Below are 144,179 nucleotides of genomic sequence, written 5' to 3' on the forward strand. Positions count from 1 at the left end.
ACTGCAGGCAGATCCTGCTGCGCTGCCCTGCCTGGGGCTGGTGGCAGCGTGATCCCCAGCCGCTGGCCACCCCAGCATGGGATCCGGGCTGGCTGTGTGCGGGGCAGGGTGGGCAGGGCGGGCGGCAGTGTGATACCAAGCCACTGCCCGCCCCAGTGAGGGATCTGGGCCTGCCGTGTGTGTGGGGTGGGGTGGGCGGGGCAGGTGGCAGCAGGATCTGAGTGGCCGCCCGACCCAGTGTGTGATCTGGGCCTGCCATCTGTGACTGGGGGAGACAGGGCAGACAATGCGGGATTGGGTGTGCCATCTGCCACCAGGGGAGCGGGCCTAAGCCAGCAGGTGGTTATCTCCCGAGGGGTCCCAGACTGTGAGAGGGCACAGGTTGGGCTGAGGGATCCCCCCCCCGCGCCCCCCCCCCCCCCCCCCCCGCCAATGCACAAATTTTTGTGGACGGGGCTTCTAGTATTATTATATTTGTTTCTAGTTATTTTAACAATTTAAATGGTAGAATAATATTTCAAACTTACAAACTGTGGTGTTTAAGGTTCTAAAAAATAATTATGTAAACTGCCTTTTTAAATAGAAACGTATAAATAAACGTAGAAAATAAATAACCAGGAAAATGAGTGCCACTTTTATATTCTACTCTAATTTTCGTTCTTTGATTCCAGGATTTTATAATTTTGGATTCAAAATTATTGTTCATATATGTACATACCCAATCAGGGAGCACCAAATTATATAAAAAAAAACTACTAGCAAAACTAAAGGGAGAAACTGACAAAAATACACTTGTAGTAAACAACCTAAATACAGCATTGACAGCTATTGATAGATCATCCAAACAGAAAATCAATAAAGAAATATCAGCCTCAATTGACACATTAGACCAAATGGACATAATAGACACTTACAGAGCCTCTCATTCCAGAACATCTTCCCCAGTGCACCTGGAACATTCACAAGGATAAAATATATGTTGGGACACAAAAGTAGCCTCAATTTCTTTCTTCAGTGTTTTATAATTTTCAGAATACAGGTCTTTTACCTCCTTGATTACATTTATTCTTAGGTACTTTTTTTATTGTTGTAATAGTAAATGGCCACCAATTTCTGAATATCAATTTTGTATCCTGCTACTTTGCTGAATTTATTTATTAGGTCTAGTAGTTTTTATATAGAATCTTTAGGGTTTTCTATGTAGAATATTATGTCATCTGCAAATAATGACAATTTTACTTCCTCCTTTCCAATTTGGATGCCTTTTATTTCCTCTTTTTGTCTGATTGCTGTGGCTAGGACTTCCAGTACTATGTTGAATAAGCATGGTGAAAGCAGACATCCCTGTCTTATTCCTGATCTTAAGGGAAACACTTTTAGTTTTTGCCCAATGAGTATGAAGTTGGCTGTAGGTTTGTCATATCTGGCCTTTATTATGTTGAAGTATGATCCCTCTGTTCCTATTTTGCTAAGAGTTTTTATAATCAATGCAATGCTGGGTTTTATTAAATGCTTTTTTTTTGCATCTATTGATAGGATCATGTGATTTTTCTTTTTCATTTTGTTTATGTGATGTATCATGTTTATTGATCTGTAAATAATGTACCAACCTTGCATGCCTGGAATAAATCCCACTTGATCATGATATATTATCTTTATAATGTATTGCTGGATCCAGTTTGCTAATAATTTTTTGAGGATTTCAGTATCTATGTTCAACAGGGATATTGGGCTATAATTTTCTTTCTTTGTAGTGTTTTTATCTGGTTTTGGAATTAAGATAATGCTGGCCTTGTAAAAAGATCACACTTATATGTGGAATCTAATGAACAGAATAAACTGATGAACAAAAGAGAAATAGAGACATGGATACATGGAAGAGCCTGACAGCTGTTGGGGGAGGGGAGAGGGAGACTGGATGAAAGTTGATGAAGAGATTAGCTAAAAACTTATCTATACATAACACATAGATATAGACAACAGTGTGGTGACGGTCAAAGGGAAAAGGGGATGGAGGCCAGGTGGACGTGGGCAAAGGTGGGGAAATGAAGATGGAAAAAGACTTTGCTTGGGTGATGGGCACATGATGCAGTGTACAGATGATGTTTTACTGAGTTGTACACACCTGAAACCTGTATGGTTTTGTGAACCAATACCACCCCAATAAATTCAATTAAACAAACAGCCTGTAGAATCTGAACTATTTATGTACCATAAAGTGAGGACACAAGTCACCTTCTCAGGGGTACAGTTAACATTGTGTGAATTTGTGGGAACTAGGAGGTGACTTGAGTTTGTAGTGAAGTGTGTCTTATTACTATGACTGGCAGGATCATTGCTATTGGTTTAGCTTTCTTCAAGAAGCTGGTACCTGGCCTAACCTGTTTGGCTCAGTGGATAGAGCATCGGCCTGCGGACTGAAGGGTCCCAGGTTCAATTCCAGTCAAGGGCATGTACCTTGGTTGCAGGCACCTCCCCAGTGGGAGTGTGCAGGAGGCAGCTGATCGATGTTTCTCTCTCATCGATGTTTCTAACTCTCTCTCCCTCTCCCTTCCTCTCTGTAAAAAATCAATAAAATATATTAAAAAGAAAAAAAAGAAGCTGGTACCAAAGCAGAAAGTACATGCCCTTCTGTGAGTGAAGTTTGTTCTGGGCTCCAAGTACCCTGGCTCGCAAAGAAGAGCTTATCTACACTAATAAAAGAGAAACATGCAAACTGGTGTCACTCCGCTACACCCACCAGCCAATTGGATGCGTATGCAAATTAACCCAACAAAGATGGCAGTTAATTTGCATACATAGGCACGGAGCAAAGACTGAAGGCTCTGGCCAGACTGAAGACTGAAGACTGAAGACTGAAGAGGCTTGGCTTCTCCACGGCGGCCACAGCGGAGAAGCCAAGCCTCGCTGTGGCCGGAGGGGAGAAGCCTAGCCTCGAGGCTTCGCTTCTCTGCTGCAGCCGGACCAAAGGCCTGGGTCCCAGGTGCCAGAGGAAAACCGGTGCCGGAAGCCAGGGGAAGGAAGGCCTATTGCTCGAACCTTCGTGCAACTGGCTCTAGTCCTATATAATAAAACCCTAAAATGCAAATTGACCAAATGGCAGAATGACCAGTTGCTATGATGCACACTGACCACCAGGGGGGCACACGCTTAATGCAGGAGCTGCTCCCTGGTGGTCAGTGCACTCCCACAGGGGGAGCGCCGTTCAGCCAGAAGCCGGACTCATGGCTGGCGAGCGCAGTGGTTGTGGCGGTGGCGGGAGCCTCTCTCGCCTCTGCTGCAGGTGGGCGGTAAAGAGTGAGGGGTCCCGGACTGTGAGAACCCTGGACTGCTAGAGGGATGTCTGACTTCTGGCTTAGGTCTGATCCCCAGAGGGATTGGGCCTAAGCTGGCAGGTGGACATCCCCCAAGGAGTCCCGGACTGCGAGAGGGCACAGGCCAGGCTGAAGGACCTCCCCCCCACGCCTCCAAGTGTACGAATGTCAGGCACCGGGCCTCTAGTTATATATATAAAACTAGAGATGCCTCGTCCATCTCCTACCTCAGGGTTTCCAAGCATAAAAGCAATTCAGAAATGTCAGTGAGAGCATGGATTCTAAAGACTGTGACTGACTTCCCAGATGGATTTCTCAGGATGGATGTGCTGAATTTTCATATTGTCTTTGGAGACCAATTCAAATAAATCACTTTTCTAATAAAGTTTCCCTTCCCATGCTGTGGAACAAAATGTAATCCAAAGTGGAATGAAACAGCAGAAATATTACCTGTGAGTTCTGTTGCAAGTTGTTGGTGATTTGGATGAATCACGAAATGACCTAAATTTGGTAGACTGAGTATGCTTTTCTTGATTATTTATTTTTATTTTTTATTGATTTCAGAGAGGAAGGGAGAGAGAAACATCAATTATGAAAGAGAATCATTGATTGGCTGCTTCCTGCATGCCCCCTACTGGGGATCGAGCCCGCAACCCAGGCATGTGCACTTGACCAGAATCAAACCCAGGACCCTTCAGTCCGCAGGCTGGCACTCTATTCACTGAGCCAAACCAGCTAGAGCATTTGTTTGATTATTGAGTCACTGATTTGTTTTGTGGTGTCCTTCACTCTATGTTAAGATGAAGCAATAAAACTGCCCGCCTCACCCTCCTCCCAGTTTGGTCTTCCAAAAAAGGATACATCATAGTTCAGATTACAGTTGGACTAAGGAGGTTAAATGTTTCCTCAGTATATTATCCTGTTGTTATTGTAATAACATGCACATGGCAAAGCTTTCTCCTCGGCCCAGTAGTGGAAATTAGAATTCTGAGGATTGAGGAAGGAATAGGGAGAAGGCTCACATACATAGAGATATGAGGTGGGGTGGGAGAAATGGGTAAATGTGGTCAAAAGGTACAAACTTCCGATTATAAGATAAATAAATCCTGGGTATATATTGTATGACATGGTGACTATAGCTAACACTGTAGTGTATATTTGGGAGTTGCTAAGAGAGTAGATGTTAAAATTTCTCATGACAAGAATTGAAAAATTATAGCTGCTCAGTGATGGATATATGTATATGTATGACAAAAGTGACGAGAGCACTTTTTCTTCTTCTACCCACATTCTCTTCTGATGTCCTGGGCTTTGGGTCTTAATTCTGGGTCAAAGATCTTAATTATCCCACCTCAACAAGACCCTGAGGAGACTTCATTGTTGCTGGGATTGTTGCACTTCTCATGTTGCAATTTAAACTGTGACTCTCTGACTTCCCAGATGGATTCTCCAACAGCTCATATTTCATCAAAGCTCCAACATGTGTTACACTGAAAAGCTAAGAGGATTGTGAGGTCACTCAGCCAGCTGATAGTGGAGGTGCAACCAGAATCACCTCCTGCTCACTCTGAATATCTTCCTTCTATCTTAGGACAGACACGATCAAAAATTTCAAGGCCAAATATAGGCTCTGAAAGATGGTATAAGTTAATAGATGACTATTTTTTGCTTTAACCGATTTGGTCAGTGCCACAATAAACATCTCTGATGTCTTTCGGAGAAAGGACAATCCTTGACTTTAGAGAAGCTGAAAAGACACACATTTGTCAACGACCAACGATAAAGCATTCTGACTTGCTGTCATTAACCTTTTGATTTCTTTACTTTTATTGAGGTATAATGGGCATGTTATTACTATTTTTCAATGTTCCATTGCTGAACATGATCTAACTGGCCCAACCCTGGAACGAAAATGTGAAAGCATACTCTTGCTTTTCAATCTGATTTTTAGACACTGATTTTCTCTTTAATTTTCAGAAAACCATAAATGGTCTCATAGAGAGGAGCCCTAACATCTGGGCCTCTATTCCCTAATGTGGAAACAAGGGAACAGTACATGATTTTTTTATATTTTAATCCTGTTGCATCAACTCATTATAGATGAAGAAAACCACCTTTTCTCTTGTCAAACAATACAAACTTCTAGAAATACACCTGCCCTGACGCACTGAGTGGCTGGAGCCCTCCTTTAGGGGAACGTCTGGGCCTCTATTCCTGGGCAGTTTCTCAGCTCACTGCCAAACGAACCATCTAGAAACCAGACATTGCATATTTCAACCTGCCTCACTGTTATGAGATTATTTTTTTTGGCTCTGGGGATCTTTGGTTAAAAGTTATCTATTTTTGTTTTGCATTTCTTGTAAAACTAGAAATGCTTTGAAAGGCATTTTCTCCCAATGTATCAAAAGTCACTTCCATCTGTTGATTTTCCAGAATGCCTTACTGTTATTTCTTCATGGTCCAGAAGAGCAAGTGGTTTACACAGTGTTTCTAAAATATGTAGATTTATGTCTTTCTCCAAATTTGGGGAATTTTCAGCCATTATTTCTTCAAATATGGGGCTCTGGTGGTATGAAATTGGATTTTTTGTCATTGAATGGATTAGACATATCTGGGTTTAAATTCTGTTTAGGCCTCTTCATAGCTATATTATATAGATAAAGTTAATCTGTGTCTGGTTTTTCAATTAATATAAAATGAGATATGATGCCAGCCTATATTGGGCCTCTATTGTTTTGATCAGCATCCCCCATTCCTCTGACCTTATATACATAGGCACATATTTTCTTTGGGGAACTGCTCTTTCTTCACTTGGTGGGGTTGCCATCCATTATACCATTGCTACCCTTTCCATACTCCACAAGGATTGCATTTTGCTCACCCTGGGACATAAACTGCACGAGGCAGCAGCAGTATCTTGTTCACCTCAGGGCCTGGAACAATGCCTCCTCCATGAGACTTTAATTATTATTTGTTGCATGCATAAATAAATAATAAATCAAGTCCCAAGTTCTTTCCCCGTGTAGTGAAGGTGTCCAAATATTTAAAGATTTGTAGTGCAAGTGAGCAACTGGCTCTGTGATGAAAAGCAGGAATTTGTCGCATTAGCAATCTGATTTTTCTGCCTCTCTACTGCTTCCTCTATATTTCTCTCTCTTCCTCTGGCTGCATCTGTTTTACTCTGCATGTTATCTTCTAAACTGTCTTGGTGTTTTTCTCCCTAAGCCCCTGAGCTTCCTTATTTCTCTTCTTTCTCTCCTGTAGTCTCTTTTGCTTGTATCTGTTTTGATTTCTAATTCTGTTCTTTATCCCTACTTACCCTCTCATTTTAATCACACATTTGCTTTGTATCTGTCTTTCCGGTGCATCATACCTATTCTGTATCAAATCACAATGAATGAGACTCTAACTTATTTGTATTTATTTAGTGTTTACTATTTATTACTACTTATTTTCATATCTCTTGGAATAAAGATTTATCTGTCTTTTTCTAACTGGAAGAAGAATCATTTAACATGTTAAATTTAATATATGTATTTTAAAATATACTATATAGTCTATTTAAATATTAAGTCTATTTAAGTTAAATACTAAAATCTAATATCTATATCCTATATAATAAAAGGGTAATATGCAAATTGACTCAATGGCAGAATGACCGGTTGCTATGACACACATTGACCACCAGGGGGCAGTCGCTCAATGCAGGAGCTGCCCCCTGGTGGTCAGTGCGCTCCCACAGGGGGAGTGCCACTCAGCCAGAAGCCTCTCCCACCTCTGCAGCAGCACTAAGGATGTCCGACTGAGACTGACAGTTTAGGCCTTTTCCCCGGGGAGCGGGCCTAAGCCATCAGTTGGACATCCCCCAAGGGCTCCCAGACTGCGAGAGGGTGCGGGACGGTCCCCTCCCCCCAAAACACGAATCTTGTGCACCAGGCCTCTAGTCCTATCTAATAATAGAGAAACATGGTAATTAACCATAACTTCACTACCCTTCCCATTGACTAATCAGTGAGATATGCAAATTAACTGCCAACCAAGATGGCGACTGGCAGCCATGCAGCTGAAGCGGACATGAGGCTTGCTTGCTCCAGTGATGGAGGAAGCCAAGGTTCTCCACCTGCCGCAGCCCAGCTTTGAGCTCCAGATGCAACGATGTTGCAATTATAGAAGCTAAACAAACCCAGAAACCTGCTTTCAGCCACCAGCGGGCTCAGAGCTTAGAGCACCAGTGATGGCAACAGAGTTTCAATTATAGAAGCTAAACAAACCCAGAAAACTGCTTTCAGCCAGCCACGCCTCAGAGCTGGAGCCGGCTCTCAGCTCCAGTGACAGCTATAGAAGGTAAATAAATCCCAGAATTAAAAAAAAAAGAAAAAAAAAAGGCTGGGAGCTTCAGTCGCCCACCAGCCTGAAAACGGCCCTCAGCCCCTCACCCAGACTGGTCAGGCACCCCAGTGGAGACCCCCACCCTAAAGGGGGTGTGGCCAGCCTGAAAACAGCCATTAGCCTCTCATCCAGGCTGGCCAGGCACCCAAGTGGGGCCCCCACCCTGATCCGGATCAACCTTCAGGGCAAACCAACCAACTCCCACCCGTGCACCAGGCCTCTATCCTATATAGTAAAAGGGTAATAAGCAAACTGACTCTAACAGCAGAAAGACTGGGAATGACTGGTCACTATGACACACACTGACCACCAGGGGGCAGACGCTCAATGTAGGAGCTACCCTCTGGTGGTCAGTCGCTCTCACAGCGGGGAGCTCTGCTCAGCCACAAGCCAGGCTGATCTCTGCCAGTACAACGGTGGTGGTGGGATCCTCTCCTGCCTCCTCAGCAGCGCTAAGGATGTCCGACTGCAGTTTAGGCCTGCTCCCCGCTGGCAAGTGGACATCCCCTGAGGGCTGCCGGGCTGCCAGAGGGATGTCTGATTGCCATCTTAGGCCCAATCCCCCGGGGAGTGGGCCTAAGCCAGCAGGTGGTCACCCCCGAGGGGTCCCAGACTGCAAGAGGGCACAGGCCAGGCTGAGGGACCCCCCCCCCCCCCTCCCGAGTGCACAAATTCTTGTGCACCGGGCCTCTAGTATATATAAAAGGCTAATATGCTAAGTGTTCCTCCAACTGTCCGACCGTTTGCTATGATGCGCACTGACCACTAGGGGGCAGATGCTCAATGCAGGAGCTGCTATGCTGTACACTGGCCATTTACAAAGAAACAGCACCGTGGGCCTGGCGCTGACAAAGCAACACTTGGCTTCCCCCAAGTGGGACACAGGCCCCACCAGCACCCTGGAGCGACACCCCACCAAATCACAGCCAACGCTGCTAAGACCCCATGGTGCAAAATGTGGCCCACAGCTCAGCCCAGCCCGGAAATGGTCTGTGTGGGTGCCAGGTAATGATGTCACGTAGCAACGCCTGGCTTCCTCTCCCTAGTGACTAGTCGGCTTGGAGTTACTTCAGTCCAGGAACACAACTTGCTTTATAGCCAGGTGCAAACATTTTACACTTTAACCAAATGTCTGTGAAGCGTTTTCCCATGCCTCACCTCATTTGATCCTCAAGGAAGTCCTGGAGTAGGTAGATAGGAGACTCAGTAGAATCCTATTTTCTTTTCATTATTGGAAAACAGAGATTTAGAAAGTTTAGAAAATTGATCAGACTGAAAAGAAGTAAGAAATGATGGACCTTGAAAATGACTTCAGGTTTTCTCACTGCACAGAATATAGTCAAACACTACTGCAGTTAAATATTTTACCCTTGGTATTCCCTGTGTGATCGACAATAATAATCTGTTTCATGTTGATATTTACTGCTATGTTGCTGACAATTACCTGAAAGAGAAGTTGGGGTGCTTCACTGGGCTGGAAAAAGTTTAGCTAAATCAGAAAGCAGGTCTAATTAAGCAAATTTATCCTATATCTATAAAAGGCTAAGTTGACTCACGTATGCACGACATATATAAAGCTCTCACTGGCTCCAATCACACATATGTATTTCGATCTGTCATTGTTGATCATGAATTTGGTTGACACTTCTATTATAGAGAAAGGGTGAATAGTGATATTAAGATATTTCTTCTAATTAATTTCCTTTCAATGTGCATGAATCCGTGCACCAGGGCCACTAGTATTTATATAAGGAAGGTATAACTTTTTACTCACCTCTAACTCTTGATGAACTTTGCTTTTCTTGTGGATTAAAGGCTGTAAACAGAAAAGAGAAGTTCCTGATCCATCTTGTAAAATGGGTCTATGTCTTTTATTAAGCTAAAGCCACAAACAGTGACTGTGACAAATAGATCTGATGACAGTAATGTTGATTGATCTCCATTTGCCTGAGCCTGAGCATCTGGATTGAGGAAACTGATCAGGAAACACTCAGTTCTAGCTCAGCATCTAGGGTGTTTATTGACTGGTGAATACTGACTATGCATGGTAGTCAGTCAGAATTGTCCATCAGAAGAGCTCATCATGAACTAGTCATCTTGCTGTATTGACCGATCTATTCTCTGGGTACAGAATGACCCTTCCTTCAGCCCACTCTCCAGACCTCAATTCTGCCCCTGCTGATGGACTGCTACAGAGCATGGCCCCAGGTGGAGTATAAAGAGAAAGATAGCAGTCCCTCTGTCTGCTTAACAGATGGCAGGTAACATGGCTGTGCTCATACCTCCCAGGCACTGCAGCCCTAGTTGGCCCCTTTTCCCTCTCTTTGCCTTTCTTCCCCTCTGCTAACTTAGCCTCTGTGCTCAGTGTTCCTTTTCTCTACATCACAGCCCCAGGGGAAGATTTTTTTCTTCTTATTTGAATCAATACAATAATCTCTCCTAGGAAGATTTTCAGCCTTGGATCTTGGCTTATATTGGAATGAACAGTCCTGTTCCCTGGGGCCCTGCAATACTAGATGTTCTCAATTTCTGCTCCTACCTACCCCATGTCTTTGATTATATGTACCCAGGGCTCACAAACATTTAATTGAACAGCTTAGTTGAGTGTTTTTCTCATCCTTAGATTGCCCTGGAAATATTGACATTGGACAAGATCTTTCTAACGACTTAAGTGACATTTTGTTGGTGTACACATAGGGTGAATAAATTTACATTCATTAGATAATTATCTTTCAGCCTAATTGGCCCCAAACCCATCATCTTTTGTTGGTGATGAAGCCTAATACTTTCAGGGGGAAGGTAGTTTTTTTCCAACCTGGGTTCTCCTGGGACAGTTTGCAAAATGATTCACAGACTGCAAATGTGCTTTCTATCCTTCTGCAACGAGAAGGAAAAACAGATCTCCAGCATTGAATAATAATTCTCTGCCACAAATCCTGCATGTGAGTTATTGACATTCCATCCCCTTGATTGCTCAATTAATGAAGCCAATTAAAGTGCAATGTGCATTGTCGTAGCATCAGCAGGAAATAAATGAGCCTTTTGTGGGATGTTGATGAGTTTTTTTGATTTTAAGAAGAATAGTTGACTGATAAGGGTAGCTGTTTGTAGGAAACAGTTTGCATCTAAATAAGACTGAACCATAAGAATGAACAGATGTTCTTCCATCTTCTTAGTGCCTGGAATGTGGTGCAATGATATCCCTTAATTCCCTACCAAGAAAGTCTCAACTGTAGCCAAAGGAAACTGTCAGAGGCTGGCCACTGCAGCAGGCCAGTGTTAATTCTCCAGAATATTTGCAGTCATTGGCCTCTCAGACGTCTCACTAATCAGTGTGGACATCTGGTGTGGACATCTCATGTGGCCTTTATTTCTGCTGTTAGGCTTGCAAATACAGTGAGATGGCTCACAGGGTCTGTTGTGCTATCCAGACTTAATCAGTCTTGTATTTTGGTGGTATTAAAAATTGTATTTCTTTGACTATTAGAAGAACATTCTGAGCACAATAAATAAATCACAAACGCAAGAAAATGTACTATGTATAATTATCGAGAAGCCTATTTCTATTTTTACCGAAGTGAGGCATGAGGTTTTGTATGTTCTCAAGCTGTTTTTGGTTTGGCAGGAGATAGAGTTGTAGAGATAGCTTTGAGGGAAAAGTGTTGCTCAATAGTTGTAAAATTATTTTCTTCCTAACAGCTGTGCTAATTTATTTCACTCATACCCATGCATTGGGGCTAAAGAAATTAGTCATATCAGAGCTGGATGAATCTGGTCTTAGAAATATTGAAATTTTGAAGACAGAGAAAGGGGACATTATATATATTTCTATTAATAAATATTTTATATATACTATATATAATAAACTTTTACATATAAACATCCTATATAATAAAGAGGTAATATGCAATTGACCCTCACACCGTAATGCCATCACATGACGGTGGTTCGCACAGCGGGGGCGGAGCATGGGGAGTGGGGCCTATGGCTGCTCCATGCAACTTCCTCCAGGGTTCCTGTGGCCCCGTGGGAGCACGGGGGTCCCGGCATCCATTTCAGGCGACTTCTGCCAGGGTTTTGCACGTGCCCCGGGGATCTCAGTGGCCGCTGTGTGCGGCACAGAGACGGGGCATTCAGGCGGCACTTCAGGACTCAGGGCCATCCCACAGCACACCAGCCACGTGGGGCGGGGGGGGGGGGGGGGGGGCGCTCCAGGACTCAGGGCGGTCCCATGGCGCGGGGTGGTGGGTGAGGGGTCCCCAGTTTTATGCGATTTCATGTGGCATGTCACTAGTATCTATATAAATATGTGTGTGCATATATATTGAGTGAAATAAAAGTATGATGGCTAGACAGACAATACAAAAACATTATCTCTATGAAGCCTTGACCCTGTAGGGGCCTATTCTTATCCTCTCCCTTTATAGTGTATCTAAAGTTCTTAGTTCAGGGGTCCTTGCCCTATGCATGCCCACCACTTCACAGGGCTGACATGACTCTGGTGTCCCTCTTTTGTAACTGTGATCTTTTGTGTTCAATTTCAGAGTTCCTGGGCAATCTAAAATCTTCTTTCAAAATGGTTGGAAAGACCTCTACCACAACCTTTTTGAAAATAAATTTTAATTTTCTTTATCATTAACAAAAAAGTTTAATAGTAAAACCCCCACTTTATGAGAAAGATATTATTACCACCATTTTATTTGAGCACAAGGAGATTACTTGAATAATGTAACAGCAAAGATGTTTGGTCAATGAACACTATTTTTTAATTGGTGAAGCCGGAGGGAGCAGGTAGAGAGACAGAGAGATCATTGGGGATGGCTTAATCCATTGTTCATTTTACAGAGCAGGAAAATGAGTCTCAGAGGCAGAAGTGATACCAGCAAGGTCTTAGTGGGGTGTGCATTGGAGCTGGGAACAGAACTCAGGACTTGTGACTGTCAGTACCCGGTCTTTGCTATGAAACCTGGCTGCCTCCCAGAATAGAATTATAACAGGCTTATTGAAGTGTGGCCAGTTGTAAATCCCCAAACTGCTGATGTTCTGACAATGTTACTGAGGCTCCCTGGACCAAAAGGGGAAGAAGGATTTGGAGAGTTGCTTATATCCTATCTGGATTCGAGCTCCTTGTCACTCAGCCCCTCCACTCCCTTTGGGTCCCTTTGTCAGACAGATGCCTGCAGATGCCAGAGTGAGATGTGATCAGATTAACTCCAGAATAAGAAATAGGGTATTTGTAAAAGCAAATTAAAGGAAGGACATAGAAAGTGGAAACATTTTAGGAATACTGTGAACCCCTTTCCTCCTCAGCTGTAGTCTCATCTCTTACTTCCCATGATCTTATCTTGATTCTTTTTGGATCTAGAAGAGGAAAATATGTAATTTATGCATCTTTATTATTATTTTATATATATCTCAGAGAGGAAGAGAGAGATAGAAACATCAATAATAAGAGAGAATCATAGATTGGCTGCCTCCTGCATACCTCACACTGGGGATCAACACCAAAACCGGGGCATGTGCCCTGACTGGGAATTGAACCAGGACCTCCTGGTTCATAGGTTGACACCCAACCACTGAGCCAGGCCAGCCGGGCATATGCATCTTTATTATTCAGAGATGGAGGAGAAGGGGCTCCACCTACTGTGTAAATTGAACCTTTCCATTTTGATCCTCACCTTGTTAAGATGGTGGTCCTGGTCACTGTGGACGCTCCACACTTGGCCCATTTCTGCTCAGTACACAGCTCTTGCTCAACCTGCTTTCCTTTCCACCAACTGACCTTCTTGTTGTATTTGATTTTGCAGATAGGCACATACTGAATAACTCTTGTCAATAGTTACTGAATGTATATCCAACATTATCTCCTCTTATAGATTATATTATTTGGGTTTTCAGATCATTTGTATAAGAAATCACAAACATCATTGGAGAGAAGAAATAGTTAAAATTTCCTATCTTTTTGGACTTGTTTTACTTGAAACCAATCTCTCTATATAAAAGCCTAAGTGACCGTCTGACCAGTTGACCACCTGACCAGTAGCTATGACACACAATGACCACTAGGGGCCAGATGCTCAACGCAGGAGCTGCCAAGTGACAGTAACTTTGCAGAGTGCCCTCTCGCACTCCGGGACCCCTCAGGGGATGTCAGACTGCCAGTTTCAGCCTGATCCCTGCAGGCCAGGTTGAGAGAACCTACCTGCCGGTGGGAACCTGTTCACTCTGCAAACGCCCTTCAAGCTCCGGTGCCACCCCAGGTGCTGCTGGCTGGGAAGGGACTGCGAGAGGTTGGCTCCAAGGCGTTCGGCCCATCTTGCCCAGTCCCACCCCTCCAGCTGCCTTCCAATTAATTTACTTTCAATGTGCATGAATCCGTGCACTGGGCCTCTAATATATTTATAAAACAAATATTAGTTTATTAGCAGATAAATAAAACTATGCAATTAATATCTAGTAAAACAGAGACAGCAGATGGGCTTTGTAACAGATGGTGAGAGGAAGTAGAAAATTAATGTGTGTATTCCTTTTTTTAAAGGAGAAATGACATGAAATCAAGAAAGTCAGAATGAGTGACCCATTTTAACTGTACATACTAGGTTTCTATGGGGTATGTTAGTTAAACTAATATATCTTTTCTAAGAGAAAAAATGGCATGACATTAATGAGCTCCTCAGTGGTGAGATTATTTATATTTAACTAGAAGAAATATGAACTGAACAATCTTTAATTATCACCAATCATTTCAAGTAGCTTCTCTGTGGGTTGGGTGGAAACATTCACTTATATGACTTTCTTTCCCTCTTATTGGTATCAGAATAGCTCTTATAGAAGAACATATGAGTAGAATCCACGTCTGTACATCTAGGTCTGCTTAGTGGCTATGGAGGAGCTCATGCACCTGCTGATGTGCCTGTTGGCAAGGAAGCACGTTTGCTGTCAATCTCTGCATACTGCTTCCGGCCATGAGTTTGTAATACCAAAACCAATGGCCAACAACTAAAAACATGTTTCTAGACCCATTCTCTCAAGGAGAATAACTTTTAATCTCTGACTAGAATATTATGTAGAAGGAACCTCAAAGAAATAAACTCTGTAAACTTATTGTAATGCCTTGAGTCCTAACTGATTAATTAAAAAATGCAAAACAGGATAGACAACTCATCTGTGTTCCAAAATGATTTATAACGTAGTAACTAATTATCTTTAGTCTTGCTCTCTCGTTCGGCTATCGGCGATAGTGTGCTAGATTTTGAGACTAGAAAATTCAGCATGAACTATAAGCTTATTGTACTTGGCAAGAAGGAGTGAAAAGCCCCTCTCAATTTGCTCATTTGCTTTCTGAATTCTGCATGGCAAAATGAGTTCTTTTTTCTCACATCTGTAACATTCCACTATCACCTTGGTTGTGCTGTGATATTAAAAATTTAAATCCCTCAGGTGAATAGTCAATTTTGACCTTTCTTTTAATGGAAGATGTATTCTATTTCCAATTTGCTTGGGCTGCAGCAGCTTCTAATGCAAATGAGTGCATGTCTTATAAAAAAATCACTAATAAACTCCCTGCCTTTTGGCAGTGGAACAAGATAACGCAAGAAATCAATTTTATGTTTCAACAAAAGTCATCAGATGAAAACCTAGATTAAAATACCTAAGTTCTGCCCTAGCCGGTTTGGCTCAGTGGATTGCGTGTTGGCCTGTGGACTTAAGGGTCCCGAATTCGATTCCAGTCAAGGGCATGTATCTCAGTTGCAGCCTCAATTCCCTGTCCTGGTCGAGGTGCGTGCGGGAGGCAACCAATCGATGTGGCTTCTTGTGCTCATAATGAAGATTTTATTAACTACTTTGGAGCTGATGTTGCCCCTTCAACCCATCCATGGTGTGTAAGGCTAATTGGTTCTGTGTTTGAAAAGTGTGAGGCTCATGAAGCTTTGAGATGACAATGTAAGTCAATAGAAAACAGAATTTTATTTCCATAAAACATTTTAGGACCCTCATGTTTTTACACACTATATTTGCTCCAAAATTGTGTGTTTTCCATATCAATCTTAAGTTTAGTATTTCTTCAGTATTCTGCTTGGCAAATCATTGTGTGTAGAATAAGAATAACATATAGGGGAAGAGTTTCTGAGTGTAATTTAAGAAATTAATCATCCATATGTGAAATAAAAAATTAATAATGCATGTAATTTTGATTTGACTTCTTATCTGCCTTATCAGTCAGAATCACTATCCCCTGATGTACACGCAGTCTTTATGCTATTGGAAATAAGGGTAGGTGTCTATGTGACACACAGCATAGGAATTTTGCAATTAGAAGTAATCAACTCATAAATGTAAGCAGAGTATCATGCTGGGAAGAGAAAGAAGAAAACAGTTTTAATATGAACATCCTGGACTTTCTAAAATTTAATTTATTGCTCAAATGTATCCTTTTCAATTTAAAAAATGGAGTTATTATAATTCATCCTTTGTTTCTATTATTGCTTCTCTTTCCTTGAGTGACTCATTATAATTCTTTGTCAGTTCTATTTACTTTTTAATGAATAAAATAGTAATATATTTAAAATATATTAATATATGGAGATATGTTCCTTTTGGTAGAGATTATCTATCTATCTGTCTGCCTATCTATCTATCTATCTATCTATCTATCTATCTATCTATCATCTATCGCTTCTTCAGTGTGTTAAAAATAAAAAGTAAACAGACTTTTGGCAAACCCAGAGACTTTGTCACAAATATCCAAAGAAGAAAAAAAAATATTTAACTAAGATATCAGTTAACAACTAGAAACCCATTCAATGCTGATGCTGCAAATCTCAAAAGACACAGGAGCGGCTCATGGGAAAACTTAAGAATGCTTTGAACTACCTTTAAGAAAGAGAACCAGATTGGATGGGCAAATGTAGTCAAATCTAAGGCAGAGAAAAAAATACATAGTTTCTGGTCTTTCTATAATAGAATTTGTTGCTTAAGTATACATTTTTCCATTTCATAGAGCGAAATTGTTATAATATTTTTTATTGTGGCAGTTTCTACTCATGGCATGGCTTAGACTCAATAAACTTACTGAGGAATTGGATAGAAATGTATGACATTTATATTAGTGCCTTGGTCCTGAGCATATCAAAATCAAAAGGGCTGAAAAAGGTGTGTATGGACCCTCCTCCTTTAGATGTGCATCCTTCTCTGGCATTTCCAGGATGTGCACTTGATATGCTAGTGAATAGGCATCTCCCTGTCTACACTGACAGTCCATTAACTGAAAATCTAATTCATTTATTCAACCAACACTAAATGCCTACTATGTGCCAGGCATATTTTTGTATTGGAGCACATACAAAGGAAAAAATAAGACACTGCCTCTGGCCTGGAGACAATCACAGTCTAGTGAGAGAAATAGAAATAGCTTATAAGAATACAGGTAATAAGCGTATGGTAGAAAAGTGTTAAAAATTCTGGAGGAAATCAGCGGAGAGAGTGATGGACACTGGAGTTAACCTGTGAAAATGGTTTTGATTCATTATAAGTTTCCATTAAATTTCTCTTCCTCTGTCTCTATTTTTGTTTCTCTTGCTCACACATGATAAATTATATAACCTTTAAATTTTTTTTCATAGCCACAATCTTATGTCCCCATCTTCTGCATCTCCCTTGCTTATGTTCTTATCAAGAACCCAGTAATGAGTTTTACCAATGATATCATATTCATATGACCCAATGAAGCATGAATTGAGCTAATGTGCCTCCAAAGGACTTCTGAGTAAAATTATAGGGCTCAGTGAAAAGTATTTCCGATAATCAGAGATAGTCAACAATGTAATGGGCTGCTGTCATGAGTAGTAAGATTTCTATTCTTAGAACTAAGTAATGGTATACTTCTATTGATGTGAAATCTTATTATATTGACCTTCATATTGACAAGGTTATAGAATTGTGGATTGGGTCTATAAAAAAAACCCTTTATAAACATACATTTAGTCATATATATCTAATAAAATTTATTGAAGTAACATTATTTAATAAGATTATATTTAATCATCTTAACCTTTGTCCTCTCTTTGGATAAAATTCTACAATTCATGTTATTGATGATAATGTTGAATATTCAGGATTATGGATAGCGATTATCATTCAAAATAACTTGGGTGTTGATTTGATATTAAATAGCAACAACAACAACAAAAATCTTTTTTTTTGGAAATGATTTTTTTTATTGTCTAAAGTTTTACGTATGTCTCATTTTTCCCCAATTAACAACAAAAATCTTACTAGTAAGGATATTATATAAAGCTCAAAGATATTACATATTTTGTCTAATTGATCAATTGTATGTATCAATCAGTATATTTCATAGTTGAGAAGGGAGCCTAAGAGTTATTGAGCAATCCACTATACTGTATTTAACTCCCCCAACAAATACGTGTTCAGTATTGTTATTTATAGATATTTATGATGTATGTGTGCATATCTATGCACACACACACCTGTATAAATATAAATTATTTTAACAAGCTGTCAATGTGTTTATAAATGAGAAAGTGAAGGCTTAAAGTAACTTTCTCAAGGTCACATTACCAATAAGAGATTCAGTCCCCGTTATAATTTCAAATTTCACTGTCTCGAGAAAATCACACTCATCCTTCAAGTTCTCAGCCATATCCTTATTTGTGGTTGGCCATCAATGATTACTACTGATTTAATTAGAAAAATAAAATTTTCACATGTCTAGTACTATTGATGAAGATTTAGCTTTGGGATTTTCCAATTTTGTGAACTACAACAGATCTCTTCAGTGTAAAACAAATAGCTCTGGAGCCATCTGTTAAAAATACACTGACCGCCAGCTCTGTGTGAAGCAGTGGTGTTTGTCCTGACTCATCACTGACTCTCTGTACAACTTCCAGTTAGGCATGTTACCTTCTGAATCACACAACAGAAACTTAGTGAGTTACTGTGCAGTACACTTAGCTGCTTGTCTTTCTAACTAGAATGTGGTCATAGGCATCATTGTGCTTCTTTTATACCCAACAACATACAGTAGTGTATGCACCTAGAAAGTAATAAAATATTTAATTTTAATAGATCTTAATGAATTGAGTTGAATTTTCCTCGTGTGTGGAATAATATGAACAATAACCCTTGCTCTGCATACTGCACACTTTGTCATGTGGGAAATCATTGTATGTGAAGGTGTTTTAGGGGAAGCATCCCATAAAGCATTATGCAAATAGATTAGACCAGTTTCATCCCAAGAGAAGCATGTCTGACTTACCTAACTGTGACTTGAAGAAACTGAAGGAAAATAAATCTCATAAATTGAAGAACAGCAACCAGACTACCACTTTCAGAGTTTGAATGTTGAAATCTTACATACAGAAACAATTTCCCTGAGGCAATATTGGAGAATGGGCTTCTCATCTATTTCCCTGCCTTCCTCTGTAGTTGACTACAATTGATTCATAAATCTGGAAAATTGATGCTCTTATTTAGAATCAAGACCACGTCATTGTTCTATGTCGTACAATTTTGTATAACAGGCTCAGTACGTTTATCCCTATTGTTGCTTGAGCTTCACAAAAACTTAGCGATTCAAGCAAGAAGACATTCTACTTTTTGGAAAACTGAGACACAGTATAATGAATTGACTTGTCAATATCAAAGCGCTTCTTGGTATCAGCCAAGATAAAAACTTATGTGGCTCAATTTTTAGCCCCATCATGATTTCTTCCTGCCACAGTGCCTTGCACATGACAGGGTACTGGGAGACCTAGCTCATGTCATGTGGACCCTTAAGATCTATCAGAGCCCATTCCTGGTGCCCATGTTTGACCTCACATCATTAACCCGTGTCTAAAGCTGTGAAATCATATTCCCTGTCTTATGAGTTTCTATTTAATGTCTTGGCTTCCAGAAAAGCACACTAGATAAATGATCAACCATTAAGGGAACGTGACCTTCCAACCCCAAGGGCAGCTGTTCAACATGAGGTTAAACCATCTCTCAGCAAGGTCATTGACTATGGTTATCACTCTGAAGACGTCCAAAGATCTTTATTCTCAGGGCCATCCTTAACTGGAGTGTTTGGTGTTTTGGATTTTCAAGAAATCTAGGCTATTTTTTTTTATGGGATGGGTTGGGGTTTTCAAAGAAACTATGTTGAAAATAATCTGTCTTCCTAGGGAAGTCGCCAGCCGTTGTAGTCTCTATTTTGACCATTTATCTTTCTATGAAGTCTTAAAATTATGCTAGTATCAGCAATAAAATTTCTTTCCTGTCCCTCCCCACAAAAATAACAGATGGTGAATAAGTAAATATTTTGGATACTTTTATATTCTGTGACTCATTTTCAGGCTAAGTATAGCTTTGTCCAAATGTTCACAACTCTGATCTAGAATAGATAGCAAGTAGCATTTGTCAAGCCATTCACTGTTTTCTAACCACCAATTCTTGCCTATGACCATGGCATAAATAAAAACAATGGCATAAATAAATTATTGTTCCTTATCTTAAAATATATACAAAATAGTTTATTTGCATAAGTTCATTACAGATATTGGTTGATGTGTGATCTATACAGAGCACATGATAACTTATACATTACTGATATAACAGTATTTTAAGAAATAGGTATTTGTACCCTCATTGGGTAGCTCAGTTGGTTAGGGCATCATCTTGATATGCCAAGGTTGTTGCAGGTTCGAACCCCGGTCAGGGCACATACAAGAACCAACCAATGAATGCATAAATAAGTTCAACCACAAATCAATGTTTCTCCCTCTAGTCCAGTGGTTCTCAACCTTCCTAATGCCGCGACCCTTTAATACAGTTCCTCATGTTGTGGTGACCCCCCAACCATAAACTTATTTTCGTTGCTACTTCATCACTGTAATTTTGCTACTGTTATAAATCGTAATGTAAATATCTGATATGCAGGATGTATTTTCATTGTTACAAATTGAACATAATTAAGGCATAGTGATTAATCACAAAACAATATGTAATTATATATTCAATATGTGTTTTCTGATGGTCTTAGGCAACCCCTGTGAAAGGGTTGTTCGACCCCCAAAGGGGTCTCGACCCACAGGTTGAGAACCACTGCTCTAGTCCTTCCTCTCTCTCTCTAAAGTACATAAGTTAAAAAATTAAAAAATAGACATTTATAATCTATTCAGAAACATACTTATAAAACTAAAGGAATGTATGAAATAAAGCCATCTGCTTTGTAACAGTTCAGATTGCATATTTTTTTAAAAAAATCAACATGATAAATTTATTGAGGCATAACTTATGATTTTTTTTCTCCTTCTCATTTACAAGTAGTGTCATATGCATGACATAGATTCTGATGTTTTATGATTTTTTAAATAAATAAATCTGTAATACCAAATGCATGTAAATCAGTATTCTAGGTTCTTCCTAAGCAGGTATCAAGAGTATAGAATGCATTTAATTTTATAATAATTCAGTGTTCAGATGTAATTATGCCCAATGTTTAAAATGTGTTTTGTGTTTTAGTTATGCCCTCCTACTTTAATTACAGAATCTTAAAGAATTATGTGTTAGAGGCTGAATGCTGATTAGTATTCTATGATTTAGGAATGACACAGAGTAGGATAAGATTCCATGACTACTTTTGAGGTACTTACCATTTATATGGAATGATTCATGCCTTTGGAGTTTCAGGCCTTATACTGTGAGGAGCATTATGCAAGGGAGCATTCATCTTTTAGGCCTCCAATATTTTGCTCCTAGAACAGGGAAGCCTCTTTATCATCAGCTAACATAAAGGGAAGGTTAGGGAGAGAGCAACCTCACTTCTGAGGTGGGTGAGCTAAGAGAAAGGTCAAAAATGTGTCCTGGACTTTTTGGGCACCTGGCTCCATTGATCCTTCTGGAAGACCATGACTATTGACTATTATAAACTAATCTGAAACAAAAACTATGGTTCCAATTACAAGCCCATGAAATATCTGTATATCCCACAGCCAATCTCCCTCGGCCGGCCAACATCCCGAGGTCCCTCCCCACAGCTGGCCGGCCCTGATCAGCCTTGATTGGCCCTGATCACTGGCCAGGGCGAGGGACCCCACAGTGCATGAATTTGTGCACCAGGCCTCTAGTGTAACTAATAATGTGATAAAATACCTTATTACATTCCTTTTTACCATACTAGAGGCCCGATGCATGGAATTCAAGCAAGAGTAGGCCTTTCTTCCCCTAGCTGCTGGCATCGGCTTCCCTCTGGCCATTGGCACCTGGGACTTGGGCTTCCTTCTGGCCACTGGCAGGCACCTGGGACCTGGGCTTCCCTTGCAGCCCCGGCTTCATCTGGAAGGTCATCCACAAGGTTGTCTGGTCTAATTAGCATATTACACATTATTATAGGTGGTTCCTTGTGAGGACTTCTCACATTAGTGTTTCCTTTAAAAATGTTTTAAAATTGATTTGAGAGAGAGAGAGAGAGAGAGAGAGAGAACGAATTATCAATGATGAGAGATGCACACCCTATACTGGGGATTGAGCCTGCAACCTGGGTATGTGCCCTGACTGGGAATCGAACTATGACCACCTGGTTCATAGGTCAATGCTCAACCACTGAGCCACACCAGCCACGTTGGTGTTTCCTTTTTTAAACACCAGAGTGCCTTCCATGTCTGAGTCAGGGTCTCCATGCTTTTCTTCTTTTCCTTCATCTCAAGCCTGGAGGAACCCCTCCCCTTCATTTTCACTGACCCCCACACCTCCTCTCTTCCTGAGGAGAGGGTTTTCTTCTCTCTGAAGCAAGCAAGCAGAATGAGATGCCAGACTGTACCTTGCTTTTTTTTTTTTCTTGCTGCCCAGCTGATAAACCTTTAGGAAGTTTATTCAAAGGTTCATTCTTGTGGGAAAACATATGGTAAATAATTACAAACACAGGATGTGCACTACCAAGTTCTTACCACGGGCTTACCAAGTTCTGTTGATCTTTTTTTTGCACTTGACTCCTTCAGTGCGATCAATGTTTGCTTTGATTCTCTTGGGAGTAAGTTTCTCTCTTCCTGTGCCTCTTATAGCCACCTTTGGGAAGCCAATGTAGACCCTTTATGCCTTAATGACCTTCTATCTAGGCCCAAAGTTGAAGTATAGACAGAACAATGCTAATGAACCTTGTTTTGTGAAGTCCACAATCAGGGGAGAGGAACCTGATACTAAGAGGATATAGCGCTTCATCTGAACTAAAGTTCAATTATATAGAACTTCATCTGAACAACATTTACTGGAAGTCTGCCATATGTCAGAACCTGGTTTGGTGATAGCTGGATGAATAGGGTTTTAGCATTGTGGGGAATATGTGAAAAAAGTGTTGAACAAAGCAGCTGAAGTTATTTAGCTTGGAGAATAAGAATCCGGAAGTTGGGAGGGAAGGAGGGCATGGTGGCTGTCTTCAAGTAATGTCAGAGCAGACAAAACTGTGGACAAAACGGTGTTCTGGTGGCACCAAGGGCTGGAACTAAGAGGGGTGATTAAAGAGAGCAGAGGACCTTTGTTTCTGCGTAATATAATGAAGAACTGTCTGATCATCAGAGCTGCCTGCCTTTGGATTTGGAAGAGAGATGATCATTTATTCACTGGGACAATATAGAGCCATGATCAGGGGAGTCCCGAGATACTTAACCTACTTGGGCTGTGTGGCCTACTACTTTTTGGCTTGGATTTTTAGAACTACGGGGTCTGAGTGGGAAACTCCTGAACCTCAAAGCTAATTTCTCACCTATGATTTCTATCTCTTTATATTCCCATTAATACCTGCCTTTTGAAAGCAGTATTTTCATTCAACAATGTAACATCACTTCCAGAAATGACTTTTCTTCTTAAATGTATTTGTCCAACCTCCCTTTATTGAGCTGCCTTGTTTCTGTTGGCTTTTCAATAGTCAGCCTTTGTTTTGACTCAGTGTATTGTGCAATGTTCTAATCATTTTTTCTTTACCTCTGTTAAATTACCCCCAATCCGAAGACTTTGCTAGATAGAACATTGAAAAATATTGTTATTGAAAAGCTATATTCTCAAAACATCAATGACTTTGTATAGCTAGTTTCATTATAACTCAGGCTTTTAGTAAATCTAAATGCTCATTCTTTCTCACCATGACTTAGAATTTTGCTGATTACACATTGGAACTGTATAATTGTGTAATTAATCTCGAGAATGTCAGAATGCATATTTTTAAAAGCAATTTTCTTAGGGAAATAATACATATCTTATTTTTTTATTGTAATTGGTATTCATGGTCTCTTAGTTTATAGGTATAAGCCCTGCCAGAGATGGCCCATATCAGTGCCATATATTATTAAAAATTGATTAATTTTTCAAACACATCTTCTGTTCAATTTCTCATTAAATGAGGTATTGTAAATTCTTCTGTCAAGGAATACAAATAACATGATTATGCAATAATTGCATTATGCAAAGTCCTCTCAGCTAGGGTGGTTATCCACCATAAACAATGATTCATTCTTTATTGAAAAGACAGTTTTCACAACTAACCAAGATCGAGCTAAGTCCAAACCTTTGTTATTCTCATTGCTTTCACAAGGAAAAAAGCTTGTGATCATTCATCTAGGATTTACATCCATGGAGGGACCTAACAAAAGAGACAGCCCTAGCTGTTTTGGCTCAGTGGATAAAGTGTCGGCCCTCAGGACCGAAGGGTCCCAGGTTCGATTGTGGTCAAGGGCATGTACCTCGGTTGCAGGCTCCTCTCTGGCCCAGGCCCTGGTCAGGGTGCTTGCAGGAGGTAACCAATCAATGTGTTTCTCTCACACTGATATTTATCTCTGTCTTTCCCTCTCTCGTCCACTTTCTCTAAAAATCAATGGGAAAATATCCTTGAGTAAGGATTAAAAAAAAAATTGAGGCAAATTTACCTTACTGATAGCTTTTGAAAAAGTGTACTACTTTTTGTAGGACTGCTATCTTTTGTCTAACACACATATGAACAAATGAATGGATGAATGAGTGAATCAGAATGAGTAAGGGAAGAATGATTATATACTAGGACTGACATGGGTACACTGCAACAAAAAGATGTATGTCGATCTGGGTATCTTATGCTGCCCATGCCCTGCATGGTCTGCTGTCTACACATAGGATGCTGCTCTGTATGAAGGCATTCGGCTTCTCAATGATAAAAAAGTTTAATGGACCTATTTTGATCATCAGTTTATTTTGCTCATTAGATTTCAAATTGACAGATCTCAGAGGGGAGGGGATGGGGGGACTAGAAGAGATTAACCAGAGAACATATATGTGTATATGCAAATCCCATGGATGCAGACAATAGTCTGATGAAGGCCTAGAATGGAGCAAAGGTTGGGTGGAGGGGTACACGAGGGAGGGAATGGGGGGCATCTGTAGTACTGTCAACAATAAAAAAAGTTGAATGGAAATACTCAAACATTAGCACTAAATAAATGACAGCCATTGGGCTATACGAAGTTGAATAACACAGATTCTTTCGGTTAACGAGCTCATGATCTCATGGGATAGGCACATAACTGAGCATAATTAATTTCAACAATGTTCTTGCACGTGCCAGCAAAATGCTTTATGCAGCTAAGAAAGACATCACCACACTTTGTGGGAAACAGGGGCCTGTAGGGAAAGATTCGCAGAGAAAGGGCCATCTGAGCTTGTGCTCGGAGGATAGAGAGGGCTGTGTCTGTGGGAGGAGGTACCAGGCACTCAGTCAGGAATGACATTAGCAGGAACAGAGGCGTGAGGTTGGAATGGGCCTGGCATTTGCAGGAGCCAGTATTAAGATCAATGGAGCTGGAACAAAGCATTGGTAGGAGCCTTAGTCCTACCCTTGGACCTAATCTGTGAAATTTGCCTGGAGGCTATGATGTGGGGAGAGGCATGATGAGATTGCTTTTCAAAAGGCCTCTCTGGGGGCCAGGTAGAGGGAGGATAAAACTGAAGAATCCTTTAAGCACAATGCCAGGAAAATGGAAATAAAGGCGTTGATTTGAAAGTGATACAAAAGATTGAATTTCATAGAATATTGTAACTATTAGATTTGAGGCATAAAGGAGAAGGAATGGAATATTAAGTTTAAAACTTAGGTAAATTACTAGTCCATTCTGAAAACCAGAAATGTACAAGGAGCAAGACTGGTGAGTGGTGGCATTTTAGATGGTACCTTTAGTTTGGGACATGTTGCAATTGAATTGCTTATGGCCTTCAGGCAAAGATATTGAGCTGAAAGTACAGAGAATCCCCATATTGCCCTCACCCCCAGCTGGCCTCCCCATGATCAACCACCAGGATGGTACATTTGTTGCAATCAATAAACCTACACTGACACGTTACTATCACCCAAAGTCTATTGTTTACATTAGAGTTTATATTTGATATTATACATTTTATGGGTTTAGAAAGATGTACAATGACATGCACCACCACTATTCCATCCTACAGAATAGATACACTTCCCTAAAAATCCTCTGTGCTCTGCCTATTCATCCCTCCATTCTCCTTGTCCCCTGGCAGCTGATCATTTTAATGTTTTGCCTTTTCCAGAATGTCCTATAGTTGGTATCATTCAGGATGTAGCCTTTGCAGATTGGTTCCTTTCACTCGGTCATATGCATTTAAGTTTCCTCCATGTCTTTTATTGACTTGATAGCTCCTTTATTGATTTTAGCACTGAGTAATATTCCATTGTCTACATGTCAGGTTTCACAGTAACTACAGTAACTGTAAAATTACTGTTTTTCCCTCTCTGTACTCTATTCCTTAGGCACAAGTTACTAAGCCCTGCCCCATCATGGGAGGAAAATTAATCTCCACTCAGGATGACCTGTTTCAGTTTCTAAATAGCAAAGCTCATTATATTTGTTATTCATAGTAATAATAATAATACATTATTCTATTTATTGGTATCTTTATCATTATTACTGCTTTTTTAATGAAGATCTTACAAAAGTTATTGATTGCTTAGAAGACATCATAAAAAAGAAACATCTTAAAGAATTCTGGAATGCAGACCAAGATATATTTTTCTGCCAGTTGCTTGAAGCTCCTCAGAGCGAACCTTTCCTTGGACAGTTGATGATATGTTTGTGACTATACATCAATGAGCGGACATTCAACAAAAGGATGGTTCTATAGTCAGCTATGCGAGCTCCGTCTAAAGCTAAACATTTTAGCTGTGTCAACTTCTTTTCAAAATCACCAATTAGAGGTCATATTGTCTGGTGAAAGGCTAACCTGATAATACACCTGGAACAGCATCTTAGCTAAAGGTGATGAAACCTACTCATAAATAGATGCAAATAAATAAAGCCAACTCTCTGGTGAAGGTTCCTTAGATTAACTGGATTCTGACCTGAATGTTTATGCACTTTCACAAGAGTACTATATGTTTATAGAATAAATATTTTATGACCCATGGCAAATGTTCAGACCCAAAATTAGAGTAATAAAAATGTGTAATTTCAACCTGGATATAAATTTATGCACAAGTTTCTAAAAAAAATTAAATATCCATATGACCTTCAGGCACCATATATGATTTGTAATGTTTAAATACCTGAAATGTCCTCTCTCTGTAATTGTTGGCTTTTCTCTCCCTAGTCCTTTCTTCCTTTCCTTCCTCAACAATATTTGACATATTGCTATGTGCTGGAATTCTGTGGAAGGAGCAGCCCAACCTTCCATACTCACCTGAATGTTCTGTACTCAGCCGTAAGGGACACATTTCGCCCAGGAGTCCACTGTTTGCAGGGTTCAATGGGAGAAGCAGCAGGAAAAGAACTGGTGGGAACACCTGTGAAGCTAGGACAGCATTTGGCTGCTCTTTGTATGTCTTTCTGGGCTCACAGGGCCACTTCTTTTAGGACCAAGAATAAGAAGTGATCTTTAGGACCAAGAGTAAGAAGCAGTCTTGTCAGAGTCACAGGCCCAGCGAAGAAGCTGGCTGAGCCCTCAGTCCTTTCCTCTCTGAGCATCTGCAGCTGGCAGCTTCTCAGATGGAAGCAGACGATCCAATCTGAGCTGAAAAGCCACAACTTGAAGGCAAGTCCATCTTGCCTTGCATCCTCTGGTTCTTGACCACCTGAAGTAGAGCCGCCAATCCTGTCCCTCTTACCTCATTTTACTAATTACACATTTTAAGCTAAACAGTAATACATGCTTCCCTCCAAACACAATAACTCAATACTAAATATGGTATCCACTGATCTGATCAACACTTTAAAAAATCTTTAGAAAAAAAATGACAATCTTTACTGAGATCCACTTTTTACTATCAAAGCCGCTGCTCAGAAATCACTGTGGAATAGTACAAAGAATATGAGATTTGAAATGAAATAACCTGGTTTGAGTAGTGGCTTCTTAACTAGTCACCTGCATGAAGATTAAAAGTGAAAGAAAACAGGAGATGGTGTTTGTTCTGGACTAGGCAGGCTACGATGTAGTCATCTGGGGAGGGAACGGAATGTGCAAAAGTATGAAGCAGGTAAATGCTGGTAACTGCCTGTAGAGGGAAGTAGGTGGAGGTAAATAAGTGACTGCCAGATTTGAAAGAATGCTAGATGCCATGGTAAAGAGTTTGGGATTTAGCTTTAGGGCATGGAAGGCCCTTAGACGCAGTGGTTCTCAACCTGTGGGTCACGACCCCTTTGGCGGTCGCACGACCCTTTCACAGGGGTCACCTAAGACCATCCTGCATATCAGATATTTACATTATGATTCATAACAGTAGCAACATTACATTTATGAAGTAGCAACGAAAATAATTTTGTGGTTGGGTCACAACATAAGGAACTGTATTTAAAGGGCCAGAAGGTTGAGAGCCACTGCAAGGTTTCTGAGAAAGGTCTGATCACATTGATGTTTTAGGTGAGTGATCTTGGTGAAACGTGAGGCTACATTAGAAGAGGAAGGGAGACCTGTTTGAAGACTATGTCAATGATTCATGTGAGGGCAGATGCCCAGAGGGAATCAAAAGGTAAAATGGATGGGAAATTTGTAAAATTTGTGAAATCAACAGATCTTCCCATTATTCTCTGGATGTAGTAGATGATAGTGGGTTGCAGAGTTTGGGGAGATCCAAGACACACTGAAGGGGAAGGATGATCCAGGCTGATGACGAAGTAGATATGAAGGAAAGGGAAGGCGATTCTAAGATTTTCTGGCCTATGACTGGGGCAGCCAGGGTGCAAGTGTGAGTGGAGTGTGTGTGTGTGTGTGTGTGTGTGTGTGTGTGCGTGTGTGTGTGAAACAGGAAAACTTGCAGGTTTGGAGAGAAAGGTGAAAAGACAAAAATCGGTTGCAAACAAAGTGTTTTGAATTTTGCCATTTGTAAGAGGGTTGGGAAGGGTGCTTGCTCTTTCCTCATTCTCCATCTGTGGGAGAAAGAGGCTGGTCCAGATGATGATCTCTCAGGACCTTTCTGGCCTGAGCAGCCAGATCTCATTTTCCAGAGGGGTCCTATGAGCTCACATTGTTCTCTGAGGCACTTTAAGGGCTATAAGAACTTTCTGATGCTGTTGAATGATTTTAACTCAGTTGTGAGCTCCCACAAGTATTTTTTGAGGCCAAAGATTTTTCACACACTGAGAAAAAAAAATGCTACATGAAGGGAAAGCAACCTCCCACTTTGGGGAATGTAATGAGAAAACTTGAACATTTTCAGCTAACAGCTTTTTATGGGCTATGAATAAGTAAACACAGAGTGAAATAAAAGAGAACAGGCATGAGCTTCGCTGGAGAAAGATTTCTTTCAGTGAGCCAGTCAGAAACAGCCCAGTTTATCCTTCAGAAGGGCAAATATGGGCACGGTCACCTCCGGACTCAAGTCTGACGTAGACCCGCGGTGGTCCAGATCACATCGCTAGGTCTTTGATTCATTTGTGCATTCACATATCAACCATTTACCAAACATCTACATTAGGCTGGCCTCACTGCGAGGTCCTAAAACACAGACATGTAAGGCTTTAGAGAGCATTCCCAATTTAGTAGGTGAGATAGGCTGATATGTAATTAATTATAAATGCTATTTGGTCGGTCTGATATTGGACACCTTGCTGTGTTCTGCATTTCCTCAGCTCTTGTCTTTTAGGTTTTCTCACATAAGAGTGACTGAGCATTTCTGTTCCACCAGGATTTTTCTGGACCAGGAAATAACATATAGCCTCTGAAAATTTTGTGTGTGTCTACAGTGTGTGTGACTATGCTGTAAATAGTCATTTTACAATTGAGTGACTAAGATAGAGAGATTAGGTGTCTTTCTTCAGATAATAAAATGTATAAAAATCTTGATATGACCTTGATGTCCAATTCCAAAGCCCAAGTATTTTTCTCCTTACTGCATGGCTTGGAGATACGGTCTGAGGATTGCTATATGTAACCCATGTAGCAGGTGTGATTTCAGGGTCCTGGTATGGCTAAGGAGCTACTCAGGCATCTCCTATTTACTCCTTGATTTCTCAGAGCCTTTTCATGTCCACACTGGTAGACCAGTCATCCTTAGTCATAGAAGGGCCATTCCATGTAATGTGGCCCTAGCTGGGCAGTGTGCATCTGTCAGGACTGTTTCACTGGGTGACCTGAGCTCCTTAGAGACTTTTCAAGGACCCAAAACCCAAGAAAATTCAACCTGGATGTTGAATTCACAAGACCAAAGAAGAGAGTCAGGAACGACTCTCCTCTATGATCCTTCGTGTCAATCTAGGCACCTGTGATGAAGCCGGACCTCTTTCTCTGTGCCCTGGCTGGAGGTGTTCTATTGGCACAGGCTCATAAAGTAACCACTGGAAACCTGGACAGCCTGGATACAGAGGGATTTTGTAGTAAAACTTGGAACTTAGTATAAGTTTGATTTGAAATCCCAACTCCTGTGTTTGGTCTTCTCCCTTCACTGTTTCTCATGTGTCAGTGGCTTTGTGTTTTCTTCCCTCCCTGTTTCAATACTCCTCATGGAAGCCACTGCAGAACCTCTTGAAGCTGGTTCACTGGGAAGAGAGTGGGCTTTGGAGGTGGGCAGCTGGCTTGCAGTGGAACATAGGCCGGGAGCTGAACTTCCTTGAGTCTCATTTCATCACCTATGAAAGTGGGGTCATGACCCTTATCTTGAGGACTTGGTGTAATTTAATAAGATTATGTTGGTAGACTGCCTGGTACAGTCCCTGTGGTATTATAATTTGGTCTATAGATGACAATTTTTCCAGCAAACGTTGCTATTCACTATGAATTCGTAGGCAATTGAATTGCTTCTCACATGATATATTCAGCTTTACTTGTCATCTTTGTAAGGAACGTTTTGTTCTCAGTTAGAGCTATTATCATCATCATGGAAAGTTCCAGGAACAATTGTTTTGGGCCAGGTGTCTCTTTCTCTTGCTCTTGAAATACACAGATACTCAAGGAAGTGCTTAGTTATTCGCAGACCAAGTATTCCTCCGGTGCAATGCTCAGAGCTCACCTCCTGAGTAGTCTAAGAACAGTGCTGACCTCTAAGCTGCTGCTTCTTCTATTCTTCCCCTCTGCCTCTCCTCAGCAGCAAGGTCGTTGCTGTCTCGTTCTGCTCCTATGGACAGCTCTGTAGTGGGCATAAGATAGAGATTGGGGAGGCCTAGAAAAGGCACCTATAAGAACTTAATCACAACGACATGATGATCAAAGATAGTGTGACCTCTGGAGTATTGAGCTACTTGAAGATAGATATACAAAAAATAAAACACAAAAACCCATTCACTTCATTTATGCAATAAGCATTTCTTGGAAGCTTCTTTTATTTATCTCTATATATAAAAACCTAAGCGACCATTACCATCGGTCGCTATGACGTGCACTGACCACCAGGGGGCAGGTGCTCAATGCAGGAGCTGCCCCCTGGTGGTCAGTATGCTCCCACAGCCAACCTCCTGCAACTGGCCAACCTCCCATGGTCCCTCCCCTACCGGCCCCGGTAGCCAGCCAGGCCGAGGGACCCCACCTGTGCACGAATTCGTGCACCAGGCCTCTAGTCAGTGATAAGAGAGAATCATTGATTGGCTGCCTCCTGCACACCCCACACTGGGGATTGAGCTGGCAATCCTGGTATGTGCCTTTGCCTCTACTGGGAATTGAGCAGAGACTTTTTGTTTCATGGGTTGACGCTCAACCACTGAGCCATGCCTGCCAGGCCCCTTGGAAGCTTCTTAGTGCCAGGCACTATGCTAGGAACTGTGAAAAACAAGTCACATACAGTCCTGCCCCTGAGAAGCTCTTAGTCTTTTGTAGGAGGTAGATAAGTACAAGGACATTTACAATACATTCTAGTAAGTGTTAGGATAGAGTTATGGATGGCATTATCCATGAATGTGCAGGAGATGGCATTCTAATCCAAACTTCCCCCAGAGGTGAGACCTATGCCAAATCAAAAGGGAGTTGGCCAGGTTGTCACAGGACATCAGAGGAAGAGGAATAGCACTGAAAAACTCAGGAAGGCAAAATGTTTGTAGTTGTCTGGGGCTCAGGGTCCCTGTTGGTGAGTGGCAGGTGCTGATGCTGAAGGCAAGCAAGGCTAAATTTCACAGACTCATGTATGCCAGGATGAAGAGCTCGCATTTAATTCTGAATGTGCTAGCATGCTTTAGAAAGATGTTTATTATTTATTTATTTATTCATTCATTTATTTATTTATTTATTTATTTATTTATTTATTCCCACCTTCATTCCTTTAACAATACTTGGTGAACATGTACTATCAGATTGGACATAAAGTAGAAGTTAAAAGCAAGGACTCTGGATTAAAGTTGTTTGGATTCAAATCCTGTTTCTGCTACTTGCATGTGTCCTGGCCTTGGACCAGATTTTTTAAATCCCTCATTGCCCCCGTTGCTTCATTTATAAATTGGGGATAATAATAGCCTCCACTTGACAGGATTATTGTAATGATTAATTTAAGATAATATATAAAACATTTATAGCAGTTCCAGACTCAAGGTAAACATTCACTGACTGTTAGCTATAATCATGTGCGACGGGATCTGATGAAACCCAGAGAAAGGAATGGTCCCTCTTCCCCATGAACCTAGAGTCCGTGGGAAAGGAAAACACTGCTGTGAGAATGAGAATAGACATGACCAGTCCTGTGAGATATGCGCCACAACATGGAAGCAAACAGGAGAGGCTTCTAACTTAGACTTGGGAAACCAGAAGAGACTTTGAAAAAAAGTAATGTTTCAGTCGGACCCAAGAAATGAGTAGAAATAATTAGACAAAAAGAGCCAAAAAAACATCTCCAGCCCTAGCTGGTTTGGCTCAGTGGATAGAGTATCGGCCCGTGGACTGAAGGGTCCCAGGTTTGACTCCTAATCAGGTATCCTTTCCACCATAATATGCTTCTTCCTTAAATTACAAACTGGCACACAAGGCCATGGGCACAGTCAGCCACCTGGAGGGTGGCTGTGACATTTTTATCTATAGTCAAGCACAGTTGATATTCATAACTTTCTTGGTTAATTTGTTTAAAACATGGAAACTGCCTTTTGGCAAAAAAAAAAAAAAGGTGAAGAAAACATATTTGTTTTGACTCATCGGGAAATGTTAATTTTCTCACATTTACATTGTTCTCCTTTAAGGTGTGAGCTACTCAGAAGTAAAGTGATTAAATTTTAATTTGCATTCGGATGTCTTGAAATATTTCACGGTGTGTCCCAGAAGCAGTCAAATAATTAAATTTTCTCAATTCTGGCTAGTTTAGCTGTGCCCCTAAGAAACCAGTAACTTCCCAAAGGAAATAGAAGTTAGACTTTAAAATGACATCATTGAAAAGAATCATTTTCCTATGACATCTGGACGATAGCCTGGTGAAGTAGGTGAGTCTCTTGCCCTGTTAGTTTCCTAGTGTGAATATAAGTTGTGGAAGAAGAAGATGAGTTAAGTCCCCAGGCAGTTGTGTTTGGTATGTCATGGCTCTCACACAGGACAAGTCTATTAGCAAAGTTGCCAATCATAGTTGCCCAAGTGTCCAGCTTGCTCTGGGTTTTAGAGTTATCAGAAAGAAGTGGAGAGGGTGTTGGCTAAGAGCACATGCTTGCCAGTTAAACAGCTGGGATCAAAGCCCAGCCCAGCCACTTACTAGCCAGGGAAACGGAAATGTAATGTATTTTCTTACTGCCTCAGTTTACTCATCTGTGAAATATGGTGATAATGGTGATTATCTAGATTCATTGAGATAATACATTTAAATACTTAGAACAGTTTCTGGAACATAGGATGCACTCAATAAATGTCAGCTATTATTAGTTCACTTTAAATATATGAACAGCCTGGCTGGTGTGGCTCAATGGTTGAACGTCGACCTATGAACCAGGAGGTCAGGGTTCAATTCCTGGTCAGGGCATATGCCCAGGTTGCAACCTTGATCCCCAGGGCATGCAGGAGGCAGCATCATTGATTCTCTCTCATCATTGATGTCTCTATCTCTCTCTTCCTTCCTTTCTGAAATCAATAAAAAATAGTTCTAAAAAATAATAAAAATACTTAAATAAATGAACACAATCTTAAATTGTGTGGCTGTGAGAGTTACTACAGCTCAGGTCTTTCATTTCATAAATGAGGAAATCAAGGCCTAGAAAAGGGAAGCAACTTGTTTAACTTTACATAATAATTAATGCTCAGTGGGCAGTATGCTGACTGACTCCCATTATATAACTATTTTTACTTTGCAAGATTTTTCTTCTACTTATTCCGAATAGGAATACAGAGTACAGAAAAATATTAATACAGTGTGCCTTTGGTTTTTAGATTTCATGAAAGTTTTCAGAATGAATTTAATTGCTTTTTAAAACTACCATCTGTTATTCTATATAGGTGGATTAAAAAATTAAATGGATTGTCCTAAATGTATTGTTTTAGAACTCATTAAAAGTGTAATTTAATTAATTTTGTTATATTTAAGGCCCCGGAGCAAGCTTTTCGTGGTGCTGAACCATCTGCCAACTTGACAAGTGATCCCATTCTGCACAGGGACCTGTGTTCCTGCAGGTAGGGAACCCCTTTGGGGTAAAATCTAACCTGTGGCACATCTGGCGAGTGGGCAATGGCGCTGCCTGGTGATTGACTCCAGGTCACGGGTCCTTTGTCAGCACTTTGTGAACGGTTCCGTTGTCAACACTCTATCAGGGCCAACAGCTTGCATATACTTTTGGGTCTGAACAGCATCTGTGCTGAAGTCTGGCCTCCTCACAGGGCAGACATCAGCATATGGCAGCTCTAGCTTGGGGTAAGGAAATTCATGCTGTTGTACATTTCTCTCTTTATTGCGTATTCCTCTCTACATACAAACCTCCTGGTGTTTACATTGAGCTTTTGGAAATTCATCTAGTTTCTGTCTGGTAACGATTGAGCTGTTAATCTTCCAAGTGGATGTAGTTATTTATCTTAGAGATCTTCTCAACCTCGTGGAAGTAGAAGAGCTAAATAGAAGTAATGGGGGAGGGGGATGTTCTTGTTTAAGAAGAAAAGAATCAGGATGACTATAAAAATATGGTGATGATTACATAATAAACATATAACTGTTTTCACAGGATAAGTGAGAAGCTTTCTTCATGAACTTAAAATTAGGCTGCTGGATAAAAGTTGCAAAATGTGGTCTTATCTATGAAAACTCTTATTAAAAACAGCTTTCTTGAAGTAGAATTGATATTCAAAGAACTACATATATTTAATGTGCACAATTTAGTGAGTTTGAACATGCTAAAGCACTTGTTAATAAATCATCAAGATCACGGTAATAGACATATCCAATATCTCCCAGAGTTTCCTTGTGTCTCTCTGTTTTTGTGGTAATAATTAACCTAAGATTTATCCTCTTAGCATGTTTACAAGTGCACAATATCATGCCATTAACTCTGGGCACTGTGCTGCACAGCACATTTCTAGAACTTACTCACTTAGCACAACTGGAACTTTATAACATTGACCAACAGCACCCTATTTCCTCCACCTCCAAGCCCCTGGCAGCCCCTCTTTTCTTCTCTGCTCCTGTGAGTTTGCTATTACAAATACCTCATATAAGTGGACTGATCCAGTATTTGTACTTCTGGGTGGGCTTATTTCACACTCTGTGATACATTCAGAGTGGTCCAAGCGAACTACCTGTGAGTTCATCAACTCCCCGTTAATAGAATTACTTACACAAAGAGGGATGACTATTTACCAAAGAAGAGGTAGAGCCCTATACTTTGCTGCTTCCAAACCACCTCAGGATCTTCAGTAGAAGTTCAAATTCCACCTGGCCGGTGTGGCTCAGTGGTTGAGCGTTGACCTAGGAACCAGGAGATCATGGATCAATTCCCGATTAGGGCTCATGCCCGGGTTGTGGGTTCCATCGGCAGTGGGGATTGTTCAGGAAGCATCCAATCAATGATTCTCTCCCATCATTAATGTTTCTACCTCTCTCTCCCTCTCCCTTCCTCTCTGAAATCAATAAAAATATATTTTCAAAAGTTCAAATTCCAAAGCACTACTTTATATAGCTACTGAACTAGGAATCTTCGTGTATGTTTTAAAATAATTTCCCCTGGTGTTCTTTATATTGCCAGATTTTCACAAGTTCATAGAATGGTGTCAGAAACCACTAGTTAGGAGGTGTTCTTGTGTTTTGGGTGTGTGCTGGTGAATTTGTATGTGCCTTCACACACACATATATGCATGTGGGAGAGTCATGAAATAATTCCAATTTTTCTCCTAGCCCTTCCACAGAAAAAACACTCTTATGTCCCTGAGATTTAAACCATGCTTCCTTTGTAGGTTCACACAGGCACAATTGTTTTAGGTTGAGCAGTGGCATACCTGACTCCACAAAAGAGGGCACATCATGCTGTTGAGGGTTATTTGGAGCTAAGATGGGCTGTTCTGCACAGCACCTACATATCTCTGGAGACACTGTTGAGCTACCTCCCATGATTTATAGGTAATTAAGCATCTGTTTCCATGTTAACCCAGGGAGACCAGGTGGCTCAAATGTCTCATCTGAGGTCCTCATCTTTCTCCATATGGCTTCTCTAGCCAAGTCCTCTTACATCATAACATCTCCTCTAATAAGATCAGTTCACATTGAAGTTCCTTTTCTGGGCTCCTACAGTCATGTTTATAGCACAGAGCTCAGATCTTGTGTCTTCTCTAGTCATCTAAAGCACAGGCCCCTAAAGGAAACAGAGTACCCCATCCATCTTCTTCTGCAGTATTTTTAACATCTGGCATGGAACACAGTTCAGAGTCACTGCTAAGAATGACTTGTTGGCTGATTTTTAAAACGTATTGTACCAGACGAATAATATATTGAAACAGGTTTCTTTCTCTTCTAAAAATGATAGAACTTACTATTATTACTCACTGATCTTGCAAACATAAGGATATTTGCTTGTATTTCCAATGGGAGGTTGAGTCCAACAAAATAAATTGGAAACCACATATAAAAATGAATCATCTATTTTTTATTGAATACACATTTTCACGTTAAACATCTTTAATACTTAACATGCATTCCTGCTAGCTTTAGAAACCAACATGGTTTATGGATTCAATTAAAAACCTTTCATTGAAAGGAAATCTATTTTTAATTTTCATTTTAATCATTTAAATATTTAAAGATGTTGCCTTTGTTCTCCAAACTTCTTTTAATCATATTGGGTATGCATACATAGGCACTTTTGAGAAAATTGACATTTTTATGATCCGGATGTTCCAAAAGAAAGCATTTCTTCAACCTGGAGAATGCATTGTCTAACCCTTAGTTTTGCTTTTGAATTTCATCAAACGTATAAGTGAGTCCTGTGTTAATAAGCCCATGAGGAATCCCTGTTATTACTGGAATAGATATTTAACATTTTGTGACTTGAGTGGGGCTCCTGCTTCAGCTCTTGCTTCTGCTCAATCCAACTCCATGGTCTGTCATTCACCACTCTCACACCTGCTTCAACTTATCTGCAAGAATTCACTTCGAGTACGTTGGGCTTTGGAGGTCTACCAGTGGAATCCATCAAATATCTAAACTTCTAGCCAGATGAGAAATCTAGGTTGACTCTGCATAGGCCTCATACAGACTTGGGTACCATATCTAGCTCTCCCCTTTATTAGTTTCATGACTTGAACAGTTTACTTAAGTTCCTTGAGATTGTATTTCCTCATCTAAAATAATGTCTTCTCTGCAGAGTTGATGTGTGTTTCAGGTATAATACACATCTGGTTCATAGAAGGCCCTTGGTAAATGGTCACTCTTGAAATTGTTGTCAATTTTCCTTGAGAATGAGAACCTTGAAGTCAGGAGATGCTGTGTAGGCACCTGGAGGAACTTCAATCTATCCTTTATGTACTGTTTTCTTTTCTTTTCTTGGTTTTAAGTCTAAATGCTCATCTTGTACCTAAGGGAACAGCTCTGTAGCCACCCGAGTGGTTGATGCACAGATATATTGGGATTCTGAAAGCCTGTAAACAGTGAGATAACTGCACTGTTCTGCTAATGTGGACTCACCTTAACTTCCAAGAAAGAAAATTCTATGCAAAGAGACCTCCTGGGCCATGGATATTGCTGGGGCCTCTTCCCAGCCCCCTGGCTCTACCAGACTGAGCCTGTGCTGTTTCCACACCCCGATCAGGCCAGCCCTGGGTTTGGGGATGAGGTGGAGATGATTGTGACACATAGGCAGATGGTGATTTCAAGGGAACTGGGAAAGGTCCTCTGTCACATTTAAGACTACCCCATCTCCTCTTCTACTACTTTAAAAAGAGAGAAGAGGGCTTTTCTTTCCTAGGTGGAGGATGCAAATGTTTCCATCCCATAGGGAATTTGCCTTTACCATGCCTTTTTTTTCCTTTTTTTCTGTTAGGCTCACTGTTCTCCTAAAGAGCCAGATTGTTATTCAGGAGACATTTCTTTCTCACACCACCTTTGGCAGCCTCCCTTCTTGAGCAAATCACCTTCAATAGTCCCTTATTTTGTAAATTTACCCCATTCAGGGGATGAACATTTATTAAATGCCCACAAAACCTGCCTTTACATACCTGATTTCATTCAAACCCCACCAAAATTCTCATGGATAAGGGGCATACGCTACATTTTTATACAGGAGAAAACATCCACTAGGAAGTTGTGAGAAACATCACCAAGACTATACAATAAGAGGACAAAATTGATATTTAAAAACAAATTTGTGGTACTTCAAAGTCCATGTTCTTTACACTACATAATGATGCTATTGGCTTTAAGAAAAAAAATTAGATCGTCTGCAATGTTCACTCCTGCAGCTCAACATTATGACTTATTCTTTCAAAAATTGGCTAAGGAGCCAGAACCTCTCAAAACAGAGTATTTATTTATTGTTATGCTTTTTAAGGTGAATTATTGGAGTCATTGATTTTCACCGCATATCTAGTTTGTATATATTTTATTTATCAATATCCATGGAAAGTTTGGATATATAGAATTAAGAAAGATCTCAGAAACATAGTGCAGTAGAGTGAGTTAAGACTTTGGAATTAGATATGTATCCATGCCAATCATTGGCTGTTTCACTATGAGCAGGTTGTTTGATCCTTCTATTTCTCAAGTTCTTTATATGTATAATGGGTACAGTGGTAAATATCTTGCATGATTATTTTAAGAACTAAGCAAGATACAAAACCTAATGTCACAAAATTGGACACATTGAGACATGCATTAAACAATAGACATTATTAGAACTATCATTATCTTATTATAAAAATAATAGCTTAAATATGTATAATGTGTATAGAGAAATCATATTCAAATACTATCCAAAATATTCCTATTTCCTTCTAAACTGTGTCTTGTCTACCACCAAATTTTCAGCCCTTTTCACAGTACCCAGCACCTAAGAGGTACTAAGTAAATATTGGTTGCATTGAATTAAGGATAAAGCAGTCATTTAAGACATCTAGGTTCATGACCTAGGACTTTATTAGACTGTCATCAATTTCAAATGTATAAAGTAAAACATGGGGCTAGAAGTTCTGTAAGGTGCTTCACATTCCAAGATGGTACATTTGGAAGTCCCACAATGAAGTGTATAGGGCATATTTGTTTGAGCATTCATTAAGCAGCATTAAAGCTAGGTAAGAGAATTTAGAACATTCGGTGAAAACAATATTCCTTTATTTGATTAATTATTTAACAGCAAGGGAAAACATGATGACTTTTCAGGAGTGAATCTGAGGTCACCAACTATATAACAAAACCAACCATCTGATAAATGTGTACAAAATGCAGATAGCGCATGCTGCTGGAAGCAACGACCCAAGATGCTGAGGAAAGGTATTTCACTTCATTAGGCATCTCTAATGAGATGTGGGGAGGGTAATTATCTGAGCAGCACTGCTGAACTGTGTGCAGGCTCAGGCTTGCCAGACAGGTCAGAGCTGGGTTGTGGTGACTCAAGAATGAATGAAGATCCATAGTGTCCTCATGTTTATCGTCCTCTAATTGTGTATTCTGCTGCAGAATTTTATTCTGTATGGTATTTTTAACTGTTCTCTATGCATATGTACATATCATCTTTTCCTTATTATATTATGTGTTCTTTGAGATCTGAGACAATGTGATTCATCTTATATATTCTTCACACTTTTAGTGCAGTTGATCAGGAGAATGAAAACTTTAAAATGGGTATAACCTTTCCTTTCTTGTAGAATTTTCCTGTTTGTATAACCTGAAATGTAAAACAGCTCAGTGCCTGACAGTTCAGTGAATAAATTTACTTTTATTGTTATTATTTACAGCAATTATCAAGGGGCTAATTAGATATTGAGAGTTGGCCCCCTTTGCTACATTATCCTTCTTAAAATCTTAATAGACTAGCAGAAATTAGGGAGGCATAAAAAGAGGGTAATCATAAAGGATTATCTCCACTAATGGCATTCTCATATTTTCCCTACTCCCCCTGGTGCTCTCGGCTTTTAAAAAAAAAGGGGGGGGGGATTAAAAGCCCCTGGTTTGCCTTCTCCCAAAGAAAGTGTTTTCTTCCTAATTTTATCGCTGAAATATTTGGGACTTCTTACATGATTTTTTTTTCTTTATTTTTAATGTTCACACTATCACAGATGTCCCCATTCCCAGCCCCTCCTGTGGCCCCTTTCACCCAGTCTCCCCCCTTCCTCTGGCCATCACCACACTGCTATCTGTGTTCCCGGCTTATGTGTATAAGTTCTTTGGCTAACCCCTTCACCTTTCATTCAGTCCCTCCTCCCCCTCCCCCTCCCCCTCTGAGAGCTGTTTCTATTTTGTCCATCAGTTCATTTTGTTCATTAGATTCCACATATAAGTGAGATCATATGGTATTTGTCTTTCCCTGACTGGCTTATTCAACATAGTATAATAAGTTCTGGGTCCATCCATGCTGTTGAAAAGGGTAAGAGGTCCTTCATTTTTCCAGCTGCATAGTATTCCACTGTGTAAATGTACCACAGCTTTTTTAGCCACTCATCTACGGATGGGCACTGGGGCTGTTTCCAAATGAAGACAATGCTTTCTAGTGAATGAAGCTTCCTTTAAAGCAGAACTATAATTGCCTCTCTGCTATCTTACCTGCACCCCTCATGGGGATGAAATGAGACTTTACAGATGGCTCTCTGTCCAGAGATGTTCCCTAGGATCTATGTTTGCTGCATTGTTTTGCCTCTGGGTATTTGAAACTTAACTGCAAGAGAACTTTGCAATGAGAGGCAAAATATTTAGTCCAGGAATGCCCGTTACTCACTTTAGTTACACTTTGACTCAACTCTAACAGAACCTGGTATGCAATTTTGTGAGCCTTGTCCTTTTATTCTAGAATCTACATGTTTGAGCACTTAGCTAGAACTATGTAAAGGAGATGGACATAAAAGAGAAGTATCAAGACAAACCATACAGACTACTTTGTTGAAAAAAGGCCATGGAGAAATAAAGAAAAATTGTGGGAAGAGAATGCTTTTTCTTCCATTACTTTTTTTTTTTTTTTATCATTTTATTGTGACTTTACGCTTAAATTACACAAAGACTTTTCAGAAATGTGTTTGCCATGCAGGTGACATATCCATCACAAAGCATGCATTCCTTTCCCTAGTATTTTTGACACCATGGCAACAGAATGCCACTCTGGTCTAGACGCTCACTGGAGAATACACTGCTCTTTTAATATAGTGAATTTCTGTTTAGGACTGGTCCAGTCTCAAGGAAACCAATCCTTGCTTTGCCCAGGCAATCTCTGTGTTATAGCAGAATGTTCAGCTGTTGAATATTACCCCAATTCTTTTCTTTTGTAGCGTATGCCTGGGGAGTAAGGACATTTTCAACTAACTCTTCCCTAGGGTGGTATCTGTAAATGGAAAGGAGACAGACACATGCTGAGCCTAATGGAAAGGTTTCCCCGTACAAAACTTAGAATAGGGACTGTGGCATCTAAATGATTCAGCCGAGGTTAATAACCTGAGGCACTGATGCCTTTTGGAGCTGGAGTCCCCTTGGAATAAGTCTGCTCCTGCCCTGCCACAGTGTCACCCTCTGAGCAATCTCAGTGTGTTCCTTTGGCACAGCCTCAAGCTTAATGCACATCCAGTAAAACTCCAGGATGTGGGTGGTCTATAGACATCCGGGTGTTTGTTTCTGAGTGACTGGTGGAATAATACTCTCCAAGACTTATTCATTGAAATCTTTTTTAATGTTCATCTTCTGCTTGATCAAGAGTCTGGTATGCATTGTCCAAGTTAAGATCTGGTAGAATCTTGTTATAAACATTACTTCTCATCACAGAGGAGCCCTGGCAGCATTTGGGAGGTTGTTGCAACTCACAAATTACTTGTGTGGTTCTCTTTCCTGGCAGCTTCTAGAACTAGGACCTTCTACTTTGTACCTGTACACTCAGCCCACCGCCGGCTCCACTGTCCATGCTATTCCCTGTGACAGGTAAAGCTTCCTGCCAGCATGAAGGCACAGATCTTTATTAATGTCACTGTGATTTGTTTTTTCCGTGTCCAATGTTCTGTCTGGTAGCCCAGATTTCTAATCAAGTTTGTTTAGTTTTTAGAAATAGTAATCTCCTTAAAACACCCCAAATTGTAAAATTAAGCAAATTATCCCCAAAAGGCAGTCATCAGAAACCACAGCACTTCCGGGGGCCAGCTCACCTCCCTCAGGGGCATGTGCTTTCTGATTCTAAGAGCATCTCTGCTTCTCTCTGTGAACCAATATAGTTCTCTCCTCTCTACTGACTAGTGTCCTCTACTCACTCGGATATTTTGCTTCCTAGAACTTCCTGTAAATGGCTCGTCTTCATCCTAACGTTACTCTGGCATCCGTTTTTGCTTCTGACTCCAACACTAGCTAAAGGCTTTTCAACAATTTCATGGGGTAAATTTCTGACCCACATCTAGTCTTTGTGCCAGGCTCCGTGTTTCTAAGTAGGTGATGAATTTCCATCCTTGAGTTGAGTGTCCATCCTTGATTCAATCAATCATGGTTGGATAGAGGAGCAAAGGCCTGTGGCACTACCCATGTCCATTCAGTCCCTCTCTTTCATTTGGCGGGGATGTGGGTGGCCAGTTCCCTTAGAAGGACCAATGCATAGTCAGCAACGAGAAGCACAGTAAGTCATTCAAGACAGGCTTGAAATACTCATCGTTGTGAATCTGGCCTCTTGAGTGTTAGTTCTTCGTCTATAAGTAAGGTAGTGACAATATGGCAGGATGCCTTTAAGAATTACAGATATAAGTGGGTAACACAATGTTTTCCATTTTTAACCCAGGATACTGTGATTAGTTACAATAGTAGTATAATTAATAATAATAATAATTGTATAATTTAGGAGTAATAGTTGTAGTGATAACTATAGTGTTTTAGTAGTGATAGTTGTCAGTATTAGTAATAGGAATAGGAGAAATAGGTGGTAAGTAGTTAGTGGTAGAGTTCTGGCCAGCAGGAAAAGCTCTGACTTCTTTAGCCTTTGCTGACTCCCTGCCTCAAAGACCTGGTGAGAAGTCCAATTCTTGAGACTAGGTCTGCAGGAAAACAAAAATAAAATTAGCAGAATTCAGAGGGACAGAGAATTGATTTATGAGTCAGGGCATGGTCTGGCTTCAGGCTGGCTGGGTGTTGAAGATGAAACGATGTCATTAGAATTCTGTAGGGACCTTTCATCTCTTGGCTGTACTTCCCCATAAGTTGATTTTATTCTCAAGCAGACCTCCCTGATATAGTGGGACAGATGACTATTGACATAAATCTAGTTTTGTTGTGTCTTTTGAGCTAGCAATCCTAGAGGAACAGGCCATGTCTTTTACATACCAACCCAGCAAAACACTCATGAAAACTTTTGGCTGGATGCTAAAGCCATCTCTATATAAGTTACCTTGGCCAGGTGTAGGGGTGGGGTTGGGTACTCTGACCTGATCTAGGTCCCTCTCCAGGTCTGAAAGGGGGTTGGGGGAGGCTTAGTCTCACCTTAATACAATGTAGTTAAAATGTAAATGAGTTAGAGCTTCAATAACAAGAGACAAATAGGAGCAAAAAAGAAGCGAATATCTACTACACAGTCCTTACAAGTTGATTGTTGGTTGTTGGTTGTAAGGCTAATGAGATGATAAATTCAAATTACTGATTGAAGTGGCTGACTCATAAATAGTATGAAATTAATAGTTATGCCTCCCCTCTTTTTCCTATTGCATCTTCCATTCTTATATGGTATTTGGCCCCAATCCCATTTTTTAAAAAATCTGTTTCCCCTGGTATAAATTAGATGACTATGTGGAATTGATTTCAAGTATCCGATAACCATGAGTTGAATTCTTAAAGGGTTCTTTTTCAACCCTATAACTCTGTGATTTGAGACTTTGTTGTTAATGGCAGACATGTTGATCCATTTTTAGGTATAGATTTCAAAGCCACCTCCAGCTTCCCTTTCTCCCTTGCATCTCCTCCTCTATCAAACAACTTCTTGGATTTTCTTGTTTCTGCCCCTGTCCTATACAATTCACGCATTCCCTCTACTCATTCTTATGATTAACACCTAAGTCCAGGCCCTCGCTTCTTTTCTCTCTTTTTTTTTAAATTAAGGTAAAGTTCACATAACTTAAAATTAATTATTTTCAGGTATACAACTCAGTCAGTATTGTCACAGTGTTGTGCAACTACCACCTCCGTCTACTTTAAACACATTTTCGTCACTCCCAAAATGAGCTCCATGCCCATTAGCAGCTACTTCCCATTTCTTCTCCCCGCTAGCCTCAGGAAACTACTATTCTGCCATCTGTCTCTGTGGGTTTATTTGTTCTGGATATTTCAAATAAATGGAATTATACACTATCTGACCTTTTGTATTGGGCTTCTTTCACGTAGCATGATGTTGTCAAGGCTCACTCATGCTGTAGCATGTGAGTATTTCATTCTTTTTCATGGCTGAATTCTATGGGTGCACCACGCTTTGTTTATCCATTCACCAGTCAATGGGCATTTGGAAGGCTCTCATTTTTTCACCTTAACCTTGACTATAGCTGGAGCTCCTGCTGGGCTGCTGCATTGCTCAACTACAGAAAGCAATGGTCAGTTTGTATTCCGTATGAATTGTCCCTCATAGAGTTGAGCAACACAGCGATTCTGCTCTGAACCAGAAGCTTTCTCAAACCTTATCTCAAATGCATGCTGATAATGTTGGCCATCTATTTTTCTAAAGCCCATCTTTGATCATATTATCCTCTACTCAAAATCCTTTGATGGTCCCCTTTTACTTATAAATTACATAATAATAATAGATACAGTATATTAAATTCTAGGTATGTGCCAAGCATTTTTCCATACCCTGTACATGAGTGATGTCACTTAACTCTCACAACAAATATGTAACTATCCTTCTTCCCTTTCTATAAATGAGGAAAGTGAGTCATAGTGTATCCAAGAACATATCCAAGGTCACACAGTAGGAAAGTGTTGGAACCACAATAATAACCGTGGTAGACAGACGCTAAGGTCGCCCCTAATGATCCCCACATGCCGATGTGCATGCCTTTGCATAAAATTCTCTCTATGTGTGCTGACTAGAACTGTGGCTTCCTTCTAGCCAATAGAATATGGCAAAAGATAATGGGATGTCGCTTCCATGATTACCTTATATAGGGTGTCCCAAAATTCACGCAAGATTTGAATTTTGCGTGAGTATTAACAACAACAACAACAAAAAATAAAAGCCTAATTTTACTTGGTTTAATGAATCAGATTCTAATATCTGTTGCCCTTTGATTTCAATCCCTTCAATTTGATAAGCATTACCAAGTACCAACTATGGCCCAGAAGCAGGGCCAATGAAGACCAATGAAGACCACGGCTTTGCATATGTGCCAGCAAAGTGTGGAGGCCATTTACCCAATGTGCTATTCCATACATAACCCACCCTATACTGTATACTTTATGAATCAATAAAAAATTTACAATGTTTAATTATAAACCTGTGTTTTCTATCAAAATTACTTCTTGCGTGAATTTTGGGACACCCTGTATTGTGTAAGTCTTTGCTTAGAAGACTCCCTTTGCTGGGTATGAAGTACTTGGCCATGTTGGAGGGGCACACATGCCAAAGGTCTTTAGTCAACCTCTATGACTGAAGGGGGGCCTCTTTCCTCAAATCAACAAAAAGCAGGGACCCTCAGACATACAGCCACCCAAACCTGGATGGACTTGGAAGCATTCTTTTTCAGCCTGGCCTTAGGGTGAAAATGCAGCCTGGTGGACACCTTGATGATAGCTCAGTGGGGCTCTGCAGAGGACCCAGCAAAGGCATGTCTAGCCTCCGGATGCATGGAAACTTGAGATAATAAATGTGTGCTGTTTGTTTTTTTTACTTTTATTTTTATATTTTTATTGATTTCAGAGAGGAAGGGAGAGGGAGAGAGAGACAGAAACATCAATGATGAGATAGAATCATTGATTGGCTGACTCCTGCACGCCCCCTACTGGGGATGAAGCCCACAACCCAGGCATGTGCCCTTGATAGAATGGAACCTGGTACCCTTCAGTCTGCAGGCAGATGCTCTATCCACTGAGCCAAACCGGCTAGGGCGTAAATGTGTGCTGTTTTAAGTCCCTGGAATCATGGTAATTTCTTACACAGAAAGAGAAAATGGATGCAGATTTTGGTACCTGGAAGTGGGACACTGCTGTAACAAATACCTAACTGTGGGAGTGGCTTTGGAACTGGGCAGTGGGAGGAGGCTGGAAGAATGTCGAGGCTTATGACAGAAAAGGACAAAGGGGCTCTGAACGGACTGCTAGTAGGGACATGGAGTTGGAGAACGCTGCTGGTGATGATTCAGAAGGGAGCGAGGCATGCTTTTGGAAACTGGAGAAAGAAGCATGCTTGTAACGTCACGGCAGGAAACAGCCACGTTGTCTCCTTCACTTACGGATAAGCAGCATTTGTAAGTGATGAACCTGGATGTACAGTAGGGAGATTCATGACTCTTGCAACTTCATCTTGAACTGTTAAATCAAGTTTTCCATAGTGAGGTTCTGTCTGCCAGCCCAGTGTGTTCTAGACACATGCAAAACTTCTAGTTTCCAAAACTCCATCTGCATATTCCCGTCTCTGCACTTTGGTATAATGGTTTATTAACATGTAATTTTCCACTTACAATGTTCTTCCCTCTCCCCGCACCTCCCATCCCTTAAAGCCCAACTCAAATGTTCCCTTATTGCCCTAACCGGTTTGGCTCAGTGGATAGAGCGTTGGCTTGCAGACTGAAAGGTCCCAGGTTTAATTCCGGTCAAGGGCATGTACCTTAGTTGTAGGCGCATCCCTAGTAGGAGGTGTGCAGGAGGCAGCTGATCGGTGTTTCTCTCTCATCGATATTTCTAACTCTCTATCCCTCTCCCTTCCTCTCTGTAAAAAATCAACAAAATATATTTTTAAAAAATGTTCCCTCATTGCTTGAGTGCTTAGCTACAATTATTCTTTATCTCTTCTGTGTATTTTGTTCCCCAACAACTCTGCTGGGGCGCAGAGTTCCATGCTTACATGTTGACTGTGCCTGCAAAATCATAACCTTCTTTTTTCTGTGTGCCCTTCTTAAAAATGTTTTTAAACTGTTTTATTCAAGTGTAATTGACACATTGGCATTTAAAGTGTACATTTTGACAAATTTTAACATGTTATACATACATGAAATCACAATAATGAAGATAATGAGCATTTCCATTCCCCCCAAACATTCCCTGTGTCCCGTTGTAAAGGGTGCCTCACACCCTTTCTTTCTCAGGCCATCAGTAAGTGGTTATCATAACAGATTAGTTTGAATTTTCCAGAATTTTGTAAAAATGCAATAATACTGAATGCACTCTTTACTCTGGCTTTTTCCCTCAGATTTTTCCCTGATTATTTTGAGATTCATCCATGTTTTTATATGTACCAATAGCTTACTCTTTTTATTTATTGCTGAGTGGTACTGCATTTTCTGGATATGCCACTGTTTGTTTATGTATTCAAGTGTTGAGGGATAAGTGGAATGTTTCTAGTTTAGGCTATTATAAATAAAGCTGCTATGAATTTTTATGTACAAGTCTTTGTATAGATATATGCTTTCCTTTCTTGGGGGTAAATTCCTAGGAATGGAAAGTCTAGACCATATGGTAGTTGTATATTTAATTTTTAAGAAACTGTTATACTGTTTTCCAAGCTGATTTTACTTTTTGTACATTTCTGCCATCCGTGCATGAGAACTGCATTTCCTCACCCAAACTTACTATGGTCAGCCTTTAATCTCAGTCATTCCAGCACATTGTGATAAAATCTCATTGTGGTCTTAATTTGCATATCTCCAAAATGTACGAAGTTGAACATCTTTTACTGTGTTTATTTTTCCATTCATATGTCTTCTTTAGTAAAGTGTCTATTCAAATTTTTCCCACTTCTTAAATTGGGCTGTTTGATTTATTATTACTAAATTTTGAATGTTCTTTATATATTCTGGGTACAAATCATTTATCAAGCACGTGCTTTGCAAATATTTTCTTCCTGCCAGTGGCCTGCCTACTAATCTTCTTAATGATGTCTTTTCAAAAGCAGAATAGTTTGTTCTTTAATTCTAAGCTGTCCTTGATGCCTTATGGCCCCTTTCCAAAACTCCAATGCTTCATATTTATGTTGGTCTAGTGGTGTTTCAGGCAAGAAAGTGAATCCACCCTATGTGAACCCATCTTGGTCAGGCATAGTTCTCAATCATAAGACTGCTGAGGTTAGAGGTCTTTTGTTATCTAGCCCTCTCCCAAATGTAGTAAATCATCTTGTACATGGTAAATGTTCAAAATGAATGTTTGTTGAGTAGTTAGAATTTGCTTAAAAAGTGGACACTAGAATAAATCTCCTCTCTCCATTTGTTTTTACATTGATAGCAGCTCAGGAGAGAGCTGTATGGATAGCAGCTCACTCCTGAAAGGAGAGTGCAGTGAAATGAACATTCAGTTTAGTTCAAAGAAGCATTTTATTTTTTATTTTATAATTAATGGATACATATTATTATTTTACTGCATAAAAATTAGTGACAAACAGCCTTCATAGAAGTTTATGTTGCTGATGATAAAATATGGCTCCCGAATAAGTCTAGGGTGCTTTTAATTTTCTTTTGTCAGTGGATTTCTTTTTCCAATTGATTAATTCTTCAGAATGAGAAATACAAGAAGAGTCTTAAACTTTTAAGTTTTTAAAATGTGTAATTTCAACCGCAGGGACCTATTTCCTAAGTTGAATTAGTTTGTTGTCACATGGCAAATATTTAAGATCTTAAATAAAACCAATCTTTTGTTTTTATGATTGGGATTAAGAATAGAAGCTTTAACTTTGATTTTAAAGTTTTGACTTATGATTTGTCACAATAGCATTTAAAGAGTAAGATTTTTGCTCTTTGAAATTTTCAGAAATTTTAAACACTTTGAAGTATTTACTTAGTTCACTTTTACAGATCTCTACCTTCTATTAGTTTGTTCTGTAATTCTTTTTTTAAAATATATTTTTATTGGTTTCAGAGAGAAAGGGGGGGGGGAGAGAGAGAGAGAATATGAAAGAGAATCACTGATTGTCTGCCTTCTGCACACCCCACACTAGAGGTCCAGCCCACAAACCCACTATGTGCCCTGACTGGGAATTGAACTGTGACCTCCTGATTTATAGGTCAACGCTCAGCCACTGAGCATGCTGGCTGGGCTGTTCTGTGATTCTTATTTAAGATCCTAAAGAGCACATTCTAAATCTGATTATGAGTGTTATTTATTATTGCTATTATTATTAATAATTATTAATGGGATACAGAAGGAAATCTTACCTTTGATTTAATTTTATTTTTTCATAATTTATTTTGGAGGAAATGAAGTGGAGCCTGGGATGGACTTAAACAGCATTGGGAAACTACCAGAAGTTCAAAAGCCATGCATGAAATTAAATTATGTTGGTCAATGGAAACTAGCGAATGACGTGGCATATTCTTTTGCTTGTAAATTAATATTTATTTGATGAATAGTACTTTTACTCTGAGTCAAACATGGTACTAGATGCTTAGAGTTAGCAAAGTGTAAAAAACTTCTACTTTTGCCTTTTGAAGCTTATGGTCTAGTTTAGATGTGGTTAAATTGGGATAAAAAGTGTGTTTCAGCCCCAGCTGATTTGGTTCAATGGATAGAGTGTCAGCCTGTGGATTGAAGGGCCCTGGGTTTGATTCCGGCCAAGGACATGTGCCTCGGTTGCAGACTCCCAGCCCTGGTCCAGGGCCTGCAGGAGGCAACCAATCTATGCGCCTCTCTCACATCGGTGTTTCTTTCTGTCTCTCCCTCTCCTTCCCACTCTTCTAAAAATCAAAGGAAAAAATATCCTCCAATGAGGATTTTTAAAAAATAAGTGTATTTCAGAGTTTTAGGTGAATTTCCTAAAACTTAGGGGATGTATCCTAAGAGGCAGAAAGAATAGAGAGAGTTGACATCTTTTATTGTGTCTAAATCCCTCCACCCCCCAAATTAAGAACTAATGGTTTAGGAGTAAGAGAGACACGAAAATAAATAATAATGACCCTAGGTTATAAGTACTTTGAGGGGGCTATGTACAGAACACATTGAACATCAATCAAAATATAATAATCATAAATATGTATGCATCCAACATTGGAGCACCCAAATATATCAAGCAAACTTTAACAGAACTAAAAAGAAAAATAGACAACATTGTAATAAGAGTGGGAAATATCAACAATGGATAGATCATCTGAACAGAAAATCAGTAAGGAAACAGCAGACTTGAACAACATTATAGACCAAATAGACCTAATAAACAGAGAGTATTCCCTCCAACACAAGCAGAACACACGTTCTTACCCAATATACATGGAACATTCCCCAGGGTAGATCATATGTTAGGTCACAAAAAAAGTCTTAACAAATTTTTAAAAAGATTGAAATAACAGCAACTATTTTTCCCAACCACTATGGTATGCAATTAGAAAACAATAACAAGAGGAAGTTTGGAAAATTCACAAATATACGGATATCAAACATGCTCCTGAACAACCAATGGGTTAAAGAAGAAATCAAAAGGGAAATAAAAACTGTCTTGAGACTGAAATGGAAACGCAACATAGCAAAACGTATGGGAAGCAGCAAAAGCAGTGTTGAAAGAGAAGTTTATAGTGATAAATGCCTACATTAAAAAATAGAAAGATCTCAAGTGAAAAACCCAACTTTATAACTCAATGAAATAGAAAAGAACAACAACATTAAGAAAAGAAAGAAAATAATGAAAAGTAGAGCAGAAATAAATAAAATGGAGACTAGGAAAATATAGAAAAGATTATCAAAATAAGAGTTAGTTATTTGAGAAGATGCAAATTGTAACCACAATGAGATATGACCTCATACCTGTTAGGATGGCTATATGGCTATTATAAAAAAGACAAGAGATATCAAGTGTTGGCAAGGATGTGGATAAAACAGAACCCTGATGTACTGTTGTCGTTTTTTTCATGTAAATTGGTACGGTCATTACAGAAAAAGGTATGGAGATTCCTCAAAAAATTAAAAATAAAACTACCATAGGATCCAGGAGTCCACTTATGAGTAGATATACAAGAAATGAAAACAGGATCGTAAAGAGATAGCTACATTCCCATGTTCATTGCTGCATTATTCAGCCTCAAGAAAGAAACAAATGCTACCATTTGCAAAAACATAGGTGGACCTAGAGGTCAGAAGTCAGACATGGAAAGATCATTTACTGCAAGAACTCCCTTATGTAAATTTCAGCTGCACAACTTTATAATACAGCATCCGTATACTGCATTGCGTGCTCACCACCCGAAGTCTAGTCTCCTTCCATCACCATATGTTTGGCCCGACGATATCTGGTACATAATAGATTCTCAATAAATATTTGACAGTGCCTGCTATGGCAGCACATATACTAAAGGAATGATACAGAGAAGGTTAGCATGGCCCCTGAATAAGGATGACATGCAAATTCGTGAACTGTTCCGTATTTTTAGAGAGTTAAATGTTATGTGATGACGGTATGGACTTTGTGGTAATCATTTCCCAATATACACACGTGTCAAATCATCATTCACCTTAAACTTATGCAATATTGTCAATGATATCTCAATAGAGCTGAGTGGGAGAGGAAAATGAATCCCTCCATAAATAAATAAATATAAAAAATGAAAAAAATAAGTCAGAATTTGCCATAGGTCAAAAAATTATACACATTCAAGTGTTTGTGTTCCCTTGTGTACTTGTTCAGCACAATGAAATATAGTTTGTAAAAATTGAAAGAATAGACCCATCTAACACTCAACTGGAAAACATATAGGTGTTCATTATCAGGACTTGAATAAATAAGTGATAGTACTGCTATTCAACGAAATAATCCACAAGCATTAAAAGACTGTTGTAAACATAAGGTTGACTTTTAAAAAGTTGAAGATGTATAAGATGAAAAATGAAAATCATAAAATTTATGCAAACATGTTTATATTTTGGTATTTTATACAAATGTCTGGACAGTGACTACTTCCAGTGGGATTGAGAGTAGATGCAGGGAGAACGGACTGTGTTTATTTCATACCATTCTCTAATATTTGATTATTTTAATAACAAGCACATATTATTTCTGTAATAACCATTTTAAAACTCGATTTTCCTCTAAGAGAAAAACTTCACAAGTTCCTTTGGCATTTTCTGCATTCTAAGACCAAGTATAGAAAGAAGCTGAGAGATCTCTTTAATACTCTGCCCAAGTGAGTACAGATTTTATTGGCGACAGAAGCAATATAAATATTTATCAGCAAAACTCATAGTCATCTAATGGGGAAAAAAGACTATCTTATATATGACTCATATTGAATTGTCTAAAGCATAAAATAAAAATGCAGACCTCCTATGTAACCCACAAAGAAATGAAAAGCCATGGGAGTGTGTCTTTATTGTGTTTTTGAAAAAGTGATATTATAGTGGGAAATCAGAGACTTTGGTACAGCAGCAGTTTAATTTAGTTCCTTTAAAATAGTAATAAAGTTTGCTGAGAAACTTGGTATATGTTTTCTAAGTATAAATCTCATAGAATTTTACTGACATATTGATGTAGAGATGATTCATTCAAAATGAGAAATAAGCTTTTCCCATTTATATAGTATTTTTTTCTGTTTATAATTATTGAAACAGTTTATGAATATCTGCTTTCTTCAATTAAAAGGAATTGTTTTAGATTTAAGCATAGCTAATTAAAAATTTGGAAGCTGCTTTTTAAATTAAATGTAGTGGGTAACATTGGTTAATAACTTTATATAAATGTCAGGTGTACTTTATTATACATCTGCAAACTGCATTGCAGGTTCACCACCAGAAGTCTCCTATATCACCATATATTTGATCCCCTTTACCCTTTTCATTCTACCCCCACCTCCCTTTCCCTCTGGTTACTATCATTCTTTTTTGTTTGTTGCATTTTGTTTTATATCCTACATATGAGTGAAATAAAATGATTCTTGTCTTTTTTCATCTGACGTATTTCACTTAGCATGATACTCTCAAGAGTCATCCGTGTTGTCACAAATAGCAATATTTCATCTTCTCTTATGGCTGAGTACTATTCCATGGTATACCGTATACATACCACATCTTCTTTATCCAATCATCATTGAAGAACACTTAGGTTGTTTGCATATCTTGGCTGTTGTGAATAATGCTGTAACGAACATAGGGGTGCATATATCTTTATGAATAAGGGTTCTCAAATTTTTGGGAACACAGCTTTTTGAGGAACTTCCATACTGTCTCCACTGGCTGTGCCAATTTACATTCCCACTAACAAGAATGAGAGTTCTTTTTTCTCCACATCCTTGTCACAACTTGTTATTTATTTTCTTACTGATAATATCCTTTTATCAGGTGTGTGTTGGTACGTCAGTGTGGTTTTGAATTGATTTGTATTTCTCTTATAACTATTAATATTGGGCATCTGTAAGCTGTTGTGAAGGAAATTTGTCTTGATGCTCTTAATGCCTACATAGCACCTCTCATGACTCTCAGTTTACCACAATGCTGAAGGGATTTAGTTTTCTCCGATTCATTGGAACATTTGAAGGTTCCTTTTAAGGATCAAATAAAAAGATCATGGTAAGTGATTTTAGAAAATTTTGATTGAGTTTGCTTTTTGATTATTTTAACAATATGAAAAATGAATCACATTGCTTATTGGCTGTATTTATCTACCTTCTTTCTTGAGGTCCATGTAGGTTTGAGATATAAAGAAAGCATAAATTAATTCTGCCATTTGCCCATCATTGCCTACTGCTACCATCAGCATTCCACTTCTCAGGTTCTGGCCACATTGAGTAGTACACAGACTAATAAAAATATAACAACCTGGCTAGTGTGGCTCAGTTAGTTGGAGCGTAGTTCCCTACATCAAACACTTTGATTGTTCTGTCTGAGCTACTCAGCCCTTCATTTCACCTTCCTGCTTTCTCCCACAGCCCTGTTCAATACTCCACTGCTTTAGGCATCCTTTGACCTATTTTGTGGTTATGGCTGTCTCTAGTGGTTCCATTAAAGATGTGGTTTACAGCTTTCTGTTCATTCTTCTTGTTGATTTATGAGAGGTGAGGGAAAAGGCTGATTTCGCACTAATATTTTTCAAACCTACCCTCATTCTCATGTCCTCTGCGCACCCTCTTCTATTGCTGGCTGCTGCTTCTTGGTCTCATTGGTTAGATTTTCTTCTTTTTTTCCAACCTCTCACTATGAAATGGCATATGATTCAGTTCTTAGAATGCCTCTTCTCCATCTGGGTTCACACCCAGTGCCAAGAACTTATATTTGCTGACGACTCTCAAATTTGTATCCGTATTTCTAAAGTCTCTACTGAGCCCCAAATTCATATGCCGTCTGCCTACCAACACTGTCACTTAGGTATCTACTAGGCATCTCTAATTTACCATGTCCAAAGCTATGCTCTTTTTTTAAATTTTTCCCTTAGACTTATAGCATCATCATTTTTACCCAGTTTCTCAGGGCCAACACAGGGAGTATCCTTAATTCTTCTCTCATTTTCTTCCACTCTACAATCCCATCAGTTCTATCTTCAACATACCTCCAGAATCGTACCCCTTCTCACTATTTCTACATGCAACCTTAGTCTACTGGTAATCCACCACGAATTCTCCCTTGCCTAGTACAATAATCTCCAATTGGGTTTCCTCTTTTATTCTGCTTTACTGGTCTGTTTTCCATGTAGCAACCATCATTAACTCTGTCAAATCATATGATTTTTTTTTTTTGGCTTCAATGGCTTCCCATCACACTTAAAAATAAATCCAAGCCACTCATCTACCAGGTCCTGTAGTCATGATGATCTGTCATCTACTCATTGACTCATCTTCTGCTACCTTCTTCCCCACCACTTCTGCTCCAGCCATGCTGTTCTCCTTGCTGATCCTCAAGGAAGCACACATGATCCTGCTTCAGGCCCTTTGCACCTGCCATTCCTTCAGCCTGGAACACTTTTCCCCCAAGATGTACCTGGCTGTCTCTCCCACTTCAGTCAAGGTCAAATTTCTCCTTCTTATAGGGGCTATCCCTGTCCAGCCTACATAAATCTGCCACTCTCAACTTACTTTACTTTTTATAGCATGTGTTTCTTATGTGCCTCACTAATGTGGACTCAAAGAGGGCAGGGACTTGGTCTCTCTTGCTCTTTGACATGCTCCTCTCACCCAGTTCCTGACACAAGCAGGATTTCAGCACAAGTATATATATATATATATATATATATATATATATATATATATATATATATATATATTTTATATATATATATATATTTTATTGATTTTTTTTTTAAATATTTTATTGATTTTTTACAGAGAGGAAGGGAGAGGGATAGAGAGTTAGAAACATCAATGAGAGAGAAACATTGATCAGCTGCCTCCTGCACATTCCCTACTGGGGATGTGCCCGCAACCAAGGTACATGCCCTTGACCGGAATCGAACCTGGGACCCTTGAGTCCACAGGCTGACGCTCTATCCACTGAGCCAAACCGGTTACGGCTATTGATTTTTTTTACAGAGAGGAAGGGAGAGATATAAAGAGTTAGAAACATCGATGAGAGAGAGAAACATCGATCAGCTGCCTCCTGCACACCTCCTACTGGGGATGTGCCCGCAACCCAGGTACATGCCCCCGACCGGAATCGAACCTGGGACCTTTCAGTCCGCAGGCTGACGCTCTATCCACTGAGCCAAACCGGTTTCGGCTCAGCACAAGTATATTGAATCAATCAATCAATCAATCAATCAATAAATAAATATGTAGGCCTCATGTTTATTGTCTATGAAATATGATGGTAAACTAGTGTGCAGGTCTCTGATTCTTTGTTTCATTATGGTAAAAAGTTGACCACCTGGACAAAAAGTCTATTTTTAATGTGCTAAGGCATTTGGCAGGGAGTGTAGGAGATCAGCAGTCACCCTTTTTCTTGTCATTGATTTTCTTAGAAGAGGAAACTTTTCAGCTGAAATTTGAAGGGTTAGTAAGAGTTGCTAAGTGTGCACTGGACACTTTGGAATGGAAATGGGGATGCAGTTATAATAAACACTAACATTTTGGGGCATCACTATGATGCGGGGACTCTTCAAAGAACTATGTATATATTTGCTCATTGAGTCCTTACAACATACCAGGGAGGTATATGTTTCACTTGGTTATCACTTTATAGATTGGGTCCCTAAGTTCCCCAAGATCACACAGCTAGGAAGGGGGCTTCCAATCCTGGCAGTTGCCTCAGAGCCCACACTCTAGTCCATGTCTCTCTTCTGCCCTTTCAGGGAGAAAGACATTCTATGCAGACAAGGACCTGAAGGAAGGGGTGGTAGTTTGGGGTGACAGTGAGTTTATCATGAAATAAATCAGACTGAGAACAAAATGCCTGTGTTTTTTTTTAGATTAGTGTTATTCCTAATACGCTATGCTGCCTTCAGCATAGAAACCAATATTTAAAAATCAATCAAAGAAAAGACCCAGGCCAATAATGATTATATGAGCAATGTGATTGATGTTATTTACTCCAGCTAGATTAAAATTTTCCCTAGGAAAAGAAATCTATAAAGGCAACAGGAGCCATTATATAAAGCTATATATAAAGCCTTCCAGGTAGTAAAATGGATGCCATAAATTATTTCTGCCCCTGTGGGGAGGGGAGGCTCTTTCTTGCCCATTTAGCAAGCTTAGAAAAGAATGGAATTGTGGGAATCATTAAATCAGATTAAATTCATCTGGTTCCAACTTTTAATGCCCCTCCCGATGCCCTTCCAGGGGCCACTAAACCAAGCCTAAATTGAAGATATCTGGGGGAATTATTTAGAGAAGGTGAGCAAAGCTACCTGATGAAAAGAACCATGGAGTCATTGGACATTAATCATCAAGTTTCTTCCTAGGGTCACAATTGTCAAATTGTTGCAACCACTCCACTTGTAACTCCCACCCTAATGGTCCATCCACTTCCATTGTGCTCGCCGACTGCCAAACCATCATTGCCAAGCTCTTCTGTAATTATCACAATAACCCTACAGCATATGGATAATGTGCCCATTTTAAAGAGAGAAAAACTGAGAGACCACTTCCCACTGCCCAATCACTGAGCCATACCTTCCAACCCATCTTGGTTAATAAGTAGTTTAGAAAATGGAGGAACAACTTATCTGCTTTATGTGTTTCTGCACTTTTCCTCCTTTTTACAGAGGACCCCATGAATTCACCCAACTTGATTCATCCCTCTTTCCAAGAGGGCAGAGAGGGTAACTGCAGAATAAATGCTTATAGTGGGATAGCAGGGAAAGGGTGACCCCAGGGTGCAGAGGTTCTCTTTGGCCCCCCATCATTAGCAGTTTCACCAGCACACTCCAGTAGGTCCTCAGCACCTCTCATTCAGCACCTGAGAGTTGATCTGGCTTGAGGAGCCTGACACCCTAATAAAGCTCACAAGAGACTAATATGTAAAACCAAAATGACCATTTAGTAACATCTTAAAAAATGGGGTTCTCAGTTGTACAAGAATTGAAAAACAAATTTTTGGTCCTGGCCAAAGTAAAATTTTCAAGTAATCAAGTGACATAGGAAGTCAAAGAAAAATCAGATGGTTGCTTGGTATGAATGAAACTCATTCTCCCATTCAGCAGATATTTATTGAGAGACTCCTACTTGACATGCACTACCTTCTGTTCTAAAGTAACAGCAGGAAAGTGGTATAATAATAATAGTAACAACAATAATACTAGCAGTCACAATTTAGATTATTCTGCATTTTATAGGTGTGATATATATGATATGTACATAAGTGCTCATATAGTGCTTACTCTGGGTCAGAAACTGTTCTAAGTGCTTTCTATATTGTCTTCTGATTCTCATCATAGTCCTGTGATGTCATTGCTATAATCACCTCTAGTTTTCGGATGAAGAACCTAGAGCACAGGGGTGAGGCCGCATTTCTACATGTAAATGGATTACAGTGTAGTTGATTGCGGTAAATTCAATCTAATGTGAAGACTGCAGAGGTAGGGGCAGTTGCTGGTGCTTTGAGAACCATGAAGGGGCACCCAGCCCAGGGCATAGGGATCCGGGAATGTTATATCCACAGAGAGAACTGAGGAACAGGCGATATATTGCCAGGGAAGAGAGGGAGGGGTGGCACCGTTGGAAAGCAGACATTGGTGCAGAGGGAGAGCGGATCTGAAGTGCCACTGCAGAGCTTGGCAGGAGACAGCTTCAGAGCTGCTTCAGGCCATATCGAGGCATTTGGATTTTATACTAAACATAACAGGAGACTATTGAAGGATTTTAAACATGAAAGTAACATAACATGTATGGTTTATAAAGATCTTCCTGGCTGAGTATTGGAAGGGGGAGGGGGTGGAGGGGCCTGGAGGTGGGGAGGTGTGAGGAAGCCCTCACATGAGGAATGCTGGAGGCCTGCATTATGGTGGTGGCAAAGGAGTGGTGGAGTGGTCACATTTGAGCTATTTAGATGTCAGAGTAGATAGACGATCGGATAAGTGAACTCAAAGCAGGGAAGCTTAAGCAAAGGAGCAGTAAACGCAAGAACATCAAGCTCTCAAGTGTCTACATCCTTTGCCTGGGGTTTGCCTGCCTGTCAGAGACCCTCAGCCATCAGCCACCCAGAGTCCCCTCTCCTATAGGCAGCTCCTGGGTGGCTTCCCTGTGTGGTGTTTCACAGGCTGACCAGGTCCTGCGGATGAAATGTGGGCGCCATTGGTCAGCGAGGGTCTTTACCCGGGAGACCTGCCCTTCCTTCAGGTGGGCCTGCGGGACTCTGCCCGACCCATTGGTATTGGTTTCACAGTGTAAGTTCCTTATTTCCAAGTTACTGGCAGGTGTCTGCCACACATACTCTCTCGTTGCCTTGGTTTCATGAACATGTGGAGGGGCCACAGATTCATCCCTGTTCCATGACTAACACTTGAAATGTCCCTGTGCAAGGGACATCCAGTGCCCTCATGATATGGTCTCTGCAACAAGAGGTAAAGGGGGAGATGATTAGAGCAGGAAGTCTGAGAAGTTAATTTCAGAAGTGATGGAACGGTTAGTGGCAGGGCCAGGGTTCTCATTGTAAAGTTTCTGCTCCTTGAATTATGCTGTAGTGTGTTGCTTGAGTGAAATCTTTAGAATCATTTCCCAGCACGTCAGGGGGATGAAAGCTATGCACTTATTAGGCTCACATTTATATATATACTAAGCACACATTATGTGTGTAAACATATGTGTGTGTACACACAGGCACACACATGCACACACTTACCTAAGAGTAATCTCTATGATGTTAGAGAGCATATTTGCATGTTTGTCTCATTTATTGTTGCTCCCTAACACCTAGCACAAACCCGACACTGATGTGAAATTAATTATAGGATTATGTCATCCACATTCGTTTGAGTTCTAAGTCAGTTTTTATCATGAATGATAGTCCTAATCCTAAAGGAAATTACATGGGCAAGTGCCATGACCAAGGTCTATACCAACTCGAGAATCATTTTGCCTGACATCTCATGTCCCCCGTGGGGAACCTAACACCAGTGCCCCGTAAATCCACCTGACTTGATTCATCTCTCTCTCCAGGTCTATAGACTCCAGGGGCTGACCTCCCTCTTCTGAATCACAGATAATCTGATTGCTCCTGGAAAATCACCCTCCCTCACCACTTCTTTCTATTTTGAAGGGAAAAGGTTACAGTCCTTCAGCTGTCATTCGTCCTATGACAACCCTCTGGCAGCTTCCTGACTGACAGTTACCTCCCATAGTCAGTGACCTTTATCAGTTTAGATTCCTAAAAGGTCACAGAGACCAGTAACAGGAAGTGTCTGTGTGCTTTAACCAGAATGAGAATTGTGTCTGGTGCAGTCACTGTTTGGGGCCCTGCCACACCCAACCACAGAGACCCTCAACAATCTCAAGAGGCACTTTAAGCTAGAAGAACTAAGTGTAAAGGTGTCTGTAAGGGGTAGGGGTCCTCTTAGAAGACTCCTCAGATGAGGTTCATAGTCCTGAGTTCATGATCAACTGTGTGGTTTTCTAAATGCCACGGAGAGTAGACATAGCATTGGCCTAGAGGTCAGGGAGTTTTGGTTCTAGTCTGAGGTTCTCCCTTAGGTGCATTCAGAAAGGCCCTCACTCCTCTGTGGCTCCAATTCCCTTTATAAAATGGGGGAGTTATACTCTAAAATCCCATCTAGTTACGACATCCTTCTTTTGATTCCAAAGGACCGAGAGGCAAAGAGATCAAAGAGAAAGCAGTACCCCTATGCAACAGTAGAATGTGGGAACACAGGTTCAGGATGATATGGGGGCTTGATTTAGCTGCAGGTTTTGAGAGAGCCCACCTCCTCACACACAGGGCTTTGTACTAAAATATCTGGATGAAAGACTGTTTCCCCACAGCCTGAGTCCTGCAGCACAAACATCACATAGACATGTGACATCTGCCTCCCAGAGTGTGGGGGCAGCCACTGCCTTTGGTTCCAGCTGCCAGCACAGACTGGTAGATCACTACTCTCCTGTCCACTGTTTTGGGGAGAGTCCACAGCTCATGCTCCCAACAAGTAACCCTCCTGTGATTGAGAGCAAGGAGGCCAGCACTTGGAACCTATGGACTTGGAGAGAGAGAGATGAGCTGTGGACTCTCCCAGAGTAAAGGCCAGAGCAGGAGAAACATGTGTGAAGCATTCATGAGCAAATTCTTTGGACAGGGAAATCCACCCAGGCTGTCACATGGGGGATCCCACTGGGGTATGAGGCCTTAGTCAGTAATCCCAACGAAGTCCTTCTGATGGCATTATTCTCCCTGGTCCTACCACCATCAGCTCAGAGCCTGATGGCTCCACAATTGGAGAATTGTTTCCTGAAACTTTATTATGCAAAAGCATTATCAAATTTCTTTTTTAATTAAAAAAAATCAGGAGCTTCCTATTCCCAGAATGGAGGTCCAATCCTGTATCCCAACTGAAATCCGTTAGGTCTCCTTATCTCTACCAACTCAACAGCTAGGTCATATTTAGTCCCAGAAATAGGGTTGACATTTTTTAGACTCTTCATTACTACTTCCGAGCTATGACTCTCTACCTTGTCTAACACCTTTGACATTGTTGCCCACCAGCTATATCAACACATTTCCTCAACTATATATATTGACTTCAGAGAGAGAAAGGGAGAGGGAGAACGAGATAGAAACACCAATGATGAGAATCATTGATCAGCTGCCTTCTGCACACCCCCCACTAGGGATTGAGCCCACAACCCAGCAGGTGCCCTGACCGGGAATCGAACTGTGACCTCCTGGTTCATAGGTTGACACTCAACCACTGAGCCATGCCAGCCGGGCCATTTCCTCAACTTTGATATGTTCATAAATAATGGGCACTGTAGTCCTTAGTGGGTAACTTTCTACCTGTACTATGAGATTTCAGAAGGACAGGGTAGCCAGAAATCAACTGATCAATTACATAAGCCAAAAAAGAAGTCTCTTCAATGGCCCCAATCCAGTTCTGGGCACTCAAGGTGCAAAGCCATAGAAGATACATTTCCTGTCCTAAAGGAGTTCGTTCTTAGCTGAGATATCTGAAATGACTCTTACTTACAATATCAAGTCCTAAAAGAGTCAAACTTGAATTTGAACCACAACATTCAGAAGACAGGAACAATAGCAATAAACACTTCTCTCCAATGGCCAGCTCCTCTGGAATCATCAGAGCCAATCAGAGCCTTTGGCACACCTTACACCAGCCTCAGGAAGGAGGAAGGCTCGGCTGGCTTCCTCAGGATGCATTTCCAGAGCCAGGCAGACTGTGGACAGGGAGCTGAGGGGCTCCAGAGCAGCTGCATTTGTATAACTTAATGAAGGTGAAACAACGCCTCTTTTTAAAGTAGCATGTTGTGTATTTGTGTGTTTTTAAAGAATAGATTTAAAATAATTAATGGAAGAACTCAAAGCATGTTCTAGATTTTAGGGGTTAATCCTTAAAACCCATGCGATTATTAACGGCAGGAAGAATATTTTACCATTCGATGCGTGCTGCGTGTGTAACAGGAAGGGAATGGACTTTCAGATCACTCAGAGAGATGCCTCTTATTTGAACTTTGCATAATGAATCAATTATAAGAATGTATGTGTAATTAACCACCCTAGACCAGGGTGTTCTGACTTCATTTTGCCCGCCCTCCCTAATCAGTGATATTTTCTATCCCAGTGACGAGCCCATTCCTAAAGAATGTGCTCTTAATTGCACTGTGTTGAGGACATTGCTGTGGGCGCTGTTACAGGCTGCATTCCATAATCCAGGGCTTTCTTATGAAGCACATCGCAAACATTTGCATTTTAATATGCACAGTGAATCTCAATTAAATGTCTCCAGTCTGTTTAAAGACCATTTCCCCACACTACAGTCTCTTTGGAAAAAACAATGTTATAACAGCGATAACCTTGAAAAGTCTGCTGGAGAATAATCACGTTGACTTAATTACAGAGAAAGACCGGTTACCCCAGAGGAACCCAGAACCAAAGATTTGAGAGGGAAAAGAGGTGGCCTGTGTCTCAACTCGCTGCAGTGATGAGAGGGGGGATAAAGAATTTTTTTTTTAGAATTTTGGAAGGCTCTGCTTTTTGTTCAGCAAATGTGGTGAGGTAACTAACTGTACATTTACAAAAAGGCTCTGCTATTCATGGCATTGAAATGAAACAGAAAATCTCAACTATGCCACCACTAAGAAAGGCCCCTCCCTGATCTCAGGCTGCAGTCTCTGAAAAGTATCCATCAGGTGCAATTTACTAGTAATTTCTATCAAATTTGAGACAGATCTGAAGTTGACAAAGAATAGCCTCTTTAAGATCAAAGGTGAAATTAGTGGGAAAGGAGAAGGATTGGAGATAATAAGATTGGAACATACATAGGCCACATAAAGGTCAGGGAAAAACGTTTTCTAGTTCACTCCCGTTCTGTAGATGACCAGAGATGGTAGGTCAAGAAGAGAAACTATGTCACCATACTTGACCTTTGTCCTCTCTGGTCCAGCTTCCAAACAGGAGAGATGATATATGGACATGGGCCAACTTTTTACCACTAGGCCCAATTCAGGAGAAATTACACATTTACCTACCAAACAGAAGCAGGAGATGGTATGTTGCTTCCCAACTTCTCACCCAAGTGGGCACCTGACCCATGACTATGCGATGAAACTCAAGGTCTAGCCACTCCCCATCCTTGCAAGAATAAAGTATATGCTAAAAAAACAACAAAGGAGTTCCTGCATTTACAGAGAAACTCAGAAACAGAAGTCCATGGTTGAATATTCTCTAAACCCCAATAATCTCCCTCAGATCAAATTTTTCACCTGACAGTCAACTTCACACCTAATATCTGAGGGAGGAGACTCTAGTGACTTTTTTATTAAATCTGGAAGAGAGTGAAGAATTTCATCGTATAGTGTTTAGGGGAAAGTAATTGACACAAAGATAATTAGGCCGAAATGTATCAGCTTGTGGTCAATGCATAATTCTAAAGTAAAATAAAAATATTAAAAGGGACCATACTGCAGTGCAATAATGCCATAAGTGGGAAGGAACTGACTTCCTGCCATAGACAGCAAGACATTTGAAAATACTATTACTTTTAGATATGGAGAAACAGACAGTGTGGGGGTGGCATCCTGAAAATGGTTGCACTTTCTGGATGATAGTGAAGGGACTGGATCATAGGTAGGATGTGTGTTTTCATTGAGTGAATGAGACAAAAGAATGGAGTTTTGGGAAAAGTACAGAAGAGGAAGGTATGTAGGTAAAGAGTCTCAGAAATCTACAAAAGGGTCCTCTGGAGTCTGTAGCTGAATACTAACTAGTGCTCGTGTAAGTTGAAACCCCAAGCGTGACATACAAGGTTGGCTCAAAACAAAAAATCAATTAAAGTGATTTACCATGTGTATTTGTTTTTATTGCTGATGAAATACATTACCATGAATCTAGTGGGTCAAAATAGTACATGTTCACCATTTTATAGTTCTGGAGGTCATAAGTCAGTTGCAGATTTCACTGGGTGAAGTGAAGGTAGCAGCAAGGCTGCGTTCCTTCCCGGGCTCCAGGGGAGAAGGCCTTTCCTTGCTCACTCTAGTTGTTGGCAGATTCCAACACCCTGTTGTAGTCCGGAGGTCTCTGTTTTCTTGCTGTTCCCAGCTTCCTTGCCCTCCTTGGCTATAGGTTTCCTTTCTCCAAACTCAAAATCAGTAGTAGTAGGTCAAGTCTTTTTAACATCACATCTCTGAGCCACACTTTCCCCCCTTCTTTTACATTTTTAAGCATCATGTGATTAGACCGGGCCCACCCATACAATTCTGGACCATCTACCCATCTCAAGACCTTTAGGCTTAATCACTTCTGCAGTGCCTTTTGCTGTGCAGGCCGGCATAGTCACGAGTTTCAGGGATCAGGATGGGGACAGCTCTGTGCTTACCACAACATATTAAGAGACCAAAAAGGAGAAAAATGATGGAATTATTTAAATAAAATGTGAAAGGAATATTTGATGAGTTCAAAAGTTCTATCTCTGGTAGCATCTCTTAACAAACTGGAAATAGAAGAGGTCTTTTTTTTTTTTTTTTTTAACCTGGTCAATGGATAAATATCTTTCCAAGAAAACCTACAGAAATTGTCCTGCTCAGTGGTAAAATGTTAAAAAGCACTCCCCGCCCCTAAGACACAGGGAAAGACGAGGATGCTAACCATCAACTCTTCTATTAACCAGTCATCCTAGCCGACAAACTAATATATATAAAAATAGAAGCAGAGGCATGTGGTTTGAAAAGAAGGAATTAAACTATCATAATTTTTAGGTAATGTAATTGTTTCTATAATAAGCCCAAAAACCACTATAAAAATGATCAGAATTAATCATTGAAATTAGTAATGTTATGTAATACAATATTAATAAACAGATGGCATTTGGATTTTGTATACCAGCCCACAGTCTTAAAAAATTTGATGCATTAAAAGACATCATTTGCAAGAGAAATAGGAAAATATAAGGCACCCATGACTAAACCTAATCAAATTTGTAAAAGGCATGCTTGGAAAAATTACAAAACATTTTTAAAAGACAGATTTAAAAAATCTTAAATAAATTGAGAGACATATCATGTTTATGAATAGGAAGATTCAATATTGTATAAAAATATACTCTCCTCAAACTGACTTGCAGACTCAGTACAATTCTAATCAAAATACTAGCAGGATTTTGACAAGCTAATTCTAAAATTTATATGAAAGAGTAAAGGGCCAAAAATAAGAAAAAGTTCTGAAGATGAATATGGTGGAAGAACTGACCCTATCAGGTATCCATAATTCTTATAAGGCTATAGTGATTATGACTGATTTAGGGATAAATAAATAGATCAATGGAATTGGTTGAAGGGATTGACAATTTGACCAGTGGAACAGGATGAAAACTCAGAAAATGATTTGTGTATAATAGAAACTTTTAGAGGTCACTGGGAGATCACGAGGGAAAGAATGCATCCCAATTATTGGTTTTGAAATCACTGGGTATAAATATGTGAAAAATTAAAATGGATCTCTATCTCACAGTATGCTAAAAAAAAAGTAAATTTTGGGTAGTCAAAGGTCTTAAGTGTAAAAACTAAAAATTAAAAATTTAAAGTCAGTAAAAAGGATATCTTTATGACATCAGGATAGGAAAGAATTTCTGAAATAAGACATTAAATGCCCAAACACTATAGGAAAATATTGATATATTTCAGTACATTAAAATTAAGATTCCCCCAGTTTCCAAAAGGTACCATAATTAAATGAAAAAATATAAGCGAAATTATGGGAGAAAGTATTTGCAATCCTTTCAGAAACAGTCATAGGAGAAATACCCAGAATATATGGTAAACTGTCACAAATTAATTAAACTGAAGAAAAAATCAGAACAATGGGGAAAAGGTCACAATAGGTGTTTTGCAGAGAAAGAAACACCTTTAGTACATAGACTCTATGCTCAGTCTCTTTAATAATCATAGAAATCCATATGGACACCAGGGTGAAACACCACCCAGGCTGATGAATATGAGAAGTTCTATGATTCCCAGTGTTAGGAAGGATGTGGAACCATGAGGATACTGGCCAGATACTGCTACTTGACTATTTTGTTGGAATGCAAATTGCTTCCATTGTATAGCTTATCTAGAAAACTTGCAAATTGGTGTATGCTAAAATCCAGGTCTCCTCTTCTAGGTAACCCTTAGAGAAACTTTTCCATAGGAGTGAGGGGAAAATATGCATAAGGACAAAATGCTTGAAATAATTCAACACTGACAATAAACCAAATGCACCAGTGAATTATGATCTACATCAAGCATGTCAAACTCACGGCCCGCAGGCTACATGACTCGTTTATTTGGCCCGTGTTAGCCTTTGAGTTTGACATGCTTGATCTACATGAACAAGAGAATACACTTTAGCAATGCAAATAAATCCACCATAGTTACAGCCTCTGAATACACCCTGCTTCTGCTCCTTTCTCAGTCTATTTTTGTGAACGATTCACGTGTTGAGCCTTTGGCATTTGTATCCTCATTTGCAAAATTAGAGAATTTGGATGAGATGATCTCAAGGAGCCTTCTAGCTTTGATATTTAGGATTCTCTTTATTTGTTTTTTTCGTGTTTTTTTCTTATAGAACTTGTTATTGCTCCTTAATGGTGTCCACTCTCCTAGCTCATATTCTGAGAACATACTTTTGTTTTATGTGATTAATCTGCTAGGCTCCTTGCAAAATACTAGATCACTGGTGGCCAGTAAGGCAAGATATATGCTTCTAATTTCTCTTCTAAGATTACTACACATTCAAAGGTTCCTAAGTTAGTGAGCCTTCCTTAGACTGTGGGCACCAACTGTAGATGGAGGGAAAAACTGTTATCAGACTAAAGGGGTCCATTGCCTGCGTGCATCAAAGCCCAATGAATAGGATTTTGCAGCAAAGAAAGTAAAGGTTTAGTTTTAGGAAGTGGCCCACATCCAGAGACACTGGTGAGCAAATGCTTAGAGCTATGATTCCTCGATGGCTTCCAGGGCATGGGTTTTATAGGAGAGAGATCAACTACGGGCATTAGTGTCATGGCCAGGGTCATGGTCTCTACTGATTGGTTGGGGCTAGCATTGGGCGAAGTTGATCAGTGCCTCAGGTCCTGAGGTCAGCCATGGCATTGCTTTATCTGGTTTCGCTGATTTTCTGCGCCTGGAGCTGAATTACAACTGAGGCCTAGATGTTCTCTCTGGTTTGACCCAAACTCTGTCTCTGTGGCCAGCAGACCTGAGGCTTTGTTCCTATGATTAGAAGCAATCAGAATCTCGTTGTCCTGGGGGCTTAATGGAGTGGCTGTGCAAGGGAGAAGGAGGCAGGTGAGTCAGGGTGCAGGATAAGGCTACGTAGAATCAAAAGGAAAGAAAGGAGAAAAGGTCAGATTAAAGAAATAAAGTTTCTACGCCATTACGAAACCGACTGTTCTTTCTGTCTTCCTTTTATTTTTTTCTTTTCTATTTATTTAAAATTCTTTATTGTTGAAAGTATTACATATATCCCCTTTACCCCCATTGACCCGGCACAGGCCTTCACCCGCTATTGTCTGTGTGCATTGATTGGTTATGCTTATATGCATGCATACAAGTCCTTTGGTTGGTCTCTTAACCCCCACCCCCACCCCCACCCCCACTTTCCTTCTTTCTCAAGGCCATTTGGAGTCATGATTGTGATCTGTTGAATTTGCTTCCTAGTGACCTTTGCACAATGAATGGAAGTGGAGCAAAGGTGAAGTGCCGGGGAGGGTGACTGCAGACCCCTGGAGGCTGCAGCCTCACCTCCAACGTAAGCATGCAGCTCATTGGCTCAGAGATTTCAGAAACTGAGGCAATGAGGTGGGAGGAGCTAAAGTGCATCTCAGGTTTGCTCCCCTTGGTAATTCCAGGAGTCATTATTTTCCATATTTGTAGATTTTGATTTTGCTAGTTATTTATAATTTTCACTTCAGACTAATAATTTAATTGATTTTAGTCTCCAGCAGGGAACTTCTCTGAAATTAAGTGCCCTGAGACTGGGAAATCCCTGGCATTGTCTCTGGGATCAGACTAGGGGCTCTGCTGCCCCCTGCTGTTGGATGAGGGCAACGCTTTATCTCAGAAGATGGCAGAGAGCCACCAGCCCTTAGCTCCAGGGAAAGCCTGGCAAGGTCAGGAGGAGGAGGAGGGCTCTTGCTCAGGACACTGGCACCAGTGATTGCACACTCTCCCTGTGCATAAGGAGGCATTGCTGAAAAGTCTCAGGGTGTTAGATAAGAAGTTTTACATAACAGGAAAGTGCCACCCAATTTTTAAAATGTCATTCTGATAGGCTCATGAATCGTTTTTTATAGTAAACACACTCACTGCCTCACCCATTTCTCCTTGGCCCACTTCTTAGATCCATTTCTCACACCAACTATCTTGAATGATTCCCCAGAAACCACTCCAAGACAGAAACTTGCATGCAGAAAGGTTTAGTGTTGGTTACTTTCTGGAAATTCTCCTAGAAAGACGTGAGGTGGGCAGAATCAGGCAGAGAGAGACGGTGACCAGGAATGCAGTGACCACTGTGGCCGCAGGCAGTCCTGCTGGGAGCTCTGAGGCTGAGAGGCCCTGTAGAATGATTCAAGTTAGGACAAGGGGGTGAGGCCTGGCCTTCCTCTATTGGCTAATTATTGGCCATGCGCCAGCCTGTGAGGGGCATAACCTTGGACAAGGCAGTTCCCTAAAGCCAGAGGTCATTCTCTGTCTGGGTGACAATTATAAATGATCAGCAGCTCATGTTTCCAGATGCTGAGACCAAGGTTCCTGGGCCTGAAGAAGGGATCTGGGTGGCGTACCCGACATCTGCTCACTGAGGTGGCCTAGTTAGGGGGTTGTAGGATCTTAGCATTAGATTCTAGTTTGATTGTTCTCTGTGTACATTTGGTGTTTTGCTTTTTTTTTTTTTGAAGAAATGGGGGTCTTTGCACAGGGGCCACTATAGAGGAAGAGAGGCAGAGCAGAGGGCCTTCCAGGGGCCTTGGCAGAACACTGCAGAGCAATCCCTGCCACAGGAAGTTTCTGCACAAAGGGGTAGTTATTGCGAAGGGTGACAGCAAGCTGTGAAGCTGGTAAGATTAAGCCAAGTCGAAGAAACATAAAATTAGTCTTGGAGATTGTCCACATGCCTAGTTTTGTGGCTGACTGGCTGTGTGTCATTAGGCGACTTACTTAATCTCTAAGAACTTCATTTTACTCACCTATGTACAAGGGGAAAAATAATAGTACTTTCATCATATCGTGTCAGTGAAAATTAAATGAGACTCACATAAAGCTGGAACCCTGAGAGGTTACAGTCTCAGTGTTAAGGGTGAGGAATAAATAAATCTCACTATGTATACAACGCACATATGTACCTCTTTGGGTGTGTACTTGTATTCGTATGTGCATTTGCTTAAGAATATATACATCTATCTGCGTATGTATTGACATCTGTATGAGTAGCTCTCAAATGAAAGTGATGTACACTCCCTTCCCTACCGCCCGTCCCTACCTCCCTGCCCCAAGAAGGTGTGTGACAATTTTTTGACAATGTCTGGAGACATATTAGATTTTCATAGTCTTGGGAGGAAGAGGCTGCTATTGACATCTAGTGGGTAGAGACCAGAGATGCTAAACATCCTACAACACATAGAATTGTCCTCCAGGAGAAAATTATCTGGCCCCAAATATCAATAGTACTAAGGTTGAAAAGCTGATATATTCACATTTTATAACATATCCAATTTTTCAGTGTATGGCCTCAAGTAGGAAAAAATATGTGTTCATAATTGTCGTTATTCTAATGACTCCAGTGTGTGGAAATACCCCCAGGCTCCTACTGAGCCCCCCTCCTCCCATTCTTCCTTAGTAACGAGCCCATTACTCATAAGGCAGTGTGTCCAGCTCATTTCTCAGTTATCTCACAACAAGGGTGGTCATGTTGCACAATTTCGGCTAACGAGCCGTCAGTAGAAGTGTTCCAATAAAGCTGACGCTTTTCGCGATAAGAAGGAAGAGACGGAAATAATACAAGCTTTTCCTTCCCCTTGTTCTTTTGGTGTCTCTCTTGGTGGAACATGCAAACAGAAAAATCTGTAAGGTTCTAGAAGACCTGAAGAACATTAGCAAAAGTCCTGTCTTTATGACATTCATAGGGCATAGACTAATAGTAGTGAAATACACATTTTTAAGAGTATATGAAACACTCATCTGCTGATGGGCACTTAGGCTGTTTCCACATCTTGGCTATTGTAAATTGTGCTGCTATGAACATAGGGGTGCATATATCCTTTCTGATTGGTGTTTCTGGTCTTTTGGGATATATTCCTAGAAGTGGGATCACAGGGTCAAATGGCAGTTCCATATTTTATTTTTGAGGAAACTCCATACTGTCTTCCATAGTGGCTGCACCAGTCTGCATTCCCACCAGCAGTGCACGAGGGTTCCTTTTTCTCCACATCCTCGCCAGCACTTGTCGTTTGTTGATTTGTTGATGTCAGCCATCTGCCAGTCAGAGAAAGACAAGTATCACAGGACCTCACTCACATGTGGAATCTAAAGAACAAAATAAACTGATGAACAAAATAGATTCAGAGACATAGACACGTGGAACAGAATATGGAATTTCAGAGGGAAGGTGGGTGTGGGTGGGTGGGAAGAGATTAACCAAAGAATTTGTATGCAGACATGCATAATCCATGGACACAGAGAATAGTGTAGGGAAGGCCTGGGGCGGGGCCGGGGGGGGGGGGGCGTTGGATGCAGGCTAGAAGGGATTAATGGGATAAAAGGGGGACATCTGTAATACTTTTAACAATAAAGATAAATTAAAAATAAATAAAGAAAAAAATACATAAAACATTAACCAAGAAAGTCATATGCAAATATAAATCAATGTTAAAGAAGTAAAAACATAGCGAGCATTTACTCTGACTTCAATGGCTAGGTAGGGCAATTACTGGGGGTAGGAGGGTGAGGGAGAATTGTTTGGGTCCCAAACTGCATTCTCCTTAGAGTTTTGCAGTGCTGAGTCCTTTAAGGAGGTGATGCAATGACTACCACCTGCCACAAGGGGGAAGTATTTGCTCATGAAACCAATCACTTAAGAAATCACCAGCAGACTCAGGGATATACCCCTGGATTATCCAAGAAATGGGAATGGAAATATGTTAATGAAATATAATCTGAAAGACACTGTTGCTGAATCTGTCAATGCCAGGGTTCCAGTTCAGCCATAGGATGGCCACGCAATCACCTCTCACCTGCTGCTTGTCATTGAGCTGTGACAGTTCCTGGTGACTTGGTCATGGAAGCCTGGCAGGGGCTCCGACCTCTAGGGCTCTGTGCTGTCTCCTTCACTCACCCGCTCAGGGACTCTCTTCTTCCTTCTCATCTCATGAGGCAAACCATTCAGTTGCTGTTTGAGAAACCTCAAAGGAGACACAATTAGCACAGCTTTTTAATGAATCTCCTGACTTTTGGACAGTTTTTTGTTTGTTTGTTTTTAATGACAAACTTCAGACTCTTTGACTTAGTCCTGTCTCAACTCTAGGAAACAGGGTTGCCTTGTGTTCAAATTTCAGCTCTTCTATTTTCAAGCTACATGAACTTGGGTACTTTTAACTCTGATGTTTGGTTTACTCATTTAAAGCAGAGCTGCTGTGAAGATTAAATCAGAACAGTACAGGCCAGCTACCCAGCACACAGTAGGGGCCCAAGAAGTGAGTTTCCTTCATTCTTTGAGCTATTTTCTAAACGAACCAACCTTCTTTTAATGTGCCCAGCCTAGAGCCCATGCTTCTCAGGACCGGAGGGGTTGCAAGATGTCTGTTTACCCCTCAGCCACCCCCGTGGAGAGGGGCCCTGCCATTGGCATTGGAGCATGGCTTCTCAAACTGCAGACAGCCTGACATCAGCTTCGGAATTTCTGCCGTGTTTGCTCTCCAATGCCACCATTAGTGTGCAGTATTCTAAAACTCAGCTAATTTTTCAAAAAACAAATTTATTTTAAGCAGAAAAGTATTTCTTCTGTAAATGGAAACCTAGCATCACTTGCAATAAATATAAGGGCAGCATAAAAACAAACATTCAAATAAACCAAGTCATTAAATGGTATAATAACAAGCAATTTATGGATCACTATGAAAAAAATAATGCTGAGAGTTTGCAGTAAGCCTTATGAGTCCTACGTAACTTTGGCCAGTCATTTTAATCCATATATATTAGGAGATTAGAGACTTCATTGATTACAACAAGCCACACATACAGGGTGGGGCAAAAGCAGGTTTATAGTTGTTCTTATGGAAAATAATATGATAATTAGTGAATATTAATACAAGAATAAACTCTGCTCCATGTAGTCACAACTGTAAACTGACTTCTGTCCACCCAACTTAGAGTTGTAACTGAATATGCAAAGAAAGTCTATCTTCATTATTTCATTATTCCTTGATAACTAACTTGATCTCTTTTACATGCTCCTACCTGGCAATTCAGTCCATTCCCCTAATGTTACATGTATTTTCAGATAGCTTTGTCTCTACTAAATGATGTAAATAAATTCTCAGTGTTTAGGTATTCTCTGTCTTCCTGTCGTTGCCACTGCTAATTCATTCAGATCTTTACTGTCTCGTAGCTTTTATGAGGATGAGACAAGGCACTCAAAATGCCTTCTGTGTTTTTCCAAACCTAATACTTCCCCAAGTGTACTAATCAACCTGCAGAAATTCAGAAGGATTAATGTCATTCTGAGGTTCGCCCATTGTATGCTTTTAAGGCTGAGGGGATGGAGGCCAAGAATGGTCTCATTTATCCCTTTACTGAAGCCAGTAAGCCGCTGACCTCAGGACACTTATTTGGCTTTATGTTCACTATTCGCAATGGTCTGTTGAGTTGGAGGAAGAACATTTTAAAAATGTAAACTATTTTATTTTGAAATAATTGTGGGTTCACATGCTGCTGCATGAGATAGTTCAGAGAGGCCCTCACTCCGCGGGTGTATTTTTTAAACATTTTGAGAGCCATTCTCTGTTACCCGAGCATGACTGGAGAACAGATGGCTGGATATTGATAGATGTCCTACTCTTAGATCCCAAAGACCTAAACAGAAAAATACACTGAATCATATGTACATTGAGTCTAGTCTATGATGCCTCTCTTGTTTGCTTGTTTGTTTTGGATGATTCAAATATTGGGTATCCATTAAGGCGTTGCAAGACAGAGAAACTTTAGGATAAGCGTAGGCTTATCCTGTAATGGCACACTCTGTGACACATCCTCGGAAGTATTTTTGGAAATGAATGAATGAGGAAGCAAGTCTACGATCATGAGGGAAGGACCGGTGAACTCCAGTGCCCAGCCACCCATCAGCTGACCGGGGGAGAAGCCTGGGTGGAGGGGAAACTTTATTTCATCTAGTTATACGGGAAATATTTGGTTTTCAATCTGTCTTAATTTCGTCAAAAGGGGCCCTTTAGGAAGAGTCATAATTCAATTGTACTAAAACCAACTAATAGTTGACTCTGAGTGGAAAATACAAGCCATAGAGAATATGTTTCCCTGACTCAAAATTTATTTTTCCTCTGAAGCCTACAGATTATAAATCAAGAATTAAACTCGGGTCAGTAAATCCAAGCAAACGCACCCAAACCTGAGCGCTAGCACCACTGAAACAGAAGCCTGAAAGGTAAACCTGTGTAAATCACGTCTCTAAATCAAAGAGGGAAAGAGCGATTTTTCTTGTCCTACACAACAGGGGACTCAAACTCTGCAAAGCCCTCTCTGCGGATAAAAGTTCTGGCTTGGATGGAGCTTGATGTATTTATGTATGGAGGAAGCGCCGCCTGAAATTAAGCAAGAAGAATGAAAGAGTGTAATGGCCATGCCAGAGAAGGCCCAGTGAGCAGGGAGCAGAGGGGTCGTTAACAAGAACGTTTTGACAAAACACTCTGTTAGCTCTCAGCTGCTCTGGGCCAGGGGATGGCAGGGGGTGAGATGCTGCAGGAATCTGTCAGAGGCCTTAGTCCAAGCAGCTGCCCGTGGTTGAGAAGAGAGGGGTCTCCCTCGGCTTGGGAGCGAAGCCGCTCTTCCTGTGGACTTCCCCTCCCACATCACAGGAGGGGGCTGAGTGTGTGCTGTGCCCTGCATAGGTGCCCACGTGGCTCGGGGACTCTGCAGTTCCAAGGTTTTAGTGCTTCGGAATGTTAACGTCACCTTTATAATGTAATTTTCCCTCATTTTAGACAATTTCTTAAATCTAATTTACTGCCCTGCGTTTTCACAATCCCCGATTGAGACAGCCAGGCCCTCAAACCATTCCAGTTTATTGATTAAATGTTAAAAACCACGTACCCAGAGAACTCTATTTTGTTTTGGTAAAAAAGGCGCTGGGCTAGTCAACAATATTGCTTAGCTTATTGGCTTTCATGGGAATGACATTGAAGAAAAGGCTGTGGTATTTTCCTGTAACGCCCAGTAGGGAGCAGGCTCCCTCACTGTGTTTCCCATGGTGCATTTCACTTCTGATTCTGAACGGATCTAGGCACAGAAGTCTTTCCAACTGAAAATAGAACGCCTGTGTGCCAGGTGGACCCAGGCACCACATACAGCATGCCAGGGGTCGCTGGGTTCTTTCTCCAGAGACAGTGGGCTTGTACCTCCTGTGTGTATCAGTGCTGACCCATACAGCTAGAAATAAATCCCTTGCAGGACCTGAAAAACCAACGGCGGCTGGTTCATGATTCTTCTTTGATAAGTGGCTCATTTTGAGGAAAGTGATGAACAAGTGCCACAGGAACTTCCCCAAAGTGCCTGCACTTACACCCATTCTAGAAACATCTAAATTACCAAGCATATGGAGGACATGTTGCTTCTTTGAATTCATTCATTCGTTCCACGGATATTTAATGCATGCTTTCTAGTGCCAACCACGGTTACAGGAGCTGATGATATAGAAAGGAATTAAACCGACAAGAAGTTGAACCCCAGACCCACTTAATTTCCTGGTTGGTTCACTTTGGACTGAAGGTCTCCTTACTAACCCTCCATTCTTGTACAAGACTTAAATAATTCTTACCATGGTTCTTAGGGTGCCTTCTCACCCCAAATTGCAGCAGATGCTTTTATTTGGTGAATTTTTTTACTGAGAGTTAAACTCACATCACAGGCAGGGAACTAGGCACTTTATAATTCAGAAAAAGAGTTAAAATGCACACATTTAATTGACACTACATAAATGCTGACATGTAGACAAAGGCTTAGGGAGCATAAACAACCAGAGGAAGGTGTTAGATGAGGATTGTGGTCTCAATGTGTGCCTAGCAGCACTTGGAGGTTCATTAAATACAGATTCTCAGGCCCCACCTCTAACCTCAGAAACTCTGGTTTGAGAACCACTGGTGTAAGGAGACACTGAAGGTTCTTCTACTTAAAAATCATTAAATGGTGCATTATAAACACAACTAGAGGCCTGGTGCATGAAATACTTCCACTGAAGGGGGCAGGGTGGTCCCTCAGCCCGGCCTATGCCCTCTCGCAGTCCGGGAGCCCTCGGGGGAAGTCTGACTGCTGGCTTAGGCCTGCTCCCTGCCTAAGCGGTCAGTCAGGCATCCTTAGCACTACTGTGGAGGCGGGAGAGGCTCCTGCCACCACCGCTGTGCTCGCCAGCCATGAGCCTGAGCAGTGCTTCCCCTGTGGGAGCACACTGACCACCAAGGGGCAGCTCCTGCATTGAGCCTGCCCCCTAGTGGTCAGTGCACATCACAGAGACCAATCATTCTGCCATTTGGTCAATTTGCAGATTAGCCTTTTACTATATATATTATTTTATAAAGCTTTCAGGGTTCCAGAGATGAGAGAGACCCAACTGTTATTGAGGGCAGATCTATACAGGCAAGACAGATTGGTGACTTGGCCAGTAATTGGAATGTTTTTGGTTTAGAAACTTGCTGTCTCTGAATCAGTAAAGCCTGACTCACAGTCACTGGTCAGGATTGGCTTAGGTGTCCAGGCACCACAGTGCATGTGTCTGTGTTCTTGGGCTGGTGAGGCCGAGCTTCATCTTAGGCTGATCAAGGCATCAGCTCTGAAACCTGGTCCCCTGCCCACTTGCTGACGGAATTAGAGCCCATTAGAGAGGCCACTGAAAGAATCAATCAGCTCGCTCGATTTTGTACAATGACTTCCATGTGCTGGGCACTCGGCCTGGTGCTGGAGGACAGGAGGGGGCGGCCAGGGAAAGGTGCCTGTGACCCAGAAGTCAGAGGGAATTCAGACTTCCATCTGGGAACAAAAGCACTCACCATCCGTCTTTGTGCAGCTGGTGCTGAATGCCCATTGAAGGGACAAGAGACTGCGTGGCCGGAGCAATCAGGGACAGCTCTGCTGCGGAGGCCATGGAGCTGGGCTGGGCGGGAGGACTAATTCATGGAATATGGGTGTGGATATGGCATGTTGCAGCGAGATCTCTGCCTGCATAGTTTAGTAGTGGGAGAGAATGTTTAAATTGTTATCTGAGCCAGATGGAAACGGACCTTGGATAGGATCCCACGGACAAGACAAAACCTTTTTCTAGGTTTTTCAGCAGGAGTGTGCTGAGATGAAGATGGAGGTTTAAGATGTTGAATTAAAAATAATTGTCTTTATTTTCATCCTATTGCCACATGGAGTTAATCTAGACTTCCTAAAGCAGTCAGGAGTCACTCAGGCTGTGAAATGGGTCCATTTGTCAGTAAAAGGGAAAAGGTAACAACAGCTAAGAAAACACAGAACAGCAGACATCCCAGTCAGAGCTGGCCTCGGAGTGAGAATGCACACGTGTGCCACTTGGAGATGAAAAATGCTTTCCCTGGGCCATCCATCATCATCACATCCATGGAGACGGCTCCCCCACCCAGGGCACAGTTCTCCTGGGGATGCGGCGATCACCAGCCCTCTGTGGACAGCCGCTGGTGATGGATGGCCCTGGGCTCGGTGCCTCTCCAGCCTGACTGAGCAGCACGCCTGGGAGGCGTGGAGGGCAGGGAGCCCTGCCTGCCCAGCCAGCAGCAGAGAAGTGTGGGCAGAGCCTCCGAGCCACAGTGAAAGTTCTTGCCTGTCTCTGTTCCACTGGGAGCTCCCTGCAGGTAGAACCAGCTCCCTCACCTCCTTACCTTCAGTGCCAACCTCAAGCCAGGTGTATACTTGGCTCTCAGTTAATGCTTGTTGGACAAATGGATGAATCTAACAGTTGGCACCTATGATTTTTGCCCCCTGTGCACTGGGCTTAAATCAGAACCAAAAGTGTCCTCAGACACTGTCTGGTTCCAACACTTGATGTGAAAATGGGGAAACTGAGGGCCAGAGAGGAATAATGGCCTGCATAAAGCCTCCGATAGATTAGTAGAGATTATAAGTTAGTATTATATGAATGCTACCTTGTCTCCTACAATACATGGACTTCTAAAGGACTTTTACAAAAGGAAGATCCAATCAGAATTGCCTCTTTCATATTTCTGTGTAATTCTCACCTTATCAGTGAGGACTTCTATCGTCCATGCCTCTCCCGCTACACTCCCAACTCACCTAACCACCTGGCATTCCCTCCCTCCCTCCCCCATTTGTTCTCCCACAGTTTTCTCTGTAGCACTTATCACTCTCTGACATTCCAGATACTTGATGTGTTTATATTTCTTTCATATGCCCCAGCTCCCACTAATGTCATCTCCACAAGGGTGGAGGATTTAGCCATTTTTAGCAGTTCTATGTCTTATTTGTAACATGGCTAGGACACATTTGCTGAATGAATAAAGAAATAAAATTAATTTCCTAGGATGCAAATCATTCCCTGAGAATCTTGGTCAATTGTGGTTTATTTTTTACACGATGTAATGATTATTCCATGACATTGGCTCCTAGAGACGCAGGAGGCTCTGACCACGAGCTGTGCAGCCTTAAGTATTCGGGGCGGCATGAGGACCTGGGTCTTCCCAGCCTCTGCACAGTGGCACATCACAAGCCCAAGTAGGACACAGCACTTTACTGTTGCTTGCGTGTCTGTCTCTGCTTCTTGGCTGAGAAAACATTGAAGACAGAACCTGTGCTGTTTTCCTTGCTGAACCCCCAGCACTTTGCCCAGAGCCTGGAGAACTGTAGGCCAGGGAGGCCAATGGGAAGCTCTGCCGGGATGGAAATGCTAATATTGGTGGTGACTGGAATGGTAGCCACTGGACACATGTGCTTAATTAGCACTTGAAATGTGACTAGTGCAACTTGTGGACTGAATTTTTAATTTTATTTATTTTCAATTAGTTTTAAGCATGAATAGCCACCTGGGACCAAAGGCTACTGGACTGAATGGCAAGAGGGAATGTGTGCTAGATGGTCAATATCTTTACTGAATGAATAACCACAACTGATATAATTGAAAAAAGTCCATAGTAAAAACCTCACTAATTTGGAGTAATTGAGTGAAAACTAAGAAATTAGTCTAAAGTGGGAAGTGCTGATTATTTAAAATCATTGCTTTTTGACAATCTAAGCATGTACTTAATGTTTTTCCTTCTGGCATAATCTATACACAGAAATCAAAATGACATCTATATTGTTTAATAGGATACAGTAAGGTATTTCCCATGACCTTATATATTCTTTTGGATTATGATTTTCATGAATACTGAGTATTGCGGTGTTTTTTAAAAATGTACCACCACATATTTAATCACTTAGTTGCCTATCCTCATTAGTCATATATGTTAATTTCCCTTTTTTGCTAATACAAATAAAAGTGTAATGACTACTCTTTTACATAAATCTTTCTGTTTACCTTTGATTCTTTATTTTGGCTAGAATAATACAAGTGAAGCAAAAGATACAAATATTTTTAAGCCTTCAAAAATTCAGAAACGTGGTTTTGATAGCATCAGCTATAAACGCCTTTGATGGAATTATCAAATGGGTTTGTCGTGGAGAGTCCTTAAATGATGGCTTCTGTGTGTATTGGCCCTTTGAAGCTGCTGCATGAACCCTTCTTACCACTGTTTCTTTAGAATTTGTACAGAGGTTCTTTCCTCCATTTCCTGGGGTTAAATTAATGCTACTGTGCTACACGAAATCTAAAATTGCAGGGACTTAAATAAGAGAGAGGAATATTTCCTTCTCATGTAAAAGCCTTAAAATAATAAGGAACCCTACCTTCCTGTAAATGCGGCTTCCAAAATTGCCCTAGTCATTGGCAGATACCAAAATCAGGGTTGCAGAAAGGGGGAGAGAGCTCAGAGTAAGTCCTAGGAGATGACCCGAAAGTTGCACATATCACTTCTTTTGGAAATCAGTCTATGGCCACACCTGACAACAGGAGAAATAGTTACCAAGTCCCATTCACCATATGTCCCTATTATGATTATATCAATGGATGATACCTAAGATCTATTCACTCATCCCCATCCTTACTGCCATTGCCTTCTTTCTCACCCCATCATCTCTTCCTCAGATTAGTGTGACAACCTTCTAATTAGTCCATAGTCTCAATCTTGTCCTCTTCTGATGCAACGTCTGTGTATACAGGATCCTTTTGAAATACAAATCTGGCCACATCATTCTTCTGCTTAAAATTTTTAATGGTGAAATCTTGACATCAGAGAGAAGAAATTTTAAAAGCCTTCTAATGACAGCCAAGGCCTTTCTCTTCGGCCCTACCCAATTCTCTAATGTCTGGGGTGCAGCCATGTTGGCCCATATTTGTTTGTTTTAAGAGTGGAAGAAGTGGGAGCTAACGACTAAGTCTTTGACTGCTAACTTCTCTGGGATATGAAGTGAGAAAACATATGTGTTTTCTATCACTCGAACAAAACTCAGCATCTGTCCTCTCTTCAAACAAATGTGGAAACTACCTATCTTAAGCCCAGGGCTTCCAGAAGCACAGCTTTTTATTCTGTAGGACTTCTTGAGATTTTAAAGACTATCTATTGGGGGACATATGTCCTATCAGAGTTCATTCCTGAGACCATCCTTCAGAGCTGATCTGTCCTGTGATGTGCTCCCACAGAAAATAGAGTAGGGTTGCATCTATATAGATTTTTTTTGCATGCAGGTCTCTGGTGTTATTTCAAACAAAGAGGGCCTAGGGGCCAATGCAGGAGGTATTTCTTACTGCTAACTTAAGTGATTCTGGGTAAATAACTCAGTTCAGGTGTTACATTTTCCTGGGATGTCTTTCCTTGCTGATAGTACCTCCCACTACCTCTTGCCCCCATACACCCTCTCTTCTCCTCTGCACTACTGAACTCCCATAGGACTCAATCTCCACCTAAACCTTAACACACCATACTGAAATTGTTTGCAAGCCCATTTCCCTAACTGTATTGCCAATTGCTTGTTGCCAGAGCTGTGTCTTATAATAGCCAGAATGATACCCAGCCTATAGTAAGAGCTCCATATATGTTTATAAAACAATTTAATGCATATAGTTCTTCCAAACTTGCTTTGTGTTCTCAGCCTCTATTTCTACAATGATTCTATTCCACCCAGTCTTCTTCCTTATCCATCTTTTGCCAAGTCCACTTGGCAAACTCATTCTTCTCAAGACCTGGAGACTTTGTGATGAACTGATACGAAGGCTTTTCAGGAAAGCAGGTCGCTTAAAGCCAACACCACCTTATCATAAACTAATTATCGCTGGCTCATTTGGTTCGGGGTCCTTGGAGAAAGCAGGCTTTATTAAGTAGTTTTTGAACACTGAGTTTCAGGCCTTTGGAGCTACTGTTGCAGAAGTTCAGATGTGCATTCCAGAAGGTCAAGGATCTTTTAAGTGTCAGTACATACTTCCCTTCCCCCACCAATCACTCCCTTGAGAATATTCTATTCTATGAAGCATTTTTTAAAACAAACCTACACTTCTGGACCAATTCATCTGCAATTTGCTATACTTCATAGGGCTCAAAGCCCCCGCGTGCCTAAACTACTAGGAAAGATTTCTGGACACGTCAATAAAAGTACCCTAATGAACAACAGCTGCAAAGAACATGTCTTTAAATAAATTGATTCCAAATTTTTCTGCATGTCTCCGTGATTTTTGCTTTTTAAACAGGCACTGCCGACTTTAAACTTAGCTATCTAAAAAAAAAGAAAGCTGAAAAGGGGAAAAAATCATACAATGCTTCAAAAAAATTTTGTTGTCTTGCTTTTCTTCACCATTCTTTGTTTTAAAAGGTTAATGTGCGTTCACACCGATTACCTCACTTCTGCTTGTAATAGCTCTTTGGAGCAAAAGGAAGCAAGTTGAATATCTTTCCCATTCTGAATTTCATACAGGAAGTTGAAAGACTCATCCAGATTGGGGATCAGGATTAGAACTCAGGTCTCCTGATTTCAGAGACGTGTATTTATAGACCCTGGGCTCCACTGTCTCTTGAAACAAAACCAAAAATATCCTGCTCCCCAGATGATGAGAAAGTCTGTGCCATAACCTGTGTAGGCTCTCTGAACGTCATATCTAACATTTATGCATAATATTGGGTCAAGGAATGTGCTATTATAAAGCGAACTGAGATCGGAATTTTTCCCTCGAAGGCGTAAAACTTACCAATTTATTTGATATGAAAAAAAGTTTACATCAATGACTTCTCGGAAATCACATCTATATGTTCAGTTACAGTTCAACTTTGTAAAGAATGAAGCTGTTTTACTACTCATCAGTAAATAAAGAAGTGTCCGTCGGAAGAGGGTTGTGATAGATGCTTCCATGTTGGGTTTTAATAGCGTAACAGATGGTCATTTTTTCCTTACACAGGAGGCTAGAAATCAAAATCTGGCTCCACCACCACATGATTTCCCCTCTGATCTACTGCTCTGGACATCTGGGTTTCCCGTGGATTGTGTTCAATCAGCAATGTTGAGGTAGTAAATATTTCACCATCCAGGCCCCTCTTTTATTCTTATTGATAGAAGGAGAAAGAGCAGGGTAGATCCCCATCTTGAAAAGCCTCCTCCTCACCTTGCCCACATTGTCCTTGCCATGTGCAAAGGCCGTTGGTGAGATTGTCTTGCTAGAGCAAAGATACATGCATAGTAGTGGGAGGTAGGAGAGAGGGAGGGGAGGGTTGAATTAGGACCCAGAAATGGTTGCATAGAACAAAATGAAAAGCTGTTCCCAATTTGAAAAGTGAGTTGACGTCTGTTACTCTGGTATGCAGTAAAACATGTTTTTCATCTAAGACATAATAAAAGCTACAAGCATTTTACACTGTGCATTAAGAACTGCATCTTTAAGGGAACATCTTTTCATATAGAGCACATACCCAGTTCTCCATGCGATGCTACTTTTGAACATTTTTATTATTACAGTAGATGAAATATCCCCGAGTCATGGCAAATCCTACGTGAAACATTTTTGTAGATAGAAACAACTGTTCCAGGTATATTGGCATTTCATGGTGTGTGTTTTTTAAAACCCTTTTCTATAAATAGAAAATTTCTGTTCAAATTGAGTGTGGAACTGGACTATATCATGGGACCAGCAATAATAGGGGAACTAACTTCCATGATGTGCAAATGACCCAAAGGAACCCTAGGGTTAAGGTGGATGAAGACTTTGAGGTGAATGGAAAGGGAGGTAGAAGCAAGGAGCTTGTTCTGGATATTTTCTGTGGCTTAGAAAACATGTTTATGTGTTGAGCGTGAGGTCCCAGGGGAAGGGGACTTGGGAAGCCATCCCAGAGCTGCATCACTGAAGGGTCCCTTCACAGTGTATGTTACATAAATGGTAGCCCTAACGCTGTACAAATGTAGTGTCCCTGTTGGGAATGACAGAATTATAAACATCTGTCATGTGGAATAAGAAAGATATGTCTAGGAACACTTCCTTCTTTTACCTCTGAGATTATGTCATTTTAAAATTCCTTCTTAGTCTCTTTCTCTGACAGTTCTTTCTTTGACTGTCCCCTTTTACCCTCCAGCTTTATGGAGTTACTAGAGGCCTAGCGCACAAAATTTGGGCATGGGTAGGGTCCCTCATGGCTGCTGTCTGCTGGCCGGAGCCTTCCTTCATTCTGCACCCACTCCCTGGTGGTTAGCGCACGTCATAGTGAGTGATCGAGCTCTTGGTTGGTCGAACTCCCGAGGGAACACTTTGTATATTAGGTTTTTATATATAGATAATTGGTACTTGTTTCTTAAATAATAGTGTTCTCTTGGATCCCTGAGTAGCCTTCTCTCTTGTCCTGCATACTCTTTTTACATAATCTCACCCCCATGCAAAGCTTTAACTGTGACTTCAATGATGATCTCCAGACTGAAAACTCTGTCCTGACCTGCCTTCCGGATATTATGTTCTATCTAGATATTCCCTGGGTCCTATCCTTAACATTTCCTAAACTGAACTAATGGTCAATCCATTAACCCTGTTGTTCACCTAATTCACCAGTAAATGACCCCAGACTAAAGATCCAGACTATACACTGGGGGGGGGGGGGGGGGGGGGGGGGTTATCTTCACTGTTTCCTGCCACGTATTTTTAATATATGTCAGTCATCAAGCCTAGGAAACTCCTCATGCCCATGCCCTCCTTGCCTCACCCCTTGCAGGTGCCTCAGTTCAGGCCTGCACTAGGTCTTGCCTAGTCTGCCTGCCTGAAGTTCCCCAATCTACTTATAATTTACACATTGAAGCACTACACTGGATAGTTGGCACACAATGGCATTCAATCGTTGTTTGAGCCAATGACTAAATTAATGATGCCTGCATTGAGCGAGTGCTTTTGATGATTTCACAACCAAGAATATTTACTGATAATTAGATCATATTCTTTCAACATTGTTCATTGAGCACCTGAGTAAATATATTCCCTCTTGGCCCTCTGTGTGTTATATAGTTCAATGTAGGGGATGCAAAAATATATAAAAATATTTCATGTTAAATATATAATTCATGTTAAGATTTTAAAAGTGAAAATCAAAATAATGACTAATAAGAGCAATCATTTGAATCAAAACCTATATTTTTGGTACTAATAGGACCAAACCAATTCAGAGATGAGAGATTCTTGAGGTTAAAAGTAGCCAAGGCTGTCTCTATGCAGGAGGCAGGACTTAAAGAAATGATGGGATTTTTAGAAGAGTGGTAGCAGGACTGGGATGGGGATTTGTAGGAGCTTAGCTTGCACAGGAGCATGAAGATGAATAGGACTTTTTGCTGGAACCTTTAGAAAAATAGGGCAGTGGCAACATGGGTTGAGATTATGAAACTACTGATGTTTTGGGAGAGGAACTATAGTAAAATAAAAGAGCTGTGATATTGGACAGATTTGGCTTCAAATCCAAGCCCAGTGCTTGTTAACTGGTGACTGAAGACCTCCCTGAACTCTCTGAGCTTTTGTTTTCTTATCTCTAGAAGAGGAGGGAAATAATATCCATGGGGATTAAATGTGAGGATCTACCTGTGTCATGAGATACTTGTCACCTGACAAGTCCTCTGGGCTCCAGCAAAGCCCTGGCCCAATAGGTATATTGTCGCTCCGGGACATGGAAGCTGCAAGACCACCAGGCCTTCGGCAGATGTTATTGGAAGATCAGCTCTTATTGTAATATGGTTCTGACAGCTCTCCCGGTAGATTTTGAGTGGAGGTTACATGCTCAAGCTTGATTTTCCTCAAATCCTAGAATGTCAGAGCTGACCAAGTCCAGCCCTCAGCATCTCCTTCTTTTCCTTTCAGCCAGGGTAGCTTTGCTTATTGTTGCTGCAAACATTGGGCATACATGGGCTTCTGCAGCTCATGAAAGTTTGAAAACCACTGATGTGGCCCAACTCCATCATTGAATCGATAGGTAAATCAAGATCCATGTCAAATCTATTATGTTTTTACAGTGGAGTGTAAAAGGCATTTATAAATTACCTATTAGTCTATATTCTTCGAATAAAAGTGAGTTCATGTGCATGGGTACATATATATAATAGTGTTCTCAACAGTTAAAATTATTCATGGAAAACTGTTCTAATCAACAGTGTGTCAATGATTGTATTTTTAATGTGCTAGAAGATTTGGTTATTTAAAGCAAAACTATGCTGAATATTTTATCAAGTAAAGAATTTTTAAAAATTAAATAGGTTATCTGATCAGAATTTTGAGATTTTTTAGTTTAAAAAAATTAGATGTTTTTCTTTTTCTCTAAATAATCTACTGGGAAAGAACCTTTGCATATTCAAGTATACTTCAATCTACATGACAGTGTATAATTTATTTTTCTCACAATTGTTTGGTCAAAGGGGAATTTTGCAACCCTTTTCCTTGGAATTAGATACAAAGAGAAAATGATATTCTTTAACCTGCCAGGAAGAATGGTATGCTGCAAAGAGAATGAACCTTGAATTCTAACAAAACCACATTGAATCCCTGCTTGGTACTTTCAAGTTTTGTAAACCTGGGTGACACCTTTTTTTTTCCCATCTGTGTCTTCATTTATAAGATTGCAATTCTAATATCATCATCATACCAGTAGCATGAGGAATAAATGAGGCAATGCATGGACAGTGTCCCACCCAATGCCTGGCACTCTACAGGTGCCCGGATGTGGTCATGTCTTCTCTTCTGCACGTGAGAACCCTGCCCAAGCCATTCTCCTGGAAGATCTTCAGTCCAACTCACCCCACAGCAGGCCTGGATGAACACTCAGCATTCACTACCCTTTCTGGGGAACTCACTGACAACCCGCATAACTCATCTGGCTGCTGAAAAAGAGAGGGGAACCCTTTGATATGCTACCTTTGCAAGTGTGACTATTTTTCTTAAATGCAAGGGAGATCACAAACCTGCAGATGCCAAGCAACTTTTATGAACAGTTGTAAAACAAAGATTAAACAGCTTTTTCTCTAGGCTTATCTTTGTCTGACAAAAAAAAGTCTACCAATGAAGATCATTTCCAACATAAGAGTGGAAAATAGATGAGAGTTTTCTATTTAATTTAACAATATCAGCCTTTGAACATTATGAAAACCATATTTTACAAGAGAAATACTAAATTGATTCTAACAGACAATTTCCTATGTTAAACCCATGAAAAGGTAAATTTTGAAGGCGACATGCTGCCTGACCAGGGACTGTAATGTAATGGGCTCATGCATGTGTGTTTATCTTCGACAAAAGTTTAATTCCAGAAAGATGAGCAAACGAAAGAAGAACTCTGAAGGCTATTTCAGAAGGCAGCAAAGCGAAGGCTGACAGGGGGAGATTGTTCCTGTGCTGTCTGAAGACTTCAGGCTCTTTCTCCATTTACTTGCCTTTGTCTGGTAGGTAATTATCAGCATATTTCCAGGAGAAAGGTGTCTGGGAAATCTGCGTGAACAAACTACAGTCCATGTTTTCTGCGGAATCCGAGTATATTAGACAAAGTTTAAATTCTCTATATCACTGTTTTCTTTCATAATATTCGTACTTACATAAAGTCAAACAAACAAATAAACATGAAACAACAGCAGCCAGCCAAAACAGGAACTCAGGTTTATGATAAGACAATGTCTTCTCTTTTTGTCAACAAATACCCAAAACAAACAAACTATATTCCATTGGTTATTACTGATTTCCTTCAATACTTATTCTATTGAATAACTGTAACTTTAATCACTAATATTTAGTTTGTACCGTGTTAGTCAAGGAATGGTTACGCCAGGACTGTGTTCTGGAGTTGACTCTCACCAGCTCACAAGAAGTGATTATCTACATCTTTTCTTAGCTCGCCAATCAATAACGTCACATTGGTAACATGAAATTGACCATGGTGAGAACATTTACACCATGAAAATTGGCAGATACTTCAAATCAAGGCTTGCTTTCCGGAATGCTGGTTGTTAAACATTTACTATCATCAAAAACACAAGAGACAACAAGTGCTACCGCAGAACCCTCTTCTTGGAAAATGGGAAAAGCTTAGCAGTGATGCTTCAGGGGATCACGTGCTCTGCGGATCCAAGTCTGAATGTTACTCATCCTGTACCGCCAACATTAGTACTACTCCTTGCTTATGTTTATTGAGTGCATACAATGGACCAAGCATTATTTAAGCATTTTGTATCATGTATTATATAATGTAATCCTGACAACAATTTTATGAGGTCAATACCACTCTTCTACACTAAAGAGGAAACTGAGGCATCCAAGGATGACGTAACTTTCCCAAAGTTACACAGTTACAAACGAAAAGAAATAATTAATATAAATATTACACATATGGTTAATAGCAGAATAACCTTGACTAGGCTAATGAGCTATTATAAGACGGGGATGAAACACCTACATTCTTCAAGGTTCAAATAAAATGAGACATGAAAAGCACCTGCAACGGTGCCTGACACATGGAGGGATGGTGTGTGCGCATTGCCTGCTCCCTCCTTTTGAAGAAACCCAGGCAGAACGATATTCTGCAGTGGCGGTCATCGAACATGTCATTCCTGGTAGAGGTCCTGGCAGGCCTGTAAAAGGAGCAGAGAAGAAGCCAAAGAAAATCAGAACAGTAGTTTAATGGTGCAGGGAGAGGAAGAGAGTCTCCAAGCATTAGCTCCTGAACATACTGCCTCCTTCACACCAGGGCCTCCCCTCCCCATAGAAAAGGTAACCCAGCTGCCAGCACCACATCTGAAAGGGCTTCCTCTCTGATCCTTGGCCAGTTATCAAATTATTGCCTATCAGCTCCAAATCCATCTTCATTATCTCTCTTGTGAAAATATGGAGAGGTACGTTTTCTTTTGCTAGCTAGCATAATGTTGAGCCTGGTCAGATGCTGCAGAAGAAGGGGTTTTCCGCCCAGCCAGTGTGGTTCAGTGGTTGAGCATCAACCTATGAACCAGAAGGTCTGGGTTTGATTCCCGGTCAGGATACATGTATGGGTTGCAGGCTTGATCCCCTGTAGGGGGCATGCAGGAGGCAGCCAATCAATGATTCTCTCTCATCATTCATGTTTCTATCTCTCTCTGCCTGTCTCTCTCTCTCTGCCTGTCTCTCTCTCTCTCTCTCTCTCATATATATATATATATATATATATATATATATATATATATATATATGGTTTCCCCTCCTGGTTCTAGTGTGCTCTCTCTTCAGACTCCTGCATCATGCCTTGTTCTTGTGCTCCTGCAATACATATATTTTCCCAGTGTCTGGTATTTGCAGAGTATGGATTCTTTTAAAACATGCACAGCTTTTCCAGCACCTGACTCCTCCAGGGCACCAGCAGCCAGCAGTACCCAGCTGACAGCTGCTTTCTGTGGTATGAACCACAGAAACCTCTCTGCCACCCTGTGAGCCATGACCATAACCTCCAACAAGGACTGCATCTCAACTCTGGGGATGTGGGTAAGAGGCTATTCCTTGGGCCCCCTATTTCAGTCCTAAGGCTAGTGGTTGCTGCTTCTATCTGTGATTCCTGTATTCTTTTGAGTTCTCTTTACTTCCTATTAGCTAATTCCTCATTATTTCAATCCCTTTTTAAATATATATATATTTTATTGATTTCTTTACAGAGACGAAGGGAGAGGGATAGAGAGTTAGAAACATCCATGAGAGAGAAACATCGATTAGCTGCCTCCTGCACACCCCCTACTAGGGATGTGCCCGCAACCAAGGTACATGCCCTTGACTGGAATCAAACCTGGGACCCTTGAGTCTGCAGGCCGACGCTCTATCCATTGAGCCAAATCATTTAGGGCTCAATCCCTTTTTATAGCTACTACTTCTTTATATTAAATTTTCCATGTTGAAACTCCTGTAGCTCCTGTCTTGCAATGGGAACCTGACTGATGGAGGGTCTTATTATTGCCACACATAGATAGTGTTGAAAGCGGCTGTGGGACCAAATCCTAGGCCAGTAGCAAAGACTTTAGGCTCAAAGCAAAGACACAAAGCAAGTTAATCCAAGACATTACTAGAAGTTTCTATGACTCCTTTAGTCCACTGACATTCCATCTTCTTGAAGAGAAGGAGTAAATTGAGTTCTGTTCTCAGGATGATTAAAATGTTCTTTGCCCAATTTATATTTCAACACCAACTTAGCTTGATTTGCCTACTTGTTAGAAGGGAGGAGGTTCATCTTACAGACCAGGAAACTTTCTAAACAAAAACTTAGTGGCCTAAGGGTATGAAGGCATCCTCTGTGGGCTGGAGAATTCCAGCTGGCTGCGTCTTTTGGCCATTGAGAAAATCTGGCTTTGCATTTCAGTAAAATGTTGAAATTAAATTACTTTTAGCTAAGCTTGAAGTTGGAAAATTTTATCATACAGAGTGAGTAAATCATTGTAAAATGTTCTAAGTACCTCCTAGTTTTCATTTCTATGGCACTGAAATAATCCATATAGGTTTTCCTGGCTCTTGCAGAAGTGAATATGCCAATGTACTCTGATTAAATCATTGGAAAATGAAAGAAAAATTCCTCCTTTTGGAAATAGTTTCATTGGGTCAGATTCTCATCATAAGAAATCTATAGGGATTTCATACTTAGAAAAGCAAAACAAAAATTGAAAAGTTGCTTTTCTCTCTTTAGGTTTGCAAGTGCACCATCCTATGTGATCTGAAGGAATGATTGATTACATTGAAGATATATATGATTTTTCAGATAAAAACTTAATAGGGTTAGATGGGACAAGGATATAGATTTTTGTTTCTAAATATGCATATCAATGTAAAATATTGAGTCATTGTTGGAGGGATGTGTATGTTGGTAACTCAATTAGGGCAACTAACATTTTTTCTATTTTATTGAATTTATTGGGGTGACATTGGTTCACAAAACCATGCAGGTTTCAAGTGTACAAACTCAACAAACATCATCTGCACACTGCATCGTGCGCCCAAGGCAATTGACATTTGATGATGATCTTTTCTCTTTAAATTGAAAGATTGGAGTATAATTTAAACTTTGGAAAGTTAGAATACCAGCTCTCTTTCATTAAGTGACTCGTTTCTCTCCAAAATACTTTTAATTAGCAATTTTTCAAAGTTTATCATATGACATTGTAGGCATTTCCCTGTGCCTATCATGTTCTCTCAATACAAGATTATCTGCTTTGGAAATTAAAAAAAAGGGACCATTTCAAGCCACATAACCGCTAATAAGAATATTTTTAAACAATATAAAGCAATCACAGCCTAAATTTCAGGGAAAGGGATTTTTAGTGCAGCGACATGGCACTAAAAACCTCATAAAGAACTAGAAAATAGCAGCATCCAACACGTTATTAAGTTATTAAGAAAATGTTAGATTATATTGAGTTTTTTCTGCTTATGAGGGAACAAACATGTGTAAGACATTTTTAAAAATTATCTCTCTCTTTTTTTAATCTTCACCACTAGGACATGCTTAGAGAGAGGAAGGGAGAGAGAGAGAGAGAGAGAGAGAGGAGAAGAGACAAACATTTATTGATTGCCTTCCATACATGCACTGATCGGGGATCAAACCACAAACCAGCAATCTTTTGGTGCACAAGATCATGCTCAACCAACTGAGCCACTCCTACCAGGCTGAAAATATATCTATTTAAAGTTGAGCACTTAAAAAGATAAACCTTCACCTACACAGCCCTTGTTTTTTAGCTTCTTTTACAGTTACCTTGTCCCCTTTGGTTAGCACACAATTGTCTAGTCTATACTAGAAAAAATTAGCAAATTCTCTCTCTCTCTCTCTCTCTCTCTCTCTCTCTCTCTCTTAAAGGAGCCTTCCCAGTTCATCATTTAAGAAAACCTAACACATGTTTTTATTTCCAGTCAAAAAATATTCATATTTCAAGATGTATTGACTTTTCGAATGTAGCTTTGAGCCCTTCTTGAAATAGTCACTGCCTGGAAGCCTGAAGAAATGTTAATGCAACTTCCAAATGGGTCTCACCCGGCTGGGGAGTAGCTTTGGCACCAGGAGAATTTGGCTCAGCCAGTCTCAGCACCGTCCCAGCTCAGGAAGTCGACCAGCGTGGAAAGAAGAAACATCTGACAAAGTAAATTATTAGTTCAGTTGCAACTCGATGTGTTACATGTGTAGAAATGCATAAACACGTTTGTTCAAAGGATTTATCATGAGCTGCCACCTTGGACAGTGTAAAATCTTAGATAACTTTACATAAACACATGAGTCACCTTTTATAAAATACCGTTTTCCATGTAAGCAAGCTATTGATGAATGTGGAGTCTAGGACATTTTCTCCTTGGCTGTTGTAAAGTTTTCTGCAAATGATAAGAAAGAACATCTTTAAGGGAAATAATCTCAAGAGGATAACTTGTCACCAAGGGGGGGGAAGCCAAGGGTCCCAACACCACTCACTCCCATGTCCTAACGCAAATGCATTTGCCAGAAAGCTTTCACTGTCTGAGGTGAGTCATGGGTCTTGAAAGCTGCCTCCAGTTTAGGGGAAGAGAGGCACAGTTTCCTCCTGATGTCTTCTGAGTCGACACTGCAAAGTGGCTGGTGTCTCCAGAATGTCCCTCTGTGGACCTTAATCCAGGTGACTCATGTTTCTGTCTCTGTCAAAACAAGCGATTAGCTACAGGCATTAGTAAAATAAAGAATGATGAGAAAATCCTGTTGTTTTTCAAAATCTTTATAATATGATCTATTCTGGAACTAAAGACCATCCAACAAACACCCCCCCAAGCACTGATATCAAGTGCAGCTTTAACCCAAAGCAGCCCTGCCCCCATCCTAACCTCTGCCCCTTCCACTAAATTGTATACGTAAAATGGTGGGATAGTAAGTTTATGTTACATAAATTTATCACAACAGATAAAATAGAATGAATAAAGAACTCTGCATGTATATGGTACCATTCATATAAAATGCACGTATATGTATAACACTTTAGAAAAAAATAGCAGTTCCATATTACTGACTTGTAGGAAAAGCTATGATATATTGTCAAGTGAAAAAAGTAATTTGCTAACTAATATGTATAGTATAATTATATTTTAATAAAAGGCAACCAAGAATACTTTAATATACCTGTAAACATGAGGGCGGTAGAGAAATGATTTATGTTGCATTTGTATGTAGTGTCACTTGTTTCAACAACCATAAATTACTATCATAATTTAAAAAATTAAATTCCAGAAAATGTGAAAAAAATTTGTTAAGACCACATTATACAGGAAAAGTTATAAAGCACTGTCTTTCATATTCAGTGAATGCATTTTCCTAATTTGAATTATGCCTTTTGCGAGATGGTATTATTATTTTAAATTACTTATATCATGTTACTTACTACATATTATATTACTATATATAATATGTTATATAGATGCATAAACATATATGCATAGTATAAACTATTTCTATATTATTTATGATATCCAGTTTTTTGTTTCTTTAAAATGAAATAAGAAATTGAAGACATTTATACAACAACTTAAGTGAATAACCCTGTGGTTACTCCTCTTATAGTTGGCTTATTGTAATTATAACCCAAATTTGTGCTCATTTTTTTTCAATATTCATGCCTTTTGGTAGTCTATCAAACCGACAACAGGCCTAGGCCATATAATTTGCTTTGGTCTATAAGTAGCAAACAACTCAAGAAATTCAGTTCAAGTCACTTTATTAGGAAGTACCACAAAGCTGCTATAACAAACAATCCCCAAATCTCAGTGGCTTCAAATAATAGAAATATTTTGTTTGCTGATGTATAATAGTCTAATGCTCATGGACTATAGTTTCTGTTTCATGAGATCATTTTGGGACGCAGATATCTTCCATTCTATGTAACTTCCACCATCCACACTTGGCCTCTAAAATCCTCATGGAACAAAGAAGCGAGACAGAAGATTTTAAAAAGCTCTTAAGTGTCTAGAAGTAACACTTCTGTTCACATTCTCTAGTCTAAAACTGGTATTATGGCCTAATCTTGTCTACATTCGAGCCAGGAAATATGATTTGTGTGTGTGCCTAGGAGAAACATGATTGGTGACCATCTACCCAGTATCCATCACAACCTTTAAGTCCACCTTTTCATTCTGAAACCTGAGTATATCAAATGTGTGTTTAGCTATAATGGAGAATTAAAACAAAAGATTGAAGTCAGTAGTGAAGAATTGGTTCTCACAGAAATCAAAGTGGCCTGCAGATATGGATACAGCCAAAAAGTCAGCCTATTTCCCTCTCTTCAATATGGAGCATTAAGAAATTGTGAACATATCGATGGCCTTCTCTGGAGTTCAGATTCCTTTTTTATCCTGGAAATAAGGAATTAATCAATTTCCAATTTTAAAGAGAGATCAGCAAATTGTTCTAGGAATGTTCTGGGATGATGTTGGTGACTGAGAAAGGACCTCAGTTTGGCTCTGTGACCTTCCAGATCACTTTCTCACATATTTACTGACACCCTGGGCAAAAATTCAATATTCTAGTTTATTAAGAACAGATTTTTTCCTTTCTGTACATATTTCTTTCCAACTTCAAAGCCATAAAGAAAGAGACTTGTAAGCGTTATATAGATATAAACATGTTCTTAATTTCATTCATCCAACATTCACACAGTTGTGTGTTTTTTTTTTCAGTGATTCTGTTGAATTTATGGGACTTTTATTGAGAATCTACTTTGTGACAGCTGTATATTCAAAAATGGGAGTACAGATAAATTAGCTGTCAATATGCCTTTGAAGAAATTAGAGTCTAACCCATGTAGTTATTCATTTAACAAAGACTTAATGAGCTTCTACTTATGAATCAGGCATTGCTCTTGTGAAACTGGGCAGAGAAGACAGTTAAGCAAATAGATACATCAATCACATTGGAGAATGAAAAATGCTATAAGGAAAAAAATGCAAAAAGTGATGCAAAACTGATGGGATTAGGGGAAGGATCTCATTGTTACTTGAATTAAAAGAGGAAGAGACCCATGCTATGTTCTATAGCCAGAGGGACCCTTCTATAAAAAGACAATTTCTGAATGGTCTGGGCAAGTTCAAGCATCGAAAGGAGGCTAGGGAGGCTGAACACTTATGGTTGAGTGAAATTGGGGATGATGGATATTTCAGGGGAAGGGATTCTCCCCCTTACCCAATCATTGCTCCCCATCCTCTCAGCCCACTTCCCCATGGGCACCTGAATGCTCATGGCTAAAGCTAGGTAAGCATTTTACAGACAGTATTACGTTGCTAGGTCTGTGTGATGGTGAATGTTATGCATCAACTTGACTGGGCTACATACGGGATGCCCAGGTAGTTGGTCAGACAAATTATTTTTGGATGTCTGTAACATATTTCAGGAAGAGATTAGCATTTGAATCAGTAGAGTGAGTCAAGAAGATAGCTCTCACCAATGCTAGTGGGTATTCAATCTGCTGAAGGCCAGAACACAACTAAAAGTGAAGGAAAAGGTGAGTTACTCCCTTGCTTGAGCTAAGACATCAATCTTCCCCATCCTCAGACATCACTGCTCCTGACTCTCAGGCTTTCAGACTCAGGCCGGGGCTTACACCATTGGCCTTTGCCCCCTATTCCCCCATTCTCAGGCCTTTAGACTTGCACAGAAATACATACACCATTGGCTTTTCTTTTTTTCCAGCTTGCAGACAGCAGATCATGGGACTTAGCCTTCAAAGCCAAATGAGCTAATTCATATAAGAAATATCTTATCTGTCCATCCATCCATCCATCCATCCATCCATCCATCCATCTATATATCTATCCATTCATCTATCTATCTACTACTGGTTCTGTTTCTCTGGAGAACTCTGACTAATATAGGCTTCTATAACAAAGTATCACAGATTGGGTGGCTTAAACAAAAGAAATTTATATTCTCTCAATTCTTCAGGAGGCTAGAAGTCTGAGACCAAGATGTCAGCAAGTTTGATTTTTTTCTGAGGCCTCTCTCCTTGCAGATGGCCACCCTCTTCCAGTGTCCTCACATAGTCATTCCACTGTCTGTGTTCTCTGTGTTCTAATTTCCTCTTCTAAGGACACCAATCATACTGAATTATGGAACACCATTATGGCCTCATTTTACTTTAATTACCTAGTTATAAGCTCTATCTCTAAATATAGTCATATTTTGAGGCACTGGTTGTTAAGACTTCAACATGAGAATTCCTTCACACATCTTAAATAAAATGTGCATATTGAGAGCAGTAGGATCATTTTCTATTATAATGTGTAACATTTAGGCATGGGCTGTGTCATCAGGCATCATAGGCTATAGGACAAGTACAGGTTTTAAAAGAAATGAGAAACCATTGAAGGTTTGTCATAGTATGACTTTTCAAAATGGATCATTCTGGTTGCTGTGTAGCGAACGAATTGTCTGACTACATCAAGAAATGTAGGTGACTTGGATAATAACAGAGGAGATGGCAAGAAATGTTCAGATTCAGGATCTATTTTGAGGGAGAACAAGCAGAATTAGCTGATGGATTAGATGTAGAAATTAGGAAGAAAAAGGACTGAAGAAGGACACAAATGGCCAAGCCACTGTGTGGAGGTGATGGATCCAGCATGGGCTCTTTCTAGCTATATGATCTACAGGAAGTAACTTAATCTCTCTGGGTCTCTATTTTCTCAATTGCAAGAGCTAATATTTTCTTCATAAATTAGTGTAAGGATCAAATTGCATAAGGCCTGCCAAATGCCTTCCAGAGTGCTTGGCACACCGTAAATAGTCACTGGATGTTATTGTCAGATGTTGGGTCTACCAAGATGCTTAGGAAGCAGCTGGGCAGTATCTGATTAAAAGACTAAATGACTTGTCCGGCCAGTGTTGCCCACTGGATTGAGCATCGTCCCATGCATCAGGAGGTTGCCAGTTCTATTCCCCATCAAGGTACATGCCCAGGTTGCAGGTTTGATCTCCAGTTGGGGGTATGCAAGAGGCGGCCTATCAATGTTTCTCACCATTGATGTTTCCCTCTCTTCCTCCCTCTCTCTTCCTCAGTCTGAACTCAATAAAAACATATTTTTAAACATGGCCAAATGACAGAAGTTGGTGAGGGGTGCTCTCCTCATGTTAGAAAACAAAAAAAAAAGAAAATCCATGTAGACCATGATGACTATCATGAGAAGACCTCTCTTGGTAGGGTAAATATTGGGGTGAATGTGGAAAACTTGAGCAAGACCTCAGTTCACTAAAAAATAAGCCTTAACTTTTTAACTGGCTTGCTTGCAGTCAGGAAGAACTAGTTTGCCCTACATTGGATAATCCCAGCTCTGCTATTTCCTTGCAGACCTTGATCTTGGGAAATAAACTCGCTAAATTGCAGTTGGCTTAGGAGTAAAGTAAAGATTATACTAGTTAGTCTGTAACCTGGAGACAGATCGTCAATTAAAAACAATGGCGATCATTAAGTTTGCAAATTTTAAGGTTACTTCAAAAGATTAAAACAGTAATAAATTAGTGTTTATAAAGTAAACCATACTTAAAAAGTTATTCATTTCTTAGAGCATTGCTAATGATTTATTTACATTTTTGAAAGATATTAAAACAGCCCAGAGGAAAGTCACCTATTAATGCCCCCAAAATATCACATCATTATGTCTGACGGAATCTATCTGTAATTTTAACTATTGTATAATTATCTAGTCGCCTGGAAGCCATTACTTAAAATCACACCATATTTGTCACAAATAGCTTAGAAAATATGATAATGAAGTAATCGAATAAGGATCCACAACTCTGAAAGAATGAAACTTTACATTACCACACACATCAACCAGCCAATTACTTTGTTTCTTTGTCCCTTCAACAAATGATTTGATATTCGCTTCTCTCATAACCCTCAAAAGGATCTGTGAGCCTTAGTCTACAGTTACCAAATGCTAACCTGTGCCTGGTCCCCTTTGCCTCACCTGGTGAGAGGATCAGCCTCTGAAGGCAGTGCTGTGGCTTCAAAATACCAAGTCCACAGCGGGGGTCTCCCTCCATTCAATTCCCCTTGGTCCCAGGCCAAGTGTGAGCTGGAGCTTCTGGGCACCAGGGTGAGGCAGAAACATGTAATATGAACCAGACTGGAGGTCAAGTCCTATTTTCCTCTGACTGCATACTTGCTGCTCCCCTGGAAACTGCAGCAGGGAGGGTTCTCTCCCTCACCTAATCATGGCCCCCCACCCCTCTTAGCCCAGGTCCCCATGGAGACCTGAATGCTCCTGGCTGAAGCTGGAAAAACATTTTTCACACCTTAAATAAAATGTGCAGATTGAAGGTGGAAGGATTACTTTCCATTACAATATGAAACATTCTGGCCCTTTTCCCAGGGTTTATAATAGCCTTTGGAAGAGACTTGCCTCCCACCCCACCCCAAGTATAGTCCTAGAAATCATCTAGAAATGAACTAGGAATTCTGAACTACAGACTTGCTGTAGAGGGAGAGCCCACGCTGACAGGAAGGTCCTGTATGGCCTGGGCAAAGATGACAAAGATGACAAAGAGCTGTTCATGTCTACAGGAATTATCCATGCCCTCATCCCCACTCTCAGAGCCTCACAGGGTATATATGTTAACTGCAGTTAAGCTTTAGGATCCTGGCAAAGACAGCTAAATGCAACAATGAAAAAGGTCTTCATCCACTGTTCCTATCCCTTTAATTATCTTTGATCCCAGTTAAATGTAATTCCCCTATAGACTAACTGCTATAATAAACAGCCCAAATCCCTGTGGATTCACACTATAAATGTTTATTTCTTGCTCATACATGGTGAGATGGTTGTGTTATAGGCATCCTTCACAACACGGTTTCGGGACCCAGGATCCTTTCATCTTCCAGGGCCTTGGATTCTTCTATTAGATCCTCTTCATTCTGTCTGGAAACCAACCTGCCTGAGGGACTGTGTAGGGGACTGTAGGAGCCAGGCATGGAAGTGTAGTGTGTACCTTACCACACCAACACACCATTGACCAGAACTCCATCACATGACCCATCAAATTCTGAACAGCCTGCAAAACTTGTTGTACTACTTGCCCAGAAAAGAGAGGGGACTCATGGATATTGGTGAGAATATTCTCTGCTGCATCTCACAAAAAGTAAGTGTTTCTTTGGGTTGTTATCAATGAGCATAAAGAATTTGGAAGGAAGAAGCCTCTGGACCTAGAGAGAGAGAAGGAAATGCTGGTAGAGGACTTCCTCATGTTCCCTTTTCTGTTCACTGTCATATACAGAACATGTTATCCTGCATTGTAACTGTAGGGTAATATATTCTACATATTTACCCATCTACACCGCCTCCAACTTGAGGGTAGAGACTGTCCTACTATATTTTGACTCGTCAGCATCTACCATGGACCATGGGACCTGAGTTATAATAGCTGCTATATTAATGTTCTATGCTGAGTAACAAATGATAACAAACAGTGATTTAGAACAATGCCCATTGTTATTTCTCAATTTCTGTGGGTTAAGTCAAAATATGGCTTAACTGAAATCTCGGTCTGAGGTCTTACCAGGCTGCGTTCTCATCAGACAGATCAATGGGAGAAGAATCTGCTTCCAAACTCACTCATGTTATTGTTGGCTAAATTCATCTCCTATGGTTGGAGGCCTGTGGTGTGAGCCAGGAATCACTCTCAGCTCTGAGAGGCCATGCAGTTCCTTGGCATGTGGCCTCCTCCATAGACCCTCTCAGGATGCTGTGTGCCAGTTTGCTTCTGTAATTGCAGGGAGGGAGAACAGTTCCAGGGGTCAGCCTTTTAACAAGAAGAGATCATTTGACATGATCATGTCATTGGCACCTTTAACATATTCTGCTGCTTAGAAGCAAGGAACAGATCCCACCCAGGCTCAAGAGGAGACCATTACATAAGGCTGTGGATACCAGGAGGCAAGAATCATGGGGGCCTCTGTAACATCTGTTCTCCATAGGAGCTTGTTCCCAATTGGATGAGTAGATGGATAAATAAGGAGGAAAGGGCCACAGAGAAGGAGGTTGGCAGTGAAGCAACATATACTTGCTCAGAATCTTATTCTTATCTCTTATAACATGACAATAATGGTACTCATAGGATTACCAGGCAATCGAACATGGAAAATGTAGATAAAATACTTAATGAAATGCTGGGAGAAGGTGTCCAACAAGCCTTCCTTGTTTCTAATTTGTGATTTTTTTTCACTTGCCCTCATAAATGCTGAGGCTCAGTTGCCTCCTCTTTTAGTGAATAATTGAGCTCCAAAGGATGTTCTGTAGGTCATTGTCAACTAGAAAAACCCGCATGCTGGACAATGATGATGTGACTCGTACATATGCTCTTCATAAAATAAGAACTTGTAAAAATAAACTGAAGGCAAAAGATAAGGACTCCCCTCCTTTTGCTTAATCATGGACTTAAGGGCAAAGAACGCATTTCTTCTTGGTCACCCGGTTGGAGATATTTTGGACGTTCAGTATAAAAGTATTAGCCACTTAAAATGTTGTATGAATTAATCAGAGATTAGATCTTCATGTATTATTTTCTTATTACTGTCTTTGTAGCTGGTTGTATCTTCAGGAAGAAAACATGGGGTTCTTTTTTGAGTCATTGTTAATAAAACACAAATTGGTTTAACAACAACTCTAGCTCCATGAAAATTACCGAGAATTTCTAACTTTTTCTCAAATCAAGAAATACAAGTTTACTTGTCTGATTAATTTGCCTAAATAGGAATAGTTACTATAGTTACTATTGGAGCAGATATGAGAAAAGAAGAAATCAGGATTAAGTCACCACTTGGACTGATAACCAGGCTGGCTGAGGATGCTCTGGGCTCTCATCTATGAATTTCTCCCTATCCAGCTCTTTTCTGGGCTTCTCTTTCTCACACTCAGAAATTCCTGCTTTCCTCAACCCTCTTCCTTGCCGTCTGGCACAGCCAGGGAAATCAAAGGGAATAGTAAAAAAAAAAAAATAACCATTCAGTCTGAGATTCCTCCCTTCTTCTCTCAAAATGAGGTGTCTGAATGTTCAGAAAATATAGCCAACCCTCTGAATGGACTCTCCTGGGGGTTTATTGTCTCTAATGAGGCCACTATGAACATTTCTGGAGGTGTTCTGACTCCAATCAGAATACCTTAACTCTCTTCAGTTAAAATTATACGTGTAGGCATAACCTTGCCTTGAATTCTAAAAGCCTACTCCCTCTGGGAACTAGTGTGGATAATCCTTGGGGCTTCAGGAGTAGAAGACATGCACATGTTTGAGGGAGTGCCCCTTAATTTCATGCCCTATGTTCCTCTCTCACCTCACCCTGGTCCTAGCCTTCCAGAAGGGCAGGAAGCTCCCTACTAGTTCCTTGGGTTGTCATAACAAGTCATCACATTGGTGGCTAAAAACAAAAGAAATGTATTGTCTTCATTCTGGAGGCCCTAAGTTTAAAACCAAGAATCAGCAGCGCCAGGCTTCCTTCAAAGGTTCTCGGAGATAATCCTTTCTGGTTTCTTCTAGCTTCTAGGTGGTTCTGGTGGCCCCAGGTGTTCCTTGGTTTGTGAGAATGTAAGTCCAAACTCTGCTTCTGTCTTCACATGACCTCTGTCTCTGTGTTCTCTTCTTCTTATAAGGACACTTGTTTTTGGATTTAGGGTCCACCCAGAGGACTCAGAACAATATCATCTTGGGGTTCTTAATGTAATTACATCTGTTAGACCCTTTTTACAAATAAGATCATGTTTGTAAGTTAGGGGTGAACATATTTTGTGGGTAGTCATCATTCAACCTACTACAGATTGGAATCAGGAGGTGGAAATCCAGGCCCTAGCCAGGTAGCTCAGTTGCTTAGAGCATCATCCCAATACACAAGGTTGTGAGTTTGATCCCCAGTCAGGGCACCTACAATAATCAACCAACGAATGCATAAATAAATGGAACAATAAATCTCTCTCTCTCAAATCAAAAAATAAAAATTAGAAAAAAAAAAGTTGAAATCCTGAAATCTAAACCATGAGACAATCTCTGTAGAGGTATTGGCTTGGCAAACGTTACACAAGAATGAAGATGGCAGAGATGAAATCTACATGGTCTGTCTCACAACTCCCCCTAAAAAGAGCAAAACTAAAGAGAACACGTCCACCTCTCTCTATCAAGGAACTTCCAATCAATTTGGAAGGACTAAGATGATAAAGCAGAATGTTTGGTTCAGGGCAGTGAGTGCTAATAAAGGCACACAACACCAGTTTTAAGAATAGGGCGGCTGATGGAGTTCAAATAACTCAATCCAGGGTTCAAGGAGCGCCAACCCATCAATCCCTTGGTATGATATTTACTTTTTTAATTTTTAAAAAATGTGTTGTTATTGATTTTAGAGAAAAAGGGAAAGGGATAGAGAGATGGGAACATCACTGAGAGAAAACCATTAATTGGCTGCCTCCTACAAGCTCCCTATTGGATATCAAGCCCACAACCCAGGCATGTGCCCTGAATGGGAATCCAACTGGTAACCTCCTGGTTTATGGGTCGATGCTCAACCACTGAGCCACATTGGCCAGGTATATTTTAAAAAAATACTGTTACTTAAGAAAAAAGAGGAGGATTCAACTGAAGGGAAATTTATTACATAAAAGTACATTTGATATGGCAGAAAATATCCCTAATGGCTGAAGTTGGTGTGATGAAGTAACAAAAAAATGTTTCAAGTCACACTCTAAAATCAATCTCAACTGGCAGTTCCATATTTAATTTTTTGAAGAAATGTCATACTGTTTTCCAAAATGGTTGCACCAGTATGCATTCCCATCAGCAATGTACTAGGATTCCCTTTTCTCTAAATCCTTGCTAGCACATCATTTATTGCTTTGTTAATGGTAGCCATTCTGACAGGTGTGAGGTAATACCTCTCTGATGATCAGTGACTTTGAGCATTTTTCCCTATGTCTCTTGGCCATCTGTATCTCTGCTTTGGAAAAGTGTCTATTTAGGTCCTTCACCCATTTTAAATTGGATTGTTTGTCTTCCTTTTGTTAAGTTGTATAAGCTTCTTATATATTTTGGATATTAAACCTTTATCAGATATATCATTGCCAAATATGTTCTCCCATACAGTGGGTGTCCTTTTCATTTTGTTGATGGTTTCTTTTGCCGTGCAAAATCTTTTTATTTGATGTAGTCCCATTTGTTTATTTTCTCCTTAGTTTCCTTTGCCCTGGGAGATGTATCTGTAAACATATTGCTACCGGAGATGTCTGAGATTTTGCTGCCTATGGTTTCTTCTAAGATTTTTATGGTTTCACAACTTACATTTAAGTCTTTTATACATTTTGAGTTTATTACTGTGTATGGTGGAGGTGGGCTAGAAGAGGTCATGGTGGGAAAGGGGAACATGTAATACTTTCAACAATAAAGATCTTAAAAATAAAATAAATCTCAACAACTCATCATCAGGTACATATTTGAATTCTGCCCATCCTTAGAAGCCCAGCTCAGTTTCCCCTCTTCTATAAAACTCTTCCAAACCACCTGAACCCAGAGGTCACACAATTCTGAGTTCATCTAGCCTCCCAACAATATGTTGGCATTTCTAAACCACTTTCTTCTTGCCTCTCCTGTCTCAGTATGTGGCACCGCTGACCAATTCTACAGCAAGTTCAAGTTCTGCAGGCCTTCTGCCTCAACACATTGTGGACCACTAGTTTTATTGCTAGCTTTACCCAGTGGCCAGATAAATTTCTGTTGAACGAGTACAAAACACGTTTTACATAAATGTTAAAGGCATACTTTAAAATTAAATACCCGTTGCATTTTGAAGTTATTTGTTACATGTTCTTACAAGCTAACATCTTTTTAAAGTATGATACTTTGTAAAACACTGTGTAATATGAAGCGAGAATTCTCATGATCCATCAACATATCCTGAGTCTGTCCACTTCACTCTTAGCATCTAGTCTAGAACAGCATGATTTCTTGCACAAAGCATTGTGATACCCTTGTAATTGGTCTTCTCTCCCCCGCTCCCTCTACCATCACTCTCTGCAGAGAAGTAATCATGATCTCTTGAAACATCAACTTTGTCATTGCCATGTTCAACACCCTCCAATGACTGTCTATTGCACATGACATAAAATGGCAGCTCCCTATCCTGTATTAAATGGCTGTAATATGACTTTGCCCTACATACCTCTCTGAAATAATCATCCATCCCTCTCCACCTTGCAATCTAAGCCCAAGCCAGTGACTTTCTTCCAGTTTCTTGAACAAACAAAGCTGGTCCCTGCTGTTGGACTTTTGCACGTGTTTTTCCTGCCTACAGCACTCTCCCATTTATCTTTGCAGGTCTGCCTGAACAGTCTCAGCTCCAGCATCTTTTCCATAGTGAGACTTCTCCTGACCACTCCATTTAAATTACTTCATCTTCATTCATCCTGTCATTTACCCTCCATGATACCACTCTGCTCTATTTTTCTCATTGTTCTTAACAACTACAATAATTTTCATTTATTGTGATTTCATTTCTTGTTTATAAATTTCATGAGAATTGGGACCTTACCTTTGATTTCACCATTATATCCCGATATATAGATTAGGAGTCCCAAACATATAGTGGATGCTCAACAAATATTTGCTCAATGACGAGAATGAAAGCAATGTCATCTATTATTCTCAATTGCTTAACTACATTGATTGTCTTTTAATAACGTAAACTTGGTGAGAGAAGGCAACATTTTTTTGTTCTCTACACACAACACAAAAAAAATGAATATTTAGCATTTTTGGAAAAGGCAACAAGGAATGGTGTTCTAGGATTTTTGCTGAATGCCCTTTGGGTCTCTCTCAAGTTTTAGAGACTCTATCCCTGGTCTGCTGTTCTCTGCTGTTTACTCAATGAGAGAAGGCAGTTTCTTGTGGATGATTGCTGTTTCTCCTTCAGTGAACTCAGATTGTGTTAACCTCTAAGAAATTAGTGAGAACAGGTCTCCATCTTCCTTCTGTCTCTCTGGTCCCTGGTTCTGCCTCTACTCCTAAGTCTCTTACTCATCGAAGAGAAATCCATCTCACAAGTAGCGTCCAAGCTCTTATCTATAGAAATAAGAAACAAACAAAAAATGTAATAGCGATGACGATGATCTGGAAGAGCATACTGGGCCTTACTGAGAGGCACCAGACCAGAACGCTTCGATCTTGACCTTCCAAAAACATTGCCAAGTTTCTTTAATGGCCATCATCAGTGCATTTTATGGTACTTTGGATTCTGTCTAATGATGGCCAGAAAGAGGTCCTCTCCATATCTCTCTTTTGCTGTCACTGCATCCCCGAAACCACCAAGATTTGTGAGCCATGGACCTCAGGAGACTGTGTTGGGGTAGCCTGGGTCAGGCAAACTCTGCTCTCTGTATGAAGTAATCCTATCTGTTTGTGCTCAGGTTTGAAATTTGATGTTCATTCATCATGGCTCCAGTTCCCTTAGACATTCCAGAGCTGACCTATCCTCCCTTTCCCTTGAGCAACAATCCACATAGACCCCCAAATACGTTATTTATTCCTCAAATGACTTGATCTGGCATCACCCGGCCTCCTATAACCTCCTGTGTAGGAAAGAGAAAAATGAATGACTTGGGCGACATCAAAGTGTTGTTTGACTTTCCATATAGTCATTAACTTTAAATGTTCCCAAACTAATAGTCCAAGACATTGTTAAGGGGTAATAAGTTCAAAGGAACATGAAACATAAAGCAGAACTCCAGAGTCATTTGAAAGTATTTTCTCTAAATGTGTGCAAGCTTTCAAGGCTGCTAGGCGAAAGAACCTGGATCGGCATTTTGGCTGGTGCTGAAAAGAAATTTCCCCAGGTGGAGTGTGTAAGCGAGTCGCCCGGCCAACCTCTTTGAGAGCAGAAGCATGTCTTTAGAGGATCTGCTCTTTCCAGAGAATGCTGCCCTGAGCTGGCTCCCTCCTCCCTCAATTAAAGGCCAATTTGTCTCTTTCTTGAAATCTCTCTTGCCTTGTTTGGATCTGGGTGCTCCAGGCCACTTAGGGAAGGCTGGTCTACTGCTCTACAAAATAGGATGCCTCTATCGCAGAGAAAATTACAAACAGATTACGTTCCATAAACTTAAGATCCAAGTTCCCATGATGAAATCTGGAGCCACTGAGTGAAATAGAGCGAGGGGTAGGAGGTAGGGCTCTATGTGTAGCTCTGAGACATCAGAGCTACCAACAAAAGGCTGCTTTTGTGTGTGTGTGTGTGTGTGTGTGTGTGTGTGTGTAGGGAAGGAGGCGTGGCGTGGACACAGCACATCCTTTCAGAAAGCCACCAGAGGATGGAGTTTTCCATGAGCAAGTTTGCCACGAAGCTGTGCATGGAGATGAAGTGCTTCTGTTATGCTCACACCTTCAGATACAGGACAACTGTGGATTTTGCATTCTAGCCTCAGATCCTGGGTAGAGATTTGCAACCTAAACAGAGCATAGGTTACATGTATTTCAAATAAAATGCAATGAAATTCAAGGCTTCTAAACATTATATATCTTTCTTTACATATTTTCTTCTTCTCTTCCATTGCATACAGACTTTTTATAAGCCCCTAATCCAAGAAACCAACAACATCTTCTTCCAGTTATTTTTCACTTAACATGATGCCACAGGCATTTAAATCCTGCTGTGTAATTTTCATGAGTTATTTTAATGACTAGTTAAGGTTCCATTGAATGTATGTTCTAGAATTATCTTGCTGATCCATTTATAACTGGATATTTACATTGTTTTCAAACTTTTCACTATGAATGATAACTCAGAGATCAACAGTTGTGGCATGAATACTTTTCTTCTTTCAAGGGAAGTATGGCATTAGGATGGAACCATTATAATGGGATTATCAGGTTGGAGCATATAACTCTTGTTATGGCTTTTGATAGTGGTGTGTATGTTGCCTTGCAGAATATTTTGTTCAGTTATAGTATTTACCTGGTGTTGTTTAGGCACCATCACACTGCACCACACCTACATTGGTAGAGAGGAAAATATTAGGCATCCCAGAGACATCAAACTGTAACGGGCACAGACCACAACCCCAAATTATGACACATTAAATTTAGCCAAATTGAAAATTATGTGTAGATACAACCTCATATAGATCTTGCTTTTATTGCTTTTGTTAAATCATCATTTTCTTTTTTAAAAATATCTAATATAATAATAATAGAGGAATATGCAAATTAGCCAGGATGCCATAACATCACGACCAATCTACAAATGGTGGAGAGCTACAGGAGGGCGGGGCAGTGAGCTACCATCTGTGGAGAGCTACCAGCGGTGGTGGGCAGGATGGCCAGCTGAGGCAAGCGGCAGCGAGCTCCTTGTGCACAGATTCGTGGGCAGGGCTACTAGTTATATTACAAAAGGATAAGACAACTAATATTTTGGAGTAGTTCTTTCTGATTACTGTTCTGTGCACATATTTTAGGAACAAAATTAGAATCAAACAAAACATGCTGGGTTTCAGTCTTCTGTTTTTCACTAAATAATATACTAGACACGGCATGCATGTAATAAACATTTTTTCACGATATCAGTGCTAATGACTATTTAAATTTATCATATGACTATACCAAATATTCTATGGTTAGCCATGCAACTCAGCTCTTTATCACAAGTAATGTTGCAGTGGTACTTAACATTCCAGTAGATCTATCTTAGGACAGAATTGATAATATCCTTAAGATAATTTTGAAGATAGGGCTTCTGGATTAAAGTGGAAGCACATTTCTAAGGCTTGTGATGAATATTCACAAACTGCCTTCCAGAAACGCTGCCATGCGAGAGTGAATGAATTATCTTTTTCTAGATGCTTACCAATAAGGCACAGCACCATTTCAAAAACAATCATTTAAATCTTGATGGAAATACACGATATATCTTGATTTTAATTTGCACTTTTGATCATTAATGAATTTCACCATCTGTTTTTTTATATTTATTTTAATACAATATGTATGTTTTATGTGTGTACTCATGTCCTTTGCCAGGCTGCTGTGAGCACTTGGTATCCAAATTACTGTGGGTATCAGGACACCCCAATAACTACAAAAAGGCTCCTCAGATTGTGGCCCTGAACCCCCTCAACTGCTCTGTGATTCTCCTCTTACTTATTTCATTGAGTTACTGCTGGGTTTGAGATAGAGGAGGAAGAAAATTCTGAACTTAAACTGCGGAGTGGCACAAAGTGCCTATGAAGAAAGTGTCAAGAGATGACACCTGAAAATAAATCTGTGTTAGATCACATAAGGCCTTGAATACCACACATTTTAGATGTTTTTCGGTCAGCAACAGGGAGCCATTGAGGAGTCATGAATGGGAAAAAAAATGAGAAAATATGTTCTTCAGAAAGTATCCAGCAGGTGGCGCCAACGTAACACGTCTTCTGCCTGGGAATTTCTCCCGGTAGCTTGAGCTTGAGCTTTGCAGTTGGTCAAGTCCACGTGTGAAAAGGTACCTTTTCTGAAGCATTCAGACTAGAATGGTGTAGATCATTCTAGTGGACCCGAGTGGGATGGATTTTCTTAAAAGCTGAAAGAACTTTCACACAGTAGCTCGGTCCTTCTTCATGGTATTAATTTCCCCCCAGAGCCTTTTTTCGTTCTTCTGTATCTTTTTTCGTTCATGCCTGCCGCCTGGGAGACCTGGCACTTGGAGGCAAAGGCTTTGCTCAGGGTTGGCAGCCAGTGCCGGGGTCTATAGAGCCTGGAATAAGACCCGTGTTTCCTGAGCTCCAGTTCAGGGGCGTCATATACAGGAGGCTATTTCTCCCAATACCCAGTGCTGCTTCTGACGGATGATTATTGGCCTATTTAACGAAGACTGGAGTAGTAACTTGCAAATCTGCAGTTGTGAAAACGCCAGTGCAGGAGGAAAGCGCTACCCTGAGCGATTCACTAAATTATGGCCGATCTCTTCATCATTACCAGTGACAACTGCATATGATTAGATCCTCATTTTCTTCCCTTCAATTCTTTCTGCGGTTAAATGGTAATGATAGAATACCGATGAACGGGCATCTTGAGAGACAGGAGAAAATTCAAAAAAGAAATCCATTATCCTGAGAGGTGTTTAAAAATCGTTTTATTATTTTTTTGTCAATGGGTTCAGTTTCTTGGAAACATCTCCAACTTTATGAAACAAACAAAAAGCTTCAGTGCAAAGTGGGAGAGTCCAAGTGTTTTCCACGGCAGCCTCCCGGGCTCCCTCGGAGAGGCAGCGAGGCACATGTTTGTAGTTGGGGATCTGGCAGCAAGGAGCTGGAGTGCTGATGGTCAAGATGTTCTGGTTCAGGAGTTAGAAAATAAATAATTCCTCTGAGGAAGGATTCTTCAGCTCCGGGCAGCTGATACGGCAATAAAATAAATAGGCAGTAAAACACACTTCCTGTTTTGAGAGTTCACATTTCATATTGGCAAAGCGCATCTCTTAAATTCAATCTCGGGCTTCCATAAATAAACCTGGCACCTTTTTAAACACTTTCCCATCTGCTTCAGAATGAGGAGTGCATTATTGAATGCACCTCGGGGAGTCCCCGGAACGGGAAAAGACTACTTGTGAGGAGCACACCATTGCAGTTGGCCTTGGCCCAGAGAAGCCATCAGGAGGTGGTTGGAGCTCAAACCATTGTAACAAGACTCTGACGGTGTCTCCCCACCCACTCTGCTTCCACTTTGTTATCATGGTCAGAGCTCTGCACCGGGAGGAGCTGGGATGATCTGAATGGTCAGGGGCAGGCATGGCTGCGGGATTCTTTTCTGTGGTTCCTGGGCTAGTCCTCACCCAGCTCCTGATATCTTGTTCCAACACACAAATCCAGTATCTTAGGATGGATGGAGACGTCTATGGTCCACCTTCATGAGAGCCCAGAGGAAGAGGCCTGGAGCGCAGACTACAGGAGAATTCAGGGGCCTCCTCAGCTTCCCAGGGACCAACTCTGAGTTCACCTACTTGGTGGTGAAAATCACTGGGACCATGTCACAGACTGATGATCCCAATCCTAGTTTTGCTATTAACTGTGTCACCTTTAACAGGCAGAGAGCTCGTTGTATCCCCAGAGCATTGTAACTAAAATCATGTTGCACCGTGCTGGCGTCAATGAAACAACCCATAAATATTAGCTATATTTGCTGTTTAATTTTGCCAGATAACCTTTCTTTTTGAGAATCAAGGACTGGTTCGGGTGGCCAGGAGAGGAAGTTATCATTCAACATCTACATCTGCCATTGGAGGCAGTTGTTAAATTTTGCATGCTTCCCTAGATGTTTTCTTGGCATTATCCAATTCGACCCTTTCAGTAAACATCAAAGGGGATTTTCCTATTTCTATCTTACAGATGAACAGAATATTAGAAGTACTACCAACTGTTATCAAACCTGAAATGCCATTGGTGGTAGGGCCTGCTACTATCTCACATACCATCACCAAAGGGTATGAAAATCTCTGATGATTGCAACTGTAAGACTCCACCCATTGCCAGCATTTCAGAGACTTTAAACTACAGGAAAAATGTGCCTTTAAAACCTGTGAAAAATAATAGGGCAATTGCACGGCCTCACACATGGTTAGTGGCAGGGCCAGAATTTTAATGCAGGGACTGCTGATGACTCTCAAGTTTGTCTCTAAGTCAGTGTGGATTTGCTGGTGTCAGCCTCTCTCCAAACCCAGCACCAAGCTCCCTGCAGCTCTGCCCTCCTCTGGCAGCCCTGCTGGCTGCTCTGGGGCGGCCTTGACAGTCTTCCACCTTGCAGTACAGCTCGCCCCATGCCTCTCCGAGCTCCTTGAACCTGGAAAGCCAGACAGCATCATGCCTGGCTCATAAGCGACCCGGGCTGGGCCTTTCTGAGGCAAGGAGAAGGCGGGAAGGAAGCTGCTGAGTGCTTAATTGGTGTTGACTGGCCTCTGTGAAGGATGGTGAGTCTCCAGCAAATGCTTCCATTATCACAACACTGTTATCAGCTTGCGGCCCTCAATTAGATGGGGTTGTGATTGAGCTGGTTTTAGGCTCCATAGGCTCCCTTATCTGCTGGCGGACACAAGCCTGTCTTTCTCCCTGAGCATCTGGAGCTGCGAATGCGCTCAAATTCGACTTGACTCCTAGCAGTCGGCTCAGCTGGAGGTTTTCTTCTTTGACTTTTGTTCTTTTATGAAATCAGTGGCTTCAGCTCCCTCGTGGCTTCTTAAAAATGGCGCCAGAGGAATCAGGACTTCAGCTGCTGGTTCCCAAGTAAGATGTTTCAGGACAAAGACCTGGAAAGCTTTATTACTACCAAGTGCATTCATGACCAAAGCAGAGTAAGTTGTACACATGCATGTTCTCAGTCTTATGCATTTAACCAAAATTGAAAATTTTGAATATGAAATGATACTTCCTCTCAGAGGAAATATGACTAGGTTACATCTAACTTCCTGTGCTGCCCACTGGCCAGCACCATCACCTTGGCAGGTCGGTTCTCCTCGCTGAGCCTCAGTTTCCCCATCTATAACTCAGGGAGTTTAACCAGATACTCTATCTAATCCTTCTCTGCCCTGACATTCTGATTCTCAGACATGGGTCTCTCTCCTTATTAGTTTGGACACCATTATTATTTATTGTATTTTTTCTCTGTCGTCATAAACCAAAATGCCCTGGGAACCACGGTATTCTTACACCTTTCACGGTGTCGCTGGAATTTTGAAACAGCCCGAAGTCCTTTCTCAGGTGATGTGCGCTAGGATTTGCTCCAGAAAACCTGGTCACTGTGCTTTCCCCAGATGACCAAGGAACTGCCTTCCATCCTTACCATTGCCTTGGCCAAGTGTCCCGATCCAGCAGCTTGCGAACGAGACTGCAGGTTGGTTCCCCATCGTAGTTCTGCAGACCCGCTGGACCTCAGGGGCAGTAGGACATCTTTCCAGGTGCTTCATGCAATGAAGACCCTGTGCCAATGCTCATTGTCCCTCCGGGATCCCACCCACCACACCTCGCACACTGCTCTACCCCAGTGTGTGTGGTCCTTCATTTCACACAGTGGTTTCCCCAAATAGGCTGCCGGCTGCTTGCAGGTCTAGAATGTGCCTGACGTATCCATATCCATAGACATTGACACCGTGCCTGGCCCTGTGATGCAGGAATTCAGGGAGGGTGTAAACATGAGATTTTCTTGGTGGGGAAGGGCTTCCTCAGGACAGGTATCATAGGGCCACTGCTGTGGGGAAAAGGAAAGGGACCTCTACCCTATTACTTAACTTTCTCCTGCCTCTCATTAGTTCCTGAGAAAGTGTGTGTGTGTGTGTGTGTGTGTGTGTGTGTGTGTGTGCGCGCGCGCGCGCGTGCATGTGCACATGTGTGTGGTTTACCTGGCAGCCTTGCCTGCAGGGTTCTATGAGTTCATGTGGGTTATTGCTCTAGAATGCATTATCCTACATGGGGTTGATGTTGCAGCTCAATATTTACAAAGTATTGAACTCAACCTGCCCCTGGAAGGAAGTATCACTCACTTCGAGAAGTTGCAGCCAAGGTTCCTTATTTGACAGCCCGTAGATCCTACTCAGCCTCCCTTCCGTTACTTCTGGATCGATGCTCCGATTCTCCCACTGTCTCTCTCTCTGACCTCTGAGCTCGTTCTGTTTTCTCCCTTAGATATTCTCTGAGGATAAGGAACCTCCTCATTTCATTATTCCAGTAGTCCCCCCACATCCATGGTGGATACGTTCCAAGACTTCCGATGGCTGTCTAAAACCTTGGATAGCACTGAACCCTGTATATACTATAATTTTTCCTACATATACATACATAGGATGAAGTTTAATTTATAGACTAGACCCAGTAAGAGATTAAACGCAATAACTAATAATAAAATAGAACCATTTTTAACAATCCTATATAATAAAAGGCTAATATGCAAATTGTCCCCTCGACCGGGAGTTTGACCAGGAGGCAGGGCTGTCCAGCCATCCACCTGTGGCCCCTCCCCCCAGCCGCCCCAATCAGCCCCCCACACTCCGATCAGGGGTGGGGCCGGCTGGCCAACCTCCCACATCCCCTCCCCCCAGCCAGGCCTGGCCCAATTGGCCCCGATTGGGGTGAGCCGGCTGAACCCCACCCATGCACAAATTTGTGCACCGGGCTTCTAGTACACTATAATAAAAATTATTAAAAAGTGGCCTCTCTCGAAATATCCCATTGTACTGTGTTCATTCCTCTTCTTGTGGTAATGTGAGATGATAAAATGCCTACATGATGAGATTGAAGTGAGGGGAATAACATAGGCATGGTGATAGGCTACTACTGTCCTTCTGAAGATAGGTCGAAAGGAGGATCATGTGCTTCAGGTAACCTGGATCATGGAGTCATGACGATGTCAATGGTTGGACATCTGTCAGGAGCAGACACTGTTGATGATTGGGGAAATTTATTCTCAGACGGTGGTTGACCACAGGTAAGGAAACTGTGGAAAGAGAAACACCAGAGAAAGGGATGACCATATCTTCCTTAGAAGATCTTTTTTGATTAATTTGGTTATTTCCATAGTTGAGTCATCTTGGCAATTTCACCATTTATCATGTGGAAAGTTCTTTTGATTTATTACCAGACTTCATCAGGCCCATTTCCCTTGGCCCCACCTCAGTAGAGGGATCCAAACTCATCTGCAGAGCTCGTTCTGAGTGGCCACATCGGAGATAAAGCTCCGGTACCTGTCCGTCACATCCAGTGTGACTGGTCAACCTATGTGAGCCTTCCTCGGACATTTAGTCAGCCCAATGAGAGATATGTGAAAGGCGGGAAGAGCAAGCCTCCTGGAGAATGATCAGGTCCTCCCAGGCCCAGAGTTAGGGCAAGTTTGGGGGCCAGAGGCACATCTCAGGGCACTGGACATAATGCGTGTGTTATGCCAACATCTGTCTCATTCTCTGAGCAGACCCTGTCCACAGCCTGTAACACACAGAGCAACAGCCCTTTTGATCCAAGAACTGCATCAAATCATTGTGACCCTTTGAGAAAGATATGCGACCTGGGCCAAGTGAAGCCAGATGACTTTTTGTATTACCGGAGCATAAAGCAATATTAAATGATTTCATGAGTTGTAGCCAGAACATCTGTTATTCAACATTAGAAATCTGATTTATTCTATTCTAGTAAACTGGCGTTCAGCCCTCTCGCATGTAATGCCTTGCGTTTGAGGCAAGAAGGTGTTACTTGCCAGTTTTCGTTCAGAACACACCATCCTTTCCACATGTCACACGACTGCTCTTCTAATCTCTGAGAGAACGTCCCTATTGGGCACATCTTCCCTGGGCACAGGGGTGGCAGGGATATGCAACATGCTCGCTGTCTCAAGGGGCAGTTCCACAGGCCCAGAGCCACAGCCGGGAAGGCGGCCAGGTTGTCACAGGTGGGCAGGGTGACTTAAAGAAGGAACAGATCGCCGAAACCGGTTTGGCTCAGTGGATAGAGCATCGGCCTGCGGACTGGAAGGTCTCAGGTTCGATTCCGGTCAAGGGCATGTACCTGGGCTGCGGGCACATCCCCAGGGGATGTGCAGGAGGCAGCTGATCGATATTTCTCTCTCATCGATGTTTCTGACTCTCTATCTCTCTCCTTTCCTCTCTGTAAAAAATCAATAAAATATATAAAAAAAAAAAAAAGAAGGAACAGATCTAATGTAGAAGGCTGAGGGCTGTATAAGCAACCCACAGATTAAAAAGCAGGTCTTTCTATCAGTGATCAGCTCCTTCTAACCAGCTACCACTTCTGCAGCCTTATGGATCACTGTTCTATTATTCCACATGCCAGTATCCTCAGGCTCTGGGAGGAGAGTCCTGCTCTCAAATCCTCCCTTCATCAGAGATGGTGGGGCATTTCTGAGAAATGTTCACCTCTGATCCCTAGGACATAAACATTTCACCTAGATCAGTGGTCGGCAAACTGCGGCTCGGCAAACCGCGGCTCGCGAGCCACATGCAGCTCTTTGGCTCCTTGAGGGTGGCTCTTCCACAAAATACCGGCTCTTCCACAAAATACTGACTTCTGCGCATGGGCCACGAAGTTTCAATCGCACTGTACATGCGCGCCCACACGTGGTATTTTGTGGAAGAGCCACACTCAAGGGGCCAGAGCTGCGGTTTGCCGACCACGGACCTAGATCAATGCAATAAGTGGACATCATGACATTCTAATGGTGGGGGTCTCAACTTTAGTCACCTGGTGAGTGTGGGTTGGTGGGCAGTGGGACCAACAAAAGTGATAAACAGGGAAAATCTTCGAGGCCTTCCAGAGTAATCAGAAGTCACCCACTCACTTCAACTCTTCATTCCAAAATTCCTTCACTGACACATTCATCCACTAATCACTTTATTTTCCAAATATTTACCTGTGCTCATCACTGTTCTGAGCACTGGGAGACAGGCGATAAAATTTAAAGAGGAGGTGATCCATTAATTGGGAAAGTCGATAGTCAGATGAGAACATTGACACCCTGGCAGGAACTCTAAGGTAGAAAGTGATGAGTCAGGCGAGAGTCACAGGTAAAGGACTATGGAACGTTAAAGAGGAAAGAAAGAAAATACTCACTGGGAGTTTCCAGAAAAGATTTCATGAAGGATAGATATTCAGGAATTCAGGCTCGACTTTCAAGAAAAATAGGATGTTGACAGCGAGGAGAGGAGTGGATATTGCAGAAGAAAGCAGTGGCCTGAAACAAGGCAAAGATATGGGGCAGCACAAGGTATGGTATCATATTGGCAAACCCCCGGTGTCCCTGAAACATAGTGCATGCAGAGGAACAATGGAGACAAAGGTGGGAGGCAGGCTGTGGCCATACCTTGAAGGTGTTTAATACCTGACAAAGGCATTCTGTTGGCCGAAGGACTGTGAGCGTGTGAACAGAACTGTAATTTGGGAAGATGGATCTAGGACCAGGAGTAAATTGATAGTGGGGACACCTGAAAAAATGCAGGTGGGAGATAATAAAAACCTCAACTAGAGTGGTTGGAATGGAGGAGAGCAGGTAGGCAGAGGTTTAACAACAGGAGTTGATAAGGTTTCAGAAGTTGTGTTGTTATAGGAGGAGGATGGGTGTTGGGATCAGACAGGCTCTGGGACAAACTTCATGCTTTTCACATTTTCCCTCATGTTGAGAACTTCCAGGGGTAGGGCATGACCTCCCCAGCCTGCTTTCCCCCTCAGCAGTGTAGCCATGCGTGTGTTGTGGAAGGCACAATGGGAGGAGAGGCTCACCTAAGCCCTCCCAGGTTGTGGCATGGCTCGGAGGGATAATATGTGTGGGAATACGTCATAGAGTCCGAGGAACCCTCATTGTGGTTATTTCAGTTACTACCTGGATGTGTGGGACCAACAGAAGGGAAGGATCTTAAATGAACCTCAGATTTTTGAACCCAGATGACTCTGAAGGTGGAGAATCACATGCTGGAAAATGAAAGGAGGAGGGAGGGAAAGAAGGTCACCACTCAGCCGGTGCCTCAAAATGAACTCCAGATGGATCAAATATTTAACTGGAAGTTTAAAACCACTGGCGGATTTTATAATGCAGCAGTTGAGAGATTCTGTCTAAGAATTCCAGGGAAGATAGAAACCAAGAGGGAAAATCTTAATAAATTTGGCTGCATTTGAAGTCACAACTTCTGTATAAAACAAAATAATAAATGATATTGGAAGAAAAATAGTCAACAGGGAGAGAGAAACCAGTTGGCCAATCATATGACTGACATGAGTTGATTTCTGGATACATAAGCAGTCTTACAGAACAGTTAAAAATACAAGTGGGCAGCCAAATAGAAAAAAATAGGCAAAGAATGTGAATAAGTAATTTATAAGAGAAAAAATACAAATGACCAATTATAAAAGAAAACCAATTGAATCTTTATAAAATACATTCAAGTAAAATAAGGCATTTTTTTCTTTTTCACCTACTAGATTGGTGATTCAATTAGACTGAAAAAAAAAACCCATTTTAATGAAGAATTAGGAAGTGATTATTCTTATATGCTGTTGGGTGGGGATAAAATATAAAATATGATAGTTGTTCTGGTATTTAATATAGTAATATACACCAGTATATTAAAATGATATATCCTTTGACTTATCAAATTCACTTCTGGAAATTTTCCCTAAGAAGATGTATATGAAAATGTGAAAATATAAATGGATAAGATGTTTATTTAAATTGGGAAGAAATAATAAATTGTGCTACAGTTATAATTTTCTTTAGCTACTAAAATTGATGACATAGACCTTTATTTATTGAGCTGAAAAGCTGTTAAGATTTTTCCCTTATTTTGTATCCATATGAGATGAATGGAATGGATATTAAGGAAACTGATTGTGATCATTTCATAGTATAGTGTTAGTCAAGTCATTATGCCATACACCTTAAACTTATACAGTGTTATATGCCAACCACTTCTCAATACAATGGAAAAAGCTGTTAGCAGCATATTATTGAATGAAGATATCAGGTATTATCATATATATGTACTTCTATACAAGATAGGTCTAGAGAAATGTTCAGCAAAATGTTACCAATGTCTTTCTCTGATAACTAAGATTTCTGATGCCTTTTTCTACATTGTTTTAATTTTTATACTTTTGAAGACATGTTTGGTGGGCCAAAACAATAGCATTATCAAATGATATGTAAAAATAGGTCAACAGAAGGAACCAAAGAGGGAGAAAGGGGAGAGAAGAGGGACTGGGGAAAGGAGGTGTATTAAATTGCACCCGTGGCATTTTAATTAAGGCAGTGACTGAGTGATGACATAGAAGGGTCAATGCCATTGAAAGAAAAGCTTATTGCTTACAATTTTTGAGACAAGGGGGCACGTGAGGAAAGTGCCAGGATTGGTCATTGAGCAGAAGCCACGGTGAGGGAAGAGCATGGCCAAGAGAAGCCAGTCTGGGTTTTCTGTGGGCAGGGCAGGGCAGGGCAGGGGAGCAGTGGGTGACTGGCTAACTGGAATAGTGATGGTGGCCTCTGTGATAAATGAGTGATCTCTGGCTCTTGGTACCTGGCCATAGGTTAATTTAGGGCATGGGAACTATTAATTTGGTGTGTGGGTTAGATAAATGAGATGGGTGGGGTATGGACTCAGGATTGGTTGGTTTGTATGTGAAAATCCTGTTAGGCAAATTGTTTATTATCTCTAAGAATTAGCTAGGCCTGGGAAAAGCAGATTCTCTCAGACCAGCTATGTACCCCAAGATGTCCAAATATCGTAAAATTAAAAACATGATTAATATAGAAGGGAGTGAATAGGAAGGGGGTGGGGAGTTAGTCATGGGGGCAAGGCCCTGGGAGATGGAAGCAATGGATGCTGAGGATAAGTGGAGGGACTTGCTATGGTCTGAAGGTGGGCTGTGCTTCTTCCAAGGATGAAGAGAAGAAGGTGTAAGAAACTACACAAACTTCTGCTCTATAAAGAGAGAGGCAGAAGGAACTCGCACTCAGATGGCCTCAATCTTAGCAAAAGAGGAGTCTAAGTCAGCGGTTCTCAACCTGTGGGTTGCGACCCCTTTGGGGGTCGAATGACCCTTTCACAGGGGTCGCCTAAGACCATCGGAAAACACATATATAATTACATATTGTTTTTGTGATTAATCACTATGCTTTAATTATGTTCAATTTGTAACAATGAAATTGGGGGTAACCACAACATGAGGAACTGTATTAAAGGGTCGCGTCATTAGGAAGGTTGAGAACCACTGGTCTAAGTCTAAGTTATCCTTAGAAAATGACTGGGGTAGAGTTTGGGAAAGAATCAAAAAAGAATTGAGTTTAAACAACTTTTGTAAAAAAAAAAAAATTCAGCATGTGATTTTCTAGGTGTGAGTAAAAGAAGAGCCATTAGGGTCCAGGTAGGGTGATGATCAGACACAGAAAAAAAGGGTAAGTTTGACTTAGGGTTACACTTGGATATTTGCTAAAAGTAGAATAGACTCTCAGACTTTTTCAAATTTATTCTCTCTCTCTCTCTCTCTTTTTTTTTAAACTTTAAATCCTTGAACAACATTTCAGCACCAGGAATGCGCCTCCTTGGATATCCAGCCAAGATGATACAAGAACCTATGGCTGTTATATAAGACCACTGTCCTCCACCGTAGTTGGCTCTTGAATCATGTGAGAGGCATCCGGGGACCTTCCTTCTCTCTTTCATTGTTAGCTGGAAGACCCACACTTCTGTGCACTGACCCCTCCCTACATATTCAGCAGGAAAGGTTAATGACAACCCCCCTCCTAATCCTTGACATGGCATGAGAAAGGGGTTAAAAAACAAACGAACCTCATTGTATTATCAGTTTCCCAAGATTTGGTATCCTGAATATTTTCACAGATCTGTCTGTTTGACTCCTTCTCCCTAGTGAAATTAAGAACAAACTTATGCCCTCGCTAGTTTTGCTGACTGGATAGAGCATCGGCCTGTGGACTGAAGGGTCCCGTGTTTGATTCCAGTCAAGGGCACATGCCCAGGTTTTGGGCTCAATCTCCAGTGGGGGGGTGTGCAGGAGGCAGCTGATCAATGATTCTCTCATCATTGATGTTTCTCTCTCTCTATCCCTCTCCCTTCCTCTTTGAAATCATTAAAAAAATGTTTTTTAAAAAGAACAACCTTATGACCAGCCCTCACATGAGACTCACACAGATAGGAAATACATTTGTGAATGAATGAATGAATGGTTTCATTATTTCCGACAGCTTTGCCATGGGCGATGCAATATAGATGATGGTTGAGTTATCAGTGCTCTCTTGCTTCATGCTTGGGTTAGTAACTGATGTCTCCAAATGCTTGAGTGAGGGCAGATGAAGGGGAGGAACATGGAACAGCCCCCAGATGTCCACCGATTCCACATGACAGAGGCTGGCTGTGGGAGGTGATAAATGTGTTCTGCTGACCTCAGGCTGAGCAGTGCCAGTATGAACACAGTTGGGAAAACAGCAGGCCGGCGTGGTCCTCTCTTTGGGCCTTGTCTTCTTTTCTTCTAACCGAGATGCATTCTTTACTCTTGATTTGGAGGCTATTTGCGGTGTATCCCAGGGAGTGAGCCCATGGCGTTGACTCCACTTTCCTCTGTAAATACTAGAATCTGTCTCCTCAGGGAGTCGGAAAGATTGTTTATTAGTTTAAAAATAAGTCATGATTGCACAATCTCTCCCCTCCTTCACTGCCATCTCACTGGTCATAGGAAGATGTTCACAGAGAGAATGAAGGCAGGGCAGTTGTCTACGGGACACACTGACTCTTATCTGGAGGTGAGACTGCCAAGAAAAGATGCAATAACACTTTAGGGACTGCCTTCAGTGTAACGGATGGTTTTTACTAAGAAATGAAATTAAAAAAGAGAAGAATTGCCCATTAGTAGAAAGGGATTTATACCCAAGCCAACATTCCCCAAAGCATCTCTGGTTGATTCTTTGAAATAAAAAGGGCAGAAAAAGCAAGTAGGTGTTGGACAATATCTTCAGATATCTGAAACAGAGATTTTGACATTTTCCACCCAGTTCATTAATTGTCTTATGTTTCATCTTGTCTAGGTACCAGCTTGATTATATGAAAAACATCTCTTGTTTGAATTACCCAGTTAATTTCCTCTTTTTCCCTCCAACCACACATTCTTTCTGGACAATCTTGTTTATTCTCATAGCCCAACACCACACGTGGGATGATGAAGCCTAACCTGTAACCTGTAGACGGAATTTCCTCTTATAGCTCTAATCGCTTCTGCAGAGCTGGATCTGATGATCTCAGAGATACCTTAAGCACAATGTTTCCAAAACCAAAGCTATCCTGTTGTCCCAAAGCCAGTGTCTGCCTCTTCCTGGTATCCTAGTCAGTGGTCACCATACCCAGTTTTATAAAACTCAAAACATATCTGCGTCACTACCAGAGTTATTGTCCTATTGACTGTATCAGGCTGCTTTGAAAAAAAGAAGAAAAAAAGTACACATCCCAGCTTGGAATGATCAGCTTACAAAAGTCACAGAACTATGTAGATTCTTTATCTTATTTGTATTCTCTGAGGCATTCGAAGCCTTTGGCCATTGCCTCCTTCTTGGAACGCCTTCTTTCATTCCTGTAACCTCCTATTTCTTTATTCATTTTCTTTGTAAGTTTCTTGCTTTGGCTCACTTTCCTTCTTCCCTTTAGTGATGTTTTTCCATAATAAATATATTATCTAATCTCCCTCATCATTTTCTATTAGAGTTCCTAAGAAACATCTGAGAGTTCTTATTCAGTAGATCTGGGATTTATATTTTTTTAATAAATATCTTTTAGCTCTCCATTCGAAGGGTTCTATGTAAAACCATTTCATATATAATTTGTGAGATACACAAATGCAAGGCAGTAATATTGTTACAAATAGTATGTATACTAGAATATGTCTGGAACCTGTATTTCTCCTACTAGGACCAAGGAGCAGACACTAGCTGTTGTTCACCTACTTCCTCTACTTCCAAAACATTCAACTCTCTTGTAGTTTCCTGGGGGCCTGTGTTTGAGTTCTAGCCTGTGAGTGGAAGTAATGTGCCCATGAGAGCCTTCCATTTGTACTTCTTCATGCTCCTTTTCTCCTTCAGTTGGCCAAGTCAACACCCATGGACAACTTGGAAGGCATGTGTTAAAAATGGCAGAGACTCTGTCATCCTGAATCCTTAATAAGCAGCATGGAGGATGGTTTCCCTGCTGACCTGTTCACTCCTTCCACTGCAATTACATAACCAAGAAACAAGCTTCTGTTCCATGTCATTGAAATTTGGGGGCTATTTGTTATAGCAGCTGACATTTTCCTAACTAATACTAGGTCAAAGGTAACAGTGCATCAGCCATTTTCACCATGTATCTCAAGAACATCTGGCTACTCCTTGATCCCCCATGCCTTGTGGCCTACTAGTCACTGTGAAATCTCTTAGCGCAAGGGAGTGTTAAGTTTTCTTGTGCCGTAGATACATTTGGCAGCCTATGGATACCTTTCAGAATAAAATATTTTTAAATGCTTAAAATAAACCATATACAAAAGAAACATATTACAAATTTTATTGAAAGTTACCATAATATTAAAAAATGTAAAATTTATGATAGTTATTAACATGTGAAAGAGCAAAGCAACACATTAAAAATGTAAGTAAGTTTGAAGTCATTTTTACTTTTTATAGACATATCAATATTAAGCCTGGCCAGTGTTGTCTGCCTTGAATAAAAATATTGAACTATGGGGTAGCCTTTGTTAAGACCTCACACATATCATGTTGGAAATTTAGTCAATGTTATTTTTTGTTTTGATGGTTGGAAATGTAGACATCCCAATTCACAAGATATATTGAGGAATTTGGAATGAAAGCTTCCATAGATAGTATTACAAGGGCAGGATAGTCTTCTCTCAAGAAATACCAAAATTCTCCAAGGATTTTTTGAGTAGATACTAATACATTAAAATTTTAGTTCTGTGATCAATGAGCTCATGTTTGGCGAGATCAACATTGTTGATAAAGTTTTTATATCAGAAACTGTTCAGTAACGCATAATGAAAATGACTCATCCCCTTCCACATATTGATCCATAAACAATTGTAGACCGAGAATGTTTTGCAGATGTCGAGGTCACTAGTACTGGGTTTCTGAATGATACCTGGCCTTGAGTTGCCTGAAAGTCATCTGGCAACACTGTACAAAAAGACAGTGATTATGTGTGATCTACTATTAGATCTAATAAGAGCCAGAATTTAAGAGAATTTTGAAATATCTGCAACAACTGTAAGGCAATGGGCAATATCTGATTTCTACTGGTGAAAATTTACAAGTACTGCTCTTATTCCTGTGGCTTACTGCCTATATTTATAGTTAAAATAAGTGCTAACTTCCAGATAAAGTTATTGAAAATAAAGGTTTTTACCCCCTCAACCAAGTTCAAGAACCCACTGAATTTTTCCCATGAATCCCTTGGGAAGAAGTGTAGAGCCCAGGTAGAAACCCTTGTGTCAGCTCTTTAAGATGCAATTGCTCAGGGATAGCAAGCTCCTTCTTGCCAAAGGTGCAGGCTGTGCATGTGGATGTGGCCTTGATGTGGTCAAGCTTATGTTCTGAAGTGAGAAAGTAATTCACTCCTCCCCTTCTTCAAACTCAAATGTCCTCTTTTACTTTTTCTTTCCATGCCCTTTATCCTGTGGCAGGGACCCCCCACTCATGGGATAAGTGGCTGAGACAGAGGTTCTAGATCAGGCCACACACACTCTAGCCTTGTCAGACTTAGAGTTAGCGTGAGCCTTTCCCTTTTCTCATAGTCTGTTCACTGGTGGGGTTGGGGGACCTTCTTCAAGTTTCTTTCTATACCATTTCTTTCCTGAAGGCAGTCTTATTTTCTCATAATTTTATATGAGTATCATAAAAATATAGGGTACTATACAAAAGGGAGATAGAATTAACCTTTATAGACACAAAAGTACAAATAAGCACATGTGCCCATCATGTTTAACCTTCCTTAGTTAGGATATTACACTAAGCATTAGGTTTAGTACACACACACACACACACACACACACACACAGCACTTCAGCATTATCAACAGATCAGATTACTCATGGCAGATATCCATTACAGCAACAATTTTCAATCTTTTTCATCTCATGACACACATAAAATAATTACTAAAATTCTGTGGCACACCAAAAAACATATTTTTTGCCAGTCTGACAAAAATTAGGTATAATTTTAATTCTTTCACACCAGATGGCTATTCTCTGTTGTTATATATTTTGTGACATTCTAAGGAAAAAGAGGTCAGTGCCCCTGACTAAATAGTCAGGTACTGCATGTTTTAAAATTTCTTGTGGCATATAGATTCAAATTATGAGGATTACATGAGTTAGTATGAAAAGTGGGGAATAATGCTTGGCATGTAGTAAGCAGACTACAAATGTCAGCTTTATAACTCTTACTAGAACTAGTAGTATTCTTGGTGGTAATTTCATCACTATAAGAAATGCCAAGGAATACTGAAATGCTCAGAATTTAGTGTTCTGCTATAAATTCTAGATCTCACTGCTTATTAAGCTTCTGTGTCTGTTTTTCACTTTGCGTTGTCCTCTACCTTGATTGCCAGCCAGGCAGCCATCACCCTAAAGGTTACCTCTAGATCCTCTAGATTGCATGTTGTAATTTACTATGAACTTGAAATCAAGATCATACAAGGCTATTTGGATGGTGTAGACCAGGGTTCCTCAAACTACGGCCCGCGGGCCACATGCAAATACAAATACTGTATTTGTTCCCGTTTTGCTTTTTTACTTCAAAATAAGATATGTGCAGTGTGCATAGGAATTTGTTCATAGTTTTTTTTTTAAACTATAGTCCGGCCCTCCAACGGTCTGAGGGACAGTGAACTGGCCCCCTGTTTAAAAAGTGTGAGTACCCCTGGTGTAGACAATGGTATTAAATAGATGGGTCTGTGTAGGTCATAAATGCATCTATTTTCCTGATTGACTTTTATGATAAGTACACCTGGATATCAGGAAAGATTTGTTTCCTGGATAAATGGATGTGCCCACCCAGTAAGTAAGGTGTGGTTGTACATTTGCATCACCTTCCTTTTATTCCCTTTACCATCATGCCCTTTCCCATCCACAACCCATAAGGCAACACATTCTCTCAAAGAACCACAAGATAACGGTCAGAAAACAGTAAACTGGGTGAATTTCAAGGTCAGTGGCCACTTCAATGTTCTGATTTATGTAGGTGACCAGTTCCAGGTCTCAGGTATACTTAGAGATGAGCAGGACTGCCTAGACACCACAAAGGCATTTCCACTCCTGCTTTAGATTCCAGCGAATAAAACAAAGGAGATGTTTCTTCTTGTCGACACATGGGCGTGCCTGGTGGGCTTGCTGGGTCCTGTTGTTGGCAGTGGTGAGCATAAGGCTCCTGTTTCAGAGGAGGAGCAAGCACCAGAATGTTTAGCTCCGCAGGTGGTTGTGTCATTCATGATATATTTCTTGCTGTCTGACCAGTTGGTAATGTCAAGTTTATAAATCTAATCCTAGGGTGGAGATAAGTGAGATGGGAGATTTTGTGCTTAGGAAGAATATACCTATGGGACTTTTAAACAGAACAGTATTGAGTTGTTTGTGTCACAGTTTTATGGTTCTGGATAGTCTGTTCTAGCTGGAAAAATTGTCAAGATTTATGGTAACATCCGGCTAAAGAATGGAGTATTTTTAAGATGCTCGCATGACACCTGTCAGCTGAAGGAGAGTTATCATGGTTCCTACTGCTTTGGCTGGACCCGTTTCCCTTCTGGCTTCTTGAACAGGTCTGTGTCTTAGGAAGGAGAGGTTTCTGAGCCTAAGGCTTGGCCCTATGGCACATCAACACTATGTCCAAACAAGCAGCAGATCGATGGCAACAGAAGCATTTGCTTTGGAGGAGGAGGTGCAAAAGGCAGCTCAAGGGACTAGGAGTGAAAAATACTGATTTCAGGACTCAGCTCCATCACTGAGCTAACCAGGAGATTCACCTTGAGAAAGTGCTGGGACCTCTCTGGGCATCAGTGTGGGCACCACGGGCGTGTGCAACTCAGCTCTCCCTGAAGGAGAAAACTTCCTGCGAGCCTTTGTCAAGTAGCTGACATCTTCAGCTGCAGCACAGGCAGGATCCATCACGGCTTCCTTGCCAAGACCACACTCTTCCTGGGATGTTCAGATAATAACGGAGCACAGCAGGGGTACAGAGCAGAGCCTTGCCTGGCTGGCATGGCTCAGTGATTAAGCGTTGACCTATGAACTAGGAGGTCACAGTTCGATTCCCGGCCAGGGCACATGCCTGGATGTGGGCTTGATCCCCAGTGTGGGGCGTGCAGGAGGCAGCCCATCAATGATTCTCTCTCATCATTGATGTTTCTCTCTCTCTCTCTCTCTCTCTCTCTCTCTCTCTCTCTCTCTCTCTCTCTTCCTCTCTGACATAAATAAAAATATATTACAGCAGAGCCTTCATGCCCAACACAGGGCTCCTCTGTTAGGCAACAGGCACAGTGGGACTCCCTATTGCCTGGCCAGATGCTCAGAGCCACACTGGAGCCTGAATCTTTTCCTACCTCAGCCTCCTCCATCCTCTATCTTTTTGCTCAAATGTCAGACCCACATCCCACCCTGCAAAAACCCTTGCTTCTTCTCCCCTTTTTCTTCACAGAAGGTCCCCCCCATAAATCTTTTGCACATCTATTTCCATTTAGGCACCTGCTTCTCAGAGGTCCTGAACTAACAGAGTCAGTGTGTAGACAAGACAAGTGTTGTAGTTTGCCTACACTGTACATTTCCCCCTTTCTTATAGGAATGCAATCCCCACAAAAAACCAACCCCTTATACAACTCTTCTCCAACTCCAAATGTGGGGCAATGGTAGACTGTCAAGCAGATATTCTGTCACCTTGTTCTGGGGCTACTGACATGGGTACAGGAGCCAGGTCAGATGGAAGAGCTCAGAGTGGTTCATGTGGACATATGACCAAAACAGTCCAATCAGAGCCCTCCCCTGGGATGTGGTTCACTGACACTTACAGAATGTCTCCCCGTCCTAGTAGAGATGAGCGAAGGGTATGAACTGAACTTCTGTAATCACACACCTTACCACGGAGAGGAGACTCAGACAAGGAAGCCAACGGTCAGGGAAGAACAGAACTCTGTATCCGGGTTCAGAGTTCCCATCTGGAGGCTCCCAGAGCTGCCCTCCTTCCTGGTGCTTTTCATTTGGGTCTGAAATCTTTGCCAGAATTCTTCCATTCTGTCCCTGTCTTTTAATATTTTTAACTTAGGTTGGCTGGATCAGGTCCTGCCACTTACACACAAAATCGCTTTCAATAATCGAATCCATTTCTAACAAAGTGATGCTATAAACCTGTCCTATAAACTGAGGTTGACCCTGCCTGGGAAATGGAATGAAATGTGCATGGTGGGAAATATCAGCAAAGTGCCTGACACAGAACAGGCAATCAATCAAGACTTCTTGAATGGAACTGTAAAAACATGAGAAAACGAGAGAATCCAGGTCCAGAAATTAGGGTATACTTCTCAAGAAGGCATAACTGTGCCTAGCACATTGTAAGCACTCAGTAACTATTGTGTTGAACTAAATTATGAATATAAAAATACCTGGCTTTCCTACAAGTCTATTTCACCAGGTAATCTGTGCTTCCTAACAAGTCAGCATTAGGCATCCCTGAGAAAGACATCTCTTCTGAGACCGTTTTCCATTTCCTGCATCCAAGTCGGAATTCACCGACTGGAAAGGAACTACAGAGAGAAGGGCCCATGAGGAAAGGGGCCTGAAGCTGTTCAGAAGGGGTAGCAAGAGGCAAAGAGGAGTAGTCATCTGAGAGTAAAGAGCAGGACACCCTGGAGCTGTCGGTGACCTTTCTATTATCTCAATGAAAGAAGCCTCCATCCAGGGCCAGATGAGACCCATGTGTTCTCCAGGAAGACCAATAATTTGGCTCCCCATCAAACCAATATTTTAACAATCTTTATTCAACATTTGTTTATTGGGGGTGAGTTGGTGTCAATAAGGACTTTAGTTGCTATTGATCACTTCCAGGCCAGGCCAATGCCTGGTTTGACCAACTGAACTTATTTACACATGATCAGTGTGTTAGGGGTCTTGTGGGTAAGGTAAACTGGTACCACATTTGTAACTTCCTTGGCATTAGCATATATTTTAGGTAGGAAATATGATACTAAAGGGTGGGTTGACCAGGCTTTGCTCATTCCAAGCAGTAATAATTGTGAGGAGGCCTGGAGGAAACTCTTCCCAGGATGACTGCCAGAAGACAGCCTAGTGCAGAGGAAGGGATGGTTTGGGGGAGAGCATGGTCAGGAGGATGTGTCCCTTGGTATATATGGTAGAGCTATCTGTATTTCTGCCTCCATCACATATCATTCAGTTTCTTACCCAGTTTGCATGGAAATATCCACAGAAAACTTCCTTTATTTCTAATCAAGGAGTAAACAGATACCACGTAAAACAGTCCTGAACCCACAAGTACTCTAAGTATGTTTTTTTAATGTTTATAGACGCAAGCTATTCAAATATTTGAGTGGTCATCTTACTGTAGTAAATAATAATCACATAAGAAGGAGAGCAGGGTAGGCGTGGGAGTGTGGTGATGAAGTTGGGCATGCGTGACTTGGCAGATCACGCAGTGACACGGGTCCCAGAGATTTCATCATGGGCGCCAAGGTGGGTGGGGCAGCAGCTTCTCAGAGGCAGTGGAAGTGTCTGGAGGTGAGAAGTAAGTGTATGGCAGCCACCTCTGAGCTGAACACACTGAGCCTTCCAGGTCCCCATCTCAGAAGCCACAGGCACACGTACCCCAAAAGTATATTTTTGTAACAGTTTTCAGGGCATAGAGTCTTGGTCATTTGCTCAGGGAGTGACACTGTTTTGTCAGAGTTATCAGAGGACAGTCAAACCGGAGGGACCTTTTGGGAACACTGTGTTCCAGAGTCAACTCTTGACAACCACCTCCGTCTCTTTTGTTTTTGACTTGTCTGGAGTCGCCAGGCTCAGGTCTGAGATCCCGCCTCTCCTGCCCTGACACATGCTTCTCATTCCCACCTTCATCTTGGTGACAGTGTCTCTGCTCCATCTAGGAGACTGTCATGCCCTCATAACCACTTTGTCTTACCTTTCAGGACCTGGCAATCTAACTCAAGAAACTTCGATAACCTCAAACCTTTTGTCTCCCTTCTTCTTCCCAAAGAAAGATAACACTTCCTTGTTTCCTAATCAATGCAATCAGCAGTCATTAACCGAGCTTCAATTAACAGCATTTGGGACACAAAAATGTTATAAACAGGGCCAACTGGCCATTCTCCGAAGGAGCTCACATTCTATTGGGATTAGACAGAGATACACAGAACCAATAGAAGGTAGAGAGAATGCAGGAGAAGGGTTAGAGAATCCTGACTAGGAGGTGAAGGAAAATTCATGAAGAGGTGGCATGGAGTTTGACAATGACTGACAAGTGAGGTTTTGATACATAGGAGAGTAGGGACTGCAGTGGATGCTGAGGGACCAGCATGAGCAGAGGCAGAGGAGGCGTGACTAAGAAACCGGGGATCTAAAACTGACAGCTGTAGCTACAGAAATAAGAATTGTACTAGCACACCTCTCCCTCACTATGCCATGTTTTATGATGCTCCCTGGAGATTACATGTCTCTCTATAACTGTCTCCCCATGTGCTCTGTAGAGGAGAAACCTGGCACCCTTTTTTGCTATCTGGAGTAGAGACAGGGCCCTAGCAGGTGCTCAGGGAAGGCCTGGTGTGTGAGTGCGTGTTCAGTCTGCAGAAAGAAAAGCAGCAGTGGCTTCATCCAGCAAGCATGTGACTACTCGAGGCAATGTTTTCCTAGGATGTGGTCCCAGCCTCAGAAGGGATGGGCCACTCTGTGGTACGAAACTCTAGGGAACAGCCTCACAGCTGCCCTGGGTCTCCTGGCCAACTGACTTCGATGGAGTGAGCCCTTCTGTTCACTTTTAGGCTGTGGCCATGGAACCAGGGTGTGGTTGGTGGAATCACATTCTCTTATGGATAATTGCCAGTTTGAATGATTCTTGAGTCAAGCAAGTCCAGACCTTTGCTTATGCATGTACCCGTGAATGGAGCCTGATTCGTTTGCTCTTTTTTTTCTAATAGGTTCTTCTGTTAATTGTTATTTTTTTAATTACAGTGACCTTCAATATTTGGTAGTTTCAGGTATACTGCATAGTGGTTAGACATTCATATAATTTATGAAGTAATACCTTTGATAAGTGTAGAGACCACCTGGCACCATCTCCAAAGGGTTCTGGAAATCGCTTTCAGAACTTCCAGGCTGTGTGAGCTTTGAGCTTGGAAGGAAGGTGTCTCATTTCTTTTCTCTGGAAAAATTTGCACTTCTTTGAATAAATAATCAAGGGGTTTTTTTTTTTGCAGGCAGTTCTGTCCTCTGATTGTAAATGTTCTCTGACTCAGTCAGAAAAAAATCCTTACAACTTGACATCATGTATTTCAGTCAGTTGATATTGTTATTACTGATATGTAATAAGTAATAGATACATGTTGACTAAGTGATTGCTTAACTGATGGACAATAAGGTTGTTGCTTTTATTTATTTTCATAACCATTCCTTCATTCCAATGGCCCTGATGCCTACCCTGATAGCAGCGTCACTTCCGGGTACTCTGGGGTCCCACTGTCTGTCATCCGTGTCCCCTCCATGGCCAGGGAGTCGGGGATGCTGTATTCTTTGTTGTCCACTCTGATTGGAGTGGCATTTGCTTTGTTACTTCCAGAAAGTTATGTTTCAGTCAGCTGGTTTTGGCAAATCCTGTTTGATATTTCTCAATTACAAACTAATGACTCATATTGCAGCACCTCCTGGTTTAAAATTAGCCCAGCAGTTAGAGTCGGTTAAATCGCAGAGTGCTGGGAAAGCAAAGCCAGTCCTTCCCAGCCGGTGACAATCTCTCTAGTCTGTGCTGCCATTGGCAAACCTGAAAGGAAAGGCAGAGAGATCTGGAAAAAAAAAGTGTTGGATCCATCTGGAATTGGACGGTGTAGCCTGAGTTGGGGGAGGGCTTATGCTCTGTAAGATTCTATGGAAAGGTCATCGTGCGTGTCAAAGTAGTCTTGAATTCTGCAGTAGTAACAAACTAATCCCAGAAATCCCAGGGTTTGCTACAACAAAGGTGTGTTTCTCTGCTTACCTGGCATGTCCAACACAGGTCCGGGGGGACTCTGTCCGTACAGAGACCCAGGTGTTCACAGCCCCCTTCCCAGGCCTTTGAGGAAGCAAAGAAGAAGAGAAACTAGATCATTTCACACGGGCTTTGCCCTGTTCCAGCCAAGGAATGATCATTGCTGCTTCTGCTCACATTTCCTTGGTCAGAAGCAGTCATATGGCGCTCCCCAGTTGAAAGGAGAATAAATGCAATTCCCTGTGCGCTTGGAAGGAGAAAAGGACCAAGTATCAGTCAACACTAGCAATGTTGACAACATCCATCCTCTGGCCATCAAATGATTGCTTCACTATAGTTCCCACACAGAGAGTACTTGTCCTCCTTCCCACAGTAGAAAACCCAAAGTCGCATTGATTCATCACAAGTATGTCAACACCCGGGGCGTCAGGGGCATCGATGGCACTTTCTATATTAGATTGAGCATTTTTTTTCCTCTTGATTCAAAGACGCATGTACTAAAAAGGCAACATGCAATCATGCAATAGAAGCAGAATACCATAATAAATAGCACTGCATGGAAAGGGGAATGAATGAGCTGACAATTCTGAAATCCAACGAGGGGAGTATTCTGAGGCCCCCTAACCCGAGGAAAGACCACATTCATTAACCAGACCTTGATTTTTCCCTCTGCACAGGGACCCTCCTAGTTCTTTGTTCTTTGTCCTCCGAGAGGGTCTTTCTTTTCCATATTTATCCTTCTTGGCCACTTCCGATATGGGCGTTGGATGGCAGACCCTCTTGGTGAGCTTAGAGGCTTTCTCAGAGTTCTTCCATTATATCTGAATTTCAACTGGCCAATTATTTCTTGAGCTCACCTCTTTCTCACAATGTTCTGCCAAATACTGCCACTATTAACACACTAACTAACATCCTTCTTTTGGCCCAGATCAGCTAAGTGCCCCCCACATAAAGCATATATATTTAAATATAACACATATAACATCATTGTGACCTGCCATGCCCTCATGTACATATCATACACCAAACCCTTACCATTCACACATAGATATTCACACACAATGTATGTTGTGTATGCACAGAAGTTGGGGGGGGGTGGAATAAATTGTGATATTTTTGAGACACATTCCCAATAATCTTCAAGAAAGATCTGACTGCTATAGTCAATGCATTATATAAATAGAAATATTACAATAGAATACAATCAGTAAATCTGCCTTGTCATCCTTAATCCCTTCTGGTCTACTCAAATCTTTACCCTACAACCTATCTTGTCCTTTTTTTGTGCTTGAAATTAATTTGAATTCTCCACCTTTATTCTGTTGTTGTTGTTAATCCTTGTCTGAGGATATTTTCCCATTGATTTTTCTAGGAAGAGTGGAAAAGAGAGGGAAAGATGGAGAGAAATATCCATGTGAGAGGAACACATCGATTGGTTGCCTCCTGCATGTGCTCTGACCAGTGCCTGAGCCTGGAAGGAGCCTGCAACCAAGGTACGTGCCCTTGACTGGAATCAGACCCAGGACCCTTTGGTCTGCAAGCTGACACTCTCTCCACTGAGTGAAACTGGCTAGGGCCTCCCACCTTTATTCTTTCATTCATACTATTTACTCAAATGTCTTCCTCAGTTCTAAACTTCTCACAGACAAATCTACCATTCAGGGCGCTGCCCACAATACCCTGTCTAAGTTAAGAAATTTCTGAGAATCTCAGTCTACCTGAATTCTTATAGTGTACTTTAAATATCCATTTAAATGGTTCATGATGTTCTCAGGTTATAGCAATTTTGTTGTAAGGCCCAGAGGTTCAGACCTATGTCATATACGTATACACTTAGTGCTTAATATAGCACTGCACGCATACTAGTTACTCAGGCCATCTGTAAGGACAAGCCATCTATGGGAGAGAAATGTATGCCTTGACCTCCCCCTCTATCGTGGTGTGTAATTCTCTGGCCCTTAGCCATGGGGCCTTTCTTCTTCAGACACCCTCTTGGAGAATAGGTTATTAAAGCCATAAACCCAAGATCATAAATAACTTACCCAGGTCCCAATAAATCTGTATTTCACATGAAGCATGTTATTTTTGACAACAGGCCCAATTCCTTTGGAAATCACGTTAGAAGTAAGGGAGGTATCTTCCACAGAATGACATAATGGTTTCACATAAGGCTCTTGTCAGTCCTCACTCGAAATATAACACATTAGCCAATCAGATACCACAGTCTTGGTGGCTTTAGCCCTCATAACAGAAAGCTCATTTTCTTCCTCTCTCTTGGGGCCAGAAGTTCCACTGTCCAGAGCCATTTGTCTTAAAGATTTCATTTTCAACATCAGTGTAGGAATTTTTAAAGAATTTCATTTTAGCCCTGAATAAGATTAAGATAAATCAGGCTCCACCCTCCCCCATTCTTCTTCTTCTTTGGGACTTTCTGGCCCTGGTGACCCTATGACAGTGGACATGGTGGGGGAGGGCAGGTGCTAAAAGAGGCTGTTTCCCATAATGAAGATATACAGGCACATTTAACACGGCTAGGATCTAAGCACATGGATGACCAAAGCCCAGAGAATTGAGCTGAGTCTGGAAGAGTGCAGGGGTTTTCAGATGGACCAATTGATATAATTGTCATTACTCAACTTACCTGGGAGGTTATTCACTGGACTTGGGTACTGGAGTGAGTTTTATACAGTTCGAGTTTGGAAAATGACTGTTAAATAATGACAACTCCATAATCAGGAGAAACATTTAAATGTACCTAATTTAATATACTTCGAAGTACCACTGACCATTTATTCATTCCTTTGTTGATTTCACAAATATTTACTGAGCAGATACTTCGTGCATGGGGGCTATAGACCCATTGACCAGGATTGCTTTTTTGGATGCAGGGCTGTGGGCAGATACTTGTCTATACAAACCATTCACATCATCAATATCAGCATATCAGCAGCACCTGGTATCACAGTCTCATGCTGTTCCATGAATGAAATACTGTGCTGGCCAGTGTGAGCTTTCCTCTCCCCAGATTCCCTTCCAGAAATCAAGAACCAGGTAGCCACAGGCCAGCTTCATCTACCCGAAGGAAACTGCTGGCCCAAACTGGTTTTGGCATTGCAGGGGGAGTTGAAAAATTTCTGGGAACCACTCCAACGTATGAGTTTGCCTGACATGCAGATTGCGGCAGGTGCCACCTTGCATAGTTCTAAGATGGTACTGACATTGGTGGCCAAGCCGTGACCCCTGCTCTCAAGGGGATCTCCTATTGTGTGGAATGTTCTAACTCTGCATGCTATGTCATGTACTAAATACATTCAAGTGTTATAGATGCCATAATAATGACTTATGTATGCTGGAGTGGAAAGTCAAAAGAAAAAGTGGTCACTATTTGAATAAAGAGAAATAAGTAGAAATATATTTACTTGATTCTGAAGTTGGGCATTTATGGTCCTGGATATTGTTTAAGAATGATTTCAGGAATTCTTTTCTTTGATATGTCATGCTAATCAGGTGTCTATAAACACTTCAGCATTCAGAGTTGACAATCTTGGATCACACTGGAAGTAATATCTTTTGATGTAAAGAAAATTACATTTGTATTCCAGTGCTGTTCACCTCTTACAGACTATATAATTCTGGAGGAAGTACGTTCCCTATGCCTCAGTCTCCTGATCTATAAAATGGGAGTAATAATATCTATTTCTCTGGGTTGTATTGAGGTTTAAACTATAGATTTATCTGCAAAGCTATGCTCATGGCATACCAGATTTGTTTGTTTTTAGCGTAAGAGTGATTATAGAACATATATGAAGAGAAATATCTTCTTAAAAAGAAGTTCAGGCTAGGATAAGAGCTTGCTACTTACATGGAATAAGTCCCAAAAAGTTATGTTCTGGACCCTGCATGAAAGATCAGGCTGCACCAAACAGGATGTGCTGGCTTCCATGCTGAGACACCCATTTCCTAAGAGGATTTGGTATATAAATGTCTATCTGTGCCTTCAGATTTCCTCCAAGTTTTAGTCCCCTCAAGCTGTGTTATGGACTGAATGTTCCCTCCTCAAAATTCATACACTGAAATGCTAACCCCCAATGTGATGGTATTAAGAGGTGGGCTTTGGAGAGGTGATTAGGTAATGAGAATGGAGCCTTCATGAATGGAATTAGCATCCATATAGTAGGCCCAGAGCTTGCTCTTTCTCTCTGCTCTCTGCCTTGTGAGAACACAACCAAAAGATGGTTGCCTACAGACCAGCAAGTGGGTTCTCACCAGAGACTGAATCTGCCTGCACCTTGATTTTGAACTTCTCAGCCTCCAGCACTGCGATAAATACATGTGTGTTGTTTCAGCCACCCAACTGTCTATAGCAATTTATTATAGCAACCAGAACTAAGACCTCATCACCTCATTTTAACATAATGGCCCCCAGTTTCTAAGTACAGACTCAGACCCACAGGAATGAAGGTTCCTAGGAACCAGGCAGGTCAGAGGAAGGCTGAGCCCATTCCATGTCTTTCAGGAGTTACCAGAAACACTTCGTCAGTACCTGCTTCACCTGTGAAAAGGCTCTGTTTCTCACTGAGCAGTTCATCCAGCCTACCCTGGTGACCTAACCTGCTTCTGTCCCCAATCCTTGGAGCACAGCACACCCTAAGCTTGGGGTGTGGTGGAAGGAGAGGGGTGGGAGCTTCTCATGGAAATTAGGGCTCTGGGTCAGGATTGAATTTGGTTGAAGGGGCAGAGATGATAGATGGGAAAAGGGACCTTTCGGGGGCACATGGGAGCAGCTAAGCAGGCTCAAACAGAGGGTGAGCTCCAGGAGATTTGAGGGGACACGGGGCACTTGTGGAGGGAAGGTGGTCTCTGGAGATAATGGTTCTACTCCAGAGTTTGCCTCGAGGCCCTGTGCTCCCCAGCACTGCCTCTCAGCAGAGAAATCAGGAGGAAGCCTTCTTTTTAGCACTTCTTGGTTCTGTAGTTGGAAACCTGAGAGCAAAACACTGGGAAATTAAGAGAAATATTTGCGCGCACTCGTATAGAAGGGGCCACTGTTTTGGAATAGAAACATCCTGTTATAATAAGTCCGGACAGAGAAACAGATGGAAGGAGATAGTATCAGGCTCTCGCCTCCAATTCTGTCAGCCAAGAGAGAAGGAAATTGGAGCTGCTAGTTAGAGGCTTCCTCAAACGCTGGCCGGCCCCAGTGTCTGTGGTTGCGTTGCTTCCCTTTCTATCAGAGACCCTCCATTTCCTAGGATGCAAATATTTTGGAAGAGAAAACACCTTTAAAAGAAAAGGAAGCTATCGTTTTTATTGTATGGCTCCTCCAGACTGATTTGCATTTAATGTTCATAAAAACCTTGAGGCGGGGGTTAGCACCCTCCCTGTTTGTACAAGGAGCAGTCTGAAGGCCGAAGTGATGTATCTCATATCTTACAACTTTTGAAGGGCCTGGCTCAGGGTGGCTGAATGCCTGGATCCATGCTCACCACTGGCACAAGGCAACCTTTCAGGCTGTGTGGGCTCACAGTTTCCAAGCAAAGGGACACAAGAAAAGGAAAAAAGGACAGAAAGTTGCAGATAAAGCCTCAGGTTAGATCAGATCATCAAAGCCCATGACCATAATCAAGTCTGGTATCAACTCACCAGATGTGGGAAGTGCCAGGACCCAATAGGCAACCTGGGGCTTCACCCCTGCCTCTGGACCTCCTGGGCAGTCACTTTAGTGTCATTAAGTGCCACCCCCGTGGTAAGGCTGGAGTTTCAGCAGACTAAAAGCTGTGAAGGATGGCTGATGCCTTTATGGAGTCTTTGAGCTCTAAATCCCTGTGGTCCTTATATATATATAGTTCAACCTATGTCTCTCTGTGTGTGTGTGTGTGTGTGTGTGTGTGTGTGTGTGCTCGCTCACACGCGTGTGCATGCACGAGTGTGCAGAAGTGTGGCAATGGGTCGGACAGAGTCAGCCAATAGGTCCAACTGAATATATTTTGTACAATGTGAAGCTCTTCAATCAGAAGAGGGCATTGAAGGAACACTAAAGCTGGGGGTATGAATGGCTTAAGGATGATAAAAGTAAGCATGAGAGAAGATACTTATTAATTCCTAGGGCTAGCAGGTAGCATAAGGCCTATTGGATGTGTTGTTCCTGCTTATGTTATGATATGAAGAGGTGATGGCTGGGGCTGTTAGACATCTTGGGCCATAAGGACAAAGGCCACACCCTGGGCACTTTAGAATGATGTTTGGGATAGAGTTCAGTTCCTAGAGGATTGTGGTAGAGTCCATCCAGCCCTGAGCTGCCTCAGACTCTCTTCCCACCCACCACCCACCCTCCAACTCAATTCTATACAGCTCCACCCAGTGCTTGCCTCACATCCTACCCATCCTACTAAATTCAATCTTCTGCTGTTTTGCCTGGCTGCCCCACCAAGCTGTGCTGTCCCAGAGTCTGGGTCTGTGGAGGTTAAACAGCTCTCATGTCTAACAAGGTGCCTGCAATCCAATGATGTTTGTTGAACAAGTGAATGAATGAGTGAATAACTGAGTTAAAGAAAGTTTTGTTACAAGAACAGAAGCACAATAGGATGAGAGGTGTTCTAGTTCATAGAATCCTGCAGATGTGGACAGCTGCAAAGAACAGAGCATTTGGGGTAAATTTTGGGCCAAATTCATGCTTTAAGGGGCCTTCTATGTTCAAGCCAAATCCTCCCCTCTGGCCCTGTGAATAGGCAGCAAGAGATGGATGAGGACACTGACTCATTCTGGAATGTGAGGCTTTGGGGAGGCCCATCAGGGACTGAGGATTAGCGATTGATGAGGGAGAGACACCTGCCACAGCCTCTACTCCTTCCCTCTTCTTCTCACCACTCTGCCCAGGGCTGGCCCACCCCAACCCACACCCTGCCCTCTCTGGCCAGGACAGATGGTCTCATAAGCACCCTCCTTCCTTCCCAGCTCTAGAAGGCCTGGATGCGAATCCGTGCCTCCCTTCCGCGCGTCCCCCGGGGCCTTAGTCAGCCTGTGTAGGCGTTGTTTATCTTCCCATCTATCTCCCAATCCAGGACACAGTCTGTTAAATGAAACATGATGGCGGAGAGGCTGCCGCTGCAGACAGAGTGTTTTCTTTCCTTCACACCTCTTTCCCCTTAACCTTTGGTCTCTTTGGCCTTTTCCTCCAAGTTTCCTGCCATAGACCTCTCAGCATGTGTCTCTCATGTGTCTCTCGTTCCTGGCCACTCCCCGAGAGTCTGGAGCTGTGAAAAGGCCTCCGCTGGATCTCTAGAGGACTGACTGTGCCTGCCCTCCTTTCGTTGTGACAGCTGAAGTGCAAGACCCTTCTTCCCCTTAATAGCTATGTGACTCCAGGGGCTCCTAACATTTCTGAGCCTCTATGTACTAATTCATGAAGTGGGACTGCAAAGGCTGCCAGTAGAGGGGGCTGACTATGAGGCATGTACTGTGGAGCATGGAGATCGAAAGGCCTTAGAAATTGCACGTCCTGATAAGACTATAGAGAAGGTGTTTTCATTATTTGCAGGTATAGGAGAGAAGAGGCAGAGAGGTCCAAGGTGCACAGAAGCCTTCCTCTCCCACTCACCCTTTAGGCATCACTTTCATGTCCTCTCCTTTCTCCCCCTCCATGCTGCTTCCTACTTGTCTGTTCTTTTCCATTTGTAACCGTCCTCCAGGTGTGCTTTGAGGGTCAGTCCCTGCACACTCAGCTCTGGGTGTACCACGCTCTCTTCTCTTCTACAAGCTGGCCCCGCCTGCAGTGGCCGGTGAGATCCAGAGAGCTCCCCCCACGCACTGCAGTGACCCCAAGGGCTAGTGCCGGGGCTGGAAGCCAACCAGAGGCAGGGGACTGAACTACTGACCTCACAATTCTGGATTCAGTAATGTGATAGCTCCATATTTTTCCTAGACAATTCTCCAGTTTTTATTTGTCTTCCCTTCCTTTGGTGGCTCACAGAGGAGTCTCCTGACCTGTGCCCAGCAGGACTGAGGAATCGATGCACCACCCGGCGGTGCCCTCTGGGCCCCTGTGCTTTATCCCGTCATGGATCCAGGACAGAGTGGATTTTGAAACCTGTTCTGAATGGTGGCCTCTCTGACCCATGGACCATCAACAGAAACTGATATCAACAGTCGTCAAAGTTGAGGGGAAGTACAAAGGGAAAAATCTCTACTGAGCAAAACTCACCCTCGATCATGCCATTTCTCTTTCTAAGTCTAGATCTAAATTTTCAGAACACCTGGTACTCCCAGTTAACCGGATACACTATGCACTCAGGAATGTCACCTAGCATTGCCCTTCAACGACATTCCAATGAGGACAAAGCTTTATCTACAACTTTCCTATCCTCACTTTCCCACCAATAAAAAGGTGACCTATGATTGAAAATACAACCAAGGTATTGTAGAGCCAAGTGCCTGGGCATCTGTGTTCTGTGTTCCCTGAAAGCCAAGTTCTCTGCCACCTCAGACTGAGGTGGGGGCACCGAGTTCTTTTATGAGGAAGTCCCTGGCTTGGAGCCCCTAAAATCCCAGCAGTATGCATTTATGCTGCATATCTCTTTTCCTATTTGGCATGTTTCCAATTTCTCAAGGTATTTTCTTCAAATATTGAGGAGGGAAAAATTCGTCTTGCAAATTTTAACAACTAGATATTGAATCCTCAGTGTGTTTGAAAGCAAATGTTTTAAATCAAGGCATTGAGTGGATAATAGTTTATAGACTTGCCTTTTCCCCGCTTGCCTTTCACAAAACCGTCTTCAATTTCCTATGAAAAGCTGGGAAAGTAAACATCAGCATATTCATTTAATTTCCCTTTGGCTCACCAGGGCTTGTTTCTAGAAACATCTTTGATTTCCTCTGACAATTCTACTATCTTTCTATTTCCCTAATCTGACATCATCCCTGAATGTTCCCTCTTAGCCATTTCAGTTTACGTAATTACATTTTCAATTTGTCTGTACCAGTATCTTAACTTCTCTTCTGATCGTTATGTAAAATGATGATGGTGATGATGATGACAACGAGGATGGTGATGGTGAGGGGGTGGAGGAAAGAGATAGAAAGGGGTGGGGAGGGAATGGAATTGAAGTTTTGTCCTTTTTAAACTCTGCCTTCAACTTAAGAGTTCATGTGGACTTGTTCATTAACTTGGCATGCTCACTCAGGATAAATTTACGTGACTCATAAGTAAATCTATGAGCTGTTATATGCTGGACATTTATGGAGTCTCCAGATTCTTCCTCAAGATCCTCCCTTTCCTTCTCCATTTATCTTTTCATAAAGGATAGGCTTCTTGTTGGGGCAATCCTGTCTTCTAGGAGACTCTGCCATTTCTGGGAACCAACTTTTCTCAGATCCTCATCTCTAAGTTGAAGTGTTGGATATTATGGTCTCTGAAGTCCTTTGAATAAACCTGTGAAAGATTCATGTAGATCATAATACATTAACTGAGTTGATATCACAGAGGACCAAAGAGAAATCAAGCTGTAACAGACATAGGTTTTGAGTCACAGATGGGTTTGGGGAAGAAGCATTAGAAAACAGAGAGAGGGGATTAGAATTTTAAGCCAGGCATTAAATACTCTCAAAGACTTCGTTGTTCCTCCGTTTCTCAATGCTCTTGAGTGCGTCCTTGGAATCTAGTATGGTGTGTCCTGTGCTCTTTAATACAAATTGTACAGTGGGAGCAGCTACAGCATCACTACTGAGGGTTGTCACATTTCTTGAAGGCAGCTTTTGTTGTTGGTCAACAGTGATAAAGCCATTGGAATTTGATATCAAAATATCCAGACTAATTAATTGGTAAATGGAAAGGTACTTATTTTACAATATGGGCAAATGCCCACCTGGATGTAAGGAAATGAATTTATTCCCTCTTGTTAATACTAGCCTGTTCTCATGAAAGGAAGATTTGGATTGCTGAACTCCAATGCATGACTCCTGATACCCTGTCTTCCTTCAGCCTTGCCCATTGTCTGGAATCCTCCCCTGTCCATCATTCTGTAGACTTGTGATGAAAGAGACAAACCTTGACCTTTCTATATTACATAAATAGGTAAGGATGGCCTATGGATGAAGTAGATGCCTCAGCTTGCATTATTGGGCACATTTTCATCTTAGGCATAAGCAAACATCTGTATACTACCTTCTGGTAGTATATAAATGACATAGATTCACACATTTCCAGTCTTCTATGAATCTTAAAATAGAAAATGTTTCAAGTATAGTAAATATAGGATTATATTTAGCCATTTCTGTGGGCCTACAGTGACCAGCACATAACTTTGCAGGGAGCAGGGACTTTGTAGGACATCATGCATTAGTTTTGATAAAGATGATCATGATAATAATGATCATGATGAAGATAAATGATACAAAATGGTAAAATGTTTTTCAAGTTGCTTCTATATATAGAAAGTTATATGAAAATAGCCATCTTTCTATATTTGAACTTTAGAACTATGTTAGTATAATAAAACATTTCAATGCCAGAGTATGAGCCTAGGAAGAGCAGAGACTGTTTTATGTATTCTCTGCATTTCCAGCCCTTATCATGTGACCTTTCAAGAAATATATGTTTAAGGCTCTTGTTGTACACTTGCTTCATGCACAAAGAGAACATATAAGCACTTATTGCAAAGAGGTAGGTCTACCATTTGTTGTAGTGTGTCCTTGAGAAGTAGTCAAGCAAAGAGTCCATTTTTTACTATCTTGTAAATGCAGTTTTAAAAAATAAAGTTGAACAAAATCTCATTAATAAAAAAGTAAATAATGTAAATTCAAATACTAAAAAGTGCTCCAAAAAATAGGATGATGGCATTAATAGCAATGGATGCTGAGAGAGGGGCTATTCAGCTAAAGACCTCTTTTTAAGAGGGAAATTAGAGTTGAGACCCAAATGATTAGTCAGAGGCAAGCATATATTAGATTGTTTCATCCTCACAACAACCCTACTAAGTAGATCTTAACCCTATTTAATATGGGAAGAGATCAAATCATATACCTAGTAAGTAGCCTATAAGAATTTGTTCCAGATCTGTCCATCTCTAAAACCTTATGTTCATACACATGGTATTATAGTTTTGTTTTGTGGAGGAGAAAATGAATGGAACAAGGATCTTATGCATCTAGTCACTTTTATAAACATATTTCTAGAGGTATGGGAGTGGTCTACATACTGGGTACTTTGATACACTTTTGATGAAATTCTTAATATTGATATGTCACAAATTATCTTAATCAATTTAGATTTCCTATTCTTTTAAAGCCAAAGTAAAGTGACCATTGAAATTGTAATGCATAGATCGATTTGAGAAAGAGTTCAGAAAGCCAGTCCCAGGGAGCACTCTACCACCGGGTATCTACAGGACCTTGGGAAAATCACTCTTCCTATCCGAACTTCAGTTTCTGTATCAGGAAATGGATATGATAATTCGCCAGTGTATTTAATGAAAATGTAAGTCTCTAATGGCATAACAAATGTGATAATGTTTTTAAAAACATAAATACTTTTGACTGTATTATTTTGACAATCGTTAAGGAAATACAAAACATCTTACTTCATGTTCCTTTACTTACCATGGCCAAGACTTGTATGGGGTAGAAGCTGAAAAATGTTGAGAACATTTCAACAGAACTAAGTCTTCCTTCCAAAACTATGCAGTCAAAGTAATTTTGCAATTGAATTATCATTCATGCCCAAGAAATGCTTGACTTAATTATCCAAGTTGCTATTTGGTTCTAAGTAGTTTAATTCTTTCCACACTTTCCCCACTTATTGGCCTAGTGTAGCTTTGTTATGAGTATAGGCTTGGAGATAACTATCTTATCTCCATCAAGATATTTGTCCTAGAAGAAGGTTTTGTATTGGGTCTATTGCCGAAACCTTGGCACTGGCTTTTCTCATGTTCCTCCCCAAGAAGTTCCTGAAAGAGGAACTTTCATTTTTTTTTCATGTTCCTTAGTAAGTAAATTATTCTTATTGATACAAATCATAATAATCCTCATTTTTTAATGTTCCTAGTGCGTTTGCAGCATAAAGATTTCCTTTACATACATTTTCTTCATTAATTTTCAATCCAAATCAATACCATACGTTTTAATTCTCATTTCAGTGATAATAAAAAGATGAGAGAGGTTAAATGATATAGTTAAGGTGGCACAGCTAGGATGGGTGGAGCACGGCCTCAGACCCAAGCAGCCCTCTCCTCTGAGTCCCGCTTCCCACTCCCACACATACTGAAGCCGAAAGAGCTTGGGCCTTGCTGGATTTTAAACAGACGTTATTACATTGATATCTTTATGTATCTTAATTAGGTCATGCAGAAAGGAAAAGAAATTATTTGGTCACCAAAACAGCCTGAGGATTCCAACTGCAAAGAGCGAGTCTGTTTCAGATCACGAGATAGGGTGGTGGCTCCATGGGGCCAGGAAAATTCAACAGAAATGATGAACCATGTGTAGCAGGAGATGCTTGAATAAGGCCCCCGGCCTGTGAGGAAATGTGACTATGTGGTATGTGCACCCAACACCTACAGCAAACACTCCCACGGCCACCAGTGTTGGATTCAATTAAACATTGAATTCATCATCTTTAGCGAGGGAAGAGAACAGCAAACAGTTGCTCTCTCCTGGCTAAACACCCCTCGGATTTGCTGGCCTTTGATTTATTGGGAGAAACCTGCTGGGAAGAACATACTGTGTAGCTGATTAATGTCAGCTTCTGTCATCAGTTTCCACTTAGATTCTTGGCCAGCCCTGACATCTCCTCCCTGAAGGATCCAGAAGAATTTGAGGGCTGATCCAAGAGCTGTACTGGCATGGGATTTGCAGAATGCGGTGTTTGCAAAATAAGGAAGATGAATGGAAGTGGAATCCCATGTTCTCCACTGGACTTGTTGCTTTAATTCATTTCTCCAGAGGCCCCGCTCCATGCCAGGACCACACCAGCAAGGGGACTGGGGAAGCGTGTTCCCAGGCTCCAGTGCAGATGTCTTGCATTTCCTGTGCTGCTTTATGTGCTGCCTCCTCGGAGCTCGTCAAACTGGGAAGTGGTCCGAGGAGGAATGCAGCGCAATTCACCATCAGAACCCTCCCTGGGACCCTTGGACAAAGCCTGTGGAAGCGTGGGCACACGAGGAGCAGGCCCCACCTGCTCAGTTGAGGCCGAGAGATGGCCCACTGCTGCTTGGGTCAGGCACATGCGCCTTATGTTGTGCAGAGTCATTTACCATCGTCCCTCACACACACATACACCCTCCAATGATAAGCCATGATTCAATGGCATTTTGTTTAAAGCAAGCAGAATTTCTGTATATGTTTTTCCATTGGAGGAAAAGTCTAGTATTTTATTTCTTATAAGTAAGGCTACCTTTTCTTCTCCCCTCTAGTGTGAAAGGGACCTGGGAAGAGGTGTCAATTTAGACACAGACTCTGACCTCTTTCCTTCCTAAACTCACTTTTGTATGCAAAAACAAAAACAAAAGAAGGAAAGAAAGAAAGAAAGAAAGAAAGAAAGAAAGAAAGAAAGAAAGAAAGGAAGGAAGGAAGGAAGGAAGATTTCAAATGAGAAATAAAACTCTCTTCTGGTTGTCTATTGATGTTTAACAAATCATCATGTGACTTAGTAGCATAAAATAACACTCATTTTATTATATCTCATAATTTTCAAGGGTCAGGGATTTGGGAAGAAATGGGTAGACAGTTCTGG

The 144,179-nt window shown here is 41.1% G+C and overlaps 1 non-coding gene across 1 annotated transcript; it reads left to right on the forward strand.

Moving 5' to 3' along the window:
* The first annotated feature begins 52,135 nt into the window (after positions 1–52,135).
* LOC139020190 (U6 spliceosomal RNA) lies at positions 52,136–52,239 on the forward strand. Its single transcript, XR_011473211.1, has one exon. It is a non-coding gene; the product is annotated as a U6 spliceosomal RNA (small nuclear RNA).
* Positions 52,240–144,179: the final 91,940 nt, after the last annotated feature.

This window comes from Myotis yumanensis, unplaced genomic scaffold, assembly GCF_028538775.1.
Source record: "Myotis yumanensis isolate MYYU_CA2020_CCGP unplaced genomic scaffold, mMyoYum1.0.hap1 SCAF_11, whole genome shotgun sequence".
Taxonomy (NCBI): domain Eukaryota; kingdom Metazoa; phylum Chordata; class Mammalia; order Chiroptera; family Vespertilionidae; genus Myotis; species Myotis yumanensis.